Source organism: Camelus ferus, chromosome 7 (assembly GCF_009834535.1).
Source record: "Camelus ferus isolate YT-003-E chromosome 7, BCGSAC_Cfer_1.0, whole genome shotgun sequence".
Taxonomy (NCBI): domain Eukaryota; kingdom Metazoa; phylum Chordata; class Mammalia; order Artiodactyla; family Camelidae; genus Camelus; species Camelus ferus.
The window spans coordinates 8,338,203-8,464,987 of record NC_045702.1 but is presented as its reverse complement, the minus strand read 5'-3'; the positions used below and the strand labels follow the sequence as shown (position 1 = coordinate 8,464,987).

Below are 126,785 nucleotides of genomic sequence, written 5' to 3'. Positions count from 1 at the left end.
CTCCTGCTGAGAAACTCTTCTGTGACAAAATGACTAACAACCTAGCAGCACATTAGAAACACCTGGGAGCTTCAAGTGACCCAGATTGGAGCCCCAGACCTAGCCTCAGTGTTTCTGATTTAACGGATCTAGGCAGGTACCCAGGCACTGGTATTGTTTAAAGTTTCCCTCAGGTGATTTTAATATGCAGCTAGGTTGATAAGCATCATTGGGAATCAAAGTGACATCAAAGAGGGATGAGATGCAGAAGTTGGAGTCTGGGAAGGTGAAGTGTTTGGGCAGTGGGGGAAGAGGGAAGTTGGAACACCCCAGGTTGTAGGTAGATCTGGAAGGCTGGAGGACAATGTTGAGGGCTTTGTTCAAGGGAAGAGGCCCTGAGTCTGGATCCAGCAGCATGGGACCAAAGCAGGTATGTGCCCAATGTCTACTAAGCAGAGTGGCAGGGAAGGCGAGAGTCAGAAGTGGATCTAAATATCTAAATTCTTCCAGAAGCAAGAGCCAGCTGGTAAGCACTTTGACCCCAGGAAGCAGGGAGATGCAGGCAGTGTGACAGGTGTGACAGTGTTCACTGGTGTGTGGCTGGTGGGGTAGCCAAGCCTTTGGCTTGCTCACTGCCTGGGTTGCTCATTAAATACACTGTTCCTCCCATATTTGAAAAGCCTGTGTTTTGGGGGTAAAAACTTGTGATTTCTAAGTATCTCGATAAGACTAGAAGTGACTGTTTGACTCTATATTTTTGTAAAAAGGTATTTGATTGCTTTACAGTTGTTTACAATGAGCCAATGCCAAGGCACTTTCACATGATCTTGGTTCTCTCTGTGTGTTGGGTGGGTAGGTATCATGCCCTTTTTGGCAGAGGAATCCAGCTTAGGAAGGTGGTTACTTGCTAGAGTCACGTGGCTAGAAAGAGGTGGGGCTGGGACTGATACGGGGGGGGGGGGCTGATTTTTAAGGAAGCCCTCTTTACACCATGCCATAGGAGAGAGAGTTGTTTGTTTGTTTGCTTTTTGGTGGAGGGGAGGTAATTACATTTTATTTTTAGAGGAGGTACTGGGGATTGAATCCAGGACCTCCTGAATGCTAAGCACGGCTCTACCACTTGAGCTGTTCCCTCCCCTGAGAGTTTTATTATTATTTTTCTCTCTACAGCCAACTGGAGCCTTCTGCATTTGTGAGAGAAGTGTAATCTCCTGTCAGCCTGATTGGGTGACAGTTTGGCCCATATCACACCAGCTCCAGGTCATTGCTTAAGACCCTGGCGTAAAACTGGGCTAAAGGTCAACCAACTGTGGATAAACTATGACTTATAAAAATTAATCTTGTTGAGAGAAAGCTACTTGCCCCTTCCCATGTGTCTGGCTTCTAAAAAGAAGACCTCAGTAGGGGAAGGAAGACTGCGAGGAATTAAGGAGAAGGAATCGGGGGCAGCTTGGTGGACATTTACTGAACTGTGTGTTTTTTCTCTTCCATTGTCCCTGGGTTCTCTGTACTGTATTTATTGTTTTCTGAAAAGAATCTCACTTTGCTGATGTCCAGAAAAATTCAAACCTGCTTGTGCTTTCCTACCCGGGTGATACCAGAACTGTTCCTCAGAACATCTTGAAACCAGGGTCCTTTTGACTGTGGACAGTTAATTTGTGCTCTCATTATTCCATAAAAATTCACCATCTCTAATCATCTTCCTCTCTCAGTCCCTCTCACCAGTTTGAATTTGCTTTGCAAGTGAAATTGGGGGAAAGCTGTCCACGACTGAGGGCAGTTCTGAGCTGGAGAGCCAAAGGCAGATGCCGTGCTCAGCACGTGAGCCCTGAATGTGGGTTGAACTGAGGGAAAGAGACAGGTTTGGTGCTGGGGTTATGGCTGTTTCAGGTGATGATGGTATAGACTATATGCCCTATAGGTTGAGTAGTCTGAAGTTGGGCCAGGAGAGGTCTGCATTGTGCATTGGGCCTTTTCTTGGCAAACAGCCACCAAGATTCAGTCAACACTGACGATTATGACTTTAAGTTTATTGTGTCACTATTTGGAAAGAAAACAGCTGTGTTGTTTTTGATAAAATGTATTTGTTAAAAGTGTAAATAATCATTATAAAGAAAAAATTCTAATCACAGAAACCTTATTAATGCATTTTACAAATGTCTATTGTGTGTCTGCCATATGCTAGGCACCATTCAAAGCACGGGGGATATGAGTGACCTACAGCCTACATGTTAATGGAGGGAGTAGCCACAAAATAATAAAAATATGGAATGTGTCAAGTGGTGAAAAGTGCTATGAAGAAAAACACAAAAAAAGAAAGTAGAAACCACTTGAAATCCCATTACTGGAGATAACCACTGTTAACATTTTGTTGAACATCCTTCCAGACACATCTCTGCCTATATAGAAATACAGATACAATCTCGTATCAGTGGTCATTTTCACATGCTGAATCATAATCTGTTTCTTTTTCCAATAATATTTTCTGGCAGCTTTTCATGTCAGTAAATAAAAATTGAAATGACTTTGTTTTTCCAATTTTGACTTTTTTTTAATTTGGAAAATTTCAGAGAAGTAGAGAGAATGGTATAGTGAACAAATGTACTTATCCTCACATTTAACAATCATTAACATTTTGCCTTATTGGCTTCATCTATTTGGGGGTGGGGAACAGGGCTTATGTCTGTTAAATTAAATTACAGATTTTGTGAACATCTTACCTGTTCTGCTTCTACCCCACTGGGGTGAATTCAATTCAGTTCTGACACTCCCTGGAGTTAGTATCAGACTCCACAGACTTAAGGGCTCAATTCCCCTCAAGACTGCCCTCACTTCAGATGTGAGGCTTACTTCAGGGGTTCCCCAGGTCACCTGCACTCCTGACCAATTGGCTACAAATTAAGAGGTGAAACCCCCACAGATTTGCTAATCTGCTAGAACAGCTTACAACTCAGTTAAGTGCTATACTCATAATTAAAGTTTTATTTAAAAGGCTATACACAGGGTGAGGTTTGGGAGGAAAGCAGAATTCCCAGGCACTCTCTTGGAGTCAGGATATGTCACCCTTCTGGCACAGTAATGTGTTCATCAACCAGGAACCTCCACTGAGCTTCAGTGTCCAGAGTTTTGATCAGGGCTTCATTACTAAACACGGATGATTAAATCAGTGGTAAGTGATTGCACTTAGTCTAGCCCAGTTACAATCCTCTAATCACATGATTGGTCTTTGTAGTGACCAATCTCCATCTTGTCTTTTCATTGATGAATTGTAAGTTCTTTATATATTCTGGACACTAATCCTTTATCAAATATTTGATTTGCAAATATTTTCTCTCATTTTGTGGTTGTCATTTCACTTTCTTTAAAAACATTTTTTTATTGAGTCACAGTCAGTTTACAATGTTGTGTCAATTTCAGGTATACAGCAGTTTTTCAGTCATACATGAATATACGTATATTTATTTTCATATTCTTTTTCACCATGAACTACTGCAAGATCTTGAATATACTTCCCTGTGCTATACAGTATAAACTTGTTTATCTATTCCATATATACCTGTCAGTATCTATAAATCTCGAACTCCCAGTCTGTCTCTACCCACCCCTCTACTCCCTGACAACCACAAGTTTGTATTCTATGTCTGTGAGTCTGTTTCTATTTTATATTTAAGTTCATTTGTCTTCTTTTTTTATTTCACTTTCTTAATAGTGTTCTTTGACACACAAGTTTTTAGTTTTGATGAAGTCCAATTTATGTATTTCTTCTTCTGTTAATTGTGCTTTTGCCGCCATATCTAAAGAAACATTGTCTAATCCAAGGGGATGAAGATATACTCCTGTTTTCTTCCAAGAATTTTACAGTTTTAGCTCTTACATTTATGTTCTTTAATTTTTTTTCTTATATGATGCAAGGTAGGTCCAACATCATTCTCTTACTTGTGGTTAGTCATAGAACTTTTAAAAGTGTATTGAATTGCTTGTCTTTGCAATTAGACTGTAAACTTCAAGAGAGTAGAGACCAAGGAGATTTTACTAAATCTTTTTTTTTTAACTAAATTGTTTTTTAATGAATTAGGTAACCAAAATATCCAGCTTTTTTTGGGTCAGAAGTTATATTAACTATGTACAGTAACACTGTTTTCATTGTGATGTTGGTAGTTAAAATCCCTTGGCAATAACAATTCAGCAACAAACCAGTATACAGGATGATAGGGATTGTACAATTTAACAGGCTTTGGAACAAAACTGATTTGGATTCAAATCCTGACTTTCATTTAAGACATGTGTAACCTTGGGCAAATTACATTACCGATTTTTTTATTCCTTAAAATGGGATTTAGTTTGTACAGCTGTTAAAAGGATTGAATGAGACCTTGTAACTATAGTGCTTTATACATTGTAAGCATTCTTCAAATGCTTATTATTTATCATTGCAAAGAAGTAGCAGTAATGTTGGGAAACTTTCCCCACAGTACAGATTCCAAGATTTCTATTTTCTTTTGTGAATTGAGAATTGTTAACCGTTGATCTTTGATTTGGAAAGAAAGGCATACACAAAAACACAGCTCTACATGTTTGTGCATATACTCTGGAGTGTGACAGAATGCACTTTAGTTAGTATCAGACTCCACAGACTTAAGGGCTTAGTTCCCCTCAAGATTGCCCTCACTTCAGATGTCAGCCTTACTTCAGGGGTTCCCCAGGCAACCTGCACTCCTGCACATATACTCTGGAGTGCAACAGAATGAAATATCCTTTTGGGTGCAAGAATTTAGTGAAAAAGGAGGACTGAACAGAGATTCTAGGCATTTTGGATTTGTTTCAATGCGGCACATATTTCAGGTTTGTACAAGTTACTTGATTACGTGTCTGTCTCCTCCATTAAGAGTCAGCATACAAATCCTGTCTGAAATTAAGGTATCAGTGCAGTGGATACTCCACAGATGGTTGAATTGACGCTCCTTGTCCACGGGGGTCCAAAAGGATTCCCTGGAGAGGAATGGGGAGGTCGAAAGGAGGAGGAAAGACCTCAAATCTATTACCAAGGAGCGGAGAGCTGCACAGGTGTGGGAGCCACGACGGTCCCAAAGCTCCAGTTGGACGCAGGAAACCTAGAGAGCCACATTCATTATTCCTCCCAGCACCCGTCCCGGTAGGGCCACTTCCGGGAGGGGGCGGAGAGACAAGAGGAGGCGTGCCGGGAAGGAGGCCGTTTGCAATGCACCAGGCGGAAGTGTGCCAAAGGTATCGGTGCTGCCGCTTCCGGTCCGGGTAAACGCGGCTTAGGTACACTGCGTGGATTTGAGTCGTGCCGGGACAGCTCTCTGAGGGCAAGTCAGCGGGTCAAGAGGCGAGCACCAAGGCCTGGACTCAGAAGTCTGGAGTCTACTGGAAGGATCGGACAAAAGACTAGGAACTTGAATACGATCTAACCTCTGTTTCCGAGGGGGTAACTTCCACAGGGAACCCCTCTGCCCTGGTAACGGGCGAAGAGGAGATGGCGCCAGTCAGGGAGCGGCCGTGGCCGACACAGTGAGGAAGCGTGAAGGCGGAGCAACCGGAGAAGCCGCGGGAGAAGAGCCAAAGCCGTCGTTGCCGCTACCACAGCTACCATCATGGAAGGGGCAAAGCCGACATTGCAGCTCGTGTACCAAGCAGTGCAGGCGCTGTACCACGACCCAGATCCCAGCGGAAAGGAGCGCGCCTCGTTTTGGCTTGGGGAGCTGCAGCGTTCGGTGAGGGGCCCAGAGAGGCCGTTCTATGCCGCGGGGCAAGGGCGGGATGGGACCTAGGCTCGAGCGGGAGCGGGAGCCGGAGCCCGAGCCCGAGCCCGGCCGTTGGCCTCGTGAGGTCTTCCTTGGGGAGGAGCTGCCGCCGTGGGGTGGGGCTGCAAAGCTAGATATGCCTCTTTTCAGAAACTAGTCGCAGCTGGTCGGTCTCGAAGTGGCCTTTTCCCCACCCCGTAGGAACTGATTTGTAGGTCCTATACTTATTGCTTGTGGCTTCGATCTGATTCTCTAAGTCCTTGATACTTGCTTCTTAGGCCTTGTTTTTCCGTTTTGTTATTCTTCAACCAAACCCAATCCCAGTCTTTTTCCATCTTCTACTTAAGGATGCTTTATCCGTCTTTCCTCGGTGTCCAGGTGTTAGGTCCATTCGTGCGTAGCCTTACACCTCACTGTGCCTTGCTGCTTTTCACTCTAGTAGAGTCCATTATTCTGGAAACTTCTCAGGTTTCTAGATTCTTATACACGTGACTTTTCCCCGTGTTTTGGGGTGCAGCATAATGTAAAGAGAAAAGTATCAATTCTGATTTCAGAAAATCTTTGCAGTTTCATTTTACTGCATATTGGTTCTCTACTCTTGTCCTTCCCCTGACTTTTAGGTTCTTTATAAGTTATAGGTATCATAACTGCTTTGATTATTGCACATAATTATGTGAACATCCAGTAAGGAGGTTAACTGCAACCTTTTGTACCTATTGCCTTCTTGGATTCACGTGTCTTATGCTTCCTCCTCTGATTTTCCTACTCATCTTTACCGTGCTTTGAATTCTGTGTGTGTACATTATACTTGGTGATCTTGCTGACTTTACCTTTCCTATTTTTGGATTTTAGATGCCCAAGTGTATTTTTAATTTGTGCCTTCCCATTCCGTTTCTTTTTTAAAACTAATCATTGGTACTTAAAGATGCTCTGCCCGTTTAGATCAGTTCCTAGGCTTCAAGTGCATAATAAATATTTTAAAATTCGCAACTTTGACTTTAAATATTACACTTAAAAATTTTTGGAACCCAAGTTCTGGATAACCTCATGAGAAGATAAGGGAGTAAGGCTCACTGTAGGCTACACATGAATTCATGTGTAATCTTATTTAGTGTTTAGTTAGTTTTTGTGATCTGGGGAGCCACAAGTCCCTGATCTTATAGTTTTCAAAGTAAAAATAAGAGAAATGCTACACCACATCAAAAGTCAGCTCTTCCCTATTAAACTTGCTTCTTGTTGTGTGTGTTTTAAATCAATATTTGAGTGCTTACTGTGTACCGGCAACTGCTAGGTTTTGGTATATGGAAGTGAACCAAACAGAAAAAAGCTTTGCTTGCCACATAGGATATTTGTGATGAATAAATGGATTAATACCTACAAAGAACTTAACGAAGTTCTTGGAACCTAGAGCTCGAAATATATTAGTAATTTTATTTAAATATTAGTCATTTTTTCTTATTTTCCACTACTCTTTGTTTCAACCTTATATCATCATAATCATCATATTCACCACCACTATTTACATTCAGGTCTCAACAGGAATAGACGGCACGCTTGAAATAGGATAATTTGATGAGGGTTTATTTTATAAAAGTACTGTTTATAAAGATGTGGGTGTAATATGGTATGGCACAAGATAGTGTAGTAACCTGTAGCTAAGCTGTTGACAGCCCTAAGCCAAAAGGGATAAGAGGAAGTGGTTACTTGGACTCTCAAGAGAAGTGTGGAGTTGGCTGCCTTGGGAAGAGTGGTGGTTTTCAGCTGAAAAGAAACAGCCAGCATGAGATGATTTTGAAGGGAGGAAACTGGAGGAATAAATATTCATACCTTATTCTCCTAAACCTCTCCTGGGATTCCTGATTGGGCAAGCCCATCCAGAAGCTAGAGGACACGGGAGCCCGTTGATCTATTCACACCTCCTCACTCTAACATAAGTATATCACATTACATACACATTGTTATCCATGCGACATATATACCATAGTCGTATTTTCTTTTTTGCACAACTTTTTTTTTTCTGGTAGTAATCATTACCTTTTTCTTTTTTTTCCACATTTGCTTCATTTTCTATATATCTACAGTAATTCATCCCAAACTCTCTGTCAGTAGGTGTAAATATCCTCTTCCTATGTTCACACTGGTAATCTATCTTTTTTTTTTTTGGTGGAAAGAAACCTTTCCTGAGTGCCCTCTACCCACCGCCTCCAGTCTGGCCCAGTTGTTCTTCAAGTCTGTTGCATAATTATTGTCCGGGGATCTTACTATCCTAGGGAATTCCCTTTTCCTTTTTCTTGACTGAATCCTGGATCCCATGAGCTTTTCTTGAATTACTCCCTCATTTGACAGATACTTGAGAAGGAAACCTTCACCCCTTCTCTCTCATTGTCTTGGCTGTTGTTCTTTTTTCCTGAACCACTTTTACACTGAGGGTTCTCTAGTCTTCTGCCTGGAGGTTATACACTAGGCTGCCAGTAGCAGGTAGGAAAATGAGTCGAGGGATGGATCGCACCACTAAATGTGTAGGCTTAAATTTATTTAACATGTTTTCAGTATGATACTCCTGTCCTTAGGTGAATCTCTTGTCCAAGAGTCCAGAGTCTCTCTACTTCAATCTCTCTAAAGTAAATTTTGAGTCTTCTCTGATGGTGGGTGGGTAGTATGGTAGCCTGGCCACTCAAGTCAGAGAGAAAATCTAGGAAACTAACTGCTTGTACAGATTTTGAACCTATTCCTTTATTGTCTGTTCCACCAGTGCATCCGTCTCCAGGTGTACCTCATACTTCTAATTCTTGAGCCTTACTGGGGTTTTGAAAGTGATTTAGTTTGCCCCTTGAATTCCCCATTCTCATCCTTTCTTCCCTCCCAGCCCCGAGGCAAATTTCAGCTTTCTTAGACCTGCTAAGACTGACTGTTAACACTCACCCTTTAGCTTTCTAGTTTCCAGTTTTGTTATTATCAGTCATGTTTCCATTCTCTATGTCTTTGTGGGCACCCCCTCTTTAAAAAAAATCTTCTTACTCTGATTTTGTAAGGGCCCTGAGGGCAAACAGATGTGTTCAATCAATTTAATCATGTTAAACAAGACATAGTTCTGGAATTTCATCAAAACCTTATTCCGTTGAGTGGCCCTTACTTTTTCTATGTTAGGTCTTGTCTTTCCAGGGTCTATCCTTGTCACTTTCTTCAATATACCACCAACCCTTCACCTTTTATTTGGTATGACTTGAGCATGTGTATCCAACTGCTTCTCCTGTCAAATCTGAGTGCTCTGCATCTTATTTTCCAAATTCTCAGGAACCTCATCTTTTGGTTGTCCTGTGTCTCACCTCTATCTTCAGACTCTCTCTCTGCTGAGTCCTTCCCATCAGCACTCACACAGCTGTAGTATCTCCCATAGTGAGCAGATGGTTTTTTTGTTATGGGAGAGGATGCTGCCTTTGTCCAGCTTTATAATTTCTTTGATGTTTTTCATTATCTCTGTGCTTTTATTACTCTTTCCCAATTCTGTCTTCAAATGAAGAAACTAATCCAACTAGTCCATCTTTTTAAAGCCTAGCCTAAATTCTTTGTTCTTAGAGGCTTTTAACCTATTCTCTCCTACTGGAAGTCATTTCTACCCCCTACAACCCACAAACACCTAGAGCACTTTAATTGTGTTTATCTTTTTTTTTTTTTTTTACCATATTGAAAATGTTTTTTCTCCCCCACCAGACAGTAGTATCCTTTTAGTTGTTTATATAATCTGATACCCATAGTTGAAGGAATAAACCATGATTATTAAGAAAGAAATGCTCAAGATGCCTGACACACGGGTTCTTACAAATGTTTGTTGAATGCTTAGCTGCTTGTAGAGGCAGATGAATAACTCAGATTTGTCTTTATCTATGAATTTCATTTATTTTTGCTGCTTCTCTCTAACATATCCATGGGTAATTGAAAAAACAATATTATTCAGTCTCCTATGATACTGTTTTCAGTCTTTCCAACCTTTTTTAAAAAAAAAAAAACAACCTTTATGAGATAAGTTTATATTGCCCTCATTTTATACTTTGAACAACTTGGGTACAGCAAGAGAGAGGAACTTTTTGACTTAATAAGGCGTTCTTAAAGTAGTCTCTAAGTGACATTTTTAACCAAAAGTCTGTTATAGTGTAGTAACAAAACATATTAGTGTAGTAGTATAGTGTTTTAATTTAATTTAAAATTTAATTTTAATAGGTAAGGAACAGGGGGAGGGTATAACTCAGTAGTAGAATACATGCTTAGCATGCACAAGGTCCTGGGTTCAATCCCCAGTATCTCCATTAAATAAATAAATACCTGGCCCGACACACATCATAAAAAAAAGAAAAAATTGGAAAGGAATAGAATTTGCCTGGTTTATGTTAAAACCATTTTGAAGAATACACATTTTGAAAAATTGTTATCCTTAACTTCCATCCACCCCACACTTTACTAATTTTATTAAAATCATTTAGTATAGTTATAATAATCCTAATGGTAAAAGATTTGCTATAAAGATGTAATTTGGGTATGGTTTAGCTCATGCTAGGAGTTAACATCTTTTCTCTTTCAGCCTGTTTTTGAAGAATCTACATTCATTTCTCTGAACTTTTTTCCTACCAGAATTCATGGAAACAACTTACAGCTATTGCTTTATGTGACAGGCAGATATCACTGATCTCTTTAGAGTGTTTGAAAAGAAAAATTTATTTTGAGATGGATTTTGAAGCCTATTTAACATGGACTATTATGAACACTTAGTAGTTTTCTTTGTCCACCTCTAGTAACCAAAATTAGTAGACAATGTAGAAAGCAATGGAAGGAAAGACCATCTTTTTGTAGGGCTGATGAGTTATGCTACTCATTTGTTCTAAGTTTGTAATTTAGATAATAAGAAGGAGACACAATCTGTGGGTTAGAGGTTACCTCAAAAGTTTTATAGTTTATAGTTCAGTCAGGAAACTGAAAAGGAATGATGAAGAGAATAAACATAAATCAACGGGAATCAAATCATGCTTTGATGGCCTGAGTTGGTGTTGTAATGTTTAGTTTATTATATATCCATGAAAATTTTCTTCTTCTAAATATATTAGAAAGGTCATAGGTCATGAAGTATCAGCTTCAAACTTCTTTCGTAGTAATGTTCCTCTTTGGAATTTCTTGATTCTTCAGCCTAGTTCTAAAACTTAGAGTCTGTTTTTTCTGTGGCAAGTGCAGTCATTGATTTGATATATCTGAAAATCTAGACATCTTTTAATGCTTCTGCTCTCATCCTCTAATCAGGTGACTGTTAAAACATGTTTTTGAAAGGCAAGCCTTCTAGAAAATAGAAAAAATTCTTATACAACTTCTGTGGATCAGTTATTTCAGTGAACTTAGGAATACTGTATGCTTTGCATTGCTGGAAACTGGGAGTAAATGATAAAACCAAAGACCTTTCTACTGAAGAGTTTACCAATCTGACTATATTGTCTAATGTAATTACCACTAGTCAGATGGCTATTGGGACTACTTAAATTTAAGTTAATTAAAACTAAATAAAAGTTAAAATCTATTCCTTATTTGCACTGTCACATTCCAAGTCTTGAACAGCGCAAATATAGACATTTCATGTCCTTGTTGTAATGGAGGCTGTGAATGAGAATTTGTTATGATATTTCTGTTGACATGGTAGTCTGTTATCTGGTGACATTCATGTGTTATTTGGACTAGTTTATTTCTTGTCTTCCCAGGCATTGGACCAGAGTTGATGGTTTGAACCAGGATATAAAATTATCAGGGCACTGCTACATTTTTAAAATTATAACACAGTTTTCTTCCAAAAAGTACCAGATATTTCTTCATATTTTCAGGTTGATTGCACTGATGTTTATGAGGGAAGTAGAAAATATGTTTAATAAGGTTTCTTACTGTATCAGTTTAGTCAGTATTAGGTGTGCAGTTCAGTGGTATTAAGTACATTTATGTTGTTGTGCAATCATCATCACTTTCCATCTCTACAACATTTTCATCTTCTCAAAATAAAACTGTCTACCTGTAAAACAATAATTCTCCATTCCCTCCTCCCTACAGCCCCTGGCAACCACCGTTGTGCTTTTTTTGTCTGCATGAATTTGACTGCTCTATGAACCTCATATAAGTAGAATCAAACAGTATTTGTCCTTTTTGTGACTGACTTGTTTCACTTAGCATACTGTCCTCAGGGTTCATCCATGTGCCATGTGTCAGAATTTCATCCCTTTTTAAAAGGCTGAATAATGTATGTACCACATGTTGTTTATCCATTCATCTTTCAATGCACACTTGGGTAGCTTCCACCTTTTGGCTGTTGTAAATAATGCTGTTATGAGCACAGGTGTACAAGTATCTGTTGGAGTCCCTGCTTTCAATTATTTTGAGTATATATCCAAAATGGGAGTTTCTGGATCATTTGATAGTTCTGTTTGTTTTTGAGGAACTGACATACTGTTTTTTTGATATTTATTTATTTATTTTATATTAAAGAATAGTCAGTTTACAATGTTGTATCAATTTCTGGTGTACAGCACAATGCTTCAGTCATACATGAACATACATATATTTGTTTTCATATTCTTTTTCACCATAACTTACTACAAGATAATGAATATAGTTCCCTGTGTTACACAGTATGAACTTGTTGTTTATCTGGATTTTATAGAATTTTAAGCTCTGTTGAACTTCAATTCCTAGGAAGTTGAGCTTGCTCACGTTGCCTCTGCTGTATATCCATAGCTTGTACTGTGTATTGAAATATTACCACAGCATATTTTACTGCTGACAGGTGAAGTTCCAGAGAGAAGCTTTATTTCTGTTTATTGGAAGTTCACAGTATTGCTAGTGGGGATAATTTTGTAGTATTTGGCATGCAGAACCCCTTGAAAGTACTGATGTAATTTTCCTCTTTCTGGTAGAGTTCCCAAAATGAAAATATTATGAAACTTGTATTTTATTTTATTTTTTTTGGTGAGAAATTTTCTATTAACAAAGTTTACATTATGGTTTTTGCTTATTTTTTTCAAGCCCGTAGCACTCTTCAGTTTTTCTCTGTATTAACCATTTGTATGTTCTGTCTCAGTCATAGTTAATACTGTTTAAACAGATGGCCCTAAAGCAAAAGAATATACTTAGAACTAGTCTTGGAAAATGTACATTTTTACGTAAGCATTCAGAGTTTTCTAACACTATAATGCTTTTTTCTTTCTTCCTTTTTTTTTTTTAACAATAGCTTAAGCTAGACAGCTCATATTTCTATAAGATTGAAAAACTTGAATCTTCAACAAGGTGTTAATGTATGCTTAATATGTCTGATAATACTCTAATTCTTCAGGTTTATATGAATTATTTTAAAACTTGCTCAGATAGGCAGGAATAGAGACCAGTGATTAAAGGAAATCCATTTTCTTTATTTTTGGCTTTCAGGAAATCCTTACATGCGCTACCCATTTGCTTCAAATGAAATGGTTTCAAGCTTGGCATTTTCTACTTTTAAAGCAGGGCTCCCTAGTACAGTTAGTGAGGCCCACAGTGAAGTGATTATCAAGGAATGCATGCTTCAGTCACTCCTAACCCAACTTGATTTAATGGATCTAGATATATTCATCTTTTTTCAGGATAATATTTGAGATTAATATTCACATTCATAGGTGGCTGAGTGTTTTTAATTTGGATAGAGATTCTTTACACTTGACATGAAAAAATTTTGGCAAACCTTCTCTGTACCATATTATGTGTGACCAACAGCTACAGATTTGAGCCGAAGTTTATTTGACAGAGGTCATTATGACAGGATTGTTTGAAAATGCTTGTCCCAGAAAACACTGGGATTTCATCAGAAATGCTCTTGCCATTTGGTCTTACTGATTCCTTTCATTGAGATCAAGATAGAACAGTGCATATGGACACTACAGTTTTCCAAAGTTGAAGATTCATTTCTCCTGGACTTTGAATGGCTTATGATGTTTTAAAGAATTATTTTTAGCCAGGAATCTCTTCCCTCTTAAGGGAAATAATACCTCCCTTTTAATTATCTATTCAATTATTATGGGGATGGCTGTGAAAATGTAAGTTGGCTGAACTTGTCTCTTAAATAAAAGAACTTTTTGCTTTTAGGAAAGTTATTTTTGCATACATGGGTATTCCATGGTTCTGGGAGTTTTTTAGGAACTTTATGATTATTTTTCACTACTACTCTGCTTTTGGAGTGGGAGTTGTTTACTCATCACTGCTGTGGTAAAGGTATTAGCTAAGTTTCATTTCATCATGGTTTCTGTATTTCAGGCCATTTTGCAAAACAAGTTATTTTGAAAAATAACATTTTTAGGTAGCGATGGTGATCTTTTGCAATCTATAGCTTATATTTTTCCTAATATCTGTTCAAACCATTTTCTTTGCTTGCTGTCTAAGAAAACCATCAGAAAGTAACTTATGTCAGATGTAGCAATTTGTCTTAACTTTGTGAAATTTTCATAAAGGATTAGATAACAAAAAACTTAAGATAGTTGACCAACTTAAGAAGTTACTTTCTCTGTTTCAGGTTAATTAGACTTGTTTGTTCTTTATGTGTCTCATGAAAATGATTTTTTCTGGATTTGGGAAATTGTGATTTTTCTAGCTCAATACCACATTATTACAGGGCTTGTGTCTAAAATGTTGCATTCTCTTGTAGTTTTTTTAGGGGTTCTTTTTACTCTGTGCTCCTGCCTAGTCTCTCTCCTTCCAGTATATTCTAAATCTTTATTTAATAAATATATGATTCACTAATTGAAATACTTAAAATAGGTATAGCAACCTGACACATTTGTTACTTTTCAAATCTCATTGAAATATTTGTATTTCCAGAACCTCATTTCCTATTTGCCAGAGCTCTTCCATTTTCAGTGAGGTATTTTGAGTAATTCTGCTTAATTTGGGGAGTTTTTGTGTAGGATTAACTAGCAACTCTAATCTGTTTCTGGTTCTTGGCAGCTAATGAATCCTTAGGCCCCTGCCTGAGTGTGTGCTTCCATTGTTGAGGGCCTGCTCAGTGATTTCGATTGATTCAGCAGTTTTAGAACTGTTGGTGTAGAAGTGAGTCTTGGAGCAGTAGTGCACCATTAAAGAAAAAAAAAAATGGCAAGTACTTTTAGGATCTGCTGTGAAGTATAATGAAAGACTGAGAGCACGTTAGTGAAAGGATTGCTGGGCCATAGCCTGCTTCATATTCATCACATAGTCATGGAAATATCTTTTGAAAAGTCTGCTGTAAAGGCCTGTTCTGCTACTGCTTTGTGAAATGGAAGATTGGAATTAGATGCTTAAATGGAAAATGTTCTCTTGTTGCAGCCTCTTTGAAATGTGCTGCTAGTGGGAGCTGCAGCTTCCTCCTGCTGACTCTGAGCCCCAGGCTTCGGTTGAGATGGTCCTTTCAGAAATGTGGAGCTTAGTCCAAGCCTGGATTTCAGTGGGTAGCACCTGGCATCTGTGGCTAGAAAGTCCTATGAAGTGTAAGTGCTTTATTCTCTCCTTGTAAAGAATTCCTTTTCCTTTTCTTCTTTCTGCAGCTTAGCAGAGGGGGAGAACAGTGAGCAATATACTATATAGTGTCTAGGGTATTGGGATTTGGTTGCATTTTCTTAATGATTCGGTGATCAAAGCAAGATTACTTGTTTTTGGATGCCAATAATTCTTAAACCCTCCTGGAATTCAAAAATAAAGGGACAAATTATGACCCCTTAATACATATTACTGGCAGTATCATCCTGGGTAATTTTTCATTGACAGTTTGCTTAATAGTGTGTGATACTCAAGTTTGCCATATTTCTTTAGAAGTCACTCTTGTGTTTTGTTCTTATTCCGAAAGACAAATATTTGAAAAGAGAGGCACATTTGACCAGTGGGTGAGGCAGTATCAAGATGAATAAGGATGCTGTAAATAAGAAGACAGCTCTTCTTTCACTTTGATTCTACTTGATACATTTACACAAGGAGCAATATGGAAATTTTTTTAAGACTGATTCCTCGTGGAATATCCTAGGAAAGACATATAGCTGCAATCTATATTTTGATTTAGCTAAAAAACAAAAAACTGTAACAGCATAATTAGCATTAGAAGATGCAAATTCCGTATTTTGTTTAGTTGCTTGGGATTAACTGTTGTTATCCTTTTTCTCTATTTCAGAAATACTGGTAATATTTTAAGTAAGCTCATTTCAAAAAAGGACTCCCATTTTCAGGAAACTTTAAGGTTCTCTTCATTGACATTTTTCTGAAATTCTTAAATCTTCAGATTTTGGCTAGGAAAGTATTGAGCTTCTCATCATTAAAACAAAATATATATTTAAAACAAAACAAAACCAAGGCTCCATGTATATAAGGCTATTGAAGTTCTGCAAATGAGGACTCTGAATGAAAAATGTCTCATCCTTTCAGGGCCTTTGTTTTCTTTATCTAAAGAACTGGTTTGCTTGTTTTCTGTTGCCCTTTCTCTCTAAACATTGTGGATTCTGTTCTTATAGCTGACTCCCAACCCAGTGAGTATCTCAGCTACCTAGTAAAAGAATGGGCTTTATCTTTGGGAAAACGAAGTGGTGTTTTAGACGAGATAATGGTATCTTGTCATTTTGTTTCATGTTTAATAATTTAATATACATTTGTTTAAGTGCCTCTGTGGCCAGGGCATTTTGAGAGATGCAGAGATGATTTAAGGTTGTGCTTAACTTTTGAAGAGTTTACTGTCTATTAGAAAAGATGAAGAAAGGCCCAAGTAATTACAATATAAAGTTCTACAGTTGAACTGTTACAGTCATGGGTACCTTTATAGGAAGGTAAAAGGTTCTCCTCCAATGTTTTCTCTTTATCTGTGGCTTTCTGGAGTTTGAATATGATGTGTTTAGTATGTGTTTGTGTGGGGGAGTAGGAGACGGAAATATTCTCTCTTTCCCTTGTTTACTGTAGTTTTTAGCAGTTCCAGGATCTGCTTTTTTCTTTGGTGGGGCTTTCTCAGTGATTCTGTCTTCCCCTGTGGCTGTGGCATTCATGCTGTCTTATATCTGGTGGGCTTTGGGCAGAATAAATATGTTTGCCCTTTTTTCAGTGGTAGGAGACATCTGTGGTGGTATTGCTACAGTATCATGGGCTCAAGACTGTTTTATGCCTTATCCTGTAAGGGCAGAGGTTTTTTCCTTTACCCTACAGCAACAGCAGTGTGCCCTGGGGTGGCATGATTTGCTCCCCTTCCCACACAGGTTATGGCTTTCGTTCAGGAGGTCCAGTCAGTAATTTTTGTGCCCATTCTGCAGTTGTGGCTACTCCTCACCTCAAGGACTGTACCACCAAGGAGGTTTTCTCTGGTCTCCTACCCTACCACCTGGTCTTTGTCCTGAGTGTTTAGTGGAGGTCTGTGGATAAGAGCCTGTAGGTGGTTGTGAACTCCCCTTGTGTCCATGTTTCCCAGGGGTTTTATATGTCCATACAGGCCCACACTCAGTCTTTTATCAATTTGTTAATAACTTTGAGTTTTTATTACCTGCTTGTCTGATGTCCCACATCTCTTCTGTCTTTGTTTTGCCCCAGATGAGCCAGTGTTTGCCTTCTATCTCCATGGAGAGATCTGTCTTTAGGCTTCAGTCTACTTGGTTGTCCTGGGACCTCAGCTTTCTGATGTATTTAAGAAAAGTTGTTTTGTAGTTTATTTGCTTTTGTTTATTGTTAACTCAAAAGCAATGTTCTTTCCAACTTTATACATCTTAAGTGGATGTGGAATTCCTCTCAGGTGTATAGATTCATTTATTTTAAACCTCACAAGATACCGCTTTATATAACCAGTGTTCATAGAGATTTATTCACATACTTAGCCTTTCAAGTACTCTTCATTCCTTCCTGATTGCCGTGTTTCCATCTAGAATTATTTTCCTTTTGTCCAAAAAACACCCATTAGTATTTTCTTTTTTATAGGTCTGTTGGTAATGAACTCTCCTTCTCTTACCGTTTTTTTCTTTTGGTCTCAAAATGTCTTAATTTTTTTGCATTTTGGAAGGTTTTTTTTTTTTTTTTTGCTGGGTATAAAATAATCAATTGGCAGTTATTTTCTTTTAGTACTTTGAAGATATTTGCTTCCCATTTTTAATTTTGACAAATCAGCTGTCAGTCTCATTGTTATTCCTTTAAAGGTAATTCATTTTTTTTTCTGGCCTTTAAGATTTTCCTTTTTTGTCTTTAGCAGTTTTTTAGCAGTGTTATTATGATGTGCCTAGGTCTGGTTTTTCTGTCCTTACGGTTCATAGAGCTTCTTAAACTGTGCCTTGATATCTTTTACCGGTTTGGAAATTTCTCAGCCATTCTCTTTATTTTTTTAATTAATTAATTAATTAATTTATTGAAGTACAGTCAATTACAATGTGTCAATCTCTAGTATACAGCACAACGTCCCAGTCATGCATGTACACACCTATATTCATTTTCATATTTTTTCTGTTAAAGTTTATTACAAGATATTGAATATAGTTCCCTGTGCTATACAAAAGAAACTTTTTTAAAAAAAATCTATTTTTATATATAGTGGCTAACATTTGTAAATCTCAAACTCCCAATTATCCCATCCATCCCCCTTTCTCTGGTAACTATAAAATTATTTACTAAGTCTGTCAGACTGTTTCTGTTTTGTAGATGAATTCATGGTAGCCTTTTTTTGTTTGTTTCCAGATTCCATATATGAGTGATATCATATGGCATTTTTCTTTCTCTTTCTGGCTTACTTCACTTAGAATGATGATCTCTAGGTCCAACCATGTTGTTGCAAATGGCATTGTTTTATTTTTTATGGCAGAGTAGTATTCCATTGTAGAAATATACCACAACTTCTTTATCCAGTCATCTGTCGATGGACATTTAGGTTGGTTCCATGTCATGTCAGCCATTATCTTTAAATAGTGCTTCTGCCCCACTTTTTTCTTTTCCTTCTGGGATTTCAATTATATATATGTTAGACTTTTTTCACTATATCCCCCATGTCACTTACATTCTTCTCATTCTTAACCTTCTATCCTTTTTTGACTGTGCTTCAGCTCTTATTTTCTGTTGACCTGTTTTCTAGCATGGTAATCTTTTCTTCAGTTGTCTGATTTGCTTTTTTACTCTTCCATTTAGGTCTTAATTTCAGTTACTGTATTTTTCATTTCTAGAATTTGTCTTTGGTTTTTTTTTTATAGATTTCATTTCTTAATGGAAACTAATTTGTCTAATTCCTTAAATATATTAATCAGCTATTTAATTTTTCACAACTGTTTATTTTGAAAAATTTATAACTTGGAAGAATTGTATAGTAAACACTTGATATAATCCCTTCTCCTCGATTTGACAGTCCGTGTTTGCTTTCTGTCTGTCACTTCCTTTCTGTTCCTCTCTGTTCTCTGAGAACATTTTGGAAGTAAATTGCAGACCTTATAATGCTGTACCCCTATAAACATTTTGACATATAGCTTGTAAGAACAGGGACATTCTACTGAACTAAAGCCATTTAAGAAATTTAACATTGATACACAATAATATTGTCTAAATACACAGTCCCTATTCAAATTTCCCAATTATTTCAGTTACAGATACCTAGCTTTTAAAAAATTTTATTTTCCCTAATCAGGATCCAATCAGGGATAATGCATTGCTTTTAGTTGTTATGTCTCTAGTTTCCAGTTTTGTTTTTTTTAAAGTGACAGTGACATTAAAAAATGTTCAGGCCCATTTTTGTCTTTGTTTTTAATATGACCCACTCACTATTTGGATTTGTCTAGTTGTTTTCTCATGATTGCAGTCAGCTGAAACATTTTTTTGGAAGAATACTATATTGATGAAAAAATGTTTTCAGTGACTCGCACCAAGAGTTACATAAAATCTGTTTGTCCCATTATTGGTGATGTTAAGTTTTATTACTTTGGTTAAGACATCACAGTTACTTTAGTTATCATATTCTCATCTGATAATTCCATTATCTAGATACGTTATTTTCTATTGTCTGTCCCTCTCCCCCCCTGTTTTTTGCTAATAAATAGTGGATATATTTGTTTATGAAAAGTTGAAGAGGTAATAAATGTTTTTCTCCTGAGATGATTTCTTTTGTTTCTGGAAGGTCTTTATGATAGGACCAGATTCTTTTAACCTAAGAAGGGATTGAGCAGATTCTAAACTGTGTTTCTTCTTTTGTGTGGTAAAATATATGTGACATCAAATTTACCATTCCAACCATTTTAAAGTGTAAAATTCAGTGATTTTCAGTACATTCACATTGCTGTATGACCATCACCACAGTCCATCTCCAGAACTTTTTTTATCTTCTATAAGCGAAACTCTACCTATTAAATAAATGGTAACTCTCCCCATTCTCCCTCCCGTTGATCCCTGGCAACCAAAATTCTAAGTTTGTCTCTTTGAATGTAACTATTGCAGGTACCTCATATAAGTGGAATCATACAATATTTGTCCTTTTGTGTCAGGCTTATTTTACTTAGCATAATATACTCAAGGTTCATCCACGCTGTAGCATGTAATAGAACTTCCTTCCTTTTTAAGACTGAATAATAGTCCATTGTATATATATATACACCACATTTTGTTTATCCATTCTTCTGTCAAATGTTCATCATTTGAGTTGTCTTCAACTTTTGGCTATATGAAATATGCTGCTATGAACATTGGTGTATAAATATCTGTTTGAGCCCCTGCTTTCAATTGTTTTGGGTATATACCCAAAAGTGGAGTTGCTAGATCACATGGTAATTTTATTTTTAATTTTTTTAGGAATCATTATTATATTTTCCATATTGGCTACACTATTTTACATTCCCACCAGCAGTGCACATTGTTATAATTTCTCTGCATCCTTACCAATACTTGTTTTATATTTTCTTGGTAGTAGCTCACCTAATGAGCATGAGGTAGTATCTCACTGTGGTTTTGATTTGCATTTCTCTAATGTTCAGTGATGTTGAGCATCTTTTCCTGTGTTTGTTTATTGACTGTATACCTTTTTGGAGAAATGTCCATTCAAGTTTTTTGCCTATTTTTGAATTCAGTTGTTTGGTTTTTTGTTGTTGTAGGAGTTATTTATATATTCTGGATATTAACCCTTTATCAAATATGTCATTTGCAAATATCTTCTCCCATCCTGTAGGTTGCCTTCTCATACTGATTGTATCTTTTAATGATGAATAGAAGTTTAAAATTTTGATATCCTTCAGTTTCTTTTACTTTTGTTGCTTATGCTTTTGATCCAAGAAATCATTGCCAAATTTAATGTCCATGATATAATAGGTTTATAGTTTTACGTCTTACGTTTAGGTTTTGATCCATTTCGAGTTAATTTTGTATATGATGTAAGATAAGGGTCCTGTTGTCCTTGTTGAAAATCACTTGACTCTATATATATATAATATATATTATATATATATATATGTGCACAGATTCATTTCTGGGTTCTCTGTTCCACTGGTCTGTGTCTGTCTTTACCCTAGTACCAATTTTTTTTTTTTGGTGGCAAAAACACATAACATGAAATTTACCCTGCCAACAATTTGAATTATACAGTACGATATTGTCAGTCACATGCACGTTGTTTTGTGTAATGGATCCCCTGAACCCCCTATCCTGCATGACTGAAACTGTATTCACTGAACACCTCACCTCGTCTTCTCTGAGCCCCTGAGTTTGACTGCTTTAGATACCTCATATAAATAGAATCATGCAGTATTTGCCTTTTTATGACTGACTTACTTCACTTAGCATAATGCCCTCAAGGTTCCTCTGTGTCATAGCACATGACAGGATTTTCTTCATTTTTAAGATTATTATTCCATTAAGACTTATGATACTCCATTGCATTTATATACCCCATTTTCTTTATCCATTCATCCACTGTCGGACCTTCAGGTTGCTTCTACCTCCTGGCTATTGTGAATAATGCTGCAGTGAACTTAGGTATGCAAGTATCTTTTTGAGATCCTTTTTTCTGGATATGTGTCTGGAAGTGGAATTGCTGGATCATATGGTAATTCTATTTAAAGTTTTTTCTGATTAAACTATATTAGGTTTTTAATATTATCTAAGAGGTAGACAAACCTGTCAAAGTTAACTAAATTAATCTATATTATTTTAAAATAATCCAAGTAGAAAACCTGTCAAATTGAATAGATGGTTTATTTTAATAATACAGAATGTTATAATTACCACATTTATTTGTTTTAACTATATGTTTTACTCAGAATTTTTTGGTGGAATTTTGAGTAGTTCTCACTCACCCCACCCACTTTAAAAAATGAAGTATAGTCAATTTACAATGTTGTGTCAATTTCTGGTGTGCAGTGTGATGTTTCAGTCATACATATACATACATATATCCTTTTCATATTCTTTTTCATTATAGGTTACTATAAGATACTGAATATAGTTTCCTGTGCTATACAGTATAAACTTGTTTATCTTCTTGTTATATAGTATTTAGTATCTGTAAATCTTGAATTCCTAGTTTATCCCTTCCTTCCCCCTTTCCCCTCTGGTAACCATAGTTTGTTCTGTATGTCTGTGAGTCTGTTTTTATTTTGTAATTAAATTCATTTATGTCTTTTTTTTAGATTCCACATGTAAGTGATATCTTATGGTATTTTTCTTTCTCTTTCTAGCTTATTTCAGTTAGAATGACAATCTCCAGGTACATCCATGTTGGTACAAATGGCATTATTTTACTGTTTTTTATGGCTGAGTAGTATTCCTTTATATATATATACATACACACACACACACACACCATTTCTTTATCCATTCATCTTTCAGTAGACATTTAAGGTTGTTTCCATGTCTTGGCTATTGTAAATAGTGGTATTATGAACATTGGGGTGCATATGTCTTTTCAAATTAGAGTTTTCTCAGGTTATATACCCAGGAATGGGATTACAAGGTCATATGGTAAGTCGTATGTTTAGTTTTTTAAGGAACCTCCATGTTGTCCTCCATAGTGACTGCACCAGTTTACATTGCCACCAACAGTGTATGAGGGTTCCTTTTTCTCTACACCCTCTCCACCATTTATTGTTTGTAGACTTTTTAACGATGTCCATTATGACTGATGTGAGGTAATACCTCATTGTAGTCTTGGTTTGCATTTTCTCTAATAATTAGTGATGTTGAGCCTCTTTTCATGTACCAATAGAGAAATGTTTATTGAAGTCTTCTGCCCATTTTTTATTGGGTTGCTTGTTTTTCTGATATTAAGCTGTATGAGCTGTTTGTATATTTTAGAAATTAATCTCTTGTTGGTCACATTATTTGCAAATATTTTCTCCCATTCTGTGGCTTGTCTTGTCATTCGTTGATAGTATCCTTAGCTGTGTAAAAGCTTTTAAGTTTAATTAGATCCCTTTTCTTTTTCCATTTAAAAATGTTTGCTTTTATTTCCATTAGTCTAGGGGCTGGTTCAAAAAAAATTGCTGAGATTTATGTCAGAGAGTGTCCTGCCTATGTTTTCCTCTAGGAGTTTTATAGTATCTGGTCTTATTACATTTAGGTCTTTAATCTATCTTGAGTTTATTTTTGTGTATGGTGTTAGAGAATGTTCTAATTTCATTCTTTTTTTTTTTTTTTTAATAAATTTCATCCCCTCACCCCCCCCTAATTTCGTTCTTTTACATGTAGCTGTCCAGTTTTCCCAGCACCATTTATTGAAGAGACTGTTTTCTCTCCATTGTATATTCTTGCTTTCTTTGTCATAGATTAATTGACCATAAGTGCATGAATTTATTTCTGGACTTTCTATCCTGTTCCATTGATATATGTGGTTTGTTTTTGTGCCAGTACTGTACTGTTTTGATTACTGTAGCTTTGTAGTATAGTCTGAAGTTAGGGAGCATGATTCCCCCAGCTCCATTCTTATTTCTCAACTTGGGGTCTTTTGTGTTTCCGTACAAATTTTAACATTTTTTGTTCCAGTTTTGTGAAAAATGTCATTGGTAATTTAATAGGAATTGCGTCGAATCTGTATATTGCCTTGGGTAGTAGGCCATTTTAACAATATATTGATTCTTCCAATCCAAGAACATAGTATATCTTTCCATCGGTTTGTGTTGTCTTCAGTTTCTCTGATCAGTATCTTAACAGTTTTTGGAGTACAGGTCTGCTTCCTTAGATAGGTTTATTCCTAGGTACTTTATTCTTTTTAATGTGATGGTAAATGGGATTGTTTCCTTAATTTCATTTTCTGGTATTTCATTGTTAATGTATAGAAGAGCAATTGATCTCTGTATGTTATTTTTGTATTCTGCAACTTTACTGAATTCATTGATGAGCTCTAGTAGTTTCTGGTAAAATCTTTAGGATTTTCTATGTATAGTATCATGTCATCTGCAAATAGTGACAGTTTCACTTCTTCTTTTCCAATTTAGGTTCTTTTTTATTCTTTTTCTTCTTTGATTTCTGTAGCTAGGACTTCCAAAACTATGTTGAATAAAAGTGGTGAGAGTGGGCATCCTTGTGTTGTTCCTGATCTTAGAGGAAATGCTTTCAGCTTTTCACCATTGAGAATGATGTTAACTGTGGGTTTGTTATATATGGCCTTTATTATGTTGGGGTATGTTCCCTCTATGCCCACTTTCTGGAGAGTTTTTATTATAAATGGATGTTGCATTTATCAAAAGCTTTTTCTGCATCTATTGAGGTGATCATATGGTTTTTATTCTTCAGTTCATGTGGTGTATCACACTGTTTTGCAGATATTGAAAAATCCTTGCATCCCTGGGATAAATCCCATTTGATCATTGTGTATGATCCTTTTAATGCACTGTTGGAGTCAGTTTGCTACTATTTTCTTGAGGATTTTTGCATTTATATTCAACGGTGATAATGGCCTATAATTTTTTTCTTTTTTTTTGTTTTGTTATGTCTTTGTTTGGTTTTGGTATCAGGGTGATGGTGGCCTCATAGAATGAGTTTGGAAGTATTCCTTCCTCTGCAATTTTTTTGGAATAGTTTCAGAAGGATAGATGTTAACTCGTCACTAAATGTTTGGTAGAATTTGCCTGTGAAGCCATCTGGTCCTGGACTTTTGTTTGCTGAGAGTTTTTTAAATTACTGATTTGATTTTAGTACTGGTAATTGGTCTGTTTATATTATCTATTTCTTCCTGGTTCAGTCTTGGCAAATTCTACCTTTCTAAGAAATTGTCTATTTCTTCTAGACTGTCCTTTTTGTTGGTATATAGTTGCTTATAATAGCCTCTTATGATCCCTTGTATGTCTGTAGTGTTGGTTGTAACTTTCTCCTTTCATTCTGATTTTATTAACTTGGGCCCCTTTTTTTCTTGATGAATCTTGCTTAGGGTTTATCAATTTTGTTTATCTTTTCAAAGAACCAGCTTTTAATTTCATTGAACCTCAGGAACCTCAGGAAACAAGAAAAATCTCAAGTAACCTGACTTTATATGTAAAGCAACTAGAGAAAGAAGAACAAACAAAATCCAAAGTTAGTAGAAGGAAAGAAATCATAAAGATTAAGCAGAAATAAATGGACTATTTTTAATTCTTGAGGAACCTTCATAATGTTTTCCATAGTGTCTGCACTATTTTATATTCCCATCAACAATGCACAAGAGTTCCAGTAACTCCATGTCTTTGCCAACACATTTTCTGTTTTTTCAATAGTGACCATCTTAACAGGTGTAAAATGATATCAAATTGTGGTTTTAATTTACATTTCCTTGATGATTAGTGTGATGTCGAGCATCTTTTCATGCTTGTTGGCCATTTCTGTACTGTCTTTAGAGAAATGTCTTTTTTCAAGACCTTTGCCCAATTTAAAATTGGGTTATTTGATTTTTTTGTTGTTGAGTTGTAGGAATTCTTTGAATATTCTGGATACTAGCCCCTTATCAGTTACATAGTTTGCAGATTTTTCCCCCCATTCCATAGGTACTTTCTCACTCTGTTGATTATTTCCTTCATTGCACAGAAGTTTTAAAGTTAGATGTAGTTCCATTTGTCTTGTTTTTGCTTTTGTTTCTTGTGGTTTTGGTGTAGTACCTATGAAATCATCATCAAATCCAAAGTCATGAAGTTTCTTGTCCCCAGTGGTTTCTTCTTGGAGTTAATAGTTTCAGGTCTTACATTTAGTTTTTTAATCCATTGTGAGTTAATTTTTGTGCATAGTTTAAGATACAAGTCTACTTTCTTTTGCGTATGGAAATCCTTTTCCCAACAATATTTCCCATCTTGTAGTTTTCTCATCCTTGCTGAAGATTATTTGACAGTATTTTCAAGGGTTTATTTCTAGGTGCTCTATTTTGTACCATTGGTCTATATATCTTTCTTTACGCAGTACCATACTATCTCAGTGGCTATGGTTTTGTAATAAATTTTGAAATCATGAAATGTGAGACCTCCAGTTTTGTTCTTTCTCACTGTTTGGGATCCCTTAAGATTCCATATGAATTTTCTGATGGGTTTTTCTCTTTCTGCAAATGAAGTTCTTAGGATTTTGATAGGGATTGCATTGAATCTGTAGAGCACTTTGAATAGCATTGACAACAGTAGTAATCTTCTAATCCTTGAACCCAGGATGTCTTTTCATTTATTGGTGTCTTCTTTAATTTCTTTCAGCAGTGTTTTATAGTTTTCAGTGTATAAGTCTTTTTGCTTCCTTGCTTTTATTCCTGAGTATTTTGTTCTTTTTGAAGTTACTGTAAATTCAGCTGTTTTCTTAATTTCCTTTTCTAATCATTGATTGTTAGTGTATAAAACAGCTGATTTGAGTGTGTTGATTTTGTATTTTGCAACTTTGTTGAATTCTGTTTCTAACGGGGAGAATTTTTAGGGTTTTCTACATATAAGATTATGTCATATGTGAGCAGTCATCATTTAGCCTCTTCCTGTCCAACTGGGATGCCTTTTACTTCTTTTTCCTGCCTAATTGCTCTGGCTGGAATTTCTGTTACTGTGGTGAATAGAAGTGGCAAAAGTGGGCATCTTTGTCTTCTTCCTGAGCTTAGAGTTTTGAAAACTTTCAGTCTTTGACCGTTGAATATGATGTTCATTGTGGGTTTTTCATATATGATCTTTATTATTTTGAGATAGTTTCCTTTTCCTAGTTTTTTGGGTATCTATCATGAAAGGGTGTTAAATTTTGTCAGATGCTTTTTCTGCATTAATTGAGGTGTTCAGGTGTTTTTCCCTGCTTCATTCTGTTAGTGTGGTGTATTGCATTGTTTGATTTTCACATGTTGAACCACCCTTTCATTCCATGAATAAATCCCACTTAGTCATAGTGTATAATCCTTTAGTATACTGTTGAATTCAGTTTGCTACTTTTTTTTTTTGATTATGATTTTTTTTTTCATCAGTATTTCTTAAGGGATATTGGTCTGTAGATTTTTTTGTTGTTCTTCTGGTATCTCTGTCTGATTTTGGTATCAAGGTAATGCTGGCCTCATAGAATGAATTAGAAAATGTTCCTCTCTTTTTCAATTTTTGGGACGAGTTTGAGAAGGATTTGTGTTAGTTCTTTAAATTCACCAGTAAAGCCATCTGGTCCTGGGCTTTTCTTTGTTGGGAAGTTTTTGATTACTGATTCAGTCTTTTCACTAATCATACTAATATAGTCTATTCAGATTTTGTTTCTTGACTTAGTCTTGATACCTTGTATGTTTCTGGGAATTTGTCCATTTATCTGGATTATCCAGTTTGTTGGTGTACAATTAGGTGTTCATTGTATTTCCTATAATTTTTATTTCTGTAAAATTAGTAATGTCTCCATTTTCATTTTGTTTCTCTTTTTTCTTAGTTAAAATCTAGCCACAGTTTTGTCAATTTTATTGATCTTTTTGAATTATTAAATCTTGGCTTTTCTATATTCTGTTTTATTTATCTTTGCTCTCATCTTTATTATTTCCTTCCTTGTGCTAGCTTTGGGTTTGGTTTGTCCCGACGCACCCCCCCCCCCCCCGCCCCCGGCCTTCATATCTCAAGAGATTAAATTAAGTTGTTGATTAGAGGTACTTTTTCTTTTTTTAATTTAAGTGTACATGAATAGCTATATATTTCCCTCTTAGACTGTTTTCAGTGCATCTCATAAGTTTTGGTATGTTTATTTCTATTTTCTTTGTCTTAAGATGCTTTCTAATTTCCTTTTTTTGACCATTGGTTATTTAAGAATGTGTTATTTAATTTTTACATATTTGTGAATTTTCTGGTTTTCCTTCTTTTATTTCTAGTTTCATTTCATTGTGATTGGAAAAGATACTTTCTATTTTAGTCTTTGTACATTTAAGACTTATTTTGTGGCCTAACAACTGGTCTATCCTGGAGAAGTTTCAGTCTTTTTGAGGCACATTTCCTGTTTCTTACAGTGGGTCCCAACTGAGAATCTGAATTATTTACCAGGCCCTCTCTTCCTTAGTGGACTCTGAAGTCCACCTTTCATCTCTCCAGTCTTCTGAGAAGCTCTTCAACTTCTTAAGCCTCTTGTCTTCCACTTCCAAATAGGCAGATACTTTGAGGGGGAAAAGTGGAGCCAAATATTAAATTAGGTTGAACTTTCTACTCTTCACGTTTCCTGTCTCTGGAATCTATAGGCCTCATGTTCTGGATGTCTTGGTAGTTTTGATGTCTTCAAACAAGTTTTTCTTGATATTTAATTCATTTTTTCTACTAGTTTTTGGCTGGAAAATTGGTATAATGCCAGCTAGTGTTGTAAAACCAAAGTTGAAATGCCTGATGCACGCTACAGGCACTGTAACTTCAGGTTATTTAGGCAGCATGCCGGGCATAAAACCAACTCCTGTAAAAAGCTTCACTATACTCTCCAAAAAAAGAAAAAGTGTAATTTAAATTTTTACAAAAAGGATCTTAGAGTAAGATCTGCATATTTGTTTTTTAAATGTATATCTTGGAGATACTTCCATATTAGGAATACAAATCCATCTTTATTTTTAAGGCTGTTCCAAAAGACATGTTAAAAAAATATTCAGACATCATTAAAGGTGCTTGAAAAAGAAATCTTTGCATCCTTACCCACAAGTTAACAGTTCCCAGGTGGAAAATGTTTTTTTGTTTTGTTTTGACTTTTGGTTCTGCCCTTCTTTTTTTTTTTTTTTAAACAGACTTCATTTTTTTAGAGCAGTTTCAGGTTTACAGCAGAATTGAGCAGAAAATACAGAGTTCCTACATAGCCCTCCCCACCCACACATTAAACTCCCCTACCCTCAACATCCCTCATCAGTGTGGTATATTTGGTATAATCGATGAACCAACATGGACACGTTATTATCAACCAAAATCCATAGTTTACATTAGGGTTCACTCTTGATGTTGTACATTCTGTGGGCTTGACAAACGCGTAAAGATATGTGGCCACCACTATAGTATCATAAAGAATAATTTCGTTGCCGTAAAAATCCCTCGTGCTCCATCTATTCATCCTCTCTCCTTCTTTCTCCTCAAACCCCTGGAAACCACGATCTTTTTATTGTATCTGTAGCTGTGCCTTTTCCAGAATGTCATTTAGTTGGAATTGTACAGTTTGTAGCCTTTTCAGACTGGCTGCTTTCATTTAGTAATATGTCTTTTAAATTTCTTCCATGTCTTTTATGGCTTGATAGCTCTTTTTTTTTTTTCCCTACTGCACATATATTTTTAAATTTACATGTATGTACTGTTCATTGTTTCTAAGAATGTTTAGAGCTTTAGCTTTTTAAACTTAAATTGTTATCAAAGGAATAAAGCCAACCACAAAATAAAAATTAATTCAAAAAGATGCATATACCTTGCTATTAACAGCAACATTATTTATAATTGCCAAGATATGGAAGCATCCTAAGTGCACATCAATAGTTGAATAGATAATGAAGATGCAGCATACATATATGTAATGGAATACAACTCACTCATAAGAAAGAAGGATGCTTTGCCATTTGTGGCCCTTCATTCACTTTTTTTTTTTCACTTCAGAAACTGGAATTTTATAACTGTCAGAGACATTTCCATTACATCAAAAACAACAAAACATCTAGAAACAGCTTAACCAAGGAGGTTACCTATACTCTGAAAGCTGAAATGACACAAAGAAATGGAAAGATTTCTTGTGCTCTTGGATTGGAAGAATCAACACTATCAAAATGGCCATACTACCCAAAGCAATCCACAGATCCAATGCAACCCCTGTCAAAATACTCACAACATTCCTCACAGAACTAGAACAAACAATTCCAAAATTTATAAGGAACCACAAAAGATCCCGAACAGCCAAAGCAATCTTTTGTAGGTCTTTTTTTTTTTCTTTCTCTTTTTGTTCTCTTTTCTTATGGTTTGATGACTGGAGAAGGTCCTTTTACATTTGTTGTAAAGCTGGTTTGGTGGTGCTGAAATCTTTCAGCTTTTGTTTATCTGTGAAGCTTTTGATTTCCCCAAGTCTGAATGAGAGCCTTGTTGGATAGAGTATTCTTAGTTTTAAGTTTCCCCCTTTCATCACTTTAAATATATCGTGCCACTCCTTTCTGGCCTGTAGAGTTTCTGCTGAAAAATCAGCCCATAACCTTATGGGAGTTCCCTTATATGTTATTTGTTGCTTTTCTCTTGCTAATTTTAGTATTTTCTCCTTATCCTTAATTGTTGTCAATTTGATGACTATGTGCCTTGGTGTGTTCCGCTTTGGATTGATCCTTTGTGGTACTTTCTGCGCTTCCTGGACTTGGGTAACTGTTTCCTTTCCTAAGCTGGGGAGGTTTTCAGTGATTCTCGCTCCAAAAATTTTCTCAGGTCCTTTCTCTCTCTCTTCTCTTTCTGGGACCCCTATGATGCGAATATTAGAGTGTTTCATGTTGTCCCAGAGTTCTCTTAAACTATTCTCATTCCCTTTTTTCCTTTTTTCTGCATTTCTGTTCGGAAGTAGTGATTTCCACTGATCTGTCTTCTAGCTCACTGATGTGTTCTTCTGCCTCATTTAGTCTATTCTTGGTTCCCTCTAGTGTGTTATTAATTTCAGTGATTTTATTCTTAAACTCTGGGTATTCTTTATATTTTCCAACTGTTTGCTAAAGACTTTGCTCTGTACATCTATACTCCTCTTGAGTTCTCTGAACATCGTCACCATCATTACTTTAAACTCTTTCTCAGATAAATTGTTTATCTCCTTATCGCTTATTTCTTCTTCTCGGATTTTATCTTGTGCTTTGGCCTGGGAGATATTCCTTTGCATCTGTCTTTCTATGTGTTTGTGGATTCCTTCCACAGGCTTTGGGATTGTTGTTTTCTTATTTCTAGTATCTGTCCCTGGTGGATGAGGCTAGACTAGAGGCTTACAGTTCCTGGCAGGAGGAGCTGGTGCCTGCCCACTCCTGAATGAGGCTTGGCCCTGGACGTCTGGTATGTAGGGCTGTAGGGCCGTGTCTAGAGGCCTTTGTGGCTTAGGAAGTCTGATGATGGGTGTGGCTGTGTTCCCACCCTGTATGTTCTGAGACTTCCCTACAGGCTGTTGGGTGGGGCTAGGTCTTGATGCTAATGATCCAATCAAGATGTCAGCCTCCAGGAAAGCTCATATAGATGAACACTCCCAGAATGTCCTCTGCCAGCTTTTATGTCCCCTGGGTGAGCCACAGCTGTCCCCCATATCCTGAGAAACCCTCAAAATCCAGCAGGCAGACCTGGCCCAGGTTCCTATGAAATCACCGCCTCTGCCCTTGGACCTGGCACACATGAGATTCCGTGTAGACTTCCCAAGCGAATGGAGTCTTTGTTTCCCCCAGTCCCATGGGGTTCCCCGCATCAAGTCCCACTGGCCTTCAAAACCAGATGTCCTGGGGTCTCCTTCTCTTCCCAGTGCTGGAACCCAGGCTGGGGAGCCTGACGTGGGGCTTAGAGCTCTCACTCCTGTGGGAGGGCCTCTGCAACTTAACTATTCTTCAGCTTGTGGGTCGCCCACGGTGGGGGATGGATATGGGGCCCAATTATATCACGAGCACACCCCTCCTACTGTCCTGCTGTGGATTCCCTCTTTATGTTTCCAGTTGCAGAAGATCTGTGTTTTTGCTATGTTCCAGTCTTTTTTTTTTTTTTTTTTTTGGATGGTTGTTTGGCATTCACTTGTGGATTTCTTGTAGTTGTGAGGAGACGCAAGCTCATGGTCCTGCCACTCTGCCACCTTGACTGGACCTTAATCTTCTGCCCTTCATTTTTCAGATCTCTACTTAGAAGGAGATAGAAATGTTTAAGACAGAAATACAGATAATAAGAATGATATGATTGGCATGTTTTAGTAGTTTCTGCCCTTCAGATTAAAGCACAGCATGGCACTGGACAGTCAATGGACTTTTTCACTAAGATTTTTTTTTTAATTTTTTATTGATTTATCATCATTTTACAATGTTGTGTCAAATTCCAGTGTAGAGTACAATTTTTCAGTCATACATGAACATATATATATTCATTGTCACATTTTTTTTCTCTGTGACCAAGGTTCTGACCTGGTGGGTTGACAAGTTAGATTTCACTTGGGAGAAACACTTCATACTAGTTTAATTTAATAGGCAATATCGGGGGTTGTTGTTTGTTTTGTTGTTATATTTTGTTTTTTTAACCAATACAGAAAAATCACACAAAACAAATTTATAACTTGGTGAATTAAAATATGTCTTTTGAGTGTCTTTTTCTGCAGGTTCTCTCTCTCCCTGTATATATTACTTTTGAAGAATGTAGGCCGTTTGACATGTTGAGTTTCCCTACAGTCTGGATTTTGTTGATTACATAGTTACGATGCAGTTCTATTTCCCTCTGTATTTCCTGCAAATTGCTAGTTGGATCCAGAGGTTTAATGAGACACATTGATTCTCTTGTCATTGTGGTATTCTGATCTTTCAGCAGGATGCATGCAGTATCTAACTGTCTATCCTCATGATCTACTACTGTGAAACAAATTATCCTCAAATTTAGTGACTTAAAACAAAAAATGTTTCATTGTATCTCATAACTTTTTAGGTCATGAATTTGAGCAAATGCAAGCAAGGCTCTGTGAGTGATTCTGCTCCATGAGACATCCATTTGGTGGATGGGCTGGTCTTGGGATTCTAAGATGGCTTCATTTACATACCTGACACTCTGATAGGAATAGGTGGATGACTGGACTTAGCTGGGCTCCAGTTGCTTTCCAAGTAGTCTTAGATGTCTTTACATTGTCTCTCCAGCAGAGTCTCCATGGTGTCTCTCTAGCAGAGTAGTCCGAGTTGTTAATGAAAAGTGTTATAAAGACTTTGTGGACATATATTAAAACCACCACAGTAACCAATAAATATTTTGGGAAGATAGTTTGATATATTTTATCATTTATCCATGGATCTTGCTGGTAGCAGTTATTTCTGTGGTGTTCTAATGGTGATTTTATATTTCCCTCATTCCTACATTTATTAAGTAGCATTCTTCTGTAAAAAAGATGTCATATCCTACAAATAACTTCTTCCCAGTTATTTATTCAATTGTTATTCACATCAGTATGGACTCATAGATATTTATTTTATTTTTTAATTATAATCCAGTGCTATTATAATTTGTTACTACAGTTTTCTATCTTTGGCCATTGGGAGCTTTTTCAGGTGGCTCCTATGTCCTTTGGACTTTAGGCTAGTTTTTAAAATGTTTTTTCTGGCCTGCTGTCCTTGTAGTGATGCTATTCTCATTATTCTCTTTTTTTTCTGTCTCTCTCTGTACACACACACACACACACACACACACACACACACACACACACACACGGCATTTGACCTCAATGGCTTATTTTTTACGAAATTAGTTTTTTTGAATTTTTAGAAGGAGGCGTAGTTAGGGATAGTATTTCCAACTTCATAGAGCTTCCTTTCCTCCTGTTTTGAGATAATATTTACAAATACGTGGTTTGATTTCTAAGATTTGCTAGCTTTGTTACCTTCTCCTTCTCTTTGTCTCTGTTGTACTTATCCTGTATAATTTTGATTCTTTTCACAACAATTTCTCTTAAATCTGGGACTCTGCTCAGTTTTAAGAATTTATGGAGGCTAGACTGTTCCATCTCCTTAGACCTTACGTAGGCCTCTTTTACTCATTTGCTTTTGGATTGGGCAAAACCTTTTCTGTTTTCAACTATAGTCCTCAGATTGGCCCCCTGTACGTTCTGGTGCATCCCTGTTGGCTCCTTTGGTGTTCTCTGTTCTTAGATACATTAGATACCCTGTTGTTTCCCTCTGCCACTTTCATGGAAGTTGGAAGTCCTCGGATCTTAATAGATGTCACTGGTTTGTCCCCATTCACTTATATTTTGGGGTTCTTGGAGATTACTAGGTAATACCTAGTTTTGTTGTTAACTTCCATAGTACTTTCATTTTGCTGTTTAATTGCTCTGTTTTTATGAGGCATTTATGGTGATACTAAGGCTTTGTATTTGCTATTATTTTTAAAAATATCCTTTGAGCAAAATATATTTTGATGATATATTAAATCATAGATGTGCTTGGTTACTAGATAGATAAATGAATGGCTAAAACTATGGCTGGAAGTTTTTTTGTGATGTTAAGCTAGGGGTAAAAGTACAAAAAGTTAATAAATACATTTTATCCGCAAGGAAGTTAATGTTTCATGCTTATTTTTCACCAATTTGATTGAAAGTAGAGTTATGTCAATAAGTCTATCATTGTGAGTTTTAGGTTCTCTTTTCAGTTTACGTTGGGAAGTTGTACAGGCCATTTATTTTGCCTGTTTCTCTTCCTTGATTTGCTATTTATCTTTGGACAGATCTTGAAGAGTCATTGGTATTACTCGTGACGTGCTCTATTTTCTTAAGAAATTGAGTAGGTAAATCTATGTTGTATGTCTTCACATTTGGCTCAGTTCCTGAATTGGGATTGAAAAAAATTTTTCAGTCCATATTGCCAGCCCGTTTTAGCCTGCTCCCATGAAGAGGCAGTTTGATGTAGAATTGGATTAGAATGTATCAGTTGTTAATTTGTTGCCTGCTGTGTACTGCACAAGTTTGTTCCCAAAGTTATCTTTCAAGATAGGACTCCCTTTTTTATAGATTAACTGTTAGAGACCAAATTTTATGTTTTTGTTCTATTTATTATTTCCATAGATGCTCCTGTGAAAGTGATTTTAATAGCATCTATAGCACTTTGTCAGATATAAAAACATTAGAAAATAATTGAAGTATGTGAGATAGTTTTTCTGCTGTGTTAATCAGGAACTAAAGATTGAAATATAGGCCTATTGAGACCAATATGAAATATATCTCATATTTAGACATATATTAAAATAGCTTCCAGACTCAATTCTCAGAGTGAACAAAGTTTACTTATTTTAAGTGAAAAAGAGAAGAAACATCCAACCTATAGATTGGATTGGAAGCTGTACAGTGTACATTTTAGTTTTAGTAGAAACTTTTGGGTCATTTTTCTTTACCCCCCATACAATTAATAATTCTAATCAGCAAGATTAGATCTATTTATTCAATTGATAGCTTTGATGCCTTCCTAGAACCAGAAGATTTTAGGTAATACTTTTGTTGAACATGGCCTATAAATGTATACTATTGGAAGTTTTGGCTGAATTAGTGGATAATTTAGCCTGTCAGGTTTTTCTTTCATTCTACTTTGATCTAAATAAATTTATATATGTATCAAGGTTATATGGCATTCAAATTGTTTAGAAAAGTAGTTTTAAAGACATTTTTGTCTGATCTGCTTTCAGGTTCATGCGTGGGAGATTTCAGACCAACTGTTACAGATCCGACAGGATGTGGAATCATGCTATTTTGCTGCACAGACCATGAAGATGAAGATTCAGACCTCATTTTATGAGCTCCCCACAGACTCTCATGCCTCTTTACGGGACTCATTACTAACCCATATCCAGAACTTGAAAGACTTGTCACCTGTCATTGTAACGCAGGTAAATCCTGTGCCTCTCATTAGGGAAATTTTTAAGTCCACTTGGATTTATCAAGTTAATTTTGATTGACATTGCTAGGCCATGTGAAGTAATGTTAACAACTTTATTAGACATTCATTGCTATATTCTTATATGTAGATAGAAGATAAAAATTTAAATCTTTTGTACTAATCTTAGAATTCATTTGATTTCAAACTAACTTAAATACCAGAAGTGGGGGAGGTGGGAGGTGAGTGTAGGTGTTTACAGGCAGGGATGTGCTAGCCTCAGCACCCACCCCCGCCCCTGCCCCCGCTGTTAAAACTATAGATGATAAAGTACTGTTCTGGGTCACAGGTCTGCATAGTTGCCTTTTTAAAAAGTCCTTTCTAGACTGATTGACTAGTAGAAGTCTTGTGAATGAAATGATGAACTAGAGCATCTGGCCTTCCCCCTTTAGACAGGAAAATACATTAGAAAGGAAAACTGAAGCTTCAGTGAATACATACTCACGTGTGTTCTTTGCCTGGCATAGAAGTGCCCGTGAAGAAGAAGGAGGCTTTTGCATAAGGCTTCAAGATGGGAAGTGAAAAGAGGAGGGAAATGGCAATCCATTACTTGAGGAGTGAGTCAAAGGGCTGACTTTGTCAGTAGCTTTGGCTTTTTTTTTGGCAAAGTATAATTTATCTGTCCATGAAGTTCTATGGTATTGCCAAATAAAAGTAAGTATTAATATATTCTGAGGAAAGTCTATAGTCTGTTCTTTCTGACTTCTTTTTGTTGATTTTTTGGTTTGGTTTGGTTTGGTTTTTCATTTTTTAAGGTTAGCATTTAAATCCCAGTAATTTGCAGTTAGTCCAGAAGAATTTATACATGGTATATAGTTGTGAGGGTGAGAGAGGAGGGTAGTATCAGTCTTAGTTGTCATACTGTTTGGAAGAAATTTAGTTTCTTTGCTTTCCAGTTAGTATTGATGGTAACCCTGTTTCTGTTCATCTGTCTATTCATTTATTTAATCTCTCTTTTTATTCAGCTGGCTTTAGCAATAGCAGACCTTGCCCTACAGATGCCTTCCTGGAAGGGGTGTGTACAGACATTGGTGGAAAAGTAAGTAATTTGTATTGACTCTATGCTAGCATTTGGAATTACCATTAACCTACACAGAGAAATTTGTTAGTAATAGCTAGGCATTTGGACTATTTCCCCAAACTCTTAACATAAGTTTATTTATCATTAACCTTTGTTAGATTAAAAGAAAATCATTTAAAATTTAAATACAGAAATATATCATGTGGGACATAAAAGACTCTCATAATTTATACACACACACACACTTCTTGAATTAACTGCAACAGTCTTTCATTGTCTGTGGATCACTCTCACTAACTGACATATCAGCAGTTTTATAAAAATATTGTCAGAATGTTTAAAATTATATGAAATTGAAAGTTATGCGTATATGTACTCATACTAGTTGGGGTTTATTTCATGTCTGTAAAAGGAACAGTATTATTTTTAGATATATGGAGCTTGCCGCTTTGACCATGAGGAGCATTTCCTCATGGTGTTGGCAAGGCAAGATAAGCTTGGTATTTGCTTGCATTTTGGCATTTGGTTAGGAAATTATTTTTGAACAAAGTGAATGTCCTTTTTACCAACTATAGTGTATCATTAAAGCCTTTATATGGATTATTTTTTGTTTTAAGAAACTTTTTATTAAGAATAATAACACATACTCCTTGAAAAAATTCTAGCAGTATGGAAGCTTTCAAAGTAAAAAGTAAATACCTTCCCATATTCCTATTCCATAAGCTATTTCATAAGCTACACTATTGATGATTGGCTGTGTCGCCCTCTAGACTTTCCTTTAAGCATTTTAAAATAAGTAAATGCATATATATTAATATGCATATACCTATGTATTTTTTCAGTCACATGTAATAACATCTTTCATATACTTAAAAAAATTTTTTTCTTCCAGTTTTGTTATGTAGAATTATTACAGTTTGCATATATACATTATATTACATGTAAATACATATAAGTATACTGTACATTTTTTTAGTTTATATGTATGTACTAATTATTGTTTCTAAGAACAGATTAGATCTTCAGCTTTTTACATACACTTTTTTCACTTAATACATTGTAGACATGTTTTCATGTTATAACATAGAGATACATTCATTATAATGGCTACGTATGTTCTACTGTGTAATGCTTGTAACTTCTAAATTTTGTCTAATTATGGATGACCTTTATATTTTCCCAGTATTTTTACTGTTTTTATAAAAAAAGTACTGCAGTGCACATCTTTGTATACTTTGCATGTATATGTGGGATTTTTTGAGAGAGAAATTTCTGGGAATGGAATTGCTGGGTCAAAGATTATTATACAGGTTGAAATTTTGACTTCTAGATGCCTTTCCAAAGAATTATATCTATTTTTTATCCCCTTTAACAGTAGTGATAATTCTGCTTTTGTTGTCTTAAGTTATTCTGATGGCTGTTGTTATGTAATTCTGTATTGTTGAACTCTAAATAACTTATATCTCTCTTTTCTTTTCTAGATATAGCAATGATGTAACTTCTCTGCCTTTTCTGCTGGAGATCCTTACAGTGTTACCTGAAGAAGTACATAGTCGTTCCTTACGAATTGGAGCTAACCGGCGTACAGAAATAATAGAAGATTTGGCCTTTTATTCTAGTACAGTGGTATCTCTATTGGTGAGTATGTTTGAAGTACAAAATTGCTGCCTAGAGGCAAAAAGCCTTGATGGCTATTTTGTAACTCAGTTGCATCTTTGTGAAATAGCTTTCTTAGCAAAATGTGGTGATGATAATACTGTGGCATTTATATAACACTTTACAGTTAAAAATACTTTCAAAAACTATACTTTTTGAGCTTCTAAGTAATACTGCAAGGGTGATGTTATCTCCATTTTATGATGAGAAGAAGACTTTAGAAGTATACAACTGCTAATTCAGAATTTGAACTCAGGCCTTCTGATTACGTATTCCTTGCTCTTCTACTTCATGCTACAAACTGTAGGCTCTTGGTCAAGGACTGTGCTAAGGGAAGTGTGTATAAATTTACTTTTCTTAAGGAAAAGATCCTCTCTTAAGGATAAATTGAGATTTTGATAGGGTGGTGGTACAGATGTTCACTTGACCTTAGAGTGGTATCACAATTATAGATTAGCTAATAGTACACCATCTTTTAAAAAAGAGTTAAATGTGATGACATCCTTTTTGATTAGGTGGAAATTTTAATGCTCTAGACCAGGGTGGATTAATTTACGACCTATGGGCTTGTCACCCAGTTTTGTAACTCAAGTTTTATTGGTACACAGCCATGCCCATTCAGTTACATGTTGTCTGTGTCCATAATTTTGGGCTAAAATGGCAGAATTGAGTAGGTTTCACAGATACACATGGTCTACAAAGCCTAAAATATGTGCTGATTGCTGAACTACTAGATGGTATTAAACTGATTACCTAGCCCATAGCTCATTTTTAGGTCATTATAGTCCAGGTCAATTTTCTCAACAATGTAGTTATAGTAGATCATTTTTTATGAATTTGTTTCAGTAGTTCAGCATAACTGAACTTTTTATTTGAAAAAACAAAATTTTGTTTAAAATTGTGTTCAGCTTGGTCTTAAAAGAACAATTTTCCAGTGAATTTTTAAGTTAAATGTATTTTTCAGTTAAACATTTATCTTAAAGAAATAGTGTAATAGAAAACTAGAAAATACAGATAAACAAATTACATTCAAACCATCTGAGATGACACTATTAATCCTTTAGTACATAACCTTTGTGAACATATGTGCAGATTTTTAAAATCCAAGTGAGAATGTACTCTACCTACCCTTCTGCAGCCTGCGTTTCTAGTCATCCAGCTTCATCTTTCCACTTCAGTAAATTTTTATATTATCTAATATAAGTAAAAATTATCTAGACCATATTCCTGAGTTGGTTCTAAAATATCTTTTACAGCGTTTTCCCAAATCAGTATCTAGTCTAGAATCGTGCTTTTTATCAAGTTATTGTGACTTAATCACAGTCCCTGTTCCCCTTCCTTTTTCAAAATGTCACTGATTTGTTGAAGAGACCAGTTGTTTTATAAGACATCTTTCTTTTTGGATTTTCTGTTACCTTGTCTTTGTTTCATTTCATTTGTTTTTCTTTTATCCGTAATTCGTCTAACTGAAAATTATATCTAAAGCAGCCCTGCTCAGTAGAGATTCCTCAAGAGAATTAAGCTTTAAATGCCCTAAAGCATCCATTGTATGTCATGAATTTTCTCCTATGTATCAATAATGGTCCTAACTGTATACTATCCATGGGATAATTGAGAAAATAGTCACTCAAATCATTTTCTGCAGGACTTATCATGGATTACTTTTAAAAGGTTAAACATTTTTGGCTAAATACATTTTAGATACTTTATGCTGCGTTTTATTGGAAAATAAATACTTTTTGGTTTTCCTTCCATTAATGATGCTAGGATTGACTGGATTAGGATAATGAAAGTCTGATTCTTCCATATGTAAAATATGTTTTCACCCTTGTAATATAATGCAATTTGTATAATGGTAGTTTATTTTACCGTTGTGTGATTCTATGAATCTTTTTCCTGATGGTTTTAGATTCTAGTTAGTAATCCTTGCCTTAAAATTTTCATTGTAGTTTGCAAAATAATGTTTTGCTAATTCTGTCTTTCCTTCTACATGTATATTAGTTAGCATTCTTCTGAGTTCCTACTAGAAAGGCAGGATAAGTCTTAATTTTTAAATTTCCTGTTTTCATTATAAGAATTTGCTTTAAAGATGCCTTAAATGTTACTTTTTTTTTCTGGCTTTCTTTTTATGGAGTGTTATGGGCCCACTGGATTTTCATTGATTCAGGGTCTCCACTTAAATTATTCTTCTGATGCTTAAAATGTCATAACTCTGGCCACTGAGCACCTCTTTACTTCCTAACACAAAAAGATGACTAGTATTCATCTTATTTCCTTATCCCAGATCTAGAATCCTTGGTTCCTTTTAGTATCCATCAGAGTCCAGTCAGGAGAGAGAAACCACTTAGTAATTTGTTGGGGCTGTTTAATATAAAGAATGTTAAACTATAACAGGCATTTATAGAATGGGGAATTGTCTAGTAAGAGGTAAAGAAAGCTGTAAAGAATATAGAAATAAAACAGATACAAGGAGCAGGTGTTAACTTCAAGGCTGAGATCGTTTCCAAGGAAGGAAGAGAAACCCCCTTCTGAGGGCTGAGATCCAGACCCTGTTGGTGATAGCATAGCCATGATAAAGAAGTCATTGTGGTGCTGCATGCTGCTGAAAATCTGTCCTCTCAACCTTGCTAGAAATCTGCTTTCCAGGAAGCCCAAGAAAGTAGTTAGGGAAGATGTCTCCCACAGGTACTCTGCCACAACATCGCCTGCTTGTGGGAATACCAGGGGAAGCTACTGGACACTGTACACTGCAGGCACTGGAGAAGCTGAGTGCACTGAATCTGGTGCTAGAGAAGAAGTTGTACATTCTTTAGGGGCCAGAAGCACTTTGCTATAAAACAATGATAGTGGGTGGGGAATGCTAGAGAAACTGCTGGCCAGTGCACTACAAGAGCTGGACACCAGAGAAGCTAGGAGTCTGGGGCTGGAGAAGCTGCACATTCTGCAGAAGGCTACTACTAAGTGAGCACATTGAAATCAGGAAGCAAAACTGTTTTCCTTGTGCACTTTCTCTCTAGTGTCCTGACAAAAAGTTAATGCCAGTTGGCACAGGAAAAAATGTTTTAAGGTCCCAGATCCATTTTTACAGAGTAGTCTTAAAAGGGTGAATTTGGAGCTGAGAGGCAATAAGTGTATAATTGGCCACAGTCTTCCCATTTGACTAACTCAGCTTCCATATGTAGTCTTTTACACAGATTTAAACTCCAGCACAATGGCGTAACAAACAAATAGGAAATATGCAAAGGTACTATACAGCTCTTATTTATATAGTTATAAGGCTGTAATTGGTATCTAGGCTTTCTTCACAATTCGTTTCATCTTTTCCCTGCTGCTATTAGGCTGAATATTTGTGTCTCCAAAATTCATATATTGAAATCCTAACCCTCAAGGTGATGGTATTGGAGGTGGGACCTTTGGGGTGATTAGGTCATGAGAATGGAGCTCTCATGAATGGGATTAGTGCCCATATAAAAGAAACCCCAGGTAATTCCCTTCACCCTTATGCCATGTGAAGACAGCAAAAAGACAGTTGTTTGTGAACCAAGAAGCAGGTCCTCACCAGATACTGGATCTGTGGGTACTTTGATTTTGGACTTCAGTCTCCAGAACTGGATGCCCCGTGGTGGGTATTCACAAGGGACAGAAATATGTTCACAGTCTGTGCCCATTTATATACCATTCATATACCGCTTCCTCAGACATCCTTGTCACCAATCTTCCAATCATGATTCTTCCCAATCCCTTGTCATCCATCCAAATGATCGATAAATGTCCCTGAATAATTGGAGATCCATATTTCTGGTCATTCCAAACATGGTGGACAACCGTAAATACTGCTCGGAGTTATGCCCACTAGGAGGGCTTTTCTTCAGCACTGGCCTTCACTACTGAGTGGGCCTTTAATGCTGCAGCTGTCCACCTTCAGGTGGTACCAGCATATCGTGCAGACCCATCTGTAATCCAGACTTGAGTTTTTTCTTCATCAGTTATCTGGTTTTGAGGAACACCCCAGGAGGCCACAGGTGTGGGTTGTAGGCAGTGAATCAGTGCAAGAAGAGGGGGTGTTAAAGGAATCTGAACCACATGCTCTTGTAACTTTGTTATACATTCCAGATCTTCCTGTACTCAGTCTTCTTATATATCTTTTCCATTTGATGACAAGTTGCTGCTCTGCATGCCCAACCTATGGCTAGGTAGTTGAGACTGTACTCAGTTCATGATGGGGAGCTCAGGCCACATGATGACCTGATGTCTCAAGGATAGATGTTCAGTCTCTACCAAGGCCCAGTAGCAAGCTGGAAGCTGCTTCTTAAAATGAAAATAGTTACCTGCAGAAGAGGGCATAGATTTCCTCCAAAATCCTAGATAACTGCACTATGATATTCCTATTCCCAGAGGCTTATTAAATCCAGAATCTCTAGGAAGTGTACTTGTATCAGTGAGTTTGGCTCAATCTAGTGTTATATTCCACCCTTCCTTGGTCTAACACCTTTAGAATACACTCCCACATGTTTCCCAGGTTTCTTCAGATACATATTAGCAAAGTTTTATGATTCTCTTAATGTATAATTATTTCCTCCTGTATGTACCTGCCCCCTAGAACATACTGAGATTTGACCCTGGGTGTGAGTGGTACAGGAGATGGGTGTGGTAGGTGTTGAAGAGAATAGGCATCCTCTTTCAAGGCATCTGTCTCAGATGAGGTGATTTCAGGGCTTTCAAACTGTGGAAGGCTAGTCTCAGATACTGGAAGGCAGGCTACTTCCACTGGTAAGGGAGACTCAAAGTGACTTGGGGTTTTAGGATTATCAGTTTCATTAGGGTCCAATTGGATGTCTCTATTCCAAGTTTCAGTAGTCCATTCTTACCAGTTTCCTAACTTTCACATGAGAAACTTGGTGAGACTGTAAATTCAAATTGTTCGTAATTTAGCAAGCCACATAATTACATTTGTATATGAGTTTCAGCAATATTAGCCCTACAGCTACAAAAATGTAAGAGCTTCATTTAGAGCTGTTGTGGAAGTGGAAGCTCTCTAGTTCTCATACTGTGACTTGAACTGAGTTAATGAACCTGAGCTTGCCATTTTCTTTTTGTAAGCACTCAAATGAACTCAGAAGAATCCAGCTACCACTATATTCTTTGTAATCATTACTGCCACAGTGGTCAAGTGCCACAGCCACTTGGGCTTGACTTAGTACTTCATAATAATTGACAATAGGTGATAGCTTGATTTATCGTCATGAAATCTGAAAAATACATCCTTGTGGTGCTTAATAAGGTCTGTAATTCTATCATGTTGCTTGTCATGTTATAAATAGAACCTAGAGGATGAAGTTAGTTCACAGTTGCTAAGAAAAATAGGTATTTGTCTGTAATAGCAGACACCAAAGGCCTCTTAGAACCTTTTCCATTTTTTTCATTCAGTTCCCCCACATTCTCTTTAATGGTTCTATTCTCTTATTTTCTTGTCAGTATTATTCTTCTGTGGTCTGTTCAAATGGACTCACTCCTAAACATTGTATTGAACTTAACATTTTTTAAAATATTGGTATTCTTGCTCTTGAACTGAGCCTGGCCTCTAATGTTTTTCTCCATTTATTCACCATTTTGTTAATTCAGGATCATTTTATTATTTACCTCTGCTGTATTTTTTTTTTTTTAACTGGTGAGCTCTTCTGGTATTTATCTTTTAGCTTTTGAGGTCTTAAGAGACAGAGTTTTTAATAATACAATTCTCAAAGAGAAACTGAAGGCAACTCTTGGTTCTGAAGCTTTATGATGTTTGATTTAATTAACAGATTTTCTTCTCTTCAGAGCAACTAGTTTTAGATGTAGGGTTTTTCCAAAATTCCATCCTAAAGTATTAGTCAGTAGTTAGAATGTATAATCAAGTCCTTCTGTTTGTAACCATCATGCCTTCCTGAAATGTCATTTAGGAAGGCCAAGCAATTGTGTAATCAGTTTACATCGAGAGCTTCAAAGATTGATATGTGTGTGTTTGTGGGTGTGGGTATGTGATTGCCATGAATTTACTCGAATCATTTCTTTTTTTCTTCCTTCATTTTAATTCAATTCAATGCAATTCAGACTAATTAATAAGTATATATTTTTATTACCTGATACTGCAGACATAGGGGGACCGTGGCTATTTGGAGGTCCACTTATCAGCATTTAGATCACTGTGGGATTACATTCCACACACCCCACTCCTGTGCCTTCTAAACCCCATGGCAGTTAAGATGTTTCTAACCTATTGCCCGCAAAAACATTCTTTATCCATAGTGTTGCATTACACTTTACTTTGGGAAAAGTATACATCACAAAAACAGTTTGCAAAGAGAAACAATGGTGAGTTTTAGTCTGACTTTTTGTTTTCTTTCTTTTGTAGTAAATTACCATATTTACAGTAGTATCACTTTATGTGGGGTGGTATATTTGCTAGGGTTCCAGTGCTGAAGCTGAAATACCAGCTTTTCATGTGGAAATATGCAATAGTATCACTAGCTTATTTCTGTTCCATAAAATCAAATGTATAGATGAGTATTATTTATTTTGTTTATTATTTTTTATTGAGTTATAGTTGATTTACAGTATTATTTTCAGGTGTATAACAGTGATTCAAATTTTTTATAGATTATACTCCATTTAAAGTTACTATAAAATATTGGCTATCTTCCCTGGCTATGCAATATATCCTTGTTGCTTATTTATTTTATACATAGTTTTACGTCTTAATTTCCTACCCTTGTTTTGCCCGTCCCCTCCCTTCCTCCCCACTGGTAACCACTAGTTTGTTCTCTGTATCTATGAGTCTGTTTTGTTATATTCATTCGTTTCATTTTTTAGATTCCTCATGTAAGTGATAACATATAGTATTTTTCTTTCTCTGTCTGACTTATTTCACTAAGCATAATACCTTCTCCAGGTCCATCCATGGTTGTTGCAAATGACAAAATTTCATTTTTTTAATGTCTGAGATGATGAGTATTGAAGACAATTCTATTGATAAGTTACGTTAATGTGGAAGTGGGATCTAAGAAACATAGTTTCTAAAACATATCTATCTTTGAACAAGTCTGTAAGTTCTCTGTACCTCAGCTTCCTAGTTGAGAAAGTAGAAATAATAATAATAGTTACCTATAGAGTTTTCATGGGGATTAAATGAATTAAGAGTGTTCAAACGGTGTCTGGCACTTAAAAAGCACTTTTAACAGTTAGGTGTTATTATTATCCTTCTCATTATTACATCTGTAAAGTGATGATAATAATGGTTTAAATATAAAGATTGACATTGTTTGTTGTAACTTTTTCTTTGCAGATGACTTGTGTAGAAAAAGCAGGAACAGATGAGAAAATGCTTATGAAGGTCTTCCGCTGTTTGGGAAGTTGGTTTAACTTAGGAGTTTTAGACAGTAACTTCATGGCTAACAATAAGTTACTTGCGCTCCTTTTTGAGGTTTTGGTAAGTAATGACTTTGGTTATGAAGTGGCTTTTATTTCTGCCACATAGTCACTTACAATAACTGCCCTTCTGGGATATGAGTGTTTTCAGATCTTTGCAGAGTGAATGGAAGGTGTATGGTAAGAAAGCAGCACTGTCCCCTTCTTGTTGCCAAGTACCAAATTAAGGTATTAGTTTTAATATTCAGAGTAGAATGTAGTTAGGTTTAAGAGGAAAGCAGCCTTTATTATATAGATCCATGATTTACATGCTAAAATTCAAGTAACAAAAAGCCATTGGTCTCTGTTTCCTTATTTTAAAAATATTAAGTTGTATATTTCTAATAATGGTTATTGGGTCTTTGAGACAATTTTAGATCAGAATATTATCTTTGTAGTTGAGATAATTTGCTTAAACATGGTATGTATAGGAATGTATACATTGGAGTTCAGGTTTTTAGATTAATAGAATAAGAGGTAATGTCTTTTTATATACTTGTGCACTTCTTTCTTAAACTTTAAAAGTCATAGTGCCTAGTACTACATTCCTGTGTCTTGTTAGATAGGGGCGTATGAGTACGTGGAATAAGACAAGTTTTTAGAATAAGAAAGCACTATCTCAAGCAGGAATATTAAATAGGTCTTTGGAAGTGGGAGTGACTTCGTCTCTTTCTCCCTGGTGGGTTTCCTTCCATGAGGACGTATTAGTATGGAAACTCTGTGTATACTGGTTTTACGCTGGTGCACTATTATTTAGAAGATGGTAGCATGACACTAGGTTGATATGACTGTGAATGAAAGAAAGAAATGGAAAGCACATCCTTCAAGGAGACATTTTTGGCATTGTACTGTTAGTGTATTTCTGCTATCATTTTTGCCTCAGAAGATAAAACTGAGGAAAGTTAGGATGTTAATAGTTGTTTTGCTAGTCATTGTCTTTGTCTCCATGTCTACTGATGCTGTACCTCGATAATGGTAATTTTGATTCTCATTTTACCAAGTTGTGTGAAGAATAGTCAGTATTAAAAAATTTAAGTCTCACTTTTGTTGAAAGTTTATAAATATTAAATATGAATGGAGCACAGTCTACGATACACTTCAAACTTAAAACAGTGGTGACTTCTGGGAACTGAGATTGGGGCAAGGAACAAGCTAATGTACCAGGATTATATTATCTTCTGTACTGATCCAGTGTCAGGACCAGTCCTCTGCCACTTAAGAGTGTTTCTGGAATCAGGGTCAAATATATTACTGTTCATACATTCATACAGTGGTTTGAAATCATGCTATATTTTAGTTTGCTTTATGCCTTGACCATGACATTATATAGCTTTTTTCCCTATAGTTTTTTTTAAGTATTTTTTTAAAAAAATACTTGATATATAGAAAAGAATAAATTTGAACATTTATTTAACTTTTAAAACAGTGATAAAATGAATATTTTTGAATTTACCGCCAATCAATCTAAGAATGATCTAATGAATAATTTGTGTCTTTGTGTTTTCCCAGCCCTGCTTTTATAGCTGTTTCCACCCTGAAGATTCTAAATGTCCTTTTTTTATTATTCACAAAAGATCAGTATACCTGCACTAAATTTATCCAACCTCTCAACCGTACTCTCCTAAGTAGAAACCCTGGAGGCCTCCCTCCTTGAACCTTCTAATTTATTATCACTTGCTCTTTTGATCTGCTCCCCAGCTGTCATCCTGGGGCTGCTTTTTTACTGTGCTTCTGGATTAGATTAACTCTTTTTTGGAACCTTCTCAAATACCTTCCTCAGAAGGACATGTGGGAAATAAATACTGAGTTTTTGCATGCATTCTGGAGAAATTTTTTTATTTCATTCTTGAGTGATGGTTTAGCTAAGTATAAAGCTCTAGATTCAATATTTTCCTTCAAATTTCCAAGGCCTTGCTTTCTTGTATACTGACATGCATCATTGCTAATGAGAAGATGGATGAACTGATTTTTGCTCCTTTCAAAGTTACTTTCTCCTCTCCTCCCCAGAAGCTTTAAGAACCTCTGTTTAACCTTGGTATTCTGAAATATCATGATGATGTGTTAGGTATGGGTCCTTTATACTTGTTGGAGCCTTTCATTTTAGATAGTAGAATATCAGAAAAAGATAGAGAAGATTTTCACAGACTGAATAGGGCAGGGAGCACATGGTATTCTATTTGGTGGGACTAGTATGGAAGAAAACATAGATTTTAGAAGTCGTGTGACCATGATTGAGGTACAAAAGGCTGACGTGCTTGATGTATAGGGAAATTGTCAGAAATAGGACTAGGAAGATGATGGATATTGTCTCATTGAAGGCCATGACTATCAGGTTGTTATGCATTTAAAGTACATATTCAGAAACAGACTATAATTGCATTCCTCTTACTTGGATTATAGCTTAATGATCATACGTCTTCCCTATTCCTGCTATCTCTCAGCAACAGGATAAGACCTCATCCAACTTACATGAAGCTGCTTCAGACTGTGTGTGCTCAGCTCTCTATGCCATTGAGAATGTGGAAACCAACTTGCCATTAGCCATGCAACTTTTTCAAGGAGTTCTTACATTGGAGACTGCCTATCATATGGCTGTGGCACGTGAAGACTTAGACAAGTGAGTAATTATTAAAGGCAGTAGCCCTGGATTCACATATAGTCTGGTGTTAAGTCACCTTTTATTACTCATCTCTCCTTTGTGATTCTTCGTGACTCTGTAAATATATACACTGCATCCTCAAGATGCTTTGCTATTCTCATCTGACCTAGAGTGGCACATTGGATGCAGAGGGAGAGGTGATGATGGAGAATAGTAATTTTTCACAATACAAAAGGTAAGGCTCTTGGGGGAGGGTATAGCTTAGTGGTAGAGTACATGCTTAGCATGCACAAAGTCCTGGGTTCAATCCCCAGTATCTGCACTAAAAAAAAAAAATAATAATTTTAAAATACATAAATAAACCTAATTACCTCCCCCCCAAAGAAAAAAGTTAGTCTCTTAAAAATTACAGATGAACTTTGAAGTATCAGGTGTGATTTGAAGGGAATTTTATTCAAATGTTTTAGTAATTGAGAATTGAACTGACAGAGGAGTCATTTACTTATATGTTTAAAAGTATATGATTTAAGGAAAGGTTGCTGTTACAGAGATTGTGATACAGTATAGCAGATAATCACTGTGTCTCTTAGGCTGAGGATACTTTTATTTATTTGATTAACTGTGTCTGTGAGTATGTACACATAACATCCAAATTTCTGACTTGGTACTCTCGTTTCTCTTTCATCTACAGAGTTCTGAATTACTGCCGTATTTTCACTGAACTATGTGAAACTTTTCTTGAAAAAATTGTTTGTACTCCAGGCCAAGGCCTTGGGGACCTACGAACTCTGGAACTGCTTCTTATCTGTGCAGGACATCCTCAATATGAGGTAGTATTTTATACTGTGCTAAAGTCATTATTTTCCAGCTGAATATTGCACATTATCTATATTCCATTGTCTCCTGTCCATCTTTTTATTTGTGGGAAATTATAGTTTTATTTTTATTTAAGGTAATGTGGGAATTTCCTCTGTATTGAATTTTTAAAAAAATTATATTTAGACTTCTGCTTAGAATTCTTTTCTATTTTCTTACCTGGTTAACTGGGCTGACTGGTATAGGAACCTCAAGGCACCTGTTATAGAAAGAAAGCCAATTACTTTTCTACTGAGGCCCCTCTCTAGCTTCAGTTATTCTTTAGAGCTTATAGCTTAAAAAAAATATATATATATACATATATATATTAACTATACCTCCACAAGTCTTCAACATCCAAAATTTTTCTCCAAATTATAGATGGGAATGAGAATGAGATTGAAAGGATTTAAAGAGTCTTCTTCATTCCAGAATCTCTAAGGCACAATGCCTCTTTTAAGTTTGCTAGATTATTTTTTAAATATCCCCATTTATTCAAGAAATTTTACCTCCCCTTAATAGTATAAGAAGTGAGAAAGAATTTTCAAGCTGGGTTAGCTTTATTTAAATAGCTCTATTTTGGATTCTTGATGGGAAAAGGATGATAGGGCCCCTCTCAGGAAGGGGTACAGTAGCCCTGTGATTCTCAGTCCTTTTTCTAGTGATCACATAAAATATAATGTTTGTTTGACATAATCTCATGGAGATCTAGATTTTGTTGAAACTCGAAACATTTTTGGTAGGAAATATAATACCACCTAATAATTATCACTCCTTTAGTGCCGTATATAAGATAGGCTGTGGTATGTTCAGGTATTTGCAGATGGCTTGTCTGGTAAAAAGTGTTCTAAACTCAGAAATAAAATTGAATAATTTCAGAATTTGGAAAGAAATACTTTTAAAGGGACTTCCATTTCTGTATCTGTTTCTCTCAATTTAAAATCCAGTATACTGTTGGAGAAGTTACCTCAGGGCTAAACAGGGAATGTAAAGCCTGTCATCCTAAATAGAGTTTTGGACTTAAGACAGGAATATAATTTGGGAGGATAATAATAAATCTGGAGAAAAGGTGATTTCTTAACTAGTTCCGCTCATATTTAAAAGTATATCTTTCCTATATGGCCTTAGTAATAATAAAACTGTCTTCTTACTCCATTCCTTTTCTGATTCAAATAAACCATCTTTTCTCTTTTAATTTAATAGGTAGTAGAAATTTCCTTTAACTTTTGGTACCGACTAGGGGAGCATTTGTACAAAACTAACGATGAAGTTATTCATGGCATCTTCAAAGCTTATATTCAAAGGCTTCTTCATGCCTTGGCTCGACACTGCCAGCTGGAACCAGATCATGTAAGTTTTCTTCTCTACTTAATCTCAAATCTTAATTTCCTTCTCTTTTCAGTGCTAATTTGAAAAGGAACTGAAAAGACAATAAAGCTTAATGGAATCTGCAGATTTTCTGTCGCTGTATAGCTTACACTGAAGAAGTCAATACCAGTATAATGAAGAACACCAGACCTGTGTACATAGAAATCAGTCCTGCTGAGCCAGTAATTATTCTGGGAATTCACCTTAAATAATTATGCAGAAGAAAAAAATAGCTATTTTATGTACAAAGCATTAGCTATAAAAGTAAAAAACGGTGAACCCGTGTGCAACAGTATTAGAAGAATTACATAAATTATGATGCAACAACTTGATGCACCTATAATTTAGCAGTTAGAAATAATGACTTGAAATAGCAATAGTTGGTATGCTAAATAAAAAAATGTTAAATTTTATACTCTGTATTTTTAATAGTATAGAATATATGGATGGATTAAAACTAACACAAAAGTGAAATATTTGCGTGAGGATGTGGAGAATAACATGACTCCTCCCACACCACATGCATATTTTTCTTTACATTATTTATACTCATTTTATGATTTAACGGAAAATGTAGAAATACTCTATTTGCTTATAAGAAAATATACTAGAAATATTATGAAGTAGTCCATTAGAAAACTCTTCAACCTTGTTCTTTGCTTAGTCTCTTCAAATTTTATAGCATTTATTTAATCCTTTTGGTTGGTTGCTTGAACATCCCTGTCCTTCATCTTAGCACCTGGAGTGTTTGTTTGTTTGTCTGTTTTCGATTGCTTACCCAACATGAATACTGTCTATTTTCTTCATTTTAATGTTAATGTTATATGAATCATAGCATTTTGTATTTCCACAGAACCTTAGTGATGATTTGGTTCTGTGGGTTTCAATACTTTTTTTTTTTTAACCGAGGAATCCTATCTTCAACTACATCTTACTTGGAAGCCTGATATGTAAACAAAAGCAGGTCTGCTCTGGTTTAAATGGCTCTGCTTGCTTGATCCCTTTCTTCCCTTTGCTAGTTCCATGGCACCATTTCTCTTGCAGTTAATTCCTTATGCTTGTAGGTCCTTAGTGCTTTATAATTCATTATCTTATCTGAGACAGCCATTTTTTCCTCCTCATTCCTTGACTTTAATGTTTCCATCTTAAAGCAAGGAGATTGAATGAGATCAGTGATTCTCAGTAATACCAAGGGCTTTTCCCAAATACTCATGGCCCAAGATTCTTATACATGCCTTTAACCGTCTCACAATTGATAAGCCTTAGTTTACTCGCAGGAGTATGTTGAAATAAGAAAAATTTAGGAAACATGAAATGTAAATGATCTCTGTATTTTTTTAATGAAAAATTTCAAATATACAGCAAAGGCGAAATAACTCTATAGTGAATATCTGTATATCTACTGCCTAAATTGTACCATTAATATTTCATTATACCTGTCTTACTATATATATCTGTCCAACTATATAAAATTCTTTTTAAAGTTTAAAATTCTGTTTTGTGTCTAGTTATTGTGATAATGATTGATTTTGGTAAATCTCAAACCATAAAGCTTCAGAGGATTATTCAGTAATAAAAAGCTAGATCTTATCTAGATAAACTCTTAAATTACCACCTCTTGTAGGTCACTTCCCATCCCACCACTCCAGATTTTTCCAACAGGGCAAGGTGTAGCTTGAAAAGGCAAAAAAAGAAGTGTTTCTTATAGTAAAGATAGAGAGGATGGGATTGTATTGACATATCTAAAAGTTTGGGATACCTTCTGTAGTAAAATGTCCTTGCGATTTAGGCAATTTATCTTTTGTTCATTGGGACTGGACTTCTTAATGGCTTTTTTATTCTTGATTTAAGTCAGTGAAACCCTTAGTGAGTTTAAAACAAATGTTATCTGATTTGAAATTTTAGGAGGGGGTTCCTGAGGAAACTGATGATTTTGGGGAGTTTCGTATGAGGGTATCAGACCTGGTGAAAGACTTGATTTTCTTGATTGGATCTATGGAGTGTTTTGCTCAGGTAAGCCCATTTGGAGCTTCTTACCAGTTTCACTGATCACTTTAATTGTGTTCACTTCTGTTTCTTCTGTAAAAGTTCCATCTTTTTCTTCAATTTTGATGCTAAATGGGACGATAGATACGCAGTTGCCTAGCACACTGCCTGGCATATAGTAGCTATGTTTATTTAGTATCTTAGAAGCCAATTGCAGTCTGTGAATGGTTCAATCATAGTTTACCCTATTACTCTTCCTAGTGAGAGCTGTTGCATTTGTTCAGGTGGAATGGAAGATCATAGATAAACGTTAAAGCCCCCAGAATACTTGGAGGGAATTTGGAACTAGCCAGGAAAATAGGCAAATTTTTTTGCTTTAATAATTATGTATTAACTCCTGGCAACTCTTAGTTATTTGGCATTTCCTTTGTCCACACTTATGGTTATATTCCTGTGCAGTTTCATCCCAGAGGTGACTATACTAGAGTAGAAGAATCATAGTCCTGTGGTTTTCCTGACAATCAGTGAGTAACATTTTACGTCATAAGGTTGCAGTCATCACCATTCCACGTCACTTAACATTAGCATAATTTCAGGTGGTTTTCATGTTGCTGGATCATGCTTGGAGCCCTGAAATATTAGTTTTGATGCTTTGTCAGCTGTACTGAACTAACCTAATTTTGGGGGGAGTACCCAGTCATTTTGTGTATTTGGGGGCATCATCTGATCTAGAAAGTGTTAATAAAATTATAACTTTTTTTTTTTATATTAAGTAAAGTATGTTAGTTGACCTGACTACAAAGGGTTGGAGATTCTGAGAAAGCAAATTCAGTGAGAGCTCCAGATCACAGGCAGATGACTTGTGCTCAGATTTCAGTTCTCTCACTGGCTCTGTGGCCTTGAACAAGCTACTTCTTGTTCTTCTCCAGACCTCAGTTTACAAATTTACATCAATTATCAGTGTTGTCTAAGAGGTGTTCTGTGGAACACTAGTCTCATGAGATGTTCTTTGCCAAAAAAATAAAATAAATAATAATTATGTCAATTAAAATTGCAAAATGACTTAAATAGTGTATTAAAGGCTCTGTGAAGTCCTTTACAGCAAGAGAATTACTTAATTTTATCTTACTCAGCATTGTCTGTTATTTGACTGCAGAAGTCTTATTTAGACTAATACCCAGTCACATTCCACTGATGGATGTGCCCTGGGAAATTTCAGGACTTCTCTGAGTATTCTGCTTAGTCTTCTTTTTTTTCTTTTCCTTTGCTTGGATATGGTATTGTGATGGGCGCTTCAAAACAGCTTCTTCAGCCATTTTTTAAGGAATTTAATCTGTACTGCTGGTGTTGATGTGGACAAGTAGTGGAAATAATAGAAATGTAAAGCCAGTGCATATGTAAAGGTTTTACATTGTATCTCAATTTTTAGTGTTTATTTATCAGTTATTATCAGGACCAGGAAAAGACACTCATGTAGTATGTTTTGTTTTTTTCCATAATACTCATTTTGTGGGGTAGATGATAATCTTGATATACTCTTGGGGACCAAATGAGTTTATTTCAAATATTAAACTAGTGTTACTTAGATTTAGTGAAATTTGAAAAATGAGAATATTCTCCCCTGGCTCTGAGGGGTAACTAATTAAATTTACAAACAAGGGGCTGGATTTATTTTAACTAACAGGATTTTTTGTTTTGTTTGTTTTGGAATTCTATTCTGTTTTCCTTTTAATGGATCCATAATCCACCTCTTCTTCTCTAGTTATATTCTACTCTGAAAGAAGGCAACCCACCCTGGGAGGTGACAGAAGCGGTTCTCTTTATCATGGCTGCTATAGCAAAGAGTGTTGATCCGTGAGTGTCTAATAAGTCTTTTGCTGGGAACTCTTAATATCAGAGAAAGGAAAATTACACCATTTTTCTCATATGGTATATGTTTGGAAACTCTTAGAACTTCTTACTTCTATAATGCTGTCTAGTCTTCTGACTTCTACAGTCTAGTCCGGAGTAGCATGCATTGCTGATGTCTGTGTTTTAACCACATTTCCTAGAATTAAAATTATTTTGTTCTTGATGCTAGGAAAAGAATGCCAATTTATTTTTTCAACCGAGGCTTCCTTGTGAAAGTTGGTATAATCAAAAATTTGTTAGACTGTTAAATTGTTGGCACTTGGTTAAAAGCAACTGAATAGGCACTATTTGACTCTCCCTTGCTTTTGTGACCTTGGGTAAGTTATCCTTGCAAATATTAAATTATATTCTCCTTTTTTGCTGTCTTAGAGAATCATTTGTGAGTTTCAGAGAGGCAAGGCATAGACATCATTTCATGTAAAAGAATAGCAAGCTCTAAAGGGCAATTATTATTTTTGTTATTGACACTGGAAATTCTATTTATGGTTTCAACATGAATCCCTAAAAACAGAATTTATTTTGTGCTGTGAGTTTATAAATTGATGCTAATATCTGACAAGTTTTCCTGTATAGTAATCAGATACCTACAGTTGAGCTCTCTATCCAGGGCCTTGGTTGGAGAGATGGTGAAGGCATGCATTTATAAAACATATAATGCTTACTTCTTAGCTGATTTTCAGAGTCTAGTCAGTGAAGTCATGTATTGACTAAATCCAGTTAATATTTAAGGGGTTAGAGTAGATTTGTGTTTCTCTATTAAGAAGTTCTGGTCCTGAATTACATACATACTGCATTGTTCTTAAATCCATTTTGGTGTCTTTTGGAACCTTCCTTAACAGTCTGAAGATATTACAGTCACTAGTAATGTAACTGATACGTGTTGACATGAGAAAGGATGGGTAGAGAGTCTCAATAATTACTTTAGTGCCCTCAGGAAACAAAGTAGAAATGAGAGAAGATTTTATTTTGTTTTTTGTTTTCCACATTTTCAAGCCAACTTCATTATTAACAGTTTTTAGTGTTTAAAGGACTTGATAGACTTAGCTTATCAGCAGGGAGTGCTCTTGTGCTAATCCAGGATTTATTTACATTTTAAACATCTTTCATTTCTGGATTATGTTCTGCCATTTTAGGGGCATCCTCCACTCTGCTTAGAGAATTTCAGCCAATATTCTTGGGGAGTGAAAGAGAGAGGGGGAGAGGGAAAAGTAAGTTCGTGGAGCTGTGGAAATTTCATGGAGTTATTTGGATAATTTTAATTTTCCCTCATGTCCCAAGTTAGGGCACTTTACCTATTCCTGCAGTTTGTGTTCTTGTTTTAGTTAGTGAGCTGGCCCATCCATTCTTACTTGTTCTTAATGGTTCCACTATCCGGCTATAAGAAATCTTTTAGAGAATAACAACTAATAACAAGTGGTCTTTGAGAATTATTCATTCATTTAGCAGTATTTATTGAGTGCCCACTATGTGCCAGGCACTGTTCTAGGTGCTGCAGATATAGGAATAAATAAAATGGATTCTTTAAAAGAAGACATTCATCCATAGTAAATGCCTGCCTCTCCAGTTTGAAGAACCTTATTTTTTGATAGCACAATGTGTCTTTCGACACCTCACTGGCATTTAGAAGATTAAGGAGCAGTATGCTTCTCAACCAAAACAATATCTTCCATTTCTGTCTTTTCCGCCCTTTTGAGGATTTTTAAAACTTCCATATCAAGTGTTAAGCACTTTTATCCAAATAATTATTTATTTAGAAGGAAACCCTTTAGCAATGATTTATGTCATTGCAGCCTGTTATTTGGCCAAAAGCTAACCTCTGAAGTTAGTAATTGTGAGTACTTGCCTTCTAAACTCAGGGAGAACAATCCAACACTTGTGGAGGTCCTAGAAGGTGTTGTCCGTCTCCCAGAGACCGTACATACAGCTGTGCGATACACCAGCATTGAATTGGTTGGAGAGATGAGCGAAGTGGTTGATCGAAATCCTCAGTTCCTTGGTATGTGTGAACACTCCCCTCTGCAGATGCTGCTTCTGATTTTTCTGATTTCCTTCTTCCTCTCTCTCAACTTTTGCTGTTGTTTTCCTACTTTCTCTTTTATTGATAGAATGTTTTGAGACACTGAGAGTAAATGTTATGAGTTACTGCTTAGTTGATAAAACATTTTATAATCTGATCAGACTTTGGAGAAAGGACCTTTGAAAGATTAGATCTCTAGATAGGGAAATAGTTTGCTGCTAGTGCTCAGCTTCAGCATGAATATTTCTGTCTTTGTTAGGTTTTGGCATATGCTTGAGTAAATCAGACTCTCCTGTAGTTCTAACCTAGAAGCTGCTTATAGGCTAAAGCAAAGGAGGGGGGTTTTCAGTGTTAAATATACGCTTCATTTAAAAACTAGGAATTATTTGAAACTAAATACAAATTAAAATGAAGAATGTTGAGTTATATAACCTCTGGCTGCCCTTACTGACTTGAAAAAATAAGTAAAGATCATATAAAATAACTTTATGATTGAAAATGAAGTTAGAAATAATTTCTATAATTTAACCCCCTCATTTTGCAGTTAAGACAGCTAAAATCAGAGACACTAATTTATCCAGGTTGATATATATTAAGCCCCATTGATATTTAAGAGTACTGTATATTCTGGAAATTTTAAGAATCTCCATATTTGTGAATATCATTTTGATGTGCTATGCTTATCTTAATACCATCTTTTGACTTGCTTTTATTTTATACATGATCTTTTTTATTGATTGAACTGTGTGTTCCTATTTTCTGTATATAGAGCATATGATAGATATGCTTACATCATAGATGAGCCATTTTCAAGTTTAACATACCATTTAAATTTTTTTCAAAATACCTATTTTCTAATTCTTAAGTTTCTTCACTTCCATTATGTACTTCAACATGTGGCTTTCTTTCCTGAACAATTTTTTCCACAACGAAACAAAGTGGGTTTATCTATTAAGACATATCATTCAGTACCACCTTGCAGTATCTCATTCAAACTTGTGTCTCAGCTAGAAGACAAATTGCTGCATGTTCGTGCTTACTCTAGAATAGTCAAAACCATAAATCCTCAATTTGAGAATCACTGAAACCTACAGTATTAGAGTTGCTAGATTCTAGTTCTTCTGATTCCCTTGTTAAACAGGCTTTTTGTGTGTGTGTGTGGAGGGGAGCAGGGGGTTCATGCTGGGTTGGTGCATTATTTTGGTCATTAGACTAGAAATGGAAATAACTTTTAAATGGGCTTTCAGAGATTATTTCTTATATGGTTTGGTATGAATTTACTCTAGAGTACTCTTAAAGTACTCTTTAAACATGTATGACTTTCTTTAGGGTTTTTCTATAGAAAAACATTCTGATTTTTATAGAGCAAGGTAAAGTATAGCTAGGATTTGCTTTATAGCAATTTGCCTTTATAATCAGTTTTCTTGGAACACTTACATTTGGTAAAAAGTAAAACATAATAAATTCTTCCACAAGTGCTAAAAATCCATCTGTGTGGTTTTTGGGCCTTTTGTAATTACAAAGAAGCAACTACAAAAGTGTTAGCTTAAAAAAAAAAGTGTTAGCTTAATAGAACTGTCATTGTCCTGATATTAGGCTGTTTTTACAGAGTGATTCATCTCTGAGTATAATAGTAACTCCCTGAGTTTTACCTTTTTTCTTATATAAATGTATTCTTAATTCTTGGATGGTCATATCCACAGTGACTTCAGACTGGGTCAGTGGTTTTCAAACTGTGTTCTGTGAAGCCCTAGCAACAAGCAACAGCTGACTTCCACGTGGAAAGAAATGGAAGATGAATAGATAAGACTCAGGCCTCACTGACACTATTTGTCAGTGAGATCAGCTCCATTTTTATGTGTTATACATGGAGTTTAAACACATTTCATTTTTTAAAAGATGGTTCTTTTGCTTAAAATGGGAATGTGAACCTCAGTTCTAACAAAGTACAAGTTTTCCTTGAGTTTCAAATATGTAATCTTTATGAATGGCTTTTCTCCCTAGATCCTGTGTTGGGCTATTTGATGAAAGGCCTGTGTGAAAAACCTCTGGCTTCTGCTGCAGCCAAAGCCATTCATAACATTTGCTCTGTCTGCCGAGACCACATGGCTCAGCACTTTAATGGACTCCTGGAGATTGCCCGTTCCCTTGACTCCTTTATGTTGTCTCCAGAAGCTGCAGTGGGCTTGCTAAAAGGTATTTACTTAAGCTGTTAAGGAGGAACAGTCTCTAAGCTACCTCTCGGGTTATCTTATAGCAGTCATATCCCAGTTTTTCAGTTGCAGTTTACTTCGTGATGGAGAAGGTAGCTTTTCCATGCAGAGAGGAGGGTGTTGATTATGTGTACATGCATTCTTAGAATATTTTAAGGCTATATAACTAATTCAAAGTACTTACAGTATTCATAGCACAAACCTAGATTTTCGGTGGAGACAACACATTGAAACTAAACATAGTTCCTTTTTGAGTTTTGGGAAGAATAAAAAGGGAGACCAGATAAGCATTGTTATACCAAAGAGGTAAATGGAAACTTAAAGGTAGTGTAGCTGGATCCAGTCCTGTAACTGGAAGTCAAGGGTCTAGATTGCTTAGTAGTCCTTAACCATTACTGATCAGTTTACACTGAATGATTGCCTATCCAGAGGCTAACAGCCAGAATGGTGATGAAGCTCAGAATAATAGAATAATTAGAGAGATTAATTCTAGTGGGAAATACTTTGAGGAAACTTTAACATGGTGGCTATTTTTAAATATTTGAAAGATTATCTTCTAAAAGAGGGAACCGATTTATTTTATGAGTAATTGATTGTTGACAGTTTACTGGCTCCTAAAAAGAAGATGCTTTCCAACCATACTTTCTGAAAGCAGCTTGAGATGTCCTGTGAGGTAGTGAAATCCTTATAGCTGGTAGTTTAGACTGGATTGGAGTATATCAAATAAAAGATGGAGTAATACAACCTGTGTGGTGTCTTTTAAGCCTCAGTGAGTGGCAAACAGCCTTGAAGAAAATGAATGACTACTGTGTGTGAACTGATTGTTCTTTCTCACTTCTGTGATCAGGTTCCCTACCAGCCTATGTAACTATGCATTTTCAAGACAGATTTTCTTTTTGAAGCATGGGTTTTTGTTATTTCTCTTCATAGGCATAGATAAGAGGCATTAAATCAGTGTCAAACATTCTTCTTAATCACTACTAGTAGTTATTGCTGCCATCTTGTCATTTTCCAGTCAAATTTAACCTTAATGCTCAAGTGACATAACTTGTCATATAATGCAGCATCACAGTTATATCAGTGGTATCTTCTAGATATAGAAAACTTTTTTAGTAACGTTCTTTTCAGTAGGAATGAATTAAAAGGAAAAATTACGTTTGTTAGATTTTCCCCCTACTTTTAAATAAAAGTCTAACTCATCTATGGTTTGTAGACTGTCAGGAAGAATCACTGTTTTTTATTCAGATTTGAAGATTTATGGATTGATTACTGTTCTGTTGAATAAAATACCAGGAGATGAGAAAAATCATAGTCAAGGAATTTTTGACCTAGAAGGGACCTAGTATAATATGTAATCCTTTGGATGTAAGGGAGATGGTTCTGCATTTGGTGGAGATTGTGAGAGGAGGGAGGCTGAGTGGGGAGGGTCTGGCCCTTCTATCCCCGCTTTAAGGTAATTACCTCCTTTTTCTTTTTTAACGTACTTTATTGGAGCTCCAAGTAAAGATGTTATTTGGAGGAAAAAGGGAGAGGGAAGATTTTTGCAACTATTTAAAAATGAAAGAAAGTCAAACTTAAATTAACTATTATTTTTCTGTTTAAAGCACTCATTTTTACAGATAATGAAACTGATGCCCTGAGAGAATGTCTTACCCAGCTCTTAGAGTCTGTTATGATAGAACTAGTTAAATCTCTAATTTCAGCTCATTCTTCCAAAAAGATATTATGTCCCTATTTCTCAAACTTCTCTGATGACAAGAACTCCTACAGTGCTTATCAAAAATGAAAGCTACTCTTGACCCACTGGATCTCTGGGAAGTTTGAGAATCATTATACTATGCTATATAAAAATAGCTTTGTCATTGGCTTTGTGAAGGAGATTTTTAAAGTCTTTGAAGAATTGTAAGTGAAGAGATGTATTTAAACATCTTTAAACCAATAGGCTGCTAGGAGAAATAATAACTTAAGTTGTAAACGTCCTTGTGAAAGTCAATATGGTGTTCTAAGCCAAATAAAGAAAAACCAACCATAAATAACAAAATATTGTAATTTAAAAAGCAGTTCTGATCTTTTTAAAAGAATGGAGCCAGTTAGCCTTTTCTGTGTATGATGTAGACCAATGAATTACCTCAATTCAGCTTTTATTTTCTTCATCTGTATCTTCCCTTGACTTTTAGGAACAGCACTTGTCCTAGCCAGATTACCTTTGGATAAGATTACTGAATGTCTTAGTGAACTCTGTTCTGTTCAGGTTTTGGCATTGAAAAAGGTGAGTCCAGTTAAGTAAGGGGTGAAACAAACATAAGATGTTCACGTGTTATAAGGGAAAAACCAAAATTATTTACTTGCAGATGGTCTTATTTACCTAGAAAAGCCAAAAGAATGAACTGAAAAGTTATTAAAATTAGTAAGTTTATCAAAGTTGCTATATACATGGAATAAATATCCTAAAATAAATAATTTTAACTGTATCAGTAATACCATTTAGAAGTTATAATGGGAAAAACACCATTCAAGTTAGCAACCAAGACCATAACCTACGAAGTTTCCTTAAAGAGTATTGTAAAAATGTCAGCTTTTCTTAAATTACATTTATGGTGTATTAACAATGAACATACCAATGGGATTTGTAGGGAAACGTGACAAAATGATTCTAAAGTTTATCTCTAGTGATATGCTGGTATAATATCTAAGAAATTTTAGGAGAGAAGAATAAGAGACAACTTGCCTTATCTCTTAATAAAGCTTCAAAATTATTATAGCTTTATATTATAAAAGTATAATTAAATATAATCTATTATATAATACATATAATCTATAATGTCTATAATATCCTAATTATTATAAAAGTAAATGGAAAAAATTGTGGTATTGTTTTCTACTCCACAAGAATCATATAGTAAAAAGGTTTATGCAGTCTTAGCTAGGATGCAGTAAAATCGAGGAAAGTAATTTGATAATATGAATTTTAAAGTTTTTACCATTTTGAATAACTTTCAGAATGTATTATAAGGAAATAAACATAGATTGAGACAGGTTGATATACAAGGGTGTGTGTTGCACTGTTTGCTATAAGTTTGTATGTTTAATGACTAGATGTTAATCTCAGTCTCTCCCTCCCTCTCTCTCTCTCTCTCTCTCTCTCTCTCTCTCTCTCTCTCCAGCTGTTGTCTCAGGAGCCCAGCAATGGCATATCCTCAGATCCCACTGTGTTCTTAGATCGCCTTGCAGTAATATTTAGGTAAGAAAGGAGATGCCAGATTCCTGACCTGGGTTGAAATCTCAAATGAGACCGTTATGTGTTGAAGTAAGGAAGTATTTTTTTCCTGCAACTTCCAAGTAACTCCTATAGGCTCCCTCTGTTGGGAGACTAATTTAGGCCCATTACAATTTGCATAGGCAAATTATAAGAATTTATTTTTTGTCAAAAGACCCTTTAAAATGTAATTAATTCTTTTGGTCTCTAGATAGTGATTCTCAATCTTTTAACATGCATCAGAGTCGTCTGTAATACTTACCACAGATTGCTGGGTCCCATCCTCAGAGTGTCTGATGGATTGGGTCTTGAGTAGGACCCAAATATTTACATTTCTAGTAAGTTCCCAGAATGCTGCTGTTTATTATTTCAAGGACCACACTTTCAGAATCATTGCTGTATCATGTATGGGTATCAGAAATAATAATGAAGCCTATTCAGTGACCAGGTGAAATCAAACTTTCTTTAAAGTCAAGAGGAGCCTAATGATTAAAAAAGTATTAGAATGACTTTATTCAAAGAGTGATCCTTTCTGGATTACATAATTTATAAATGTGAGACTCTTACAGGTATAACTGGAATATCAGAGTCATAGTTGTGTAAAAAACATATGGAAGAAGTTAAAACAGGCATTTTAGCTTATTCTTGTCTATAAGTATCTTTTTTTGAATTGGTGCAATGTTTTCCTTATGTAATTAGGAGAGTCCTGTTACATGCCATTCTTTTAGCCTATTAACAATAACCCTATTTCACAGTAAATGAAAGGAAATCAGCAAAAGGTAAAAATACCCTGATTCAAAGAAAATTAGATTTTTATTGAGTTGCTGTTGAGCTTTTTAAAATTAAATAATTTTTTTCCTTTAAAGAGGTTGGGTTCTTCTTCTCTTCCTCCTCCCCCCCTCCTCCTCCTCCCCCCCCCCTCCTCCTCCCCCTCCTCCTTTCCTTCCTCCTCCTCTTCCTCTTCTTCAAATTAGTGGATCCTCGAACTGGGCAAATAGTTGTATTTGATATATTGTAAATAGGCCCCTATTGTGTATCATTGGGTTCAGACTAGAACCATGAAAAATACCTTTGGTAGACCAGAGTTCCTAAAGCTTCTGCCTTTTAATGCTAGATATGAAACAGTACTTGATTTCTTGTAGTAAACTCAGACAACCTGAATGGTTTTTTTGTTTTTGTTTTTTTAATTTGGAAGAAACTGTATGTTAAGGTTTATTAAAACAAATGAAAAGAACAGTTGTAATGCTCCACACCCACCAGCCCATAAACCCAGAGTTAGATGAAATTTGCATGTTATAGTGGAAGTGGCTTAAAGATGGTAAAAAATTGATAGGATTTAAACTATGTGCTATGTGTTTGTTTGAATGAAATCGGAGGAAAAGATGTTGAGTCTTAAAAATAACTACTATCTGGTTTTCTTTAATTGGTGAGAATGATACTAAGTAAGCTAGCAGGAATCAGGGTTCTGGGTCCTTGATGAAATTGGTCTTCTTTCACTAATTTGAGATGTTATCTTTCCCCAGACACACCAATCCCATTGTGGAAAATGGACAGACTCATCCGTGCCAAAAAGTCATACAGGAAGTAAGTGCTAATGGGTGCATGTGGAATAAGGCTTTCTTCCTTTTTCTTTACAGAGCTGTGGATAACTAAAGTGAGAAGGAACTGTCTTCTTGGTTCATAGGAAGATTCATTTTGTTGATATGGTTTAAATAGCATTTAAAAGAGGAACAGAACCCACAACCACACAAAATTTATGGGACACAGCAAAAGCAGTGCTAAGAGGGATTTATAGCAATACAGGCCTTCCTCAAAAAAGAACAATCCCAAATGAACAATCTAACTCACCAGCTAAAAGAATTAGAAAAAGAAGAGCAAAAAAACCCAAAAGTCAGCAGAAGAAGGAAATAATAAAGATCAGGGAGGAAATAAATAAAATAGAGATTAAAAAAAAATAGAAAAAATCAATCAAACCAAAAGCTGATTTTTTGAGAGTAAATAAAATCGACAAACCTCTGGCCAAACTCACAAAGAAGAAAAAAGAGAGAGCACAAATAAGCAAAATAAGAAAGGAAAATGGAGAAATTACAACAAATAATATAGAAATACAGAATATCATATGAGAATATTATGAAAAACTATATGGAACCAAAATGGATAACCTAGAGGAGATGAACAAATTTCTGGAAACATACAGTCCACCAAGACTGAATCAAGAAGAAACTGACCACTTGAACAAACTGATCACTAGAAATGAAATCAAACTAGCAATAAAAAACCTCCCTACAAATAAAAGCCCAGGACCAGATGGCTTTACCAGGGAATTCTACCAAACATAGAAAGAAGAACTCATACCAGTCCTTCTCAAACTCTTCCAGAAGATTGAAAAGGAGGGAATACTCCCAAACTCATTCTATGAAGCCACCATCACCCTGATACCAAAACCAGGCAAAGAAAAGAGAATTATAGGCCAATATCACTGATGAACATAGATGCAAAAATCCTCACCAAAATATTAGCAAACAGAATCCAACAGCACATAAAAAAGATTATACATCATGATCAAGTGGGGTTCATCCCAGGGACACAAGGGTGGTTCAACATATGCATATCAATCAGTGTAATACATCCTATCAGCAAGCGTAAGGACGAAAAACACATGATCATCCCAATAGATGCAGAAAAGGCATTTGATAAAATTCAACACCAATTTATGATAAAAACTCTCACCAGAGTGGGTATAGAAGGAACATATCTCAACATAATAAAAGCTATATATGACAAACCTACAGCCAGCATAATACTCAATGGTGAAAAACTCAAAAGCTTCCCACTAAAATGTGGGATAAAACAAGGCTGCTCACTATCACCACTCCTATTCAACATAGTCTTGGAAGTCCTAGCCACAGCAATTAGGCAAGAGAGAGAAATAAAAAGGATCCAAATTGGAAAAGAAGAGGTAAAAGTGTCACTATATGCAGATGACATGATACTATATTTAGAAAACCCTAAAAGGTCCACACAAAAACTACTAGAAATAATTGAAGAATTCAGCAAGTTAGCAGGTTACAAGATTAACGTTCAAAAATTAGTTGCATTTCTTTACACTAATGATGAATCAACAGAAAAAGAAAGTAAAGAAACAATCCCCTTTAAAATAGCACCCAAAGTAATAAGATACGTAGGAATAAATCTAACCAAGAAGGTGAAAGACTTATACATGGAAAACTGTAAAACACTGATTAAGGAAATTAAAGAAGACTTAAAAAAATGGAAAGATATCCCATGCTCCTGGATTGGAAGAATCAGTATTGTTAAAATGGTCACACTGCCCAAGGCAATCTACAGATTTAATGCAATCCCTATCAGATTACCCAGGACATATCTCACAGAACTAGAACAAATCATAATAAAATTTATATGGAACCACAAAAGACCTAGAATTGCCAAAATATTACTGAAGAAAAAGAAAGGCTGGAGGAATAACTCTCCCAGACTTCAGACAATACTACAGAGCTACAGTCATCAAGACAGCATGATATTGGTACAAAAACAGACATCTGGACCAATGGAACAGAATAGAGAGCCCAGAAATGAACCCACAAACTTTTGGTCAGCTAATCTTCGACAAAGGAGGCAAGAATATACAATGGAATAAAGACAGTCTCTTCAGCAAATGGTGTTGGGAAAACTGGACAGCAGCATGTAAAGCAATGAAGCTAGAACACTCCCTTACACCATACACAAAAATAAACTCAAAATGGATCAAAGACTTAAACATAGACAAGACACAATAAACCTCCTAGAAGAAAATATAGGCGAAACATTATCTGACATACATCTCAAAAATGTTCTTCTAGGGCAGTCTACCTAAGCAATAGAAATGAAAGCAAGAATAAACAAATGGGACCTAGTTAAACTTACAAGCTTCGACACAGCAAAGGAAACCATAAGTAAAACAAAACCAAAACCTATGGAATGGGAGAAAATTTTTGCAAATGAAACCGATGAAGGCTTGATCTCCAGAATATATAAGCAGCTCATACAACTTAAGAAAAAAACAAACAACCCAATCCAGAAAAGGGCAAAAGACCTAAACAAGCAATTCTCCAAGGGAGAAATACAAATGATCAATAGGCACATGAAAAAATGTTCAATATCACTAATTATCAGAGAAATACAAATCAAAGCTACAATGAGGTATCACCTCACACCAGTCAGAATGGCCATCATTCAAAAATCTACAAATGACAAATGCTGGAGAGGCTGTGGAGAAAAGGGAACCCTCCTACACTGCTGGTGAGAATGTAGTTTGGTTCAGCCACTGTGGAAAACAGTATGGAGATTCCTCAAAAGACTAGGAACAGACTTACCATATGACCCAGGAATTCCACTCCTGGGCATATATCCAGAAGGAACCCTACTTCAAAAAGACACCCGCACCCCAATGTTCATAGCAGCACTATTTACAATAGCCAAGACATGGAAACAGCCTAAGTGTCCATTGACAGATGACTGGATAAAGAAGAAGTGGTATATTTATACAATGGAATACTATTCAGCCATAAAAATGACAACATAACGCCGTTTGCAGCAACATGGATGTTCCTGGAGAATGTCATTCTAAGTGAAGTAAGCAAGAAAGAGAAAGAAAAATACCATATGAGGTCACTTATATGTGAAATCTAAAAGAAACAAAACAGAAACAAACTCATAGACATAGAATACAAACTTGTGGTTGCCAAGGGGGTGGGGGATGGGAAGGGACAGACTGATTTCAAAATGTAGAATAGATAAACAAGATTATACTGTATAACACAGGGAAATATATACACAAGATCTTATGGTAACTCACAACGAAAAAAAATGTGATAATGAATATGTATATATGTTCATGTATAACTGGAAAATTGTGCTCTACACTGGTATTTGACACAACATTGTAAAATGACTATAACTCAGTAAAAAAAAAGTGTAAAAAAAAAAAAAGAGGAACAGAACCATCCAAATAAATGTTTTTGATTTTAGGTTTGCTAAGAAAACAGGCTGTGGGGAAGTGCATTGAAAGGCCAAAGAAGTAGAGAGAGATTAACAGTATGAATTCTAGAGTTGCTGGGTGACCTGATCAATACTGGCAGAATGGTAGTTTAGTTTCTCCTTTGATAATGTACTTCCTTTATGCCTTTTTTTTTTTTTTTTAAATATAAACTGAGGGTAGTGTGCCGACCAGAGGGCATGTTTTGAGAAGTGCTTTTCAGACTTTAAGAGAGAAACACCAAGTATCCTTAAGTATTCAGTGGTATCAAATATTGCCATTTCCTTAACTCTAGTCTTTTTGTTCAAGATCTTCCAACTTTTTGGAACTATCTTTAAGCACCTCTTCCTCTAAAACTCATTCTAATTCTTTTCATCCTTAATCAGAAAGTCTAGAGTTTAGGAAAATGTGTATCTTTTCGTTTTGTAAAGTTAGACGTGCTACTCTTTTCTAAAGAGTCACTGTGCTTCCCTTAAGAAGTAGTTGTGTTTTAGTGATGGACAGTATATTGAACCTCTGCACATATACACACATTTACTCACCAGAATCAGGCCATGTGTGTATCTATAAAGAAAGCTTTTTCAAAACTATTTAAAAGCCAAATCAATTGTTACCAATTTGGGAGTGGGTATTTTTGTTTGTTTCTTTTCTTAGTTGTTCATTATTTTCTTTCTTGTGCTCTTTCACTTTTATCTCAGATATGGCCAGTTTTATCTGAGACTCTAAATAAACACCGGGCTGATAATCGGATTGTAGAGCGTTGTTGCAGATGCCTCCGCTTTGCTGTTCGCTGTGTAGGCAAAGGATCCGCGGCCCTGCTGCAGCCACTAGTCACACAGGTGAGTTCTCAGTGAGAGGGAAAATGTACAAAAGTGTACAGAATTTGAAAAAGGAACTTTCAGAACAAAAACTCTGCTTATGAAACACTTCTATTTATTAAATACAAACTAAAAACTATTTGAAAGAAATAAGTAGTGCCTATAGTCGGAATGTTGTTTATAAGGCAGATAGCCTGTAATCTGTATAGTGGCAGTCCAAAAAGCAACATATTTCAGTGTGAAATTAGAAAAAGAGAATGACCAGTTCTCAACTCTTATATACTGACATTAAGCATTTTGTATTAATTTTACTTTTTTAAATGTGGCAAGTCAAACTTTGCTATTTCTAGCCCAAAGGGATTTTACTCTTTCTTAACCATAGTTAGTTGTTCACATAAGTCTCTTATTTATCAAGAAATAAATTTGACTCTTTCAGCCACCAAGATTGTTAGGTAATCATGATGGTGTGACTCACTTTACGTGGTTCTTTGAGATCATATTCACATCTAAAACTATTCTATATGAGATGCGTATGACTAGCGACTTAATTCACTAAGTAACTTGTGTTGGTGTTAACCTTACGGCAGGGCCAGAACTAGATTTAGGCAAGTGAGATGCCTTGGGCACAAACTTGAAAAGGCGAGGCAAAATGGCAATCCTTTATTTGCAGGACTCAGAGCAAGTACCTTCTCAAATTATGCACTCATGCTGTGAGGAAAATTACTGCAGAGCCTCAGGTTAGACCCCACCTACCCAACCTGAAGTGACCCTTCTCCACCTGGGTAGAGCATCTATCAGGCTGACCCTGACAGTGAGTGCCTCCTCAAATTCTGCACCTCAGATGCCTTACTCTTAAGAAAGTTCTTACCCTCAGCCAGGGTCATGCTATTTCAGTGTCAGTTGGCACTTACAGAACCATGCCTCCTCCTTAAATTGTAGATCTGATTAAAGTTGGTACAGGTACATATTTTAACAGAATTTTAATTTTTTAGTGATTATCCACATTTTCTCTACCCTGAATACAAACAGCATGTATTCTTATATTTAGGCTGTGTTCCCCTGTGGTCAAATGTCTCCTTCAGAGCAATACATTCTAAGCCCAGTATAATGTGATTTAATATCCCTTTTATATTGGAGGATTCCCCCATAACTTTTATATTATTTTATTCCTGCTAATTATGTGACTGATCCAGTAGCATACGGTAGCATCTTATATAGGAAATTCTGAAGTTGTACATGTGACAAAAATCCTGTAAATCTGAGGTCAGTAAACTACAGCCAGTAGGCCTGACACTTGTTTTTGTAAGTAAAGTTTTACTGAGAGATAGTCATGCCTATTCATTTAAATATTGTTTATCGGCCATCTTTTTGCTACAATGGCAAAGTTGAGTAGTCAGAAGATGTATGGCCAGAGCCTAAAATTTTTACTATCTGGCACTTAGGGATAAAGTTTGTCAACCCCTAACTTACATCATTTATTAAGTGTAGCATTTAGTTTTGAGTATACAACACTGAACAGATTCATAGCTCTCACCTCATGTTCTTTTCATGGTATATGCTGATAAGAGTCAGTTACTCTACCCTTCAGCCCCCAACAAGCTCACAGAGTTGAATTTATATAATAAGATCAATACAAAAAAAGAAAATCAATACATATGTGTTGTGAGGGCATTTTAAATAGATGAATGTTCAGAGGCCTTTTGAAGGATAGTAGGGTTAAAATCCTCAACAAATCATTTAATTTAAATGTTTATAAGGCATTGAAATTTTTACTTTGTACAGATCCAGATATCTTGATTGGAAACACTGGTTTTTACTCAAATGATTAAATAGAGGAGTTTAGAAACAACTCAGAGTTTAAACAATGCTTTCATTCTCTTAGATGAAGGCATTTGATATTTTGTCCCTGCTAAGTCCATTTAAAAAGAATAGTTATCTAATGCAAATAAGAACTTTTAGGTTGGAAAATTTAGGTATACTATGCTAGGGTTTTGCAAATATTATGCCAGCTTTGGATAATAACTCTTTAATGGCTTCCAGCTTGAAATATTATACAACTCTCTTACAGCATTGTTTTGGAAATACAAAAGGTCAGAGGCTTGAAAGAACTCTAAATAGAGTACTTGAAAGTTATTGAGGAATTGAGCCCTAGTTTCAAAAAATGTTGCCAACAATCTTTACTACATTGTCTTAAAGAGAAGAGACCAATTTATCTCTGAATTTCTTCCTCTGGACAGCTGCCTAAGCTGACACTTTTTGAGGGGTAAAGAGTTGAACTAATTGGTTTTTCCTTGGCAGATGGTGAATGTTTACCATGTACATCAGCATTCCTGTTTCCTATACCTTGGCAGTATCCTTGTGGATGAGTATGGCATGGAAGAGGGCTGTCGGCAGGGACTACTAGACATGCTCCAGGTATGTTTTCTTTGGGGAATATAGATGTGTTGGGTGTGTTGGGCTTGTGGGGTATAAAGGCCTAGCAGTGTGTTCACCATGTCTTTAATTATGTTGCTTCTTTATGTGCTCCCCACTCCTACACCTGCCCTATGCGTGTCAATTTTCTAATAACAGAGAGGTAGAACTGAATTTGCTAGTTGTTCTCTGGACAAGCCTGCTTGGGAGAATGAGAGAGAGACTGACCACGCAAATGTGCTGGTCATTACAGCTATTACTGCCTAATTTATGCTCTCCAGAGATAGGATTTTTTTTTTTTTTTTTGAGGGTGGGGAGGTGGGCAAGTGGATTTAAAATAAAGGCTTTCTAGGTTCAAGCACAATTCTATTTTGAGTTCTTGCCTGAAATAGCCAGTGAATGAGTTTACTTAGCAGGGATAGTCTTAGGATAAATAGCAGGCATTGGAAAAGGCTCCTGATATACTGCTTTTTCCTCCCTCTCCTGTTCACAGTGGGGGAAATATATTAGGGAGTTAAATCATGATACTTCTTTTCCCAAGATGTCTTTCCTTTTAAAATTGACATTTCATTATTATCATTATTAAAACTTCATCTACTCTCTTAGTAGACCAGACCATATCTAGTACATAAGCAAGTATTCACTTTTAGAAACATCTAAAACTTTGAGATGACATCTATCCAGTTTCATCGGCTAAAATCTGTACCCTCAAACCTTTTGAAATGTGGACTTCATATGTGAAGACTGTTTATGTCAACTTAGATTTATGTCTTCTCTTTCTTGATCTGATTCTCTTTGCAGTCTTTTTCTTATTTGTGCTTCCTCCTCTTTGTTCTCTTTGTATATGTTATTTAGCAGGTCTGAGTCTTGTGGCATTTATTTTAAAATCACTTTTGTTTTAGGCACTGTGCATCCCCACTTTTCAGCTTTTGGAACAGCAGAATGGGCTCCAGAATCACCCGGACACTGTAGATGACCTATTCAGGCTAGCCACCAGGTCAGTCCTTCTGAAGAGCAGCCCTTTCTTTTATTGCTCATCCCCATTGGTGCTTAATTTTGTCAGCTAATATTTTACTGTTTCCTTCTCTCTAAAATGAGGTAAGGAGTGTAGGTAGATTAATGATTCATAATCCAAAGTTAAATCGTGTACCAGAATATCCCCATAAATGAAGAAGGAGGAATTGGTTGGGGGTAGAGGAAGTAGCTGAGTTCCTTTTGTGAGGAAGGGAACACACACAAGACAATAAAAATGAACTTTGTAAGAACTTTTGGCTAAATAGTCTCTAGAATCCCGTGTAGTTTTAACATTTTATGCTACTATGTCACGCTTCAACTTTTTTCTTGAGAAGATTAGCATCCTTTAGATATAATCATATCTCAGAATAAAAAGTTATTAGGCTTTTAAGATGCCTTAGAAGTTAGTGGTGCTATATTTATCAGCCCTGCCCCTAGCCTGCCACCCCATTTATTGCTTAAATAAGTGATAATACTGACTTTATTGCTGAACCTTTGTATTCTTAGTCCTTTGCTAAGAAATTTGAACCAGATCAATTAGTGAACATAAAAATGTTAAAAAAAAATAATAAGCCATTATTAAGGATATGGAAGTATACATGTAATATATGTATTTTATCATTAATAAATGTAAAGTAGTATTGACTATTTCATCTCAGGATTGAATAATGAACACTTTTGTTAGGTTTTTTTTTTTGTGGGGGAGTCAGTAATTTGGTTGATTGATTGCTGGAGGAGCTGGGGTTTGAATGTTGTTAGTTTTTGGACAAGTTAGAAAAACTTTTTTTTTTTTTTTTTTTTTGAGTTGGTGTGAGAGAATTGTTGGATGGGCTATCAGCCTATTTTCCTGGTGTGTTTCTTGAAAAACTAATCTCTAGAGATGATCTTTGCACAAGTGGTTACATTAGGGTTCTATCTTGGCAGTGTAATTTCTATGGGTTTAGACAAATGTGTAATGACATAATGACATATATCCACCATTACAGTATCATGCAGAATAGTTTTACTACCCTAAAAGTCCTGTGTGCTTCACCTTTTCATTACCCTACCCCCCACACCCCCAACCCTTAGCAACCACTGATCTTTTTACTGTCTCCATAGTTTTGCTTTTTACTCTGGCAGCTTTTACAGCCTAATTCTGTCATTTATAGCTAACCTGTCTTTCTATACCAGGTTTATTCAGCGTAGCCCTGTTACCTTACTGAGGAGCCAAGTTGTCATCCCTATTTTACAATGGGCCATTGCCTCTACTACCCTCGACCACCGGGATGCCAACTGTAGTGTCATGAGGTTTCTACGAGACCTCATCCATACAGGGGTAGCCAATGATGTAAGTATAAACATTGTACTTTTTCTGCTTTGCAGGTCATGATCTTCTCATATCTCTTTCTCATTCCTTGAGGGGATAACCAGCATCTCTTTATTTGATCTGCTTTGGTAGGCACATCCCATAGTGAATCAATTTACTAACTAAAATGTCAACTAGTAGATTTAAGACAACCTGTACTAAGTGTTGTAAGCAGTGTAAACTAGCCTAAAATTATCTCTGCTCCCAAGCCATTTGTTGTCTTAATTGAAGAGAGAAACAGGTATAAAGAATTAAACAACAACAAGAAGGCAGTGTTTGATTATCAGATGAGTGATAAAAAGTCATGACTGTTATGAAATGAGAGGAGGGAAAGTTCTTCAGAAGAAGTAGGTTGGGATAACTTTCTGGAAGAATAGGGACCTCATTGGGGCCACTTGGATGGATTGGAGAGGGAAGGATAGTCTAACTGCTATAAAGCATGATCAGATAGTCAGGATAGTACTAAGTGTATTAATAGACACTTAAGATACCAGTTTGACTGGCGTAGTAAAGTGGTTCACAAAATTTTCAAAGGTAGGTTTGAATAGAATTTAAGATAAGGGAGAGCAGTAAAGAAGTAAGCTGGTATGTGAATAGGCTAATTATTGAAGAATTTCAGCAGTAAAGAGAAAGGGAAAAGAAAATAACCACAAGTGAAAGGCACTTGAAAAGTTATTTTTTGTGTGACATATTAGAAATATGTATATTCAGAGACTAAGAAGGAAGAAAATAAGCATGATTTTTTTTGATAGAAGAGACTAGATATCTGATAGAAATCTTCAATTCTTTTTTCAGTTGATTTTTTAAAAATAAAATAGGGATACTTTATTTTTCATGTGAAAAAAAAGGTTAAGAGAATTGCTGTTCTTAATCTTTAACCACTGTTTCTCTCCTGCCTTCTGTTCATGGGAAAATTAAGGGTTAAGTTTACTCTCAGGTGAAACCTATATTTCTTTGAAACTAACATCTTAATATTTTCTTCATGACAGAGCATTTAGTGGACTTTGTGGTTCCAGCTGCTATATATATACTTTCTTCCCCAGGAAAGAGAAATTGCTGTACTTAAGGGGAAAGGGTACTTGGTCTTTGGAAAAATTTAATTAGATATCTGTTTTTCCTGTTTTCTTACAGCATGAAGAAGACTTTGAATTACGGAAAGAACTGATAGGACAGGTGATGAATCAGCTTGGACAGCAACTTGTAAGCCAGCTGCTCCACACATGCTGCTTTTGTCTCCCTCCTTATACCCTACCAGATGTGGCCGAAGTACTCTGGGAGATCATGCAGGTTGACAGACCGGTAAGATTGTTTTCAGAGTCCTGAACGGTTCCTTGAGGCCAACTATAACTTTGAAACCAACTCTGTTATATGCTTATGGAACCTAATTTACGGTATATTGCTACATTTAATTGTCAGATGAGGGGGCTTATAGAAGGCCAGTAATTCATTATTGGGTTCTTGAAAACATGTTTGTGTCTCTGTGATTGGGTTTGTATATTACCAGAAATGAATACTAAGCATTGAGTTCAGCTCTATATGGCTGACCAATCAGAAATCTGTTCACTTGTGAAAGATGCCCATTTATCAGTTATATAGTATTACAGGTTATTCAGGAAGTGTTAATTCACTTCTAGATAGTACTGTATGGTTCCTTGGCAGTAGATCTATTCAGAGCATTTGGAGGCAAATGCATATAAAACTAGCCCTCAATTTATAGTTGGATTTGTTGGATTTATTTATATCCTGTTTCAGTTCTTGAACCAGGTTCTTTATCACCTGCACAGAGAAGGTTTTTTTAGGATATCCATTAATGTTCAAGTAATTTCAGTACTGGGCCGCATGATCATAAACCAGGTTTATATGTACTGCATGAAAGTTTTGAGCATAATTGTAGTATATAACAGCCTGTAAATTATTTTTTAAATAAGGCTTATAATTTTTGATGTTAATGTAAAAGCAGTTCAGAAAAGTATACAGTTGGACCTAGTTAAAGTGAGCTGACTTAAACCACAAGAAAATCCAGATATAAAAGTATCTTACAATTTTTAAGTCTATGTACATCTTAGTGTTTTCTCCTACTTTATATAACTGATTGCAATTCTTAGCCTCAATTTCAGCAGTTTCATAAAAAAAAATTCACTTTTACTCTTAGACTCTAATATTACGGAGACAAAAGTTCTGCCTAATCTTGGGATTTGTGTATTCATCTTCAAAATTCAGTGATTAGTATATGTTGCCTTAGTGGGCATGTGCTTTACTTGATCATTTGCTCAGTCAAATGGAAAACAGTCACGAGTAGGGTAGATATGTAATAGAGTTCTAATGTTTTCTTTAGGGTTAAGACTCCAGAAAGTACTCTGAGCCCCTGGGGACCAACAAATTTATTCCAAACGTCATCTATACAAGAAATAAAATTTCCATACTTTCACTTTTTTGTAAACATACTTGGTTCCCAGGTAGCAAAAGACTTATTATGTAAATTTAACTTTACAAAAAATTCTAGATTTGTAAACATACAGTTAAGTGCCAGTGAGGAAAATGAGGGCAGCAAGTTTGGGCAGGAACAGAAACCAAGTAGCCATGTGCTCTTAAGTTTACTATATACCCACTGAATTGTTAAATAGTTTAAAAAGATTGTTTTCTGTAAACACCAACTTACAGCTGAGTTTTTGAAAAGAAACTCTCACATAAATTTGGGTTGCCTATACCCTGTAAACTGATTTAAATTGTAACTAAGGATATAAGTCCAAAGAAAATTAGCATTCTTGACTACTTTCTTAATGATACCATTTTCAAAGTTCAACACAAATTCTTCAATAGAAGATAACATACCAGCTTTATCTCTTGACTTGAATATCACCTATTAAAACCCTTTCCTCTGTTCCCCCCTTTCTTTGTTAGATACCCATCTGTAGCAAATTTATTCAGTATTTTTCAACTAACTTTTTCAGATTCCTTTACTGGAAGATGATAAGATTCATTAATGTGCTGGCTCTGCTTTTTAGTTTAGTTTCTTTTTTGAGAAATAATTGACATACATCACTGTATATGTCTAAAGCATATAGCATGATGGTTTGATTTACATATGTTGTGAAATGGGTACCACAGTGGGTTCAGCTAACATCCATCTTCTCATATGGGTACAATAAAAAGAAAAGAAAGAAAAAAGAAGCGTTTTTTTTCTTTTTGATGAGAACTCATGGGATTTACTTTCTTAATAATTTTCCTGTGTATCTGTGTTAGTATAGCAGTGTTAGCGGTAGTCATCATGTTGTACATTGTATCCCTAGCACTTATTTATCTTATAACTGGAAGTTTGTACCTTTTGACCACCTTCATCCAGTTTCCTGTCCCGCTACCTTTTGCTTCTGGTAACCACAAGTCTGATTTCTTTTTCTGAGTTTTGTATTTTTAGATTTCACATATTAATGAGATCACACAGTATTTGACTTTCTCTGTCCTACTTATTTCGCCTTTAAGGTCCATCTGTTTTGTTGGAAATGGTAGGATTTCCTTGTTTTTTTATGGCTGAATGATAATAGTCAATATATGTATGTATGTGTATATGTGTGTATGTGTATATGTATGTATGTGTATATATGTGTGTGTATGTATATGTGTGTGTGTGTATACCACAACTTCTTTATTCCGTAATCCATTGATGGACACTTAGGTTGTTTCTATGTCTTGGCTATTGTATTTTGCTACTGTAAACATAGGGATGCAGACATCTTTTTGAGTTAATGTTTTCATGTCCCTTGGATATATCCCCAGCAGTAGAATCCTGGATGATATGGTAGTTTTATATTTAGTTTTTTGAGGATCCTCCATACTGTTTTCCACAGTGAGTATCAATTTACAGTCCCACCAACAGTGCACAAGGGTCCCCTTTTCACCACATCCATGCCATTATTTGTTATTGCTTATTTTTTGGATTATAGTCATTCTAATAAACATGAGGCAGTATCTCATTGTAGTTCTAATTTTCATTTCCCTAATGATTAGTGATGTTGAGCATTTTTTTAATGTACCTGTTGCCTGTTTGTTTATCTTCTTTGGAGAAACATCTTTTCAGTTCCTTTGCCCATTTTTAAATTGGATTATTTGGGTGTTTTTTGCTAGACTTGTATGGGTTCTTTATATATTTTGGATATTAACCTCTTAATAAGATATATGATTTGCAAGTATTTTTTCTTATTCCTTAGGTTGTTTTTTCACTTTGTTGATGGTTTCTTTTGCTGTATAGAAGCTATTTAGTTTGATGTAGTTTTACTTGTTTGTTTATTTTTGTTCCTTATGCTTTAAGTGTCATAGCCAAAAAGTCGTTACCAAGACCCCTGTCAAGGTGCTTTTAGGCCCTTGTTTCTTCTTGGAGTTTCATGGTTTCAGGTCTTACATTTAAGTCTTCAATCCATTTTGAGTTAGTTTTTGTGAGTGGTGGAAAGTATGGGTCCAGTTTCATTCTTTTACATATGAATATCCCAGCCCTATTTGTTGAAACAACTGTCTTTTCTACATTGAGTATCTTTAGCCCCTTTGTCAACTATTAGTTGACAGCGTATAGTTTAATTTCTTATTAAACTCATTGGTTGTTTTTTGGATGATAGAACTTTGTCAATTAAGACTTCTTCTTGTTTGCCTCTGCTTGTTTTTGTCTGAGTGTTGTCTGCCTTGGGGGTACAGTACTTTTTAAACATTTATAGTGGAATATTTACTTCTGCTCTAGTCTATTGTGATCATAAATGAACAAAAGTGGAAAGTATGTGATGTAAAAAATTTAGATATAAAATAGCTGAAAACTGTGACCAAAGTATACATCCTACTTTAAAAAGACATGAAAAATTAGAGCTTTCTCAAAGAGGAGCAGTTCAAATGAAAATAAGAACCCAGAGAAAGTCTCTAGAATTTTTATTTTTAAGTTTGAAGAGGAAAGGACATGGGGGCAAGCAGTTTTTGTGCATATGAAAAATATAAAGAGATTATGTTCAGATGTAAATAGATTGTTTTAAAGAGCATCAAGAGTGAGCAACAAAAGAATTTTCTAACCCAAGGAACAGTCAGGTATCACAAAGGAACTGACAGGATATGACTTCGACTGAGAGAGGTGACCTTAAAGTCCTTAAGATTCTGGATTCATATTTTGAAGTGTTTACTTTCTATTTGTCCCTACTCTTTGTGGTACCTGAACCTTTGCGTTGGATTTCCTTTGATCTTTAAGCTCAAGAGTTTTCTGGCAGCTGTTTAATTTTTAAAATTTTGCAGTTTAATGACAGGAGCAGCACAATAGCCTCATCCAGAAGAGATTTCACTTCCAAGGTAGAAGGGCTCTGTCTGAAATGATGCCTGCTGCCCCCTTGCAGGGAAGTCTAAGCATGCCTTTGTAGACAATTCCAACCCCCAGTGGGTTAGCAGGCCCAAAGAAAGTATTTTTGTTAACTCCTTTACTTGCTTCCAAGTCTGGGGAGCTAATGCTACTAAGGAAAACCTTTGGATTTTTGTTATTAAGTATAGGGTCTCAGTTGAGTAAGCCGTGACTTCTAAGAAAAAACTCTTATCTCTCTTCTTCTCTGAACAGACTTTTTGTCGATGGTTAGAGAATTCCTTGAAAGGTTTGCCAAAAGAAACAACCGTGGGAGCTGTCACAGTGACGCACAAACAACTTACAGATTTCCATAAACAAGTCACTAGGTAAGTGTTGCTGGTGTTTTTTTGTTTTTTAAAGGAATGTGAACAGCAGCTGGGATGTGTAGAAAAAATATCTTTGTTATACCACCTTAGTTACAGATCTACTCAGGAGTATGTTTCTTGTATGCCTTTGTAAATTCAAAGTTTATGTCTGTTTAGTCTTGAGTTGCACAAATTGGCATTGGAAACCAATCTGGGGGGAAATACCACTATGCTGTATATGTGTGCATCAGTTTTAGTGTATGTATGCATTAACTGGTGTAAGATCCTAATTGGTAAGTGGAAGCATTATTTCTTCCAAAAGAAAAATGCATTGAGCAGCCCACTACCCTTCGAGAGATTTGTCTGTGTCCTTTTGAAGTCCTCCTCAGTTCTCACCCATATTCAGGGGTCAAAAATGAAGGTGCCTGAATAGGTGAAGCATTGGTTATAAAATACTATAGAGTGATATAGGCTGCAGTCTGTATTAAGAATTAAGAAATTTCTTCCATGCCTAAAAATATTTAAATTCTGATTTAATGCAGGCTAAACAAAACATCTCTGTGGGATGCATTAGGCCCATGAGCCACTTGCTTACAGCTTAGTTAAAATGTTAAGTGTACATGAGTGTTTTTGTTTTTACTGTGATTATAATAAACATTTAAAATATAGCTGCATAGTCTTCCTAATTACTGTTTTATAGCTATGAGGTGTTGCTTGATTCTTTACAGTGCCTTTATTAATTTTCATTTGTTCAGTATTATGGATAATATAAAAAGTCTAGCCCTTTCCTTCTTTTGACTGTTTTCCTTAAAATACAATCACTGAATCAAAACTTATGAAACTTTTATTATGGTCCTTGACAATATTAACAATAGCAACTTAAATTGGGTTTTATACAGTGTGTCGATTTCTGATGTACAGCATGATGTCCTGGTCATGTATATACATACATATATGTATTTTCATATTCTTGAATTTTGACTAAATTTTAGGCGGTGAGTTACATTCATACAGTTGTGGAACAATTTATAGATCCAAAAATGAGTTATTGCAGTTAGGTATTGATAATAGTGGAAAAAAATAAAAAAAAATATTCTAATTGCCCATCAGTAGAGAATAGTTAAGGAGGCACTAAAAAAGAAGAGGGGAAAAATGACAGTATCATATAACCCAACTTGCACTAAAAATTTTTTTATCTTCAATTTTGGTAAAATACACACAAAATTTACCATCTTAACCATTTTTAAGTGTACTCAGTAGTATGAAGTACATTCACATTGTTGTGTGATATATCTCCAGAACTTTTTCCTCTTGCAAAACTGAAAGTATACTCATTAAACAACAACTCCCCATTTCCTCCTCCCTCTAGCCCCTGGCAACCATCATTCTACTTTCTGTTTCTATTAAGTTCAAATCCTCAAGGTACCTCATGTAAGGGAAATCATACAGTATTTGTCCTTTTGTGACTCACTTAGCATAATGTCCTCAAGGTTCATCCATATTGTAGCAAGTATCAGAATTTCCTTCTCTTTTAAAGGCTGAAAAACATTCCATTGCATATATATGCTGTATCTTATTTATCCATTCATTCACTGATGAACATTTGGATAGCTTCTGCCTCTTGGCTGTTGTGACTAATATGAGTGTACAAATATCTCTTCAAGACCCTGCTTTCGATTTGTTTGGGTATATATCCAGAAGTGGAATTGCTGGATTATGTGGCAATTCTATGTTTAATTTTTTGTGGAACTGCAATACTGGCTTCCACGGCAGCTGTACCATTCTGCATTCCCACCAACAGTGCACAGGGTCCTAATTTCTCCAAGTCTATTTACTTTTATTGCCTATGCGTTTGGTGTCATATCTAAGAAATCACTACCAAATCTAATGTCATGAAACTTTTCCCCCGTTTTCTTCTGGGGGTTTTATAGTTTTGGGTCTTACAATTAGGTCTTTGATCCATTTTGAGTTAATTTTTGTATATGATGTATGCTAAGGGTCTGACTTCCTTCTTGAAAATCATTTGACTATATATATATATATATATATATATATATATATATATATATATAGGATTTATTTCTGGGTTCTCTATTCTATCCCATTGGCCTGTGTATCTGTCTTTATTTCATTATCGTGCTGTTTATGATTATTATGGCTTCATAGTAAGTTTTGAAATTGGGAAATTGAGACCTCTAACTTTGTTCTTTTTCATGAGTATTTTGGCTATCTGGAGTCACTTGAGATTTTATATGAATTTTAGGGTAGATTTTTCTGTTTCCATAGAAATATCATTAGGATTTTTGATCAGGGTTGCATTGATCACTTTGGATAGCATTGGCATCTTAACAATATTAAGTTTTCCAATCTATGAACACAAGATGTCTTTCCACTTATTGGTATCTTTATAAAATGTTGCTGAAAGAAACTAGTTTAAGTATTGTTCGTTTTGATGGTGGTGTAAATGAACCAACTTGCACTTTTAAAAGCTGCTTTATTGTATATGATATATAAATATGCAGGTTACTTTATTATGCATAGTAAATTTCTGGAAAGATACACAACTAGAACCAGGATGGGAGAGGAGGGAGACTTTCACTTTTCATTTCATAACTTCATCTGTGTTGCTGCAAATGGCATGATTTCGTTCTTTTTTATGGCTGAGTAGTAATCCAGTGTGTTTGTGTGTGTATGTATGTCTTACATTTTCTTTATCCAGTCATCTGTCGGTGGGTGTTTACGTTGCTTCCATGTCTTGGCAATTGTAAATTGTGCTGCTGTGAACATTGGGTGCATGTATCTTTTTGAATTAGAGTTTTCTCTGGATATATGCCCAGAAGTGGGGTTGCTAGATCATATGGTAACTCTGTTTTTAGGTGTTTTTGTTTTTGTTTTTTTTTTGTAAAGGAAATCTCCATACTGTTTTCCACAGTGGCTGCACCAAATTGCATTCCCACCAGCAGTATAGTAGGATCCCTTTTCTCCACACTCTAACCACTATGTGGTTGATACCTCATTATAGTTCTGATTTGCATTGAGCATGGTATACCTTGGTATACCTTTATAATTAAAACCAGACCTGATTTCCTAAAGGGAGAGAAAAATAAATGCTAACCTTTTTTCTAAGAATTGATTTATTTTCACTCTCCATAATGGTTTACTTTCTCATTCCCCAGAGTCTCCAATAATTTTGTTAATGTTTAAAATCCCAAACCTTTGAGCACCTTTTTTTTTTTTAAATACTGTGAATTTTCCTAGTAGAAGTAGCATTTCACCTACAAACTCTTACAAACTGTCTCAGGATAAAGAAGTATAACGGTTGCTTCTCTCTGCTTCTGTTTTGCTCTATTCCAGCGTTGTTCATTAGAAAGGCAGGGTCATGTTGGCTCTAGATCTAGATTAGAGCAAATGAGAGCCTAGGGAGGAGAACGTTGAACAAGGATGTTAGTTTGAATCTTGCCACTTACTGTTACTTTGAACTTCAGCTTATCCATCTGTAAAACAGGGTTAGTAATACCTATCTCAGAGGGTTATTATGAGATACCAAGTACAAACTTAAAGATCTGGCACATAGGTGATACGTGAATGTTTTTGCTTGGAAGTGAACTTGAAAGTGAACTTTCTCCTTGGAAAAGATCCTGCCAGAATGTCATTATGTACTTGCAGAACTAGCTGGAGCACATCTCCTTCAGCTCTAAGGCAACCACCCACACATTCTGGACTAAGTCTCCACCAAGCCCATACTTCCTCATCCATATGACAGGTAGAAACATAGAGTAAGTCTGAAATAAAAGTAATGAACATTCCATAGTGTAAGGAAAATCTTGAGGCAAGGAAAGGAACCCAAATAATGCATTGCTGTGAACAAAAATACCTGTGATCTCTGTCCTGTGATAAGGGAAAATGAGGTGTATTACCAATCTGGCCTACTTGATCTCTTGTTGCTAAACAAGTTTTGCAGCTCCTTCTATGGTAGGCTGTGACATAATGGTGGGAAATGAACAGAAGTAAGAGGTAATGTTGAGGTGCTAGAGAAAGGATTTAAAATTGCTCACCTCCTCTTAGTAATTCTCTTTCTGTAGTATGTATGTTGCCCTTGAACCTTCTGTTCTGTGCATGACTCAGTCTCCCTTTTGGTTTTAAGGTCCTGTTACTCCTGCCTCAACACGCTGCTTTGTTTGGCATCCTAGCAGGGAGGGTGAACTGGTTCAGTTTCATTTCAGCAAGTCCAAGCCTGTTTGTCAGATGGTACTATTAATTAATTAATTCCCTGGCATTTTTAGTTGGCCGTTTTGAAGAAAGCTAGAATTTTTCATTCTAAAATATCATTCTTGCTTTCCAAACACCACTAATTATGTCTAGAAGAAACCCTGCCATCACTTCCCATTTCTCTATCTTGGTGTTTATTCTGTGAGTCTTATTACTTGCAAGAGGATCTCAAGGTCAAAAGACATGAGTAGGAAGTATTGACACCAGAATAGGCCAGTGTGGGGGTGTCTTCTTGCTGAAGTCATTCCTTAGAGCTTGGTTATTCTCCATTATGCACATTAAATGAAAAGAGTTGCATTTCTCAGCACACCACTAAGATTACAGGGCTTGAGGAACAGTGACTATAAAATTATTCAGAAGTACAGTGGAAGCATTGGGATGGTGGGACTAGAAGCCAGAAAATAGAACCTACAAAAACAGTAGCAGTTTTGAATGAATGAGTGAATGAATATATAAATAAATATAAAAACAAACAACCCAGAAATACTAAATGTGAGGAGGACTGAGGCAGAAAATAGTTCTAGCTTTTAAAGTTTATTTTTATTATTTTTAAAAATTCATTTCTTTGGGCTTAATCACCAAGGACACTTAAGTTAAACATTTGGGTGAAGCTCTTAATACCAAAGCAATTGCTGACAGGATTGGAGCAGAAGCTGAGCTGATTTGAGACACTGTGGCCCATCCCTAATTCCCCGTCTCACTACATTTCCCCTGCATTTTGGTTTTAGTATTTTTTTCTCATGTGTCACAAGTGACCATAAGAATAGAGTCCTTACATCTCTTTCAGCTTAAACCAAGATCTCTGACTGAAGAAGGGTGGAATTGAAAAAAATGTATGGCATTAGGATAGCAAAAGAATCTTGAGTCTCCAGCCTTATCCTGGGTTTAACTTTATCTTGTTGTCTTAAGTCTCTTTTAATAGTAAACTAGACGGTGTCTTCTCTGTGGTTACTATCTTCCTCTTTCATGACATTGGGAAACACGAGTGATAGAGGCTCACCTCACCAAGACTGCTCCTTAATAATCAGTATTGATTTTGAAATAGACTAAGAAATGCAGTGCTTTTATTGAGGCTTGTTAAATTCACCAAGAGCAAATGGCAGAATTCCAATAAAACCAGAGGACCTTCTTTACTTTCATTGCATTTTTAGGCTAGAGGGAAACTATAAGAAAGCTTCTGTTAAATCAAGTCCTAGATCTAAATCAAGGTTCTTAATGATGTTTTAAAAGAGCTGAGGAAATCCAGATGCAGGCACTTCAGGGAAGAGCTCTCATTTCACCTTGTTTTATGTCCTTAGCGTTTAACCATTACAAGGAGGAGAGAGAGCTTTCTTCTGACATTGAATCACAGGCTCTAGGCTGTGGTCCCTGAGGTTTTCTGAGCCAAAGAGAAGACTACAGAAGGATGAGCCTATTAGGAAGTGCTTTCTTTTCCACTGTTTTTAGCTTAGTCTCATATTTAGTTACCAAAAACTTAGTTATGAAGATTGATACAAAAGAATGAAGATGACATCATCTGGTTTTTTGGTGACAATTTTAGACAGAGGAGGCCTTTTGGAGAAACAGGGTCAGGTGAATATTGGGCTATTCATACCATCTCAGTGCCTGCCTAAAGACCAAGGCCTGCTTCCTCCTCCTCCCTTTCTTCGTGCTTACACCTTTCATCTTTCCTCTCCTCCTCCCATAGGAGGAAACCTTGAGCAGCCTGTTCAACTAGAAAATCGATGACTGAGACTTAGTTGCTGGACTGGGCTTTGTAAACAAAATTTGCTTTTAAAAGAGAATGAGGAAACCAGGGTACCTAAGTTAGCTCAGTTCGTAAAGTTAAAATGACCAGTCTTAGGTGAACACACTTGGTTTTTAACTTTGAGGATGCTTTCTTATATTTATGTCAAGGACCTCAACCAAGTTTTATTGTTGTAGCAGCCTACATTTGCCAAATGCCATTTTGTTCACTGTTATACGGAGTACTTTACATGTAGAAACTGATTTAATCCTCAGAGCATCATGAAGTAGATAATAGATGAGAAAACTAAGGCAGATTGGTAACTTGCCGAAAGACACAGTGAAACCAAGATTCAGCCCTAAGCAATTTTTCTCCAAAGCCCACTCTTAAAAGACCACACAGCTCATAATTACTCTCATATACAATAGTTAATATTTACCCTTGAGTTACAGAAAGATCAGAGGCAAAGTCAAGAGATGATGGAGAGAGCTCCTAGCAGAGCTGGGACAGTTCTCGCTGTACCTCAACTTTGTGATTGTTTTTCAGCATATTACACCTTTCTCATCAGTCAGGGACCAACCTCCCTTTTCTTTTCTAGTGCGGAGGAATGTAAACAAGTTTGCTGGGCCTTGCGAGACTTCACCAGGTTGTTTCGATAGCTCACACTCCTGTACTGTGCCTGTCACCCAGGTGAGTGGTGTATAGTTGCCAGCGTTTCCCTGGGCTGTCGGGAATCCTTGGTCATGGGCATGGGTTTTAATGCCCATCCTGGGACTAGTACTGTAGTTAGAGTCAGGGAAGAACTTAACAGTTTAACACTGCTGAACAGCTGGGAAGTGCAGGGCCCTGATTTTCTTGGCCAAGGCAGCCAAATAATTGTCAGCTTCTTTTAAATGCCATTTTCAACCCCATAAGAAAGTTACTGTTACAGAATATCTCACATACTAAAAAATTCCTCCCCTCTTCTTACAGGTACTTCTAGGTTGGTAAGTATGTATGGTAACAAACAGTTTTCAACCTGGCTGCTTCGGTGAAAACAGTGCTGATCTAAAGCAGACCATGATACATGGCTCTGCTCTCCTAAAACTGACCTTTCAGATTTAATGAATAAAGATGCTCGTTCTTGTCAGTTTTGCGATTGGAACACTGAAACGCCAGGTTTTTGACCGAGGCAGGAGGTTTAAGAAAGGAGATAGCCTCTTTGTCTAAGCTCTGATCATCAGTTTTATCCATGTGCTTCCTGATTCTGAAGCAAAGCAAAAAGCTTAGCTGAGGAAGGAAAGGACTGGGTAGTAGGATATGGTGCCAATTCCTTGACTGAGAGAAGAAAGGAAACGCTTCTGTAAATCCACCCTTTGATGTCTTAAGCAGGATTTTTTCTCCCTGGAGGCTGTTGTCAATGAACATGCAGTCCTCTCACTGGTGTTTCTGTGATTAAATGCACTTGCAGGTGAAGATGCTGTTCAATACCTCTTCACACCAGAAATTATTTCTAAACTTTAATGAATAGTATTATCACTTGGGATCCTCAAGTTTCACAGTGTGTGTAATAGCTAATGTTGATACACATAGGGTGGTTTGTGCATAGCTGTGGATGTTCTTAGCTAACAGTTATGGAGCCCATACTGTGTGTCAGATACTGTTCTAAGTGCTTCATATTATGTGCAAAAAGCACATTATGTATTAACTATAAGATAGTCCTCGCACAGTTCTCTGGATTAGTTACTATTATTATTTCCATTTTACAAATTGAGATTCCACGATGTTAATTTGCTTGGTAGCATAATCAGTAATTAATAGAACCACAATTCAAATATAGACATTCTGGTGCGAGAGTCCTCACTTTTAACCACTCTACTTCATACTTATACATAGTACCTTTTCCATAGTCTAAACCAGTGGTTTTTAAACTCTTTTTAGTAGGCAAAGCCTTCTTTTAAAATAAAATCTTGCATGAAACCCCAGTGTTTAAACTGACTTAAATGGAGGTTTTCTGGTTGGCTTTGTAGTGCGCAGCCTGGACTCATCACTTACTCTTTACCCCCACATACTATTCCTAGTTTCCAGAGTACACACAGAATTGGGAAAGCAGCGCGCACAGTATTTCATAGTAGTTCCTTTAAAATCACAAGTAAGAGAATACAACTTCTTTTTCTTCCCAGTGACTTCTCATGACAGAGGCCAGAATTAGGTACCTGAGCAAGTACAGGAACTTCTGCCTTGAGGTTGACTTTATAAAATGCTTGCTATCTCCTAGACCTCAGTTACTGACTGCCTTCTCTCTTTTGTCAGGAATGTCTTTTTTAATTAGAAGACAGGAAGAAAACAAAAACCAGACTGTGTCCCACAATCAGAAACCTCCACTGTGGCAGAGGGGCCTTCACCGCCACCAGGGCGTCCCTCCAGACAGGGAGAGACTCCAGCCTTCTGAGGCCATCCTGAGGAGTTCCTGTTTGGGGGTGTGAGAGAAAATCAGCACGGTTTAATAAAAAGATGGCTGCGGCCTATCCGGCGTGGTGGGAGGGGAGCTGATTTCCTGATGAACTTGTTTCTAAAAGGAAAAATAATTTTAAGGAAATAAAAAAGAAAAAAAAAAAAAGAAAACTAAACTGAAACCAGAACTGAAACACTGTCCTGGTAGCAAATGACACACACACATACATACATGTACCTACACACACATGCTAACATGCATGTGCGCACACAGAAAAATAAAAGTACAAAACTTTCTTTGAAACAAACCATTTACTTAGGGAAGATGGGAATTCGAATGAATTAAATAGCTGCAATTGGAAGGAAAGGTCAGGATCATCCTCCCTTAAGTATCATTTCATCCTCTCTCTCCTGCCCTCTCTTCTTTCTCTTTCTTCCTCCTCTTTTAATGAAAGTGAGTAGAAATTTCTCCTACTCTCCCAACAGATTCTTCCCACCTGTAGAGTTGTTGGGACAAAGAGAAGTAAGCAAGGAGCCTGTTCTATTTTTTTATCATGGTCACATCAATTGATACTAGGATCTGCCAGGGCCAAAATTTATGTATATCCCAACCCTGACCCTATTCAATCTCTTGAGTCCACTTTCAATCCGCATTGGGTTGTCATCATATTTAGAGAGAACCAAAATTAGGGTGAGTGGGATAGGAGTATATACCTAAGTTTTAGTTTTTTAAGATTTTTTTTTTTTTAGTTAATTTTTCACCCATAGATGTGAGAGGAAAAAAGTGTTTACATGGCTAACTGTATTTTACTAAAAAAATGTGGAAATTATTTGACTTAACGGGGGCTGAGGCAGAAGAGGGAAGCCCAAAGCAACTCCTAATGTTTTAAAGGAGTTGCAGCCCTGCACAGGAGATAGATATGAGGGCACTGTTCTGTCTGGTGTTGTAGCCATCTCAAGAACAAATCAACAGCAACAAGAAAAAGGAGGAAAAAAACAATAAATTTTTAAAATTTAATCAGTGTTTGTTTTTACTTCCTTTCACTGCCTCGTAGATCTGAAATGGCACAGCTAGACGGCCTAAGTGAATAGTCTTAGCTACTCTCTAACTAGACATGTGAGTACAAAGTTTAAAAGGCAGGCCCCTGCCCTTACTGCCACAGACCCTTCGTATTTCAGAGCAATGGCCCTTTCTGCATTTTTTATTTTCCCAATTCACTCTAAAACTTCTGCTACATTTTATCCCTTCATGTGGCCTCAGTGGGAAGGAGAATGGGTCACGTGGCATGTTCAATGAAATGTGGTATATTCTTTTTACAGTGGCCACCCAAGTAGATTGTTTCCTAACCTACTGAGTATCTGCTTTAGGATTAAAAAAAAAACTATTGGAAGTGTAATTGATGTGTAATAAGCTAAACGTGTTTTAAGGTATACAGTTGATAAGTTTTGAAATAGGGTGCACCCATGAAACCATTAATACAACAGATAGTGAACATACCCTTTACTCCCAAGTTTCCTCATGCCTCTTCCCATCTTCCCCCATGCCCAAGTAGCCACTGATCTTTCTGTCACTGTGGATTAGTTTGTGTTTTCTTGAGTTTTTTTTATAAATGAGATCCTACAGTATATTGTACTAATTGGGCTTTGATCGCATAACCTTGACTGCAGAGTTGGCATCTTGTATTTGGAATCCATGAAGCAAACCCTCCTACGTAACATCAGTGGTACTCAAGAGTTGTATTCTCTAAAGGGGCAATATTAGAAGGAAAGAGAAAAAGAACAATGGGGAATGGTGTTGGAGTAAGATTATCAAATTCTGGGGATCAGCACATTACCCCCAGCCATCCTGCTCATTTTCTGGTTAAACAATAAAACTTTGAAGCCTAGTCCAATCCTAGATCCTTGCAACAACCAGTTGGTTTTGCTCTGTTTAAGGAATTTGGCTTTTATCACAGAAAGATGTATCTGGGACTGAAAAGCTTATGGAAGGCTTAATATAACTCTCCCTAGCCACTGAAAAATAGCCTTGGGAATGCACAGCCTAGTGACCACCAAGAGCGTCCTCTCCACAGCTGTAGCTTTGGAAACCAGAGCTCTAACCTCATTAGTGGTGTCAGGGCCTCATTGCTTACTCTTAAGTGTTACAGATTGCTTCAGACTAGTTCTTACGAATAGTTTTGTAACTTTTTGACATAGCAAGGGTACCCACCTAAATGTTAAATTAAAAAGGAACTGTTTGGGATCTGGTACCCTAATGTAGACATTGTGTGCCTGCATGACATAGTCTAGAATAAGTACAATGACAGTCTTGCACCTGAACTTACCTAAGTCATAAAGCCCCCACAGAATTGTCTGTTCCCTCGTTTCCGTGATTGGCTTAGCCAAGAAATTATAGTCAGGATTATGTGGAACACAAATCACCCATTGGGGCTATTCCCCGCAAGATTGTGCTGAAGAAAAGTAACTTGTGATTTTTTTAGGTACCTGTTCTATAAAAGTCAATAACTGAGAATGTAGGATAAATAAGACAGGAACTTGCACTTTTGAATGGCATCAACCCCTCATGAATGCAAAGTACGTGTCCACCTTGTGTAGCCCAGGGTACTGAATCATTTTACAAAGATGAAGCCAAAATTTGAAGAAGTTAAAAATCCAAGATTTTGCAACAAGGTATGCCTGATTTTGTGAGATCTATTGACCAGCAAATGAGAAAGTTGCCTTGTGAGAATGTTCCTTTATCAATATTCTCTCCTACTCCACAGAGAATGAAAAGTTCTTTGTGTCAATGAAAAGCTGAGTAAAAGGAAGGAGTCTTGAAAGGGAATGTTTTGTTGGATATACAGATGAATTTGGTGGGGAAGGGGGCCCTGGAGGAAGGAAGTAAGGGAAACTACTGGGTACTGGAGAGGTGCATTCATTCCCCAGGGCATGAGCATCAGTATCCTGTGGATTCCAACTTAAACACTAGCAGAGGCCAGCAGGGCAGTCAAAGGCCTCTACCAAGGAGAACTCCAGCATAGCTAGGGAGCAGTGAATGGCAACATGTCTTGCCTTTAACCTCTGGAACGTGTGGTGTCCGTCACTTTTGTATAGTGTTAATCCACCACTGGCTGCTACAACTCAGAGATCTATAGGAAATGACAGCCAGGTGTGGTGTTTTTGTTTTCATGTTTTATTTTTAAGAAATCAAAAAGTAGAAACTCAAGATTTTCGGCAGCTGCTGAGCTGTCCGCAGTACTGGAGAAGTCAGTGCGTGAATGGTCACCTAGTGCAGCTATTCCTGCCAAGCTTCCATAATAATTCACCCGCTCTCCATCTCTTTGCTCCAGGATTCATCACAGGTTGTAAACGCAAGTACTTGCGGGGATGAGGCAGTGAAGAGTGAAGGAGGCTGGGTGAGGACTGTATTGAACTGGGAGGACGTTCCCGTCTAAATTTCTAGCTGATTATTGCCATTGGAGAATATGAGACAATGTTTGCCAGTCTTTTGAGAGAAGCTGGAAATCAGATAGGTGACATCACCTAATCTTAAAGGGTTGACAGCTAATTTCAATCTGAAGAGGAAATAAAACTTTATAAAATCAGGAGGAAAGATGCTAACCTTTGTGGATGACTGAAAACTAAGCCTAAGACAAAAGGAACTATATAGGTGCTGTGCTCTAGTTGGTAAAGTTTCTTAAAGAGGCATGGGTTAATAATTCTGTAACCTCTATACAGATGTATCGTATAGAAAAGGTGGGGAGAGGAGTCACTTTATAGTAGAGTAACCTGACGAACGCTACCTTGGCCAGGTGATCAAGGTCAACATCAAAAGGGATAAATCATGGTGATAGTACGTACCCTCGATATGCTGTGGTAAGAATGACACTTTACTGCTGTTTTACTTAACAAAAACCATGAAGAACACATCAGACAAGCCCCAGATGAGGGACATTCTAAAATGTACCCTCAAAGCCATCCAAATCATCGAAAACAAGGAAAAGTCTGAGAAACTGTCAGACCAGTGGAGGCTAAGGAGACATGATGACCAAATGTAATGTGATCATTTGGATGGGTCCTAGAACAGAAAAAGAGTGTGAAATAAAAACGAATGAAATCTGACTAAGGATAGAATTTAGTTAATAATGATGTATTTATTTTGTTTCATTAGTTGTGACAAATGTCCTGTAATAACGTAAGGTGTGATGAAAGATGTCAACAATTGGACAAACTGGGTGTAGTGTAAATAGGCACTCTTAGCAACTTTGCTGTAAATCTGAAACCATTTAAATGTGTTTTTATTTAAATTGCTAAACTCTGCACAGGCCACTTAGCCATATAAAGATGCTCAGCCTTGTTCATAATGAGAAATGGTAGAAATATTATTTCTCATCTGTCAGGTGGGCAAAATTCCAAAAATTGACAATATAATCTATTGAGACTGCGGGGAAACAGCCACACTAAGAGATTTATCAGAATTTTGCCAACACCTAGCAAAATTAGACAAATATTTACCTTTTGGCCCAGAAATACTATTTCTGTGGATCTGTCCTAAAGATACACTGGCAAAAATGTGAAAAGACATAAGTACACACAAACCTGTCCACTACAGCATTGTGTATAATAACTAAAGATGGAAGCAATTCCAATACCCACTAAAAGGTTGTCAAAACAAAAATCCTGCATCCAGTCAAGCCTCTAGAATCTAGAGTCTGGGTCTAAGTACCCCTTTACAGGAAATACAGAAGACAAAATATGATAACACAACAGAGATGGAGTCAGTAGCATCTAGGCAAAAACAGTGCAGAACAAATAATGCAATTTCTTCCACAATTACAACGGAATAAAATTTCTCTAATTGTCTTAAAATTTTTAAGTGCTAGATATTGGATAAAAAGTAATTAGTTGTGATGGTACTGTAGTTTTGGCTTTTTTAGAATGTCCTTGTCTTTTAGAGATATGTACTGACTATACATGTAATATGCTAAGACTTGCTTCAGAATAATCTCATTGTGGGTGTGGGAGTTTAGATAGATGAGGAACACTATGAATTGATAATTGTTGAAGCTACTACTTGGGGATTTCATACCATTCTCCCTACTTTCACAAATATTTAAAATCTTCCATAGTAAAAAGATAACAAAAATTGTTCAGGTTAAAAAATTGTATCTATAAGCCAGATTCAAACGATGAACTACCAATTTGTATGTATTGTCCTAATATATTAAATAGCGTATGAAGATACATGAGGACAACAGATTGCAATGGCTCTTAGTTGAAATACCAGCCCTTCCTTTTTCACCATTTCTTATGGGAAGATTGATTTGGACAGGATTTTAGGCTCTGCACACATTTAAAAATCCACACTCTTGCTTCAGCTGGCTTCCTCCTGGAAAGCAAAGCCCCACTGACTCATCAGCCTGGAAGGCAGGCCCTCCCTGTGTCAACGGCCCCAGAGATGGAGGGCAGGTGGTGGGGGAAAGGGCCAGCTGACATGGGAAATACAGTCTGGGAGATCAGCATGGAAGCAACTGGAACTGGGGAAAAAAATAAACAGCTGAGTCTGCCTGTTTTTAACATTTATTAATCGAAAAATATGTAAAATTCCACTTTGTACCCCCAGTTCTTGGACTCTCAAGGGAGGTAGCTGCCAGCTCTATGTATATCGGGTGTAAACCTAAGTGCTTATACCTTAAGCGATGAGGAAGCGAGGCCCAAACAAGGGAACCCCAAAATCAGGCCCATGCCCTGCAGAGGACCTGCCTGGGGGACCTGAGCCACAGGCACATGGCTCTTTTGCCACAGGAAATGGGGGCAACCACAAGAGTAGGCCACTCTGGGGCAACTCCTTCTGTATAGCTAGGCTCCCAGGGTCTGGGGAGTTCCTTCTCTTGTCGCTGGTGCTGATGGCTGAGTTCCCCCAAAGCCAGCAGAGGGGCACATCCAGAGCCCTCAAGCAAAACTGGCTTCCAGCTTCCCTCAGCTTCTGCAAGGAGAACTGAACCTCAGGCCTCTTTTCCTTCTTCTTGGCCCAAATCCACCTACAGGAGACCCAGAGATAGGACCCTGCAGCCAGTCAGGTGCCCTCTGGGGCCATCGCACCTCCACATATCAGTCCTCACAGCCACCCAGGAAGCCTGGGCCAGTCACTATCTTCAGCCTCATTATTGCATGCCGACTGGGTGCATGGGCCAGGGAGCCTGACCAGCACTGAGGCCGGGCACAGGAGGGGCTTGGGCCACAGGCTGCAGCTGCTGCTGGGACTGCCAGATGTGATGGAGCTCCTTGAACTGCTCCACCATGCGGTCTTTGAGGTCTGGGTTTGAGATCTGTAGCCGGATACTATCAGCTGACCAAGAAAGCTCCCCTGAGAACATCTCTAGCAGCATCCGAGCTGCTACGGGCACCACCTGGGGGGAAAAAGAGGAGACAGGACAAGGAGAACCTTGGCAGGGCTGTCAAATCCAGTTGTACAAGAGGGTATCCACCAGGGGGCAGGTGGTGGAGGGTATCCACCAGGGGGCAGGGGCAGCAGTTTCTACTTCATACAGAGGCTATTTGTATGTGGGCAGCCCTGAGCCACCACCATGGGGCAAGGGCCTAGCCCCAGGATTCCCCAATATTCAAACCAAAGCAAAGTTGAGGGGGTGGGAGACGGGGGTATACCTGTACAGTGATGAGCTTCTTCTCTCGGGGTTTGCGGTCAGGCCACTCCTCCCCAAAGCAGAAGAAGATCTCAAATGGCGGTGGGGTGTTGGTCTGGCCCTTCTGGAATAGGATGAGCTCTGCATTGAGATCGACACCCTTAGTCAAAGGCTGGAACTGCTCCTGGACAAAAGGAGGCCAAGAGTAACACGATATGGGGCCTCACCATTGAGAAAATGCTCCAGGCTGAAGAGCTTGGTCTTGACCTCCCGCTGAATGGGGTTGGGGTGCGAGCCATGGGCTGAGGCACAGGGACCGCTCCAGAACACTTTGCACTGGCACAGGCGGATGGCGTACAGATCTTGGCCTTGCAGCTGGAGGATGAGCCCACGGTCCAGGACATCCAGCAGCTGGTTGGTGTAGAAGCGCTGCTTGTCGCTGGGGATGTCCTCAGGGCTGGGGAAGCGCACTTGCTCTAGGCTCACAGGGCCGAAGAGTTCCACCTGCTCCTGGGTGGCCTCCAGCTGGCTGTAGAAGAGCCGGCAGCCGTGGGGGTTGCTGATGGTGAGTGCCCGGGGTGGCCGCCCCCGGTACTGGAACTTGATCTCCAAGTCGGTCACTGTGGGGCAGAGGAGCAGGCCCACTCGGCCCATGAGCTCCATGCCTCCCCATTCTGCAGCCCACTGACTTTCTCTGCCCAGCAGCCATGCTGTTGCCAGCTCTCCCAATTCCTTCCCCCACTCAAGAAGGGACTGGCATAGGCGTTTTTGTTCTTCATCTTCCTCCACCCTCCTTGCAAACCAGCCCCCTACACTGCCTTCCCCTGCCCAGCCCACCCATGGGTCCTTACGAGGCAGCATGTGGGGGCTGATCAGCAGGTCGGGCAGGAGTTGTTCGCCTGGAGGGGGCAGATCGGCAGCCAGGGTCCCAGGCTGCGTGCTCGGCAGGACCTCAGAGAGCAGCTCCCTAAAGTCAGTGGGGTTGCCAGGGACAGGGCCCAGGAGGCTGGGGTCTGGAGCAGGGGCACCAAGCACAACAGGCGGCTGGAGAGTGGGTGGCCACTTGACATCCTCTTTGGGTAATGAATAGGGTGCCATGGCGGGGCCAGGCTGCACTGCTTCTACAGAAGGTGGGGGTGGACAAAGCTTTAATGCCACTTCTAGAAACTGCCTCCCAGGCCTACCTACTCCCAACCCTGGGCCTCTCCCCAGATTCCCTTCTGCCTCCCACCAGGTACCTGTGGTACCTGCAGCTTCTCCTTATACTAGACCCCCAACCACATCACCTCCCAGCCCCACCTGTGAGGCTCAGGCTTGGTAACATCCTCTGGAGCTGAAGGGAAGACACAGTCAAAGGAGGAAGGAGGCCAGAGAGAGAGAAAGAAGGACAGGTTATTAAATTGATCTGATGCTAAAGAATTAACACATGAGACCCCCAAGGCAATTCCCCAGTCTTCAGCTTAGCCAAGGCCAGACCTTGCCTCCAGTCCCAGCTCTGCCATCCCAGGCATGTCGGTAGGCTCTCAGTGCCTCAGTTTCCGCACCTGCAGGTGCTAATACCTACTAAACCCCAACTGCTGTGACAGTCAGACCATGTGTGAGCATGTTTTACACCAACGAAGTCCCAAGGGGTTCAAGGTGGTGACTTTCTTCCTATCCTCAGAAACCGGAGAGAAGAAACTCAGAGAAGAGCTGCAGGGAGAGCGGCAGGGCTCCGGAGGAGGGACTGCTCAGCCCCGCAGCAGAGTGGGACAGCAGAAACGCCCTAGCGGGGCGCACCACATCAGTGCAGACAGAGGTGGCGGAGAGCGGCCCCCGGCTCACCTCTTCCTCTTCCTCCTCCTCCTCCTCTCCTGCATGAACAGTGTAATCCTCGCTGGGCTGTGCCTCTGCAGAGCCAGAGAGAGAAAAGCAAGACAGGAAGGAGTGAGCAGGGGAGGAGGAGGAAGGCCGCCAGGGCTCCAGGTGGCAGCTCCTGCCGTGGCTTCTCCCCTGCCCAGAGCTGCCCAGAGTGACTGAAGGGCCACGCAGCCACTAGGAATCAATAGGGACCCCTGCCGACCCTGTGGCACTCAGCTCCCTGGGCCACCTGACCTACAGTCTCTGAAGCCAAGAACCAAGAACAAGGGTTGGCTGAGGAAGACAAACCTAGGGGCCAGGTCCTTGCCAAGCCATTCCTGGCCTCACAAGTGATCCACTCCTGGGACCCCTGGGTGTTATGACCTAGCAGCGTGTCCCCGACTACTGCACGTTGGAGGGGGCCCTGGGCCTTCCTGCACAACCTCCTAGGTGGCCCCACAGGGCCAGGCAGGATACCTGCAGGAGTGGGGCCATTGGAGCAGACCTCGTAGATCTTGTAGGGCTGAGGCGGCATGTCCCGGGGCCCGTCATAGATGAGGCGAAAGTCACGGCTCTTGTTAAGGGCACAGCGCAGGTTGGCCTTCCACTTGGCCGGATCGGCCTCATCCACGCCCTCCGTGTACTTCCCGGTCTCCTTGGCCCAGGCCTGGGACAGGACGACAAGACAGGCAACCACAGAGAACCTCACCCTTCACCAAAGGCCCAGCCCTTCCTGGCCAGTGGGAGTCACTGCTGTCGATGTGACCTTCAGTGACAAACTGGAGGAGCCCAAGTGCCCATTTGCAAGGTGGGCTATGAGGCCAGTCCTTTGGGGCTCCATCAAACGAAGGGAAATCTAGGTGCTGTTAACCATTTTACACTTTTTAAATGTTGAATTGTGTGGCCGTGTTAGCTATCCAAAAATAAGAAAGGGATTTGAAGTGAACCTTAAAAAAGGGGTCAGGTTCAAAGACTAAGAACTACATAGCCAAAGCTTCAAAAATAAGCATTCTCTTTGACCCAGAAATGTTTAAGTCTAGGAACTAACCTCAAAGAAAATCATTTAAGATGTGCTAAGGGTTAAAAATTGAGAGGATGTCCCTGGCATTGTGGTCTTCAACACTGAAACAGGAAAAGCAACCTGAGGTGTCCAAAAACTGGGACTGGGTAACTAAACTGGGATAACCTTTCCAATGGAACATTCAGTGGTCACTAAATGTGTTGTGCGTTGTTGGAGAGGAAAGCTGGTCCTGATGGTGGGTGAAAATGCAGGTTATAAAATGGAATATATGGTTTGAGTCCATGTTTGCACTTCATCTACACACACATGCAGAAAATTGAAAAATATAAGCAAAAAAAAATTCCTAATAGTTACCTCCTAGTATTAAGATTACAGGGGAATTCTGTGGTCTTCTTTTAGTGGCTGTATACACCAAACGTGCACCCTGGACATCACTCACATGTGATGAGAATGACACAGGAACAAGGAGGAGGAGTTACAGGAAGGTCTCCTGGATGCCCCTCAGTCCTTGTCTTGCTCTGGGGATTAGGTTAGAAAGGTATGCCTGTGGTTATGCCTGTGGCCGCTTAGTCCAGGCCTGGGGTCCCCTGCAGCTAGGCAGATGGGAGAGTGGCCAGTCTGAGATGTACGAAGGAGTCCTATTCTAGGGAGGGGGGTGCCTCAGAGGTCCAGGAAGGACCCCTCCCAGGGCTTACCTTGAAGATGGTGTTATCTCCATCCTGGCTGGGGCCGTGCCGTGTGGCATGGCGCCAAGGGATGTAGAAGAATTTCTTTTCCCCATTGACCCACTGAAGCCCCGGGTACTGGCAGCTGTTCACTTGGGCCACCAGCCAGGGCTTCAGCCGCACGCGGCGGGGTGGAGGAAGGGCAGCGGGGGCAGGCTGGTTCATGGCAAAGGGGTCTGCCGGAGAGAGCAGAGGAGGGTATCAGCAGATTTGCAGCTGGCTGCTTCCTGGGACAGGGGATGTGGGGGCACTCAAGGAGCCAAGCCAGGGGCCCGTAGGACTTTCCCTTCCTCTCAACACTGGGGGCTGGAGTCTCTCCAATCCATTCAGGTGCTCAAGTCAGTTCTCTCAAACCATCAGTTTTCATGTCACAAGGTCTCTGCATCTGGGCTTTGGAAGAAAGGAAGGAGGGAGTTTACAGCTGTAGTGGATGCTGTGTGTGTCCCACCCAGACACCCTGTACCAGGGGGGGCATCAACTCCCCAGCTGCTGCAAGGCCGGCACAGTACAGAGCTGCTCATGCCAGAGAACTGCCCTCGGCTACCTCACTCCAGGGCCAGGCCCACCCCTCCACTCTGGGGCGACAACCCACAACCAGTGGGTGACTGGCACACTGGGACAAAACACCGGTCGCCTTGCTTCAGGTGGAGCAAATGTGTGCTCCGGGCTCCTCATGGGTTTCGGCTGAAGCCAGTCTCCAGCTGATTCCTCATCCTTGCTTAGGCCCCCTTCCCCCACTTCCTTCCAAGAACTCCCTCAACAAACCACCTTCTAGGAAACCTGGTGAAAGGGAAAACCTGTGAGTTAGGGAGGGTTTCCACACTCCATCCTCAGAGCTTCCTTCTTCAGGTTCCCTCAGGAATGAAGCTTCCCCCACCCCGCCCCCTGATCTGGACATTTTGAGAGAAATCCCATCAGCCAACTCCATCTCCTTCCTGTATCACTGGCAAGGACAGCAGCCACCAAACTTAGAACTTACTCTTTTAAAGCCATCAGTTTCCTAGACTCTGGTTCCTCCCCACTGACCATGCATTCATTCAGCAGCTAGTAAGCAACTTGTTTGCCAGGAGCTGGCAAACTGCATGGATCTGCAGGACCTACAGAGGCAGTGTCCCCCGCAGAGCGAGAGCCACTTTCTTGGGCCACAGTCTCTGCCTCCCTAGTCAGAGGCCAGCTGGCCACACAGAACCCCTGTCTTATTCTCTCCACCTGTCAGCCTCTCTCCAGACCCAAGGCCTGAAACTTCTCTTTACCATCTTGACCCCCTTCCCGCCCTGTTCCACTCCTAGGTGGTTTCTCTCCTGCCCTTGCCTTTGATCTGTGTGCCCAGGGTCAGAGACAGAAAGGACTGAGCCATCATAGCCCCCTATCCTGGGACTCAGAGGGGACTCTTGTCATGGGGCAAGGAAAGAACAAAGGGCTGAGCTGCGATGAGAAATCAGGCTGCCTCCTGCCTGGGGTTCTAGTTTCTGGACACATGTGAGTAGGTGGGCATGCAAGCATGTGTGTAAGAGGGCACACACTGCCCCAGGACCATGCTTCTCTCCCACTTCCTTGATACCCCGAGCCCCTAGAAGATGCTCCACAGGTAAGGAGAGGGAGTGGTGGTGATGAGGGTGGCACAGGGATGGGGCAGGCCAGAGTCTTTCCCAGAGGCCATGCTTCCTGGTACAAGAATGCCAACACTGACCCTCTGGGATGGGCTCCCCAGCACTCACACTCCACTTGCCACAGCACCATGGGTGGCCCATGGCCCACTCCCTCCATTGAGATGACTGGTTTGGGGCTCTTACTCGGCCATGCACTGACTCCCCCATCTTGTTTACCATCCAGGTGGGCAGGCAACCTCTTCAAGGGCAGGAGTGCCTCCCTCTCTTTTTTCTTCCTCCCCACCTGCCCCACCTCCCGGGCACCCTGTCATTCACTAGACCAAAGTAGGACTTAAGAAATACCAGCCAGGGAAGGTAATAGCTCAGTAGTGGATCACATGCTTAGCATGTATGAGGTCCTGAGTTCAATCCTCAGTGCCTCCATTAAAAAGAAATACCAACCAGATGTTGGCTGTCCTCCACTTGTTTATTCCCCCACCCCTAACCCCAACCAGCCCTCCTCTCCCCAGGATCCTCCTCTGACTCAAAGGAGGTGAGGCCAGACCCAAGAGGAAGGCTTCTGGGGCTGTGATGCAGGCAAGGGTTGGAGGGGGCAGGCCTGGCAGGAAAGAATGGTTGGAGGAAATGAGGTATCTGGGTTGGTGAAGTGAACACGCAGTGGGGTGGGGATGAGAGGTACCGCCATGTGACAAAGGGACTAGGGTTTAAGCCAACACCAAGTCAGCCACCGCTGAAACAGGCTAGACTCAGGTTGAAGATCTTTCTAACAGCTAAAGCCCCCCAACCAAGGGCTGGACTGTTGCTGGAAGCAGCAGCTTCTGGGAGTTCTCAAGTCCTGGTGGGCTTCCAGGGTCTCAGTGGGACACACACACACACACACACACACACACACATCATCATCATCATCATCATCATCATTCCAGGCCAAAGCACCGAGCACTGAGGCTCAGTTTCCCCTGAAATTCCCCACCCAGTACCCTTTTGGGTTATAGTGGCTAAATGCCACCTCCGCACTGCTAAGAAATTTCCATCTGCAAGCTGCTCCTGAGAGCAGTGCCCAGCGCTGGGCTAGGACAGGGAGGGTGGGAGAGCACCCAGCCCTGCCCCCAGGCCTCAGAAGATGGGTGGCTCGGGTGGCTCTGGTGGCTCGGTTCCCCTTTCTGCACTAGCCTCCACCCAGCCCTGGGGGAAATGAAAGTGGCCAGACCGGACAACTCGGAAACCTGACTCACTGTGAGCTGGGGGCGGGACGGGATGTGGAGGAAATGACATTTGGGTCCCCTAGACCAAATTCTCACTCTTTCACCCTGTGGCCCACCCCCCTACCCTCAAGCCCACTGATGGTCATTGTACGTTGTGTGGTTCACAGCATTGGAGAGTTTCACCCGCCATATTTGTATGTGTAGCACCCCCACTCCTCCCAAAGTCCTGGGTCCTAGAATAGAGGGGCGACGGTCACAGTAGCAGGCCATTCTGGCTAAGAGAAGGTGGACAGAGGAAAGCTCTGTTGACACAGAGGGAAAGGCAAGCTTCCCTGAGGACTTCACACACATGGTCAGGCCCGCAGCTCTGCCAAAGGTGGTGCAGCTGGGAGGCCAGAAAGTTCGCCGACTCTGCCCAGGGCAAGGAGGAAGTCCAGGCGAGTCCAACTGCCTGGCCTGCCCCAGCACTGCTCTTCAACACAAAGGTTTTGAACGTGTAACTCTGGTCTCTTGTCAGTAAGGTGCAGCACCTTCAAGCAACACAGGGATGGTCTCTGGAGAGGGCCTCCCACGACACGCCTGACCAGGGCCAAGGGAGGGTCTGTCCAGCATGCCACAATAGGGTCTTCAGCTTGCGGGGTTGGGGGAGTGTTGCTTGCAGCCAGGGGCACCAGGACCAGGCTCAGCATCAGCTCCCCAAGGAGGCTTCCTCTCGCCTGGAGGAGGGCTTAGATCTGACTCAGACTATCCTAATGCCAGGAGTTCTGAATTTCAGTGCCTTTGCACCGCACCCCTACTTTCTCTCCAGAGAGAAGCAGTGGCCCAGATTCCCAGGGGATCCCAGAAGCTATAGCACAGCCCTCAGAAAGTCCATCCTACACCCCCTACCCGCGGCTGGGAGGAGGACTTGATTTTCCAGCAGGGGGCAGGCTGGTCAAGGGGGTCTACCCTGACTCCTTGACAGCTGATCAAGTCCATAGCCCTCAGACCTAGCCCTGTGGACTTGAGCCCGGGAAAGTGAGGAAAGCCGGAAGTGCCTGTGTCAGCTTCCATGGAAACATCAAAGGAGGTGTGGCCTGCTGAGGACAGGAGGAAGCCCCTATAAGTGAAGGGGTAGCCCAGGCGCCCCTGCTGGGGTGGGGCGGCCTCACAACTCAGGCCAGGACCCTGAAATCCCGGGAGCCAGCCACCCCAGGAGCCTGGAACACAATGGGCACCAGGGACCCCTACGGGAGGAGCGCTGCAGCCCCCAGTAGTGGGCGGAGGCAGCCGGCTGTTGCCCCTCCTGGGTTTGTCAGATTCAGTCGTCTCATGCAAACTCCACACCAAGCTCATGAAGAAGGCAAGGGGTTCCCCGCGCCCGGCGTGACCTTAAACCCCGCCCCCTCCAGGTGAGTTGAAAACACATCTTGAGAGTAGATGAGGCTCGGGGCGGCAGATGCGGCAGGAAGAAGCCTCTCTCGGCTTCCTCTCGGGGCACGTTGGGGGAAGGCCAAGGCGCAGGGGGAAAATCCCCGAAAAAGGGCCTTTAGGTAAAAAAAGGGGGGGTTTCCCAGTGCCGCCCTTGACTTGCTGTGAGCCCCAGCTCCCCGGCCAGACAGATCTGCTCTGGCCTGGCTGTTCCTCCCGAGGGCCTTTAGCTTCCTCCGTCGGCTCCGCCCGCGTCCGTACTGGTCCTGGTCATTTATCCCCGCTGTGGGCGCTCAGGGAGCCCTGGTCAGGCCCTACACTCGGGACCGCCCCCGCAGGTTCCGTCCCGGGCGGCTTGCCCGCGCCTCTTGGGCCAGCCTACAGAGCCACCCCCGGGGCGCTGGCTTAGGGTCGGCCTCCCGGTTTGTCTCCGGCTGGCGCCCCTACCCTCTTCCCCACTTTATTGTGCCTACGGTGGCGGCGAGGCCAGGAAAGTTCCCTCTTCCCTAACCCCCGCTCCGGGGTACTAGCTCCGGCACCCCCGGGGTCCCGAAGCCAACCGCCTGGGGCTGGCGCAGGCATTCGCCATCTCTTATCATGCATCACGGCCACACTATTCTTTCTCTTCGCTCGTAGACTCTTGTTTCGTTTTTAAGTTCGAGGGAAGGACGTAAAGAAACCAAGTATTGCGCCTCATGGTTCTTCTCTGCTAGGAGGGTCAGCGCCTCCTTTTCTCCGCCAGGAATCAAAGGACGGCGCCTCTGCCTGAGACCATCTCCGTACACTCTCTCTACCCGAATTCCTGCCATTGGCCTTAAGATCCTGGGAGGATGAATCCTTTAAACCGCATCCTCCTACCAGAGAGGATGAGGGGTGCCTGGGGAAGGAGGATCGGAGCGCACAGAAAGTGGGAATCCAGGCTCGCCCTTCCATGGCCCAAGTCGTGCGCCCCGGCGCTACCCATCCTTGGCGATGGAGAGGCGAAGGGAGAGAGGCAGCAGAGCTGGCGCCCCTGGCAGCGGTGCCAACTCCACCGCCCGCGCCTTGGGGCTCCTCGGGCACCTTCGAAGGCTGGCGGTGCGGGGCACCCCACGCTGATCCGGACGTAGGAGGCATCTTGGAGGCCGCCAGACCTGCCGGGTGCGCCCTGCCCTAGGCGTCTCCCCGAGCTTGAGTGCCAGGCAGAGCCGGGCGCGGATCCCTCCTGCGCGTCTGCCCCGCTCCAGTGCCAGGCCTGCTGCTGGCAGGTGCCCGGCGAGCTCGGAGAGGAGCGCGCCGCGGCCGGACCTACCTGTCTGCGGTGAGCCCGCGTGGCTGCGCCCGGGAGCACAGGGCGGGCGGTGGGGCTGAGCTGCGCCCTCCCGGAGCTGCACCTCCCGCTGGTCCGCCCGCCCGACCGCCCGGCACTTCCGCATCACCCGCCCCCGCCCCTGGGCCGTGGCTGCCGAGCCTCGGTGCTCGGGCAGCGCCCCGCCCTGCCCCGCGGAGCCACCCTGCGGTTCCCGCACTGACCCGGCGGCCGAGGGACTGGGCTGGGCCTCTGGCCAGGCTGAGACCCCCTGCAGCCCAGAGCCGCTGAGGGGACGCCCGGCAGCGCGAGGACCTAGACCGACTACTGGGCTCCTTCGGCAATGTGGGACCGCGAAATAGTCCTTCGACAATCCCAGCCCCCTACCCCACCCTGCTGCAGTGTTCGGCTGGGCCCGGGAGCTTCCCAGCTTGTCTCTCTCGGAGCTCAAGATCTGTGCAGACACTGTCGGTCAAGTGAGCCACGTACGAGCGTAGTGCGGCGGACCGATAGACAGCCCCCGGCCCTTGCCCCTCTCGCCCGCGCCTCTTCCGAGGGTCGGTCAACTCTAAGCCGCAGGCACCCAGACTCAAACGTCCTCTTCTCCACGCGCCTGCATACGGAGATCCTCAGGCTACTCTGTCCCTTTCTAATTCTTAACCTTCGCATCTGTCTGCCCCAGCTCCCACTCCCTGGTCGCCTTCCAGCCTCTCAGGGTCAGCGCCTTGGTCGCCTGTCCCATCTCTTCACTCACCGCTACCTTGACCATCCGTCCACCATTCTGAACTTTTTTTTTTTTAACATTTTTTATTGATTTATAATCATTTTACAATTTTGGGTCAAATTCCAGTGTTCAGCACAATTTTTCAGTCATACATGGACATATACACACTCATTGTCACATTTTTTTCTCTGTTAGTTACCATAACGTTTTGTGTAAATCTCCCTGTGCTATACAGTATAATCTTGTTTATCTATTCTACAATTTTGAAATCCCAGTCTATCCCTTCCCGCCCTCCGCCCCTCTGGCAACCACGAGTCTGTATTCTCTGTCTATGAGTCTATTTCTGTCCTGTATTTATGCTTTGTTTTTGTTTGTTTGTTTTTTAGATTCCACATATGAGCAATCTCATATGGTATTTTTCTTTCTCTTTCTGGCTTCCTTCGCTTAGTCTGGCTTACTTCGCTTAGTCTGGCTTACTTTTTAAGGTTCCATGAGTGAGCCTCGCTCTCACACATCCGACCTCAACTTCCACACACCCAGTTCCCTCTCCTGGAGCATTCTTCGCCTGGGAACTCCTGCTCTTCAGATTTTGTTTCAGCATCATGTCTTCTGGAAAGTTTACCTTGACTTCTCTCCCTAGATCGGGTTCCCGGGCTCGGAAGCTTGTCCTCGCTGGTTTTCACCGAGGATTTTAACGTCTGATTCCCACTGGAATCAACTTATTCAAGGACCACTCCTGTCTTTCATTTTTTGCTTTCTATAGTAATTTTTAACAAAAATATTTTTAAATGAAGAAACTTATATGTCAAGTTATTAAATTTTAGATAGAAAATAAAACATGTAAATTCTAGAGTACTATTTGCCCTTAGTGCCTGTATTTGGAATAAACACAGCAGTATTAGTTGATGAATCAGAACTTTGACCTTCCTCTCTCCATCCCTGTAGGAGTACTTGGGTTGGTCTACCCTAATCTGTATCATTACTCATTATGTATTGTCTTTTTTCTTCTCTCTTGCATCTCTCTCCCTCTCCCTTGCTCTTGAAGCCCTGATATAAAATAGAAATATATTTTATTATTTATACTTGCTGAATATTTCACTATTTTACATTTTTAAAATATAAAGTGTGGATGCAGAAAATGATAGGGAGATTGCTTTGTATTTCTTTCTTTAAAAATGAAGCCACGATTTAATTGAAAGTGGTTCCTCCCAAAATGCAAATCTTTTTCACTGGAGGTCAGTTGTGCTTAATAGAAAGTGCTCTATATTGGACTAGGAAATATATGTGGAGGAATAGTTCAGAAGAGCCTTCTTTTATTGATAAATGTCCCCCACACAGTCTGACAAAACACAAGACTAGGATTCTGCCCCCTGCCCCCCTCCCCTATCCCCTGTGCTCTGGTGAGGCCTCCTGCCCTTAAAGTCTCTGAACTTTGTCAAGAACCATGTGGGGGCTGTGTGTAGAAGAAAGGACACTGCCCTTGAGCTTGTATCCATCTCTGCTGTGTTCAAGCTCAGTGGCCATAGGCAGGTCCTGGGAATCTCATTCTGTGCAGTAAAGAGGGGGGTGGTGTTACCTAGCTTGCAGCATTGGCGTGAGGCTTCAGGGATAGGGGCTACCCAGGGGCTCCACTAGCTTGGGTCCTGCCTTCCCTGGACCATGGGAACCTGAGCCAAGAACCACTCTGGGTCAGAGACTTGGCATAGGGAGGAAGGGATGGGGGCAGAGAGCATCAGTCAGGTGCTTCCAAAATTGAAAGGTCCTCTTGCTTCCAGATGCTGTCTTATGATGAATCACAAGTAAAAGGGATGTGAGACAATACCTGACTGCCACGTGCTCACTGCCAGTTCCCCCGCAATCGGGCCAGGCACACGGGGAACAGGAGGCCTGGACTCCACGGCCCCAGGAGCCTCAGCAGGGATGTGTGTCCAGGCCTCTCATTCCCAATGGTGAGACGGCCTCTGCCCCCACTTCCCCTGGCTGGAACAGCAGATTGAGGGTGTGGTGAGAGGCCTGATTCCGGAAGAAGCCCTGTGGGTGTGTATGTGTGTGGGCTAGTGGGGGAGCCGAGTCCCCAAAGGGAACTGAAAGAAGCCCAGTTGTGAGTGGTGGAGACACAAGACAGAGGTCCAGCGGGCAGCTGGGTGAGACCCTCCTCTCAGCTCTGGACCCGCCCCTTCCGTGCAGGCCTGGGCAGATGACAGCTGCCTTTGCCGCCAAACCCTCCCCTCCAGAAGACCCATCCCCTCCGTCTGGGTTCTCCGTCTTCCCCAGACTGGCCTGTTCCTCAGATGCCCCCCATTTCTGGGAACTTGTCTAGACACCGGGCTCTGGAATCCAGCAGGACTGAGTCACACCTGGCTCTACCACTTAGAAATTGTGTGACCTTGAGCAAACCATGGACTGTCTTGGAACCCCCATTTCCCCACCTAAAAGTGAGAATGATACCATCATGGTCGCAGATTGGCTGTGAGGCCTAAATTCAACAAATGCTTAGGCCCTTTGTGCTAGGAAAAGTGGTGAACTTTGTCTAAACTGCCCCTGCCCTCCTGAAACTTCTATTCTGTGGAGTGAGCCAGACAAGTGAAAGCTTCGGGAACAAAACTGAGGGGCGCCCCATGGGTCATTGTACAGGCTGAGCAGAGGCACCACATGGCCTGATCTAGCTTTTAACACAGTCACTCTGGCTCCTGTCTCTTAAAGTGCATAATGCTATGTCTGACGTGAACCAGTGGCAGCTTTATTATTACTGATGCCCAGGACACCACAGCTGGGGCTTCCTTCCCCTTTCTTACTAAACACTGCCTCTTCAGAGTATTCTGAGGTGCAAGCTGGAAGTCCCCCACTTGGTCGGCACTGTCACACAGACACCTCTAGACCTCATGTCCAACCCCTTCTCACCAATCTGCAGCTCTCTCTAGCTCTTCAAATAGCCTAAGGCCCAGGAAGCTGTGTAGCTGCCCTCGTCCATCCCAGGCCCTGGCTCTCTGCTCCCTTGGCCCTGTTGAGAACAAATGCTACTTCCCTTTTCCTTCATGGTCAGCTCCTCTCCTCTCCCTGAACCTCTGCCATCTGGCTTCTACCCTTTTCCCATGGATTCCGCTCTGCACCATTGACCTAGAGCTCCAGCAGGCCCTGAAACCCTCAGGAATGCCTCAGAAATGCCAGTCTCTGAGTCTCTTTCACACTTAAACTCTCAGATCCAGGAGTTTCACTATTGCCCTGGTTTCTCACCGTCCCTTGTAAATAAATGCCCTGGATTCCGCTCCTACCTCAGTTCAGTGACTTAGCATCCTCCCCTACCCCGTGCTGCCTCGCCCCTGCCCTGCATCTCAGTGCAATCATCATTGCTTCTTCTGCAGATTCTTCCCCACTCATATCTTCAACCTAGACACCAGGATGCCTCACCCAGCCCCTCATCTCCCCACCCCTACCCACCAGCTGCACTGGGTCTGATTCAGGCACTCCTAAAATCTGCTTAGCTCAGTGTTTCGCTCAAACCACTTCCCTCTCTGCTAGGAAGGGACTGGGGCCTCCATTCTTCCTGCCTCTCTGGAGGACTCTCGATAGAGCATATAGCACCTGGATAAGGAGGAAAAGAAAGAGGAGGAAGTCCCACCTGGAAACTGCAGCCTTCTGGGGTTCCTGCAATAGGAATGGCTGGGCCCCTGCTTTGTGGGAACAGAAGTCACCCTGGTCCCACAGGAACCAGCCATGGATCTCAGTGTCCTTTCTTGTCCCAAACAGACCTTGGCTGAAGCCCAGAGTCCATAGGTGTCCCCACCGGGGAGAGCGGTCCTATCCAGATGCACAAGGACCACCCATCATTGATGTGGGATGCAGGGGGCCCTGCAGCTTACCAGCCAGATCCATCTCAAGCCCCCACAGCTCAGGATCCTCCCTGGGGCAGAACTGCTGTCCCTCTGAGGTGGGAGATTAGAGGGGACTCAGGATGGCAGGATCAGCCCAAGGGCACGGGGGCTCTCCTCAGCTCACATCTGGACCTGAGGGTGGTGGGAAGATGACAGAACCACCCTGGATGGGAGGGCACTCTGGGGACGGCTCTGGAAGTCCAGAGGAGGCGCTCTCTGGCCTGGAGCTTGGAGTGGCTGAGGTGGGAGATTATGGGAGTCAGGCAGGGGACATGATATTTGTCCCAAGTGGCCTCTCAACACTTCACCCTGGAAGAGGGATGTCCCAGCTGCCCCTCTCTGGCCTTCTAAGGACTGGGCTGGATGGGGGTTGTGGCCTGAGCATTTCATGTGTGTGGTGGAGGCAGAGGAAGGAGCTCTTGGGGGCCAGTCACCAAACAGTTGTGGGGACAGATGTTTGGCTCCTGCCAGCTGGGTACCCCTGGGCCAGTGCTGCGACCCTGTAGGGGTTAGGCCTGGGGGCCGGAGGTGGGGGATGGCCCAGGTTATCTGCTTCTTCTGTAGACGCTGATGTTGTGGGTAGAAAAGCAAGAAAGCAGAAAGCCCTGAGGACTGATGGTCCCTGGGGACTCCTAGGGCAGGATCCACTCTGCTCTCTTGGGCCCTCCCACCAAGAGGGAAGTCCGTTCTCTCTGGAGGGGAGTCTAGGGGGAGTCCTTACTCCTGGAATCTCAGTGTTTCACAGCTTTCCAAGCGAGGAGCCAGCTGGAGCTCTGACGCCTACCCAGTCCCCCATGCCCAGCAGACTGGGGCCATAAGGGTGCTGGTGGGCATGTGGGATCCAGGAGTCCCTGCGGATCTGTGCCAGTCTGAGGACCATGTCTTCCCTATTTCTCTCAGCCTCTCCTCCTCCCTCTTTCCTGCAGCCGTCCTTCCAAACCCACAGAGAGGCCGACATGGCCTGACTGCTTTTCCAGGGGCCATCACCGGGAGTGGAGGTTGGGACGAGACAGGAAGAAGAAAGAGGCACCTGCTCAAGGAGGAAAGAACTTACAGGGGCTTCCTCATCGCACCCCCAACTTAATGCAGAGGCTTTGCTTTGCAGTTGCAGATCTCAGGAGTGCCTGAAAAGCCTGGGCAAGAGAGCAGTGAGCCCGGGGATCCTGGGTCCACCTGAAACTTGGCCATCTAGAGAGCAAGTGTGCTCAATCCTGCGTCCTCACCGCAGTTTGGGGCCATGGGGTCAGGGAGAGAGTAAGTGGTGGGCCTTTTGCCGGGAGCCAGCCCATCCCAAGCTATGGCGAAGAGCCAGGAGTAACACCGCCGGTCTGCAGCTCAAGGCTGAGGGGCCGTGTTGATTAAGGCCCTGTTGGCAATGGACGTGATATTCTGGAGAGGGCAGGCCACATACTGGGCTGGCTGGAGGAACAAATACAACCAGGTAATACTAATGAGTCCCTAATACATGCAGGACACCAGTAAGCTCTTTTCATACATTATTGCATTTAACTGTCACAGCCAGCCGCTGTGAGGCGGCCATGGTTAGTACGTATCCCCATAGACAAAGAAGCCAGCTGAGTTACTTGCTAACCTTGTGAACCTGAACAAGTTACTCAGCTTACTTCTTTGTGTTCTTAGCATGACCTTTGGTGCTCCTTAGCTTGAAGAAGCAACACCCTGATCTCTGCCCTCACTTTACATGTAAGCTCTCCTTATGCGCAGGTCTCTGGATCCAAATCCACCCCCCCTTTTTTTTATGGGGACATCAGTCATATTGGATTAGGGCCCACCTTAATGACCTCATCTTAATTAATCACATCTGCAATGACCCTGTTTCTAAATAAAGCCACGTTCTGAGGTACTGGGGGTTAGTACTTGAGCACATGAATTTAGGGGGAACACAATTCAACCCATAGTAGTATTTAACATTTAACCTACTCTCCACCAAACATCAGGGTTGCATTTGATCCTCACAACTCTACAAGGTAGGGATATGTATTACCTTCTTTTATAAATGAAGACCCAGGTCAGCCGCTTTGGGGCATAAAGTAGGGCAGAAAAAAGCAAAGGATGGCGGGGGTAGGGGGGCAGGAGGAGAGAAACCAGAGCCACTGGGAAGGGAGGACTCCCATGGGGGAACTGGAGGCACACCCTGTGCCCTGTACCCTCAGGCTTCTACCCAGGGACAGCCAAAAGTCCCAGCTCCTTTTCCAGGCTGGGAAATTCAGAAAGGTTATGCACTTTACCCAAAGGCACACAGCAACTAGTAAAATGAGGCACTGGGATTTGAACTGGACCATGAGTGATATTTGATCACTTCAGAGTCAGACAGGCCTAGGTTCAGGTCCCAGCTGCATGGCCTTGGGCAAGGCGTTCAGCCTTCTGAATCTCAGGGTCCTTGTTTGTAAAATGTGTTAACGTCCTACTGTTAACGATGGAGAATCTTCAGCAATGGGGGTGAGGTCTAGCCCAGTGCCTGGCACACAATAGATGTGATGATAATTTAAACATAGCAGTAGCCACTCCCCAGAGAACATCCTGTGTTTTGGTGCTTCTGGGTGGCTGCCTCACTATGGCCAGCTGTCCTTGCTGAGTCCCTGGAGCAGGCAGAGCCAGGGGGTATGAAGATCTCATACTCTACCCGCCCAGAGATCCCTGGGGCTATCCTCCCACCTCAAACTTCCCACCTGACATGCCTCCGCTCTTTCCCTCCACTGAGGAGAGGGAGTTGGCTGCTAGGGGCCTCCTTCCTCATGCTCAGGCCCCGGGGTGTTGCCTCTATAGAAAATATGGCCCATGTATGTACCAGGGAATGATCATGGCCCCTGAGAGAGGCCACTCGCACCCCAGCTGCCTCACCCTCAGGAACAGGCCCAGGAGAAAGCACAGGGTCTGAGAACCGAGCTGGGGGGATGGATAGTGGGGGAATGTGGGGCGGGGATGACCACAAAGGGGCAGCCCGAAGTGATGGGAAGTGTTCTCTATCTTGATTTGATTGTGGTGATAATTACACCACTATCTGCATTTGCCAAAACTCAGAACTGTACACTAAAAAGAGTGAATTTTATTGTATGTTAATTAAAAATAAAGAAAAATTTAAAGAACAATTTGGAAGATCCAAATTCTAAATGTCAAGAAGTTTTAAGAATAGCTTAACAAATTTATTTAGTTTGTAGTTTCCTTTTCATGCAAGCAGAAGACCAATATATGATAAATACGTCTTAAAGAACTCCTTAAGTCTTTTTTTTTTCTGGTCTTTAAAAAATATATACTTATTTTAATTTTATTATTATTATTTTTCCCCTTAATGAAGGTACTGAGGATTGAACCCAGGACCTTGTGCATGCCAAGCACACATTCTACCACTGAGCTATACCCCTGACCCTAAGTAAGTCTTAAATAAAAATTCTAAATAATTTTAAAAGGAAAAGAAAAAAACAGGCTCTTCACAGAGAGGTAGGGGCGGCACCTTGCCCTTATCCTCTGTGTGTGTTTCTCTCTCCCTCCAGCCTGGCTCTGCTGGGCCCTTGCCCCAGTTGTCTGGCTGGGCCCTCTCCTGACTTCCTCCCAGCTCTCAGGAAGCTGAGTATTGTCTCTGGGGACTGATGACTTCTATCAGGCTCCTTGACTGCCCCAGGGACCCAGGAAAAGGGGCCACCTTCAGTCTGGGTGGCTCCTGGTGAGAGGCGTATGTGGCAAGGTCATGGCAGGATACAGGTGGCATTAAATGGAGGCAAGTTTAGAACATTTGCAGAGGCCTAAACTGGGTTACGAAAGCCACTGTGAAACTTGAGGGCACCCAAAGCCTAGCATCAGCAGGGAACTACCACCCAGGGAGGGACTGCCCTCCAGAACCTGCAGGCCGTGCAAGGTCGGAGGCCCGTGTGTTCCACCTTCCTGCCCTCCTATTTCTGGCCAGTGCCTCCCCTTAGCCAAATCCGCCCAGAATCCGGAGGCCAAAGGAGCCCATGTCATGCAGGCCCAGATCAGCCACTTTGGGGCATGAAGCAGGGCAGAAAAAAGCAGAGAATGGCAGGGCTAGAGGGGCAAGAGGAGAGAAACCAGAGCCACTGAGAAGGGAGGACTCCCATGGGGGAACTGGAGGCACACCCTGTGCCCTGTACCCTCAGGCTTCTACCCAGGGTCAGCCAAAGGTCCCAGCTCCTTTTCCAGGCTGGGAGTTCCTGACTGAATGAATGATAAATTTAAAAATGAATGAGTGACAGAATGAATGGGAATGGGCCAGTTCCTATTGGCACTAAGGGCAAGGTGGATTATTTTTCCCAGGATTCCCACCCTTCTAGACCTTTAAGGGCTATTGCCTAAGTACCCACTTTGGGGTTCTACACAGGACCCTGAGCGAGAGAAGCAGAGACCATAGGCCAGGTGGGATAGGGGCAGGGTGGGTCATCAGATACTAGGGAAACTGCAGGTCCTGCAGGATGAAAGGCCTTGCTCCTCCTCTTTCTCCGTGGAAAACTACTCCGGGGCTGCCTCCCCTTCCCAGCCCCCACCCTGCTCCCCAGGCCCCACTTTCTCCATTTGGGCCACTCAGGGACATAGGCTGGGTTCACAGGGCTCAGTTAGGCGCTGGTGCTGCAGGAGAGGCGAAGCACAGCAGGGTGGAGACCGAGGGACCTGTCACCCTGATAGGTGGTGTGCATCTTCAGAGCAGCTGCCATGCTCCCCAGAGCGGGCCTCCTGGTAGGAGAAGCTGATCCTGGCCTTGGACCTGGGCATGCTCTAAGAGTGCCCTAGGAGGGGGCCGGTGGCAGCTGATGGGGAAAAGGAGGGTGGCCGCCATTCCCAGTGAGCCCTGCCCCCACAGCCTGTTGGTCCCTGGGGGCCCAAGGGGAATTCTGGACCAGCTCAGGGGTCTACACTGAGAGGTAATGGAGGTGCGGGATGGAGCAGGCGGCGTAGTTACCAGGGGAGTCTGATCACAGAGCTGCCAATAAGCTGCTGCCTGGACCTTAGAACATGTGTTTTCCTGGATGTGGACATCTGTCCTGACTCATAAGATCTGTGCAGCCCCACAAAACTCCATCAAAGCTGCAGCCTCTGTGTCGCTCACTGGGGCCACCCTGTGGCCATCTCAGTGCCTCACATCCCTTCTGTGGCCTGGTCATACAAGGCCATCCTTCCGGCAACTTTCCTGGGGACAGGAGGACAGTACAGTAAACTGTCCACAGGGAAGCCCTAGCGTAACTACTAAGAAAATAACAAAACAAAACAAAACAAAAAAAGGTAAAAAAATCATTACAGGAAAATTAAAATGTTATACTAGAAAATATTCACTCAATGCAAAAGAAAGCAGGCTAGGAGAAATAGAGGAATAAAAACAAAATGATATATTTAGAAAACAAGTAAAATGGCAAATGCAAATACAACTATATTAGTAACGTGAATGACTGAAACAGCACAATCAAAAGGCAGAGATCATCAGACTAGATTTAAAGCCAAGATTCAAAAAGAATACTGTCTATAAAAGACATACTTTTTAGATTCAAAGATGCACATAGCTTTCAAGTAAGAAGATAGAAAAAAATTCTATCATTGCAAACGGTAACCATAAGAAAACTGGAGGGGCTATACTACCATCAGCAAAATAGAGTTTAAAACAAAAAGAGTTACTCAGTGTAAAGAAGGTCAGTTTTTGGTGATAAAAGTGTCATCAAAAAGTGACATAAACAGATGTGCACCTAATGACAGAACCATACCTCACTCCATATACATAAATTAACTCAAAATGAATCAAAGACCTATATAAAGGGCTAGTAATATCAAACTCGTAAGAAAACACAGGGATAAATTTTCCTAACCATAGACTAGGCAATAATTCCTTAAATACAACACAAAAACAAAAGCAACAAAAGAAAAAAACAGATAAATTGGATTTCATCAAAGTTAAAAATTTTTGTGCTGCAAAAAATTACATAAAAAATGAAAAGATGACTCACAGTATGGGAGAAAATATTGGCTCGCCATATACCTGATAAATGGCTTGTATCTAAAATATATAAAGAACACTTACAACTGAATAATAAAAAGACATAGAACTCAATTTTTTAAATGGGCAAAGGATTTGAATAGCCATTTCTCCAGAAAAGACACATAAATGACTAATAACCTCGTGTAAAGTTGTTTAACATCATGAGTCATTAGGGAAATGCAAATCAAAACCACAATGAGATACCACTTCACACCCACTATGATAGTTATAATAAAAAAGTTAGATAATAGTAAGTGTTGTCAAGGAGTTAGAGAAATTGGAACCCTCATATATTGCTGGTGGGAATGTGAAATGGTACAGCCCCTTTGGAAAACAATTCCACAGTTCTTCAAAGGATTATTTAAAGATAGTAAGCATATGATGCAGAAATTCTACTCCCAGTTATACACCCATGAGAAATTAAAGCATGTACCCTCACAAAAACTTGCACGTGAATGTTCATAGCAGCTTTATTCATAATAGCCAAAAAGTGGAAACAACCCTAGTGTCTATCAACTGGTGAATGGATAAGCAAAGTAGGACACATATGTACAATGGACTACTACTTGGCAATAAAAAGGAGTGTAGTATGGATACATGGTACGACATGGATAAACCTTGAACACATTATGCTAAGTGAAAGGCCAGGCACAAAGAACTACTTTTCTGAAATGTCTGGAATAGGCAAATCCATAGAGAAAATGTGGTGCCTGGAAGCATTCTGTAGAGGAGTGGTTGCTTAGGGCCAGGGGATGGATGGTGGTGAGAAATAGAGAGTGAATGCTGAAGAGTATGGGGTTGATTGCAGTGGTGGTCATACAACTCTGTGAATACACCAAACTATTGAATTGTACACTTTAAACAGGTGGATTTATGGTATATGAATTATATCTCAATAAAGCTCTTACAGAAACAAGCAGGAATTTGAAGTCACTAATAGGGGCCAGGACATCTGGTGCCTTGAGATGGCCCCAGCTGTGGTTTTGACGCACTGGCCTCTACCCCTTTGCCGTCTGACCCCTTCTCTTCTTACTACCTGGAAGGAACAGCTCTGATTCCTCCTCAGCCCCTGTCTAAGATCTTATTTGTCTCAAGACTATGGGGTGGGGCTATGGTACTGGGTGAGATCAGGCCCTTGACCAGAGTCCCCATGGTAAGTCCTGGCCCAAACTCCTGCAAGATTGTGTCTTCCAGCCAGACTTCATGGGAAGGTGAGCATGGGCTGACTGCAAAGGGAGTCAAAAGAATGGCCGAGGGGTGCCGGGCTAACCTGAAGCGGGGGCCCTGGGCAAGTGCAGGCAGTGCCCCTACTCACCAGCCTCCGTCAGCTCCTCATAACAAACAGAGTTGGGCCATGCCTTACCTTTCTTTAGTCTGAATATTGGGGCCCTAGATCAGGAACGCGGGGGCAGGGGCCAAAGGAGCCTCTGAGACTCAGTACCCCCACCCCAGAACCCAGTCCTCAAATTTTGCAACAGGGTTGAGATGGGAGGAGAGACCCTTAAATGTACCCATGTACTGGTACCTGCCGAGCAACCCCATGGCCATACTGTGGGATTAAAGCAGAGGAGGGGCAGAGCTGGCCAAACTGACCTGCCCACGGGGTGCTGGCAGCCCCATGAGCAAGGGAGAGTACGCCTGGGTCTTATAATTGAGTGAAGACCCAGCACTGTCTGGGGAGGGCCATGGAGAAGCGGAAGTTCCCAGTGCACAGAAAAGTCACGGGCAGTGGGAGAGGAGCAGGTTTAGGAGTCAGAGCTGGGGTGCAGTGCCAGTTCCTCGGCTCCCCAGCTGAGTGACTTTGGTGGAGCTGCCTAAACTCTCCAACCCCAGTTTCCTTACTCATCAAATGGGGACCATCTCAGCACCCACCTCTGAGAGCTGCTGTCAGCATGAATTCTGATAATCCTTAGCCCCTGCCTGGCTCCCAGCACAGTAGTTATTATCATCACCACTCAGAAGAGGGGACCTAGAGCCAGGGCTGCCACGTGGGGCTGTGCACTGCACAACTCTAGGAGGGGCTCATTCACATTGACGCCATTAAGGATCTATTACAAAACTTTTCCAGCCAATGGAAGGAAGCACGCTGTCTTGAGAAGCTGTGCTTATCGCTAATTTGCACAAAGTTGCCTTACGGTCTGAATACTCGCTGTTCAGTACCATAGCCACTAGCTACGTATGGCTATTTCTATTAAAATTAATTAGAATTAAATAAAATTTAAAATTGAGATCCTCAATTGCACTAGCTGTATTACAGGAGCTCAGTTGCCTCATGGGGCCATCAAATTGGACATTTGCAGGAAATTCTACTGGACTGTGCTGGTCTAAATGGTCACACTGCCCAGAACCACAGAGGCTTTATAGAATCTTGACAGCAGGGCCATGAGGGATAGAAGAGAAAAGGGTGGGAAGAAGAGGGAACCCCAGGCAGGAAGCCACGCTTATCTCTTCTCTTTGCCTCACCCTGTTAGCTTCTTCAAACCCTAATGGGATCCTTCGGAGTCAGTCATTGAGAAAAAGAAAGAAAGAGACTGGAGAAACCCCAGGTGGGAATGGGTACAAGGCTGATTAGCAAGCTCCCTTCCAGGCTGGAGAACGTTGAGACTTGGAAGTCCCTGTGTGGCGCTTGGAAACATTCTGCCAACCCTCCTCCTCTCTAGGTCCTGGCTCTGTTTTGAGGGTCAGATGTGCAATCCGATTTTATTGGCCTCTCTTTGCACATACACTTTCAAGATTCCAGCAGGTTCCATTTAACAAGGAGGTACTGAGTTCCAACTGGAGTATTAACCTGTGAGCAGTGATGGTCAAGTGTGTGGACTGACATCGGCACTTGAGCAGGCATGCGGCAGCTTGGCACAGTCCCTGGAACACAGTGAGGGCGACCCCTGGCATTTTAAGGACAGGCACGGGCAAAGCAGGCCCTTCCCGGAAGGGGGCTGGCGGCTTAGCTACTCTGAACTGGGGGAAGGAATAGTCAGCAGAGGGATACAGCTGTGGAATTAGAATCTCAGATCTGTGATAAATAGCACATCCCCCACTGGCTGCAGCTGCTCAGCCAATCAGCCCGGGGAACCTTTGACTGGGGATGAACATGATGTTGTAAATGGAGAGAGAGGGTCCTAAGGGAATTGGGAAGTTGAGATGGGAGCCACCGAGAGAGGTGACTCAGGGGCAAGTTGGTGACTTGTGGGGGCAGGTGGGGATAGGGGCTGGGATCCTGCACAGCCTATTTCCAAAAACCATGTCCAAACGCAGTCATGTGGTGTGCACACACGGGCATGTTGTTGTGTGGGCCAGGTGGAGGGTGTGGAAAAGCAGACTGTGTTACCATTGGTCATGTCAGGTGGCAGTGATGGACAAGGAAAGGGGCTGGAGCAGGTATAATGACAGGCTTTGCCTTTAAACCCTTGTGGTAGTTTATTTCATTGGTTATAACTGGTGTGATCTCAAAGATATTAAATGAAATATAAAAATTTAATCATTTACTAATCCCTTCTTCCTCACCGCAGCCTTTTTCTTCCAGCCACCAAATCCGGAGAGAAAACCCACCTGCTGCTATTGACAGTACAGCCTGAAGGAGGTAAGGAACCACAGGTAACTTACGCTGGAATCTTCTGTGTGCCAGTCCCCAGGCCTGGGTCAGGCACCCATCACATGCTCGTTGCCTCACTGGACTCTGCCAGCCTGTGATGGTGGTTATTACTTCCTTCTACAGATGAAAGATTTTGGCTTAGAGAGGTAGAATAACTTCGTGGAATATATGGCAAGGTTAGCATATCAGCTAAGGGCCCGGGGAAAAGAGAATTCCTCTCGAAAGGGATTAGCTAAAGAGAACTTAAAAAAGGGACCATTTACAGATCTGCAGACACAGTTAAGAGAATCAACAGGGATGTTGAAGACCAGAGACTGACAGTTATAGGGAGCCATTGCTGCCCCGTGCACTGATGGGATAAGGGGAAGGAATACTGTTACCACGAGAGCCTTGGTGAGCAGGAGGAAGCCAGGAAGAAACACCTCATCCACTCTCCTCTCCTGCCCTTTAAGCCCTGCCCATGCTGCTCATTGGCTGACCCAACAGGAAGCCAGAGTAATGCAGTCTGTACAGGGTGGAGAGGGAGAATGAATGGAGGAGGGAGAAACAGAGAACCAGCAGGACTTGAACTCAGGGCTCACTGATTCTAAGCCCTGGGGCCCTTCTGCTGTCCCGCATAGCAACACATGCTACTGTGCCCACAAGCCCCCCTGGGTCCCGCACACCCTTCCATGCATGGGGACATCCTGTCAAGTAAGGACTCAAGCCTGGGCCCAAGTTATTCTTTCTTTAGCCAAAATATTCCTCTTTTAAAAAAAAGTACTGCTATTTGGTTAGGATGGCGGCATCTGGTTCCACTAGCTCAGCAGAAAAATGTGAGCGCCTTATTCCAAGCCTGACATCTGAGTGCACGTGTGGTCTCCTGCTTACACCCCTCCCTCTGCCAGGGCCACGTCCCCTTCCCTTCACCTGGCGTGGGACATTCAGGCCATCACTATTCCTGATCCGTTCATCCCTAGGTTCCTGTATCTCGCTCGATGCCAGGCACCAAAGAGGTACACAGTGGTCACTCACGGCAGAAACACAAATGCCTGTCCAAATAACACCCTTTCCTTAGGACCCTTGATTTTTATTTCACAGAGTGAATTTTCCAGAAGCTTCTCTACCTTCTGTTACAGATAAAGAATGCTAATATTGGCTTTCAGGTGGGGCTTCAGTAGGAGCTGATGATGATGTTGATAAAAATAATAATATATTTTGGGTGCTTAACATGTGCCAGGCACAGCAAAAAGTTGTATATGCATTGTCTCATTCGTTGGCCACCGCTTATGCACATTCTCTCAGCTGCGCCTCATTCCAGTTCTGTGAGGGCTGCGAGCAGCTCTGCACAGGTGCATCCTCGCAGCGTCTTGCCTCAGGCCCCGGCTGTAACTCTTGCTTTGTAAATCTGTCTTGCTTTGGAATTTCCCTGTTGTTTGGTGCTGGACACCCTGGGGATCCCACTTGAGCACTCATTCATGCATAACTGGGAGCAGCTAATGCCCTGCGGGGCCACCCTAGCCCAATGGGGCCCCATATCAATGGATAAGTGCTTCCGCTTTCTGGCTGAGCTGCTTTCATACGGCTCAGATGGTCCCGTGGGATTGGACACAGCCGCCCATAGCAGTGACCAGCTCCTCCATTAGGCAGCCTTGCATTGGCTTTCCATCCTTCCCTGTTTTGCACTCCCCACCCCTCATTCTTGCCCCCTGGGGTCATATTCCAAAATAAACTTGCATGTAAGGCTTTGTCTCAGGCTCTGCTCTCAGGGAACCCAGGCTAAGAGAATCCTTACAAAAATCATGACAGAGGTACTATTATTATCCCCACTTCACAGGGGAGGAACCTGCGGCTTCGGACAGGTTCAATAACTTGCCAAAATCATACAGGGGATAAGGGCAGAGCCACTGAAATGTTTAGGAAGGAAGGAGAGGGTATGACTCAGGGAGTGGGAGATTGGATTTACCAGGGAATTGTAATAAAATTTCTGGCAGCGTTGCGTGTCTGTTGAGGTTTGTGGCCGTGAATTTGAAGCGAATCCAGCCAGCCAAGTGATGGAGTGTTCTCCAAAGATGCTCAGATGCCCCGACAGACGGACAGACGGGCTGGAGTAGGCACTGTGGGTGGGCAGGGGTGAGGGCATTGGGCAGGGCAGTAAGCAGCTAGGAGTAAGTGTGACCAGGGATGACTGAAGGGCTTGGGCTCCTGGTGATGATAAGGATGATAAGGCCCCCAGGGACCTGGCAGGAGTGGGGGCCCTAGGGCCCCCGAGGACCTGGCATTGAATCCAGGTTCTGTGGTTTCTTCTCAATGTGACTTTGAGCGACTTACCTGGCTTCTCGGGTTCCTCATCTGTTAAATGGGAATAAAGTCACCCTCACCCACATGGTTGGGGTGACAGAAAGCACATAAGAGAAGTAATAAGAGCTAATGGCTACCTGCCAGGCTCCATGCTAAGTGTGCTCCCCAGTCATTAATTTACTTAACTCTCACAAACACTCTGCTAGGTGGGTGCTGTTAGAGTCACAGGTCACAGCTAAGAAAAATCAGCCACTGAAAGTTAAATGACTTGCCTGCGGTCACATAGCAGGAAGTATCAGACTCAGGATTTGACCTGGGAGCTCTCACCAGAGTCTTAGCTGCTCCTCCACCCAGCCTTCCAGGGCCCTGCCTTAAAACAGGCACCATTTTCTTTAACCCTGGTGGGAACAGAAGTGCTATTTCCTTGTTCTTTTTCCAGCCTCTGACCCTGGCTTTCCTCTGCTCCTGTGAGCCTAGCTCCCGGCCAGCTGAGGTCTGAGGTCAGGTCTCAGCACTGGCTTAAGACCTCCCCTCCTACTCCCGCCAACTGCTCGGGGCATATTAGGGGCCCACACTCCTGGGGGGGGGGGGGGACACTGCTTTCTCTTAAGATGCATGGAGAGTGGACTGGGGGGACCTTTAGTCTCATCCTGGGCTGGGGGGCAGGCTGGCTCTGATTTGCTGCCCTTTATGGCAAGGAGGGAGCCTGCTTTGGCGGGATTCATAGCTCCACCCACCTTGTCCCTTTGCCTGTGAGCTTGGGGCCCACTCCCACCTCCCCTGCTTCCCAGCTGCACTGAGGAGTTTCCCAGCCTTGCGGCCCATGTGACCAGCTTCCCTCACTTCCTTTGGCCCCCTCCGCCTGCAGAGCCCAGGGCCCAGTCCTGTCTTTGCCCAGACTCACCCCCTAGGCCAATCCTGAGCCCAAGAGCTGGAAAATAGGCTGAGGTCAGCCAGTGAAGGGAAGCCTTGGCATGTGGGGCTCAGCCTGCAGCTGCTGGGTTGGATAGGGGTGGAGAGTAGAGTCCAGGAAGGAAATGTAGAGGTGGGGAGAGGGGAGACTGGGAGCCCTTGACTTCCAGACCTGGAGCAGCATCTCTTGTTATTTATTTACTGAGCACTTAGCATGTGGCAACCAAGACCCTACCCTAGATTCTTTATCTAAATAGTCTCACTTAGTCCTCATCGCAAGTCTATTAAGTAGATATTATGATCTTCAGTTTACAAACAGGGAAACTGAGGCAAAGAGAAGTTACAGACCTCAGGGCACGTGAAATTAGCTGAGCAGGGATCTGAACCCAGCTCAACTTGCTGTTTCCGTAAACGGGCAAGGAAGGGGAAAAGCTGGACTGGGAACCCCAGGGTGATGGAGTAACCCAAGGGGCAGACAGACTGGCTGTCTCAGAACTCACGAGCAATGAATTTGTGGGTTTTTAGGGCCTGCTCTAGGATCATATGTGGGAGAAGTCACCCTCACCCCCTCCCAGCTTCCTGCTCTCCTGGGGGCTCTCCTGAGCCAGGGCTGGGGTCGATGTACCCATCAAGGAAGCAGGCGCCACGAGGCTGGATGACAGACACCAGAAGCCCTCCCTGAACAAAGACTGGGTGGGAGGCGGCCTGGTGTGTCCCCACCCCGCCTCTCCCAGCGCCTGCTGAGCTGAGACCACAGACAGCGAGGCAGGCAGGCGGGGCGAGCATGGCCAGGGCAGCGGCTGCTCTGCTGTCCGTTGTCCTGCAGCTCACAGGCCTGGCACTGGCCCCGGCGACGGGCAGGGGTAAGTCGGGTTGCCTAGGGCTTGAGGAAGGCTGGGCAGGACCCCACCTCTTGCTCAGCCAAGTCTGAGGGAACGGCTAGGGGCAGGGGGCTGCCTCTCTGGGCCCTGCCTTCGGGTGCGTGTGCCCCTCAGTCCAGCCTGAGCCTTCCCCCTTGCTTGGTGAAGGAGCCAGCATGGTGGGGGCAGCAGGGAGGCTAAGGCATGGGGTCCAGGAGCAGGGAGGGGTCTTCCTGCTCTGCCTGGGGAGGAATTCCTGCAGGCAGCAGTGGGGGAGAGGCTGCCCTGGAATCTGGGAGTCTGAAGTTAATTATTTGTCTTGAGAAAGGGGAAAAAAAAGGAGGCCCGCCATGGGAGCTGACTTTGAGTCTCTGGGTCTGGCTTTCATCCAGAGGGCAGGCAGGAATAGCGGGGCCAGTGCAGGGACTGTGCGGGGGAGGGGGAGGGGAGCCGAGGACAGTTCCTTGGGGAGCAATCAGGCTTTGTGCAGCAATCAGGAGCTCTTTCTGCAGGTCTCTCCAGGCAAGGGACTGGCCCTATCTTCCCTGAGGGTCCCAGAGGACCCCCAGCTTCTCCCTGAGCAGGCTTGTAGGGAGTGTCCTGAAAGGAAGGATCATAGGGGTGGGGTGTTGAGCTGGGGTGGAAGGTTTAAGATGCTGGAACCCCATCCTTGGCCGCTCTTCATGGGGCTGGGAAGGAAGCTCACCGAGACAGAGAGCCACTCCATGTGACTGGCACCCTGCCCGAGGGGTGGGGGTGGGAACAGCCACAAGAGATGTGGGTGTCGGGTGTTAGAACTCCAGATGTGGGGGGCAGTATGATAAGTGACACTTGGGCAAGGTCATACTTACTCGCCACTGGGAACCTTCAGATGTCTGATTTAGAATCATTTTGCCAGGAGAAGAGGAGCAGGTGGAGGGAGGGTGTCTTCAGCCTCCTGGGTGGAGACAGAGCAGAGAGGAAAAGAGCTGGGGGTAGGGGGAGGGCAGTTGGGAGATGACTGAGTGAGACCAGAGACTGATGAGGTTTGGGAGGAGAAGGAAGAGAAAAATAAGAGGAGGAGCCCCAGATTTCTGGGTTGGTGGGGATGGTATTAACCAAGACAAGGAACTCAGGACAAAGCAGGTTTGGACAAAAGAGGACAATTTAGGTTTTGGACTAGAGTCTCTAACCCCCCTCGGTGGTGGCAGTGGGGTCTGGGGGTGTGAGCAACCTTGTTTCCCTGCTTCACACCCAGTCCCGGCCTCACTAGGGAGCTGTCTCTGTGGACAGACCCTCCCCTCTCCCTCCTCCTCTTCCTCCTCCTCACTCACCTCCTGCTCCAGACCCTCTGCTGCCCTGCCCACCCCCACGGGGCAGGGGGGATGATGTTTGTGGGAACCAACGCCTGGAGTCAGACTACCCCCACAGCCATTACTTTCTTGACTGCGGAGAGAGAAGAAAGTGAGGTGAAATGGAGGTCCCCACGCCCAGGCCTGAACCCAGAGGAGCCCCCTCCTAGGACCCAGCGTCATCTAGCGCCCTGAAAGGCTGTCTTCATTCTGCTGGGGCCTTGAAACCTAGTGGGTCCCTGCCAGCACCTTCTCCAAACACTTCAAGAAATGGAGCCAAGTCCTGCTCTCTGGAGCCCACCCTGCCCAGGGTGGGGTCCCCAGGCCTCTCTGCCACAGCCCTGGAAAACAGTGGCACGGCTTGGGAGTGAGGGCAGAGGGCAGAGTTGCTCCTCCCTGCACACAGAAGTGGTGCCCTTTCTCATAAGTGAAGACAGGCAGTTGAAGGGTGGGGTCTGCTCACCCCAGACTCCCCCAGGACCTGAAAGCAGCCCGCCTTTCTCACACACATCTGTCTCCCTCTCCTGTCCTCAGCCTGTGCTGGCCTGTGGGGCCTCCCAGCATGACTTGTCAGTTCCCCAGGCTGCCCCTGGCCAAGTCTCTGGCCCAAGTGAGGATGGACAACCCTGACATGTTCCCCCACTGCTGGGGACTCCTGTAGAGTCAGGGCTGGCTTCAGGGAGGCCCTGGTCTAGATCCTCCTCCCACGGCTCCCAGTGAGGTGGGGTCCCTGGGGCTTGTACCTGACTGAGGTTCTTACTACTTGGGAAAGCTGGTCTGGGTCCCTTTTGTCCCCCTAGGACTCCCTCTCCCTCCTCCCATGCTTTCACTCCAGCCCCATCACAGGCCATCTCTCCTTCAGTGGATGGCGGGTGGCAGGTGGACAAGTGTGGGGCACAGGATGGACACTGCTGGAAAGACAAACCCTGGAAACGTCGCTAGCCCGTCACTCATAGGCCTTCTCTGGATTCTTATGCTTCAGGTGGGGCCGTCCCCAGGGAGCCCCCCGGGCTTGCTGACATCCATGACTACCAGCCGCAGGCACAGCTCCACATTCCTTCTCCTGCTGGGGGCCCCTGGGAGCGGTGGCACCCCCTGGAGGAGCGGCTGGGCAGGCTGGAGGCTGAGATGATGGAGCTCAGAGACCAGGTACCATTGGAGGCTGGTGGGTATGTGTGGGGTAGAGCAGGCCTGGTGTAGCAGGAGGAAAGAAGGGAAGGGTTGGACCTGGGGGGGTGGCCCGTGGGACCCTGAAATAGAGTTTTATTTTAAATGCACATAGAAGGGTTCTTATCTGAAGAGTTCTTAAGACCAGTTCTTTCATACAAATGAAGAACCCTCTGGGTATTTGCTTTGTCAATCAGATTTTCATCTTCTTCCATGTATTTGGCAAACACGGTGTGCCTACTATATATAAGGCATCACCAGGACAGATTTTGGATGGACAAAGGTCTTTAATTATTAGGTCATGAGTACTGGGTCACCTTTTGTCCAAAGGAGAGGACTGGGGGCCCCCTGCTTTCCTGGGAGCCCGTCCAGACCCCAGGCCCTGAGAACTGGGACTGTTTGAACTGGATGCTGCCTGGAGGGGGAGCCACTTCTGCTCTGAAACTTTCAAGTTTCCTTCTCCTCCTGGCTAGGCTTCCACACCCCGTGAGTCTGCAGGAGGTGGTGGGGGAAGCTGAACCAGAGCTTCCTGCCTCCCCACTTCTTTCTCCAGAACAAAGACCTGCAGGGGAGGGTGAGGCAGCTGGAGTCCTGTGAATGCCACCCAGCTCCTCCCCAGTGCTGGGGGCTGGGGCGGGCCTGGCCCGAGGGGGCTCACTGGGAGCCTGACGCCTGCACGGCCTGCATCTGCCAGGACGGGGCTGCACGCTGTGACCCCAAGCCCGGCCTGCCCTACTGCCATGGTGAGTGCCATTCACCTGCCCACTGGCACCACCTCGGGGCCTGGAGGTGGCCCTGAGCACCTGAGTGACAGCCCTATCTCCCCCTCAGGCTGCAGCCACGATGGTCAGGCCTATGGCAATGGGGAGACCTTCTCCATAGACGCCTGCACCACCTGTCGCTGCTTGGTGAGTTCCCACAATCACCCTGGATATTCCACACCTGTCCCCCTCAATTGTCTGCCTCACCTCGGCTACCTGTTCCTGCAGTCTGGTGTGCGGAATAAGTGGTGGGGTCTGCCTGCCCATCCCCCCAAGACACTGGTGGCCTTCGGCTGATTCCAAATAGTTCTACTTTCTGGAGTTCAACCCCTGTGCACACAGTGGGGTGTCTGTCTTCATACCTGTCTCCTCACCTGTGGATCCTCACTGTCCCTGCTCATCCACCTATCCTTGTCATCCACCTCCTTCTGCTCCCTCAGTTGGTTCCACATCCACCTTCTTCCGGCCTTTCCTTTCTCATCCCTCGTTCCCTTCCTAAGATCTCTCTACTCTGAGGAATTTGCTGGCAGCTGGAAGAGACAGTTTCTGAGGGTCGAGAGTGGCAGGAGATAATGGGGTGGGGGAAGGACATCTCTTTTCTGTCCTCGGATCAAGGGTAGCCCACGTACTCTGAGCCAACTCAGCCTCTTGTTCCTCTGGTGGGTCCCAGCCTGGGGTGAGGTTTTGGTTCTGGAGACCCTGCCCTCCAGGGTTCTGATGCTGCTGCTCCACAGGAAGGAGCCATTACCTGCACTCAGAAGCCATGCCCCAGAGGACCCTGCCCGAAGCCGGGGGCCTGCTGCCCGCACTGCGAGCCAGGTCAGCCTCCTGCCAGCCCCAGCCCCACCTCCTCCACTTGCCTGCTTCCTGCCATGTGCCCAGAGGGTGCATGTCACTTGCTCTGGCAGTGGTTAGTGGAGTTTAGAACCAAAGCCCAAGTCAGCAAATGCTGCCTCTGGCCTGAAACTGAGCCAAAGGCTCTATATAATCTTGTTCCTTTCCTCAGGGAGCTACTAATGGAGCTGAGAAGATAAACGTATATAGCTAATATAATACAAGATTTAAGAGCCGATGAACAGATGAAGAGGAGGTGTAGAAAGGTAGTAAGTGGTTACTTGCCAGAGGAGAGGGCAAGAAGGCAGGGGAAGCCCACGCAGACTCAGCGGGCAGGGAGGGCTCTATAATCAGTCCTCCCAGCTGGATCTTCAGGGGAAATTGGGGTTTCACCAGGAGAGGGCGTACTTGAGGGCCCTCTGGGCACACAGAGTAGGGAACAGAGTAGGGAGAGGTGTGTTTCAGGAATTCAGTCTGGGACGCCCAGTGGGAACAGATTGCCATAAGCCTTGCATGTTGGACTTTCTTCTGTGGACAATGGGGAGCCACTGAAGGCTGAAGAACCAGAGTGTGGCAGGTTCAAAGAGGCATTTTTGGAATATTCATCTGCTATGGGCTAGATGCAGAGAAACCAGTTTAGGGGGCTATTATAGCAGGTGCCTAGGCATGGAGCCAGGGACGGCAGTGGGCTGCAGAAGGAAGGGTGTTTCTAAAGAACACGGTTGGATCCCACAGAATAGCAGACTCCAGGCGTGGGAAACTAGGAAGTCTGTGTTTCACACACACACACAATAAGTGATATGAAGAGAGCTTAAAGGGAGTGGAGGCAATGGCTCAGCTGGGGGTGTTACTAGCTCATAGTCAGGAAGATACTGTTGCCAGGCTTAGCAAATGAAAATATGAGATGCCCTGTTATATGTGAATTTTAGATAAATTTTGCACACATTCTGAAGTAAAAGTATGTCCCATACAATATTTGGGACATACTTATGCTAAAAAATTTTGTGTTGTTCATCTGAAATTAACATTTAACTGGGTGTCCTGTAGTTTATCTGGCAACCCTACCCCAGGAAGAATGTCAGCTGGTAGTTTAAAAGGTGGGACAGTGGCTCAGGGGCCAGTGAGGTCTGGAAATGTTGTCTGAAAGTCTTGGCCAGAGATGAGAAATAAAATCTTGGGAATTGATAGATCTCAAAGAAAAAGCACACATGCACACATAGCTTGTAGAGCACCTGGTATCTCAGGGCCACTACTAGCCCATATGATGTCTTTGGTGAAAAAAATTGTTTTTCAATGGGGGGGTGGTAATTAGGTTTACTTATTTATTTACTCTTAGAGAAGGTACTGGGGATTGAACCCAGAACCTCTTGCATGCTAAGCATGCGCTCTACCTGCTTTAGCTATACCTTACCCATTGGTGAAATTTAAAAAAAAGGAGAAGACCCTTTCCTCAACACTTCTATGTGTTGTAAAATAACGGAAATCTACCCATTATGTTTGAGTCAGACACTATACTGCCATCTGCTGGAAAGTTGTAGTAAATATCAAATCTCTATCACCTGAATGGTGCCCCTTTGATGTGGTGCCCTTGTCTGTTCTTCCGCCCCAGTTCTCTGGGTCTCTTAGTTGGGGGCCTGGCCCTGGTTTTTCAGGCTGCCCTGGAGGCCACAGGGATGGGGAAACATGGCAGCCAGAGTCTTGTGTCATCTGCACCTGCCAGGTAAGGGAATCCAAGCCCGGCCCTGGCCATCACCCATGTCCCTGCTGCTTGGTGTACCGCAGGCCTGGCAGTGCCAAGCCCGTCTGGGGGCCAGGCAGGGCTGCTGCTGCCACCCAGGCATTGAGGCCTGCAGCCTGCTAGGCCTGCTAGGCCAGCAGAGAAACGGCTTGGGCAGTGGAGAAGGAGGGAGGGCTCAGTGTCTGACCCACAGGCAGGGACCGTGCAATGCCAGGGGCCCTCATGCTCAGAGCTCA

The 126,785-nt window shown here is 40.9% G+C and overlaps 3 protein-coding genes across 17 annotated transcripts in view; 2 read left to right on the top strand and 1 right to left on the bottom strand.

Moving 5' to 3' along the window:
* Window positions 1-5,255: 5,255 nt before the first annotated feature.
* On the top strand, window positions 5,256-87,786 carry TNPO3 (transportin 3). 2 transcript variants are annotated; one of them, XM_032483308.1, is made up of 24 exons: window positions 5,256-5,714; window positions 15,090-15,250; window positions 35,474-35,674; window positions 36,687-36,760; window positions 38,224-38,380; window positions 45,720-45,863; window positions 48,283-48,458; window positions 49,132-49,270; window positions 50,499-50,645; window positions 52,569-52,676; window positions 54,412-54,503; window positions 56,417-56,556; window positions 58,582-58,773; window positions 60,968-61,059; window positions 61,955-62,031; window positions 63,570-63,630; window positions 67,780-67,920; window positions 70,198-70,314; window positions 71,214-71,308; window positions 72,499-72,655; window positions 73,805-73,972; window positions 78,249-78,361; window positions 84,934-85,025; window positions 86,628-87,786. In XM_032483308.1, exons 3-23 carry the CDS (start codon window positions 35,552-35,554, stop codon window positions 84,992-84,994), a joined length of 2,574 nt encoding a protein of 857 aa, XP_032339199.1. In that variant the 5' UTR covers window positions 5,256-5,714; window positions 15,090-15,250; window positions 35,474-35,551; the 3' UTR covers window positions 84,995-85,025; window positions 86,628-87,786. The 2 variants fall into 2 exon arrangements, with proteins under 2 accessions (XP_032339199.1, XP_006184778.1); XM_006184716.3 differs by lacking the exon at window positions 15,090-15,250.
* A 4,523-nt stretch (window positions 87,787-92,309) lies between these two features.
* Window positions 92,310-103,025, bottom strand: IRF5 (interferon regulatory factor 5). Of its 2 annotated transcripts, none has more exons than XM_032483310.1 (9): window positions 102,490-103,025; window positions 96,947-97,152; window positions 95,708-95,897; window positions 95,216-95,280; window positions 94,691-94,724; window positions 94,243-94,512; window positions 93,619-94,011; window positions 93,414-93,532; window positions 92,310-93,157 (listed from the first exon to the last, which is right to left on the bottom strand). In XM_032483310.1, exons 1-9 carry the CDS (start codon window positions 102,611-102,613, stop codon window positions 92,912-92,914), a joined length of 1,647 nt encoding a protein of 548 aa, XP_032339201.1. In that variant the 5' UTR covers window positions 102,614-103,025; the 3' UTR covers window positions 92,310-92,911. The 2 variants fall into 2 exon arrangements, with proteins under 2 accessions (XP_032339201.1, XP_032339202.1); XM_032483311.1 differs by having other exon boundaries at window positions 96,947-97,366; window positions 102,490-102,616.
* Window positions 103,026-120,584: 17,559 nt separating this feature from the next.
* The window catches only part of KCP (kielin cysteine rich BMP regulator), a 26,931-nt gene continuing 20,730 nt past the window's right edge, over window positions 120,585-126,785 (top strand). For 10 of the 13 annotated variants that reach the window (XM_032483296.1, XM_032483298.1, XM_032483293.1 and 7 more), the window contains exons 1-5: window positions 120,585-120,721; window positions 123,032-123,198; window positions 123,770-123,959; window positions 124,048-124,124; window positions 124,712-124,796. In XM_032483296.1, the coding sequence (XP_032339187.1) occupies window positions 120,643-120,721; window positions 123,032-123,198; window positions 123,770-123,959; window positions 124,048-124,124; window positions 124,712-124,796 (598 nt within the window). In that variant the 5' untranslated portion in view covers window positions 120,585-120,642. Of the gene's footprint in view, window positions 120,722-123,031; window positions 123,199-123,769; window positions 123,960-124,047; window positions 124,125-124,711; window positions 124,797-126,463; window positions 126,532-126,785 lie in introns of those variants that run through there. The other 3 variants (XM_032483299.1, XM_032483300.1, XM_032483302.1) reach the window with 1 other exon arrangement.

Excerpts from the sequence above, each read along its gene's own strand:
- TNPO3 (XM_006184716.3), top strand. The coding sequence starts at position 5,595 with ATGGAAGGGGCAAAGCCGACATTGCAGCTCGTGTACCAAGCAGTGCAG. Across the intron at positions 50,646-52,568 it reads GCCAGCTGGAACCAGATCAT|GAGGGGGTTCCTGAGGAAAC; the intron begins GTAAGTTTTCTT and ends TTGAAATTTTAG. Across the intron at positions 67,921-70,197 it reads TGCAGCCACTAGTCACACAG|ATGGTGAATGTTTACCATGT; the intron begins GTGAGTTCTCAG and ends TTTCCTTGGCAG.
- IRF5 (XM_032483310.1), bottom strand. The coding sequence starts at position 102,613 with ATGCGGAAGTGCCGGGCGGTCGGGCGGGCGGACCAGCGGGAGGTGCAG. Across the intron at positions 97,153-102,489 it reads CGCGGGCTCACCGCAGACAG|ACCCCTTTGCCATGAACCAG; the intron begins GTAGGTCCGGCC and ends TCTCTCCGGCAG. Across the intron at positions 94,012-94,242 it reads CAGCCCCCACATGCTGCCTC|TGACCGACTTGGAGATCAAG; the intron begins GTAAGGACCCAT and ends TCTGCCCCACAG.